A 106237-nucleotide genomic window follows, 5' to 3' on the forward strand; every position below is an offset into this window, starting at 1 on the left:
TCGAATGGAAAAATTTCGGTAAGGTGATTTATCTAATGAATTTTAAAGACATGTTATTCATTTTTATATTGATTTGAAAATAGATGTATTTATTAATAGAAGTTATGTATGACAGGAAATTGTCAGTGAATGACAGGGGATTGACATGAATGATTTTATTTATTTGACTTGTTATAGTAGGTTCAGTAAGATTTTTGTTTAAACCGTCGAACTTACTAAGCTTCATTAAGCTTATTTGTATTGTTTCATGTTTTTGTAGATTTTCAGAAAGTTGGATGATCGGATCAGCACTCAAGTCATACTATCCAGCTTATCTCGGTAGTTTTTTAAAACATTAAATACGGTTTATATGGCATGTATAGGCTTTTATTTTATTTTGATCAAAATTTAGCTTATATAAATATTATGAATAATATTTTGTTTAGATAACCAACATACATATTGATATGAAATTAAGGTATGAGTGTGATGCTAGTATAAGTGATATATATATGTATATAATTGAGCTAAAGTGAACTTTGATAACTTGATTAGATAGGTTAATTAGGTAAGTTTGGATACTTGATTGACATGTTTTAAGTTGTCATATAAGGTGCCTAAGGGCATTTTGGTTGTAGCTGGTGATAATACATGTTTAAGACATAATTTTAACTTGTGTTGAAGGCATTGTTATGGCTTGTTGATGTGCAATTTGTTGAGGCTAGGTTGGTGTCAATTTGGGTGAGATATGTAGCTTAGAAAATGTGTAACAGCCTGATTTTCACAAGTGTCGGAAACAGTGGTTCGAGACCACCAAATCTGACAAGTAAGCTCGTAAAGTTTATTATTTAGTATTTACGAGTTCAATGTGGTTTTAGAAATATTTTTGAATTGGCAATTTAAGTTTACAATGAATTATTAGGCTCGAGTAACAAAATCTTAGGTCAATTGGTTTTAGAAAATAAGGTATCGATACCTTGTTTCTATAAATCGAGTCGTAAATATTTTTATAAATATTTTCGGAGTGTCATTAAGGTAGTAGTAAAGTTTCGCTAGAAAATTTTAACGTTTTGATAGTTAATTAACTAAAAAGGACTAAATTGAAAAAGATACAAAACTTATTAATTAAGAGAAATAGTGATTAAATGGCTTAAATGGTAAATGATGGAGGACTTAAAGGACAAATATACACACATGGAATGGCTGTGGCGGCAGAAGTTTGAAAATAATAATAAAATAATGTGAATTAATGGTAAAATGGTAATTTTGTGAAATTAAACTTACAAATTGAAATTTTATGAGTTTCTAGACATTTTCTTCTCTAATTATCAGCCAAAAACACCATAGGAGAACCCTTGAGCTGGTTTTTCATATTTTTACTTCAAGTGAGTCAAATTCTTGCCCTTTTCTTGAAATTTTTATGTTTTTTTGAGACTTTTACAATTAGGTCCAACTAACTATTTCATTAGTTTTTGATTTTATTAGAAAATTTGAAAGTTACCATTGATGAATGCTGAATATTTTTGATGAAATAAAATGGATTTAGAGCTTTAATTTTGTTGTATGATGATTTTACATAGTAATTTTGTAAGATATTGATTTTAGGACCATATTGTGAAAATGTTAAATATTAGGGTTTGGTATTAGTTTTTTGTTTATTAAGGGCTGTATGATAGCCTAGAATATTTAGATAAATTATCAATTGAGAAAAATTAGTTCATTTGATAGACTAACTAATTAAGGGACTAAATTTTAAAAGTTGTAAATGTTAGGGTAATTGTGTAAATTTGAAAAATTGAGGGGTATTAATGTTGAAGTGAATTTGGACTGAAATATATGCTAGTGAATGAGTAATTTTATATTTTAGATCAAGAGCCCGTAGATACTGGTGAAAAAGGAAAATTAGTAGAATAGTCCCTGAATTTCTTCAAATATTACAATTCAATCCAGGTAAGTTTGTACGGTTAAAATTAAATATTTATATTGATTTGATGAATGGTATTATGTGTTTATTATATTGTTGAAAACAAAATATTGTTAAACTTATAAATTTGAATTGAATATTCGAATTGAATGGAACATAAGATTTGAGTATATTCGGCATTCGGAAAATTGACGACATTAGGGGAAAATGACAGAAAACTACCCAAGTAAATCGAGGTTCAACATTTGTTGCGAACTTTCGTGTTTACTTTCCGTTTAGCTTTCACAAACTTCTATTTAACTCATATGAGTTTCCATTCAGCTCATTGAGCTTCTGTTTAACCCTTCTTGGTTTTTGTTCAGCTCTTACAAGCTTTCGTTCAACCCTTATGGGTTTCTGTTTAGCTCTCATGAGCTTTTGTTCAGCCTTCGGGTTTCTGAAAATGATGTACTCTTATTCGTAAGCCGTTTTTCGATTTGGGAAGATTCGATAAGTGATTATGTAATTGAAATTTGAAAGACATATTGTTTGTTATTGATATTGATCTGAAATAAGTGTATTCATCGATTGAAATTGTGATTGCCAGGAAGTTTATATTGAATGAATTTATTTAATTAATGTGTTATAGTAGGTTCGCTAAGATTTATGTTTAACCCATCGAACTTACTAAGCTTCATTTGTAACACCCCTTACCCGAGACCGTTTCCGGAGTCGAGCACGAGGCATTACTTAGCTTATCTTACCAATTCGGAGCATAAAAACTAGGTTTGAAAATTTATTTCATTATTCGCAGCAAATCTGTCCAATCGCGCAGCAGTTACTAAATTAATTATAACTTGAGCTACAGAACTCGAAATTTAATTCCGTAAATTTTACCTGAAAATAGACTCATATATCTACTCACCATAAAATTTTTAGAATTTTTGGTTCAGCAAATTAGTACATTTTATTAGTTAAATTCTCCCCTGTTTCACCACCTGACTGCCCTGACCTCTAGTCACTAAAAATAAGTTTTCTCACTGTAGGATTTTCATATGAAGTTCTTACTTGTTTCTACAGAAAATAGATTCATTAAGAAATCTAAGCATGTAAATTTCAACTCATAACCATTTTTGTACAATTTGTAATTACTTTCTAAACTCAGAACAGGGGACTCCAAAAACAGTTCTGACCCTATCTTACTAAAATTCACATATCTTAAAATATAAATTTCCTTTTTCTACACCGTTATTTTTCCATGAAAATAGACTCAACAAGATTTAATTCCATATATCATTCACCCTATAATTAATTTTATACTATCTTGGGTGATTTTTCAAATTCACGTCACTGTGCTGCCTGAATTCTGTTTCTTTGCAAAATTTTATCCTTTCATGATTTCCATGCATAATTTATCACCTAATCTTTCATAACAACAAACACCTTCATCCTTAATCATTTTAATAACCATACATCATCAAATACTTACACATCACTCATTAGCAAAATCATCATTACAAACATACAAAATAACTAAATCCCTATATATGCCATAACTCAAACGTGTTTCGATATAAAATACCGAGCAGTTGTAGTTGATAGTGTGGACGATCTCCGACTTCTTTAGGATCCTTGAAGTAGCTTTGCAATACTATAAGAGAAAGAGAAATAAAAGAAGTAAGCATAAAGCTTAGTAAGTTTACTAGCAAATAAATAACAATATTTAACTTAAATAATTAAACTCAATGTCTATATCTCTAGTTTACTCTTTAGTTAATCTCATACTAGTTCTCTTACTTGTTTACTTAGAATACTTGTGTGCATAACTTACTCAATCCTTGCTGCATCGTTGAACATCAATTGATAGTATAATAAGTTCTTAAGTCTTACAACTTACCTGAGCTTGCCATTTATGCTTTAAACTGAACTTTCATGAACATGATTCGTTTACAAGCCCATTGAGCTACATTGGAATAATAAGGATACTCGGGTCTCTTCTGATAATAACATGCCAAAGCCATGTCCCAGACATGGTCTTACATGGGATGTTCTTGTGATGGTGCCCATGCCATGTCCCAGACATGGTCTTATAGGGACCTCTCATCTCGGTGCCAACGCCATGTCCCAGACATGGTCTTACATGGGACCTCTCGTCTCGGTGCCCATGCCATGTCCCAGACATGGTCTTACAGGGGACCTCTCATGATCTTAAGGATGCCAATGCCATGTCCCAGACATGGTCTTACATGGGATCTCTTTACCCAAATGTCATGACATTCGTATCCAGTACCATCCTTATGTATCAACGGGACTTTTAAATTTTAATTCTCTATCATTTCATGCTTGGATCATCATCAAATAAATTCATAAAATAAATTCATAATTGCTGTAAATTAACAGCATTAATAATAAATATTGAAATATTGCATTTATTTACCGTAAACTTACCTCGGTACCAATTATAGCCAAATTCACCAACTTAGTCTTCAACTTTATTCTTCCCTTTGTCTAACCTCGAGTTTCGTACTTCTTGATCTAAAATAGTAAATTTAACTTATTTAATAATCACATTCATCAAAACAGCCCTCGACTCTAACTTTTTCAAAATTACAATTTTGCCCCTAAACTTTTACATAATTACATTTTGCCCCAAGGCTCGGAAATTAAACTTCATCTCTTATTCTTATGTTTTATAACATTATGAACATTTTTCCCTTCTATGGCAACATCAAATTCCCACTCTAACATGTACTTATGAACATTAGGTATTTTTACCGATTATGTCGTTTTACTCGTTTTCACTTAAAATCGCTTAGCAAAAGTTGTTTAACATAATTTCTAGCTTCAAATTCTATCATAAAACATCAAAATAAACACTTTTCACCTATGGGTATTTTTCCAAATATAAACCCTAGGTTAAATTATTGCTAGAATAAGCTAAATTAAGCTACCGGGATCTCAAAAACGTAAAGAACATTAAAAACGGGGCTTGGGATCACTTACTATGGAGCTTGGAAGCTTGAAAACCCTAACTATGGCTTCCCCCCTTGCTGATTTCGTTCATATGAAGAAGATGATGATTTTTGCCATCTTTTTCCCTTTTAATTCATTTTAATTACTAGATTACCAAATTGCCCCTAACTTAAAAATTTTCTATTTCACTTATCTCATGTCCATTTTTGTCTACCAAGTTACCAATGGTATAATTACCATATAAGGACCTCCAATTTAAAGTTTCATAACAATTGGACACCTCTAACATGTAGAACTCAACTTTTGCACTTTCTACAATTTAGTCCTTTTGACTAAATTGAGTGCCCAAACGTCGAAATTTTCGAACGAAATTTTCAAAAAATCATTTTGTGAAATTCTAGACCATAAAAATATAAGAAAAATAAAATTTTTCTCATCGGATTTGTGGTTCCGAAACCACTGTTCCGATAACCTCAAATTTGGGCCATTACAACTCTCCCCCCTTTTTAGGATTTTCGTCCTCGAAAATCTTACCAGTAAAGAGATTCGGGTATTGTTTCCTCATTGTCTCTTCCGGTTCCCATGTTGCTTCCTCAATCCCATGCTTTTGCCATAGCACTTTCACCAGATTTACCTTTTTGTTTCTAAGCTCCTTTGTTTCTCGTGCTAATACTTTAACCGGTTCTTCATTATAAGTCATATCCGGCTGAATTTCTACTTCTGTTGGAGTAATAACATGTGAAGGATCTGATCGATACCGTCGTAGCATAGATACATGAAATACATTATGAATTTTGTCGAGTTCCGGTGGTAAAGCCAATCGGTAAGCAACTGGTCCAATTCTTTCTATAATCTCATATGGTCCGATAAATCTTGGACTCAATTTACCCTTTCGACCGAACCGGAGAACTTTCTTCCAAGGAGACACTTTTAAGAATACTTTATCACCCACCTGAAATTCAATCTCCCTTCGTTTAAGATCGGCGTATGACTTTTGACGATCGGAAGCTGCTTTTAAACTATCCCGAATCAGTCTTACTTTTTCTTCTGTTTCCCGAATCAAATCAACCCCGTGTATCTTCTTTTCACTGAGCTCTGTCCAATATAATGGTGTTCTACATTTTCTACCATACAAAGCTTCATACGGAGCCATTTTAATACTGGACTGATAACTGTTATTATAAGCAAATTCAATCAAAGGTAGATACCTTTCCCAATTACCTTGAAACTCTAATGCACAACATCGGAGCATATCTTCCAATACCTGAATTACACGCTCAGATTGGCCATCTGTCTGAGGATGAAATGCAATACTGAAATACAACTGAGTACCCAAAGCTTCTTGCAATTTGTTCCAGAAACGAGACGTAAATCGGGGATCTCTGTCTGATATAATGGAGACAGGCCCTCCATGTAGTCTAACAATCTCAGATATATACAATCCAGCCAATTTATCTAAAGAATAATCCATACATACTGGGATAAAGTGCGCGGACTTTGTCAATCGATCGACAATTACCCAAATGGCATCTTTCTTCCTCGGAGATAACGGTAACCCAGATACAAAATCCATAGTGATTCTTTCCCATTTCCATTCCAGTATAGTGATTGGCTGAAGCAATCCCGAAGGTACCTGATGTTCAGCCTTAACCTGCTGACATACTAAACATCTTGATACAAACTCAGAGATATCACGTTTCATACTCGGCCACCAATACATCTTTTTCAAGTCATTATACATTTTATTACCTCCCGGATGTACGGACATAATACCACTGTGTGCTTCGTGTAAAATCTTCTGTACAAGTTCTGAATTCTTCGGTACACATACGCTGCCTCTGAATAATAAACAACCATCAGTTCCAATCTGAAATTCTGAATCATTACCTGACTCACAATGCACCCGTTTAGCCTGTAATTTCTCATCATTCCTCTGAGCTTCACATATTTGTTGACGAAATGTCGATTTAGCTCTCAATTCAGCTATGATTGAACCATCATTAGACAGTGACAACCGGGTATTCATAGCTCGTAAAGCAAATAGAGATTTTCGGTTCAAAGCATCAGCTACCACGTTAGCCTTACCCGGATGGTAATCAATAACCAAATCATAATCCTTTATCAATTCAAGCCACCTGCGTTGTCTCAAATTCAAATCTTTCTGTGTCATCAAATATTTCAAGCTTTTGTGATCAGTATAAATATGACACTTTTCACCATACAAATAATGCCGCCATATTTTCAATGCAAATACAATAGCAGCTAGCTCGAGATCATGTACCGGGTAGTTTCTTTCATGTGGCTTAAGTTGTCTTGAAGCATAGGCTATTACTTTATCTTCTTGCATCAAGACACAACCCAAACCATTTAATGATGCATCACTATAAATAATAAATTCCTTACCCGATTCAGGCTGTACCAACACAGGTGCTTTCGTTAACAACTCCTTCAATCGGTCGAAACTTTGCTGGCATTTTTCTGTCCATTCAAATTTAACATCTTTCTGTAATAAACGGGTCATTGGAGAAGCTATCATAGAAAACCCTTGTCAAATCTCCGATAATAACCAGCTAAACCCAAGAAACTTCTAACTTCAGATACATTCTTCGGTGGACTCCAATTGACAATAGCTGAAATTTTACTCGGATCTACCCTGATGCCTTCTGCGGATACAATATGTCCGAGAAAACCTACCTCTCGAAGCCAAAATTCACATTTACTGAATTTAGCATAAAGTTTCTTTTCACGCAGAATTTGCAACACTATTTTCAAATGTTCTGCATGCTCAGTTTCATCCTGAGAATAAACTAAAATGTCATCAATAAAAACTACTACAAACCTATCTAGATACGGTCTGAATATCCGGTTCAACAAATCCATGAATACTGCAGGTGCATTAGTCAACCCAAACGGCATAACCAGAAACTCATAATGCCCATACCTGGTTCTGAAAGCTGTCTTTGGCACATCTGGCTCTTTTACCCGTAACTGATAATAACCCGATCGGAGATCAATCTTTGAAAATACTGTGGCACCTTTCAGTTGATCAAATAAGTCATCAATTCGAGGCAATGGGTACTTATTCTTTATAGTTACCTTATTAAGCTGCCGATAGTCAATACACAATCTCAAAGACCCGTCTTTCTTTTTCACAAATAGAACTGGAGCACCCCAAGGTGAATGACTCGGACGAACAAAACCTCTGTCAACAAGTTCCTGTAACTGTGCCTTTAACTCTTTTAATTCTGTAGGAGCCATACGATACGGAGCTATGGAAATTGGGGCAGTTCCCGGAATCAGATCTATAGAAAATTCCACTTCTCTTTCTGGTGGCAACCCTGGTAACTCCTCTGGAAATACATCAGAAAATTCACATACAACTGGCACTGCCTGTATCTTTGACTCAGATACCTTAGTGTCCAACACATACGCCAAATAAACATCATACCCTTTTCTAACACACCTCTGAGCTGTCATAACTGAAATCATATCGGATAATCCCTTTGTCTGATTAGATTTAACCCAAAGTAATTCTCCATTCTGGCATTTCAACACAACATATTTTTGTCTACAGTTTACTACTGCATCATGCTGAGTTAACCAATCCATGCCCAATATCACATCAAACTCATCAAAAGGCAATAACATCAAGTCAACCGGGAAACAAATACCTTTTACCATTAGTGGACAATTTTTACAAACTTTATCCACTATCACAAACTGGCCCAGGGGGTTCGAGACTTTAACCATAAATTCAGTAGGTTCAACAGACAAATTTTTAACAAATGCTAATTTTGTGCATATATATGAATGTGTAGAGCCAGGATCAATTAATGCAATAACAGTAGTATCATAGAGAGAAAATGTACCCGCAATTACATCAGGAGAGGACGCCTCTTCACGAGCTCAAATAGCATATGATCTTGCAGGTGCTCTAACATCTGATCTAACCGCTGAATCTTTGAATGCACCCCTATTACTTGCCCCCACTCCTGGGTTTCTCTGCGGTCTACCTCTGGTAGGAGCATTACCTGATCTCGCACTCGTTATTTCTTCTCTTTTAGTTGTTTCAGGACAATCCCGAATAAAGTGATCGGATGCTCCACATCTAAAACAAACATTTTCACCTGCTCTACACTCTCCGGGGTGGCGTCTCCCACATTGAGGACATTCCGGTCTAGGAGGTCGAGTACTGCCAGTACTTGCAACTGTAGTGGTTTGAGCTCTAAAACCCTCGAATCTTCTACTTCTGCTTCGGCCAGAATATATATGTGGAAAATGTGATCCGCTAGAGAGCTCCCTAGGCCTCTTAGATGTAGACTGAAATGATTTACTCATTTGCCTCTTCTTTGTATCCTGCGCTCCAGCTTCAGCTTTGCTCTTCTCTTTTTCTTTTAACAAGTCTTCTACTTTACAAGCTCTTTCTACCAGAACAACAAACTCTCTGATTTCCAATACACCCACTGATAGTCGGATGTCATCATTAAGCCCATCTTCAAATCTCTTGCACATGTTGGCTTCGGTGGATACAAATTCCCGAGCATACTTACTAAGTCTGACAAATTCGCGTTCATATTCAGTCACGGACATCTTACCTTGTTTTAGCTCAAGAAACTCCTTCTTTTTCTGCTCTGTAAATCTCTGGCTGATGTACTTCTTTCGAAACTCCTCCTGAAAGAAATCCCAAGTAACCCTCTCACTCGGTACGATAGACACGAGAGTCTTCCACCAATGATAAGCGGAATCTCTGAGAAGTGAGACCACACACTTCATACATTCTTCCGGTGTACAAGATAATTCTTCAAAAACCCTGATGGTATTCTCAAGCCAGAATTCTGCTTTTTCTGCATCGTCATCTTTGGTAGCCCGAAATTCTTCAGCCCCTTGCTTCCTAATCTTATCAACAGGTGGTCTCTCCCTGATAAATATACCTGCAGCTAAGGAAGCTACATGGGGAACCTGTGAATCTTGAGGGGGTGGAGGTCTTACAGCCGGATTCGTACGAACGAACTCGGCAAACCAATCAGTCATGGCTTGGAAGAAGGCTTCTCTAGCTCCTCCTCCCTGTCTATCTGATGCAGGTCTTTCACTAACATTAACATCTGATGGCACCATCCCTTCTGCAGGAATAGGCGCATTACTCTCTACTTCATCTGTACTAGCTCGTTCAGGATCCATAACTATAAAAGAAAACATTTTAAAATCGTCAGGAGTCGTCACACTATCAAAATATATAAGTATGGCATGTATAGGTAGACTCTTATTCTTACTGAGTATTTCCGAGAACCGACTAAACCTGGCTTTGATACCAATAAAATGTAACACCCCTTACCCGAGACCGTTTTCGGAGTCGAGCACGAGGCATTACTTAGCTTATCTTACCAATTCGGAGCATAAAAACTAGGTTTGAAAATTTATTTCATTATTCGCAGCAAATCTGTCCAATCGCGCAGCAGTTACTAAATTAATTATAAATTGAGCTACAGAACTCGAAATTTAATTCCGTAAATTTTACCTGAAACTAGACTCATATATCTACTCACCATAAAATTTTTAGAATTTTTGGTTCAGAAAATTAGTACATTTTATTAGTTAAATTCTCCCCTGTTTCACCACCTGACTGCCCTGACCTCTAGTCACTAAAAATAAGTTTTCTCACTGTAGGATTTTCATATGAAGTTCTTACTTGTTTCTACAGAAAATAGACTCATTAAGAAATCTAAGCATGTAAATTTCAACTCATAACCATTTTTGTACAATTTGTAATTATTTTCTAAACTCAGAACAGGGGACTCCAAAAACAGTTCTGACCCTATCTTACTAAAATTCACATATCTTAAAATATAAATTTCCTTTTTCTACACCATTATTTTTCCATGAAAATAGACTCAACAAGCTTTAATTCCATATATCATTCACCCTCTAATTCATTTTATACTATCTTGGGTGATTTTTCAAATTCACATTACTGTGCTGCCTGAATTCTGTTTCTTTGCAAAATTTTATCCTTTCATGATTTCCATGCATAATTTATCACCTAATCTTTCATAACAACAAACACCTTCATCCTTAATCATTTTAATAACCATACATCATCAAATACTTACACATCACTCATTAGCAAAATCATCATTACAAACATACAAAATAACTAAATCCCTATACATGCCATAACTCAAACGTGTTTCGATATAAAATACCGAGCAGTTGTAGTTGATAGTGTGGACGATCTCCGACTTCTTTAGGATCCTTGAAGTAGCTTTGCAATACTATAAGAGAAAGAGAAATAAAAGAAGTAAGCATAAAGCTTAGTAAGTTTACTAGCAAATAAATAACAATATTTAACTTAAATAATTAAACTCAATGTCTATATCTCTAGTTTACTCTTTAGTTAATCTCATACTAGTTCTCTTACTTGTTTACTTAGAATACTTGTGTGCATAACTTACTCAATCCTTGCTGCATCGTTGAACATCAATTGATAGTATAATAAGTTCTTAAGTCTTACAACTTACCTGAGCTTGCCATTTATGCTTTAAACTGAACTTTCATGAACATGATTCGTTTACAAGCCCGTTGAGCTACATTGGAATAATAAGGATACTCGGGTCTCTTCTGATAATAACATGCCAAAGCCATGTCCCAGACATGGTCTTACATGGGATGTTCTCGTGATGGTGCCCATGCCATGTCCCAGACATGGTCTTATAGGGGACCTCTCATCTCGGTGCCAACGCCATGTCCCAAACATGGTCTTACATGGGACCTCTCGTCTCGGTGCCCATGCCATGTCCCAGACATGGTCTTACAGGGGACCTCTCATGATCTTAAGGATGCCAATGCCATGTCCCAGACATGGTCTTACATGGGATCTCTTTACCCAAATGTCATGACATTCGTATCCAGTACCATTCTTATGTATCAACGGGACTTTTAAATTTTAATTCTCTATCATTTCATGCTTGGATCATCATAAAATAAATTCATAAAATAAATTCATAATTGCTGGAAATTAATAGCATTAATAATAAATATTGAAATATTGCATTTATTTACCGTAAACTTACCTCGGTACCAATTATAGCCAAATTCACCAACTTAGTCTTCAACTTTATTCTTCCCTTTGTCTAACCTCGAGTTTCGTACTTCTTGATCTAAAATAGTAAATTTAACTTATTTAATAATCACATTCATCAAAACAGCCCTCGACTCTAACTTTTTCAAAATTACAATTTTGCCCCTAAACTTTTACATAATTACATTTTTGCCCCAAGGCTCGGAAATTAAACTTCATCTCTTATTCTTATGTTTTATAACATTCTGAACATTTTTCCCTTCTATGGCAACATCAAATTCCCACTCTAACATGTACTTATGAACATTAGGTATTTTTACCGATTATGTCGTTTTACTCGTTTTCACTTAAAATCGCTTAGCAAAAGTTGTTTAACATAATTTCTAGCTTCATATTCTATCATAAAACATCAAAATAAACACTTTTCACCTATGGGTATTTTTCCAAATATAAACCCTAGGTTAAATTATTGCTAGAATAAGCTAAATTAAGCTACCGGGATCTCAAAAACGTAAAGAACATTAAAAACGGGGCTTGGGATCACTTACTATGGAGCTTGGAAGCTTGAAAACCCTAACTATGGCTTCCCCCCTTGCTGATTTCGTTCATATGAAGAAGATGATGATTTTTGCCATCTTTTTCCCTTTTAATTCATTTTAATTACTAGATTACCAAATTGCCTCTAACTTAAAAATTTTCTATTTCACTTATCTCATGTCCATTTTTGTCTACCAAGTTACCAATGGTATAATTACCATATAAGGACCTCCAATTTAAAGTTTCATAACAATTGGACACCTCTAACATGTAGAACTCAACTTTTGCACTTTTTACAATTTAGTCCTTTTGACTAAATTGAGTGCCCAAACGTCGAAATTTTCGAACGAAATTTTCAAAAAATCATTTTGTGAAATTGTAGACCATAAAAATATAAGAAAAATAAAATTTTTCTCATCGGATTTGTGGTTCCAAAACCACTGTTCCGATAACCTCAAATTTGGGCCATTACATCATTAAACTTACTTGTGTTGTTTAATGTCCTTGTAGACTTTCGTGAGGTCGAAAGATTGAATCAGCACATCAAGTCACACTATCCATCTTATTCTGGTAGGTTTTATATGTTTAATACGGTTTATATGTGATGTATATGGATGATATGGTTTTGACCAAAGTTTGGCTTGTGTAAATGTTAGGGATGATGTTCTGTTTATATAATCATCTTAAATATATACATATATATTATTTTGGATATGAAGTAAAATTGTGATGTTCGTCTAAATAATGTATGTTTTTACGTATTTAATTGGTAGGGAACTTTAGTAGTCTAGTTAGATGGACTAAATAGGTATTTGAGTATATGTGATGATATGTTTTGTTGAAAACATGGTTTTTCCTTGTTTTGAATGCTTGGTTGGAGGTTAATTTATGTGTGAAAATGTTGTGTTTAGAGTGCTACTTAAAAGGGTGAGAAAAAAGGCTTTGAAATGACCTATTTTTTCCACACGGGCGTGTGTTCCCTGCACCTAAGAAAATTTTTGAAGTTTTGCGGAAAATTCTCTGAGTTTCTAGTTTAGTCCCGATGTGTTTCTAATGTGTATTTTGGGCCTCGAGGGCTCATACAAGGGACTATATGAATGATTTATGATTAGTTTCAGATATGTAGGTTAAATGATATGAAATGTTAGTATTTTATCTGAGAAGTCCGGTAATACTCTGTAACACCCCTAACCCGTATCTATTGCCAGAATAGGATTATAGAGCATTACTGGAGTCTATGCCTACATGGCCTGAGACACGAGCGTGCCTCTTGACCGTATGAGCTTTGTAGTGTTGAAATTTTTGAATAATTTTGAAAAATTCTCTTAGTTTCCGATATAGTCCTGAATTATTTCTAATATGTATTTTGGGTCCCGAGGGCTTATATAAGGGACAATATGTTTAATTTCAATTGGTTTTGGACATGAATGTTATATTATATGAAATATTTGTTTATTGATTTATAAACTCCGGTAATGATCTGTAACCATGTTCTGGCGACAGATACGGGTTAGGGGTGTTACATACTCACACATTCAACACTGATTTATTTCACACGCGTCCAGACACAACACATCGACTCATTTGCAGTAGAGACAACTTACCGTACATAAACCACATATCATGGAAGTGTCATAACTCAAAGGAAGCAAAAAGGAGCTCACTAGTAAGCTTCAGAATAAAATTTACTTTACTGGTCCTTTTCCTCGATTGATTAGACATTCACTAGCTTCTTAACCAATAAGCTAGTACTTAACAAGGGCGTTTTGACTAACTACTAGAACCTCATTCATCTTCTCTAATGAAGACAGCTTAAAAATTTCCAGAGACTAAAAAAAGACGCAAAAAAAAAACAAATGTGAAACATGCCAGCTATTGGCATCCTTATATAACACAGACAGCGAAGACAAAGCTTAAAGGAAGGGTCAAAAAATCCCACTATAGCCCTTGAAACTCGGTAATAGACTTGCCTAAAATTTTGAAACCTTATTATCTACCAAACATAACTACTACCACTAATCAACTTAGTGAGTAATGAAATATTGCTTGCACACTAAAACAAGTCAACTAAACAAATCATTCAGTTACTTAAACACATCAAGCTGTCATCTACAGTACTCTAGTTCAATTCTAACTAGGCCTCTGCTAAACTCTAGCAATACTCACTAAGCCGTCATTTTCATGAAAAACAAATCTATTTATTTATGAACTAACAAGTTTGCCCAAAGTATCTGGGGTTGACGAATTGTCTCACAAAAGAGTCTGTCAACCCAAGAATTCGTCAAGTGACATATTCTAACGAGGCATTTTGCAAATGGGCGTACTATCGAATCTACGCAATACACCATTTAGACACTTAACGGATAATTCACCAATCTCATCATTTGAACAAAGAACTTGATTCTCCAACATAACAAAAAAAAATGTAAAACCAAGAATCATAAATCAAATTCAAAGCATGTCATAACCATTAACGTGAGCGTTGAAACCATATAATTTGAATGCATCCACAAGTCCATGTTGCTTGTGCTTGATAATTTCAACTCAAGAAGTTTTCAAACTAAACTACCCTACCAAAGTTATAGATTGTTGTTATTCAACTGTCTCTTGATCACATCAAATCCTTGTAATCCCAAAATACCAATATAAGCATCTACACAAACAAGAGGCAACAAATTTTGTTTGTGAGGGAAAACCTTCGGTCATCTCTGCCCTGTCATTATTCAGTGTAATAATAACTAGGGTAAACTATTAAGATGGTTATTCAATTTAAAAAATAACAAGGGTAAATGAATTGTGTACCAAACCAAGTGAATCCAATATCCTAGCCACCTTTTTTGCGTTACCGAGCAAACTCATCTAATTACTTGTATAATAGATTATACAATAGTTAATATATATCAAGATACTTCAACTTTTTACTTTTTGCCACATGTCAAAATATAAGGTTATCACATGTCATTATGTTATTGGTTGTCAGAAACACTTCAACATATTTGAATGGTATTAGTTAATTACCTAAAGAAAAAAACTAAATTTACATATAATTTTTAAGTCCAGGTAATAAGTGTAAAATACTAAGTATAATATGCCAAGTTCACGGAGATATATATGTACATTAAGCCATTACATGATAGACGATACTGAGGTGTTGGGGTTGGGGCCTCGACAGTTCCTTGAAATGATGATGTGAGGAGACAACGTTGCCCAAATGGATGGGTCACGTGTAACTCGACTAAGGCCCCATTCAAGATGGGCCCAAACGGAGGTGCACACATCTTAGGCCCAGTCGGACTAAGTAGTCAACCGAATAAACGATGTGGAAACGACATGAGGAAACTATCGGCTGCAGTGGATCATGATGAGATCAATATTCACAAAAATCGCACTGGAAGGTGCAGGGTAAGGACGGTGCGCCCTCTTTGTCCCCGACCCGAAGAGTATTCCTCCCCCTTACCCTCTCCGTTCCTTTCTCTCTCTAAAAACAGAGCTCAAAAGCAAAAAAAGGAACATAATTTTTTTTTTGTTATTAAAACCAGCCTTCGCGAGGGAGATAGAAAACCCAAAACAAAAATATAAAGAAAAAAGGAGAGCGGGGACAATGAAGCAGAGCTCATCTGAAGCAGTCTCCTCATCGTCTTCTTCCTCTACGCCCAGCGGACCTGACCAATCACAGCCCGCTACCTCAGCATCAGTACCTGAAAACCACCACAACCACAGCAATAGCAAACCCTTGGCATCGATAACGGCGGCGGATGACTTAGCTGGTGCGGTGTCGAGAGACGGCAGCGGCGGGGCCCAGGAAATGGTGACCGTCGATCGACGAGGAGAATACTCGGCGGTCTGCAGATGGACGATTAATAATTTCTCGAGAATCAAAGCTAGGGCACTATGGAGCAAGTACTTCGAGGTAGGCGGTTACGATTGCCGTTTATTGGTGTATCCAAAAGGGGACTCCCAGGCTTTGCCGGGTTACATATCCATTTATCTCCAAATCATGGACCCGCGGGGTACATCATCGTCTAAATGGGACTGCTTCGCCAGCTACCGCTTAACCATCGTCAATCTAATCGACGATTCCAAAAGCATTCACCGTGATTCATGGCATCGTTTCTCAAGCAAGAAGAAATCTCACGGTTGGTGTGATTTCACGCCTTCTTCTACTGTTTTCGATCCCAAGTCAGGTTATCTCTTCAATAACGACGCCGTTTTGATTACCGCCGATATCTTAATCTTGAATGAATCCGTTAATTTCACACGTGATAATAATGATGTTCAATCCTCATTGTCTTCTATGATTTCGTCTTCTGTCGTTGCCATTCCCGTTTCTGATGTTTTGAGTGGCAAATTCACTTGGAAAGTGCATAATTTTAGTTTGTTTAAGGAGATGATTAAGACACAGAAGATAATGAGCCCGGTTTTCCCAGCCGGGGAGTGTAACTTGAGGATTAGTGTGTATCAAAGCTCGGTTAACGGGCAAGAGTACTTGTCTATGTGTTTGGAGAGTAAGGATACGGATAAAATGGCTGCTTCCGATAGGAGTTGTTGGTGTTTATTTAGAATGTCAGTGCTGAATCAGAAGCCAGGGTCGAATCATATGCACAGAGACTCGTATGGGAGGTTTGCTGCGGATAATAAGAGTGGGGATAATACCAGTTTGGGATGGAATGACTACGTGAAGATGTCGGATTTTGTTGGGCAGGAGTTGGGGTTTTTGGTGGATGATACTGCTGTATTTAGTACTTCATTTCATGTGATCAAGGAGTTTAGTAGTTTCTCCAAAAATGTAGGGTTGATAGCAGGGAGGACAGGGAGTGGAGCAAGGAAGTCTGACACGTATATGGGGAAATTTACTTGGAAGATTGAGAATTTTACAAGGTTGAAGGATCTATTAAAGAAGAGGAAGATTACAGGTCTTTGCATCAAGAGCAGGAGATTTCAGATTGGAAATCGAGATTGTCGTCTGATTGTTTATCCTCGAGGTAATGCGAGAATCATTTTAAATTCTTTAGTAGTGAATTGGATTTTGTGCTCATTTTTCTACAGACAAATGGAGTCTGCTATTTTAAGTTTAAGGAAGTGATTAGTCTTGCAATTTGCATTTTTTAAAATTATTATTGGATTGAACTACGAGATGGTTGCATGCTTATGGTAATTGTCCACCACCAAGATTTTCATTTTAAGTCCAATTAGTAATTTGTTAGCTTAAGGCTCCATGATAATTTCATATTTAACTTGTTTGAAAACGTGTTGGCTTTATTTGCACCTTGCTTAGGTTTCCCTTAGGGTAGGGTGACAGATTTTCTAGCTGTCATTTGCTTCTTTTGTTTTGCCTCCAGAAACAGGTATATTCAACCCTTGTAATCTATTTTGTCGTCAGTCCTATTATCTTTTCATGTAAAACAAGGTGGCTTCTGTCGGAAAGTGAACTGATTGAATTTTCTATGGGCTCGATGGTATCAGGGCAGTCTCAGCCACCGTGCCACCTGTCTGTGTTTCTTGAGGTTACTGATTCACGAAATACTTCCAGTGACTGGAGCTGTTTTGTAAGTCATCGGCTGTCAGTTGTGAACCAAAAGCTGGAGGAGAAGTCAGTTACCAAAGAATCTCAGAATCGCTACTCTAAAGCTGCGAAAGACTGGGGTTGGCGTGAATTTGTGACGCTCACCAGCCTCTTTGATCAGGATTCTGGTTTCCTTGTTCAGGATACTGTTGTATTCTCTGCAGAGGTTCTTATTTTGAAAGAGACATCGATAATGCAAGATTTTAGTGATCAGGATTCTGAGTTAGTAAATGCTGTTCCTCAGATAGAAAGGGTTGGAAAGAGAAGTGCATTCACATGGAAGGTGGAGAATTTCTTATCTTTCAAGGAAATCATGGAAACCCGCAAGATTTTTAGCAAATTTTTTCAAGCTGGTGGATGTGAGCTTCGAATTGGTGGGTAATTGTCTCCTGTTAACTCTCCATTTAGAATGCCCTTGTAGTTGGCTCTCTTGATTAATTGGTTGTTTCTAATGATGCAGGTGTGTATGAGTCCTTTGATACCATTTGTATATACTTGGAGAGCGACCATTCAGTTGGTAATGACCTGGACAAAAATTTCTGGGTTAAATACAGAATGGCTGTAGTGAATCAAAAGAACCCAGCCAAGACCGTCTGGAAGGAATCTTCGATTTGTACAAAGACATGGAATAATTCTGTTTTGCAATTCATGAAGGTATCAGATATGTTAGAAGCAGATGCAGGGTATCTTGTGCGAGACACTGTTGTTTTTGTTTGTGAAATACTGGATTGCTGCCCTTGGTTTGAGTTTTCGGACCTTGAGGTTAGTCCTTTTTCGATCTCTTCCTTTCATGTGTTGTTTGAAATTCGCGAAGATGAATTTTCTCTATATTATATTTTCCAATTCAGAGTCAATCCTTCTGGGCTTTCCATTTATATGAAACTTGCTTTCTATTACAAAGGAGTTTTGGTACAGGAAAGGGCATTTCTGCTGCCTGCCCTATTAAAGTTTTTATCAGTTTGCCCTCAATTTTGTGTACCCAATTTTGACCAGATTCCTTTAAATCACTCTTTCATGCGATGTTCATTACGTTCCCAAACTGACTACTTTGACAATAGGGATGGGGCTAGTAAAAGCCAATATATGTGTACGCATAATATCTTTGTATTTCCTGGATGGAATGGCATTATTTTCTTAATACGTTTCTAGTTAACTAATATCATCATTTTGATGTTTTGTTTTCTCTACTTTTGCCAGGTTTTGGCTTCTGAAGATGACCAGGATGCTCTAACAACTGATCCTGATGAACTCATTGATTCTGAAGACAGTGAAGGAATAAGTGGGGACGAAGAAGATATCTTTAGAAACCTTCTTTCCCAAGCTGGATTTCACCTTACCTATGGAGATAATCCATCGCAGCCACAGGTCACTTTGCGGGAGAAGCTTCTCATGGATGCTGGGGCAATTGCTGGTTTTCTGACTGGACTTCGTGTTTACCTGGATGACCCAGCCAAAGTGAAACGTTTGTTGCTTCCAACTAAGCTCTCTGGTAGTGGTAATGGAAAGAAGGTTTCGAAGACTGACGAATCTTCACCGAGTTTGATGAATTTGCTAATGGGGGTCAAAGTTTTGCAGCAGGCAATTGTTGATCTACTCTTGGATATTATGGTGGAATGTTGCCAACCCTCAGGAGTAGCACATGGTGATTGTTCAGATGCAAACTCTAAACCTTCTTCCGATGGTGGGGAAGCTGCTAGCCCACTGGACTGTGATCAGGAAAACGGCACTGTGGCATCTGCTCAATTTCCTACGAACGAAAGGTTGGATTCTTGTGTGGATGATGGTAGCACTGCCTTTGCCGTGCAAAGCTCTGACATGAATGGGATTGATATCTCTGGAAAAGCTATCCCTGGACTGCCTATTTCTCCACCAGAGACTTCTGCTGGGGGTTCTTTGGAGAATTCCTCACTTTGCTCAAAGGTATAATAATTCATAAATATAGTTGAACTGACTTGATTACTAATCATGCATTAACTTCTTGAACTAATCAAATTTCCAGACCAAGTGGCCTGAGCAGTCTGAGGAGCTTTTAGGGTTGATTATCAACTCATTGAGAGCCCTAGATGGAGCTGTTCCACACGGATGTCCGGAGCCAAGGAGGAGGCCCCAGTCTGCACAAAAGATTACTCTCGTATTGGACAAAGCTCCTAAGCATCTACAACCTGATCTAGTTGCATTGGTGCCTAAATTGGTAGAGCATTCAGAGCATCCACTGGCTGCTTATGCACTACTGGAACGACTTCAAAAGCCAGATGCAGAGCCTGCATTTCGAATACCTGTAAGATAGTCTTTGTTCGGGACTTGGATTTCTTTTACTTATATGGTATATTTGGGATGTCAATAGGTTGTGCTTTTGTAGAATTGAGGAGTTTCTGAACATTGGCTCAAACTTGAATGCAACTCCTTTCTTTCCCAAATTTGTTGTTTTTTTGGTTTAAAATTCAGTACCTAATCATCAGTTTGTAAATTAATGATTCTTCTATTTCAGGTATTTGGAGCTCTCAGTCAACTAGAATGTGGCAGTGAAGTGTGGGAACGTGTCTTATTTCAATGTTTTGAGCTTCTGACAGATTCAAATGATGAACCTCTGGTTGCGACAATAGATTTCATCTTTAAAGCTGCATTCCAATGCCAACATCTTCCAGAAGCAGTATGATATACTTTCTCGTATCGATGTTGTATTCTGCATATTAGCATTATTCCATGAAGCATATATAATTCCTTTTTTTTCTCTTATGTAGGTTAGATCTGTTCGTGTTAGGCTAAAACGTTTGGGCACTGAGGTGTCACCTTGTGTTCTTGATTTTTTATGTAAACTTGTAAATAGTTGGGGAGATGTTGCCGAGGCCATACTAAGAGATATTAATTGTGATGGTGATTTAGTTGAAAATGTCTCGGGTGTGGCTTCTGCCCTCTTCTTGTTTGGTGAAAATGGAGCCACTTCTGAAAGACCGCATGCAGTGGATGAGCAGGCTTTTTGTGCTACTCATCATTTTTCTGACATTTATATCCTGATTGAGATGCTATCTATACCTTGCCTAGCTGTTGAAGCTTCTCAGACGTTTGAGAGAGCTGTGGCTGGAGGAGCCATTGTAGCTCAGTCTGTAGCCTCGGTCTTGAAAAGGCGTCTAGCTCAGAGGTTGAGTCTTAATTCCAAATATGCTGCTGAAAGCTTTCAGGTTGCTGATGCTGTAATAGAGGGAGAAGCCAGTGAGCAGCTTAGAGCTCAACGGGATGATTTCACTTCTGTTCTGAGTCTTGCCGAGACCTTGGCACTTTCTAGAGATCTTCGTGTCAGGGACTTTGTGAAAATGCTTTATACAATATTATTTAAGTGGTATGTAGATGAGTCCTACCGAATGAGGATGCTAAAAAGACTTGTTGATCATGCAACCAGTACTACTGAAAGTAGTAGCGAAGTAGACTTAGATTTGGATATTCTTGTTATTTTGGTTTCTGAGGTGCAAGAATTTGTCAGACCTGTCCTAAGCATGATGCGGGAAGTTGCTGAGCTTGCAAATGTTGATCGGGCAGCTCTTTGGCACCAGTTATGTGCTAGTGAAGATGCAATTATCTGCACACGTGAAGAGAGAAAGGTCGAAATGTCAAATATGGTCAAGGAAAAAGCTGCTTTATCCCAGAAATTAAGTGAATCTGAGGCTGCAAATCATCGGCTAAAGGTGAGTTTCTTAAACTAATGATAATGTTCAGTTCAGGGACTCCTCTCGCATATAAAATCTTTTCTGGAAATTTTTAGAATTAACACATTTTAAAATTTGACAGTCTGAAATGAGGGCTGAGATGGATCGCTTTGCTCGGGAAAAGAAGGAACTTTCTGAACAAATACAGGAGGTTGAGAGTCAACTTGAGTGGCTTCGTTTAGAGAGAGATGATGAAATTGCAAAATTAACTAATGAGAAAAAAGCACTTCAGGATCGTCTTCATGATGCAGAAGCTCAGCTCTCTCAGTTAAAGTCTCGGAAACGAGATGAGTTGAAGGTACTTTTGATGGCTAATGTGTTGCCTCTTTGTACTTCTCCTCTTGTTCTGCCTTGCGTTGATGGAAATCTTAGTGCTTTATCTGACAACTGTTATGTATCTAACAGAGAGTAGTAAAGGAGAAGAATGCTCTTGCTGAAAGATTGAAGAGTGCTGATGCTGAACGGAAAAGATTTGATGAAGAATTGAAACGGTATGCCACAGAAAATGTGACTCGCGAAGAAATTCGTCAGTCACTTGAGGATAAAGTTCGTAGATTGACCCAAACAGTGGGGCAAACTGAAGGTGAAAAGCGGGAAAAAGAAGAGCAGGTAGCTAGGTGCGAAGCATATATTGATCGCATGGAATCAAAGTTGCAGGCCTGCCAGGTTTTTGTTTCATCATAGTTCCTCTACTTTCTATTTAGTTATATTTTAATTTGAATTTCTAGGAGGTTTGTAACTATTTAGTGGCAAGAGCTGGATGGGGTTTAATATCGGACTTGCCATTATCTATCTTTTGGTTTGTGATGCCTAGTTTGCAAATGAATCATCATTTTTCTGTGCTGTCACGGAAAGTTGTGAGCTTAGAAAGTCTAATCGAATATATATTTGTTGTGTTTGCAGCAATATATTCACACCCTGGAAGCCTCACTTCAAGAAGAAATGTCCCGACATGCCCCTCTCTATGGTGCTGGTCTGGAAGCTCTATCCATGAAAGAGTTGGAAACATTGTCTAGGATTCACGAGGAAGGGCTGAGGCAAATCCATGCCCTCCAGCAGCGTAAAGGCAGTCCTGCTGGTAGTCCACTTGTGAGTCCACATGCTATCCCACATAATCACGGGTTGTACCCTACAACACAACCACCGCCGATGGCTGTTGGAATGCCACCGTCCTTCATCCCTAACGGTGTAGGTATCCACGGTAATGGGCACGTCAATGGAGCTGTTGGGCCTTGGTTCAACCATGCTTGATTTCTAGGGCTATATGTTCTTGCCCCATAGAGTTGGTTAACATCTCTCATTTCTCCATTTGACGAGATGTCCTATTTTTGAATTCTTTTTATTTTCTTTTTTTGGCATTTTTGCTGCTAGAACTTTTGGAAGCATATCACTGAGAAAGAAATAATAAGTTTGGGGGGGGGGGAGCGAGGCATCCAATTCCCCGGTAAAGGAAAGCGTTGTGGGTAGCATTCTGCTGATTGAATGACTGCATTTCAAATAGAACTAACAGTTGGAAAATGCCATTTTACGTCAATGCTTCTTCTTCTGATTTTTTTTATAGAAGTTAATCATAGGCTTAAGAGAAGTTTTGATGATGACTTTTTTATTCATTGTTTCTTTATCCTGGCGTTTTATTAATTTGATTCCTATCAATTTTAGTTAGTGTTGGAGGAATGACGTGACTGGTGACATGACATTTTTTGGGTTGGTTTTGCATGGAAACGTGACATTTTGGATCCAAATTTATAACCTTCTGAAGTTCGGATCTTTTATTCCTGAACATTTAAATGTTTATTCTATATCTCAACCCAATTTCTATGAAAATCCCTTTTCTTATAACTGAAAAAGAGAATTCATAAATCCAATATTTATTAACTTACAACTGATTATATTATGAAAAGCGGTTTATGATTTTTTCGATTCGAATTCAACTTTAATCACCTTTAAGTTCTAAAGTTCTTTTGTCGAGAAAAGAGAATAAAAAAAAGGTTCTTTTTAATGACACAATCTTATATGAAGTGCAACATAAACCCTTCTGTATTTTATACTTATTTAAAAAAGTCCTGTCTACTTAAATAGTCGAATCGGTCCTCAACAATCAACATGTAAATCTTATCATATACAAGCATATATCAGAATTTGCAAAATACAATTTTTTTAATAATTTTTGTTTTTTGAAAGAGATTTTTTCAAACTACAATTTAATTTAATTTGAAATCCAAAATATTAACTTAATCTATTTCTTTAATAATTCATAATAAAATATTATCTATATGTTCACTTCATTAATATCGGTTTGTATCAAAATGTTTAATTAATTTGGGTTATGAAATTGTTGTCTAAAAATACATTTTATTAATATTTTTAATTATTTCTTTTATAAACTTGTTAAATGTTTTTATTTTAATTAGGAATTGCTTACTAGAAAAAGGTAAAATATTATTTTCAAATTTTAAAAATATATTAAAAATTGTTTTAAAATTCAATTTATGGAAAAAACATTTTAAAAAATTATATTTAAAACAATTTTATTTAGAAATCTAAATATAAGTTGAGGTAAACTACACTAGTAGTGACTCAATTATTGGTAATCTTTTTAGACTAACTAATGTTATTGTAAAAGTAGATAATTAAATTATGTCAAATTAAAATGTAAAGACTAAATATGAAATGTGAGCATGATAGAGGATCAAAACTTAAATTTTACGGTTATAATTATAATGAAAAAAAGGTAAAAATAAAGAATTGAATCATATCAAATTAAAATGTAAAGATTAAATCTCAAATATAAGTATAAAAAAAATATCAAACTGAAAATTTATCATTATAATTATAAATTTAAAAAAAACTAGTGGACACCGGCATAAGTCCCTTAGAGCTTTCCTTTGATATAAAGTCGTATAAATAATTATAATTACAAAGAAGAAGAAGAAGAAGTTAATGAAGGCCTTTAAAGCTTTCATTTGATATGGAGTTGTATAAATATACGTCGGAAATATAAATCCGTGTTTAATGACCTAATATTAATTATACCATGAAACATACAATGTCGTAAATAGCAACTTAACTAAACTTAAAATGATGGCTTCTATTTTAATTTGAGTGGGAATGTATGTGCATTAAGTACAGGTTTCAAACACAATGAGGTTACAAATTTCCAATCACGATGTTCGCAATTGCCATGTTAAGCAGATTCATCAATTATTCCGGTAAATTATTGAACCTAATACCACCCTAACGATAGAGAAATAAAAATAAAAAATCAACTTGAGGCATGGTGCTTTCTCGAATGATGATTTTACATAAAAACAAATTCCAATGAGATGTAGATTTATATATGAAAAAGAAAAATTAATCCATCATGTTATTGGTTTAGTAGTTAATTTGTTAGGGTTTAAGTTAATTGACATAAAAACATTTTGGTTTTCATCAAAGCTCTAGTTTTTATTCTAATTTTCTTAAAAACATGAAAATTCCTTTCGCTCAAATAATTGTTTTAGAGTTATTTAGTGCCATTGTTTCACTTATAATCTTAAACCAGAAATTAGAATATTCATTCATAACGAATACCAACATCAATGCCGTTGCAAACCACTTTCTTTTTCCCGTGTAGAAATTAAACAACCGAGAGTCGTTCAAATGGACGGGTCACGTGCATCTGGACTAAGGCCCCATACTTGACGGGCCCAAAAGTAGGTGCACACATCCATAGCCCAGTCAACCGAACGGACGGCAGTGGATCTTGATGAGATCAATATTCACAGAAATCGCACTGGAAGGTGCAGGGTAAGGACGGTGCGCCCTCTTTGTACCTGACCCGAAGCGTATTCCTCCCCCTTACCCTCTCTGTTCATTTCTCTCTCTAAAAAACAGAGCTCAAAAGCAAAAAAAAGGAACATAAATTTTTTGGTTATTAAAACCAGCGTTCGAGAGGGAGACAGAATACCCAAAATAAAAATATAAAGAAAAAGGAGACAGGGACAATGAAGCAGAGCTCATCTGAAGCAGTCTCCTCATCGTCTTCTTCCTCTACGCCCAGTGGACCTGACCAATCACAGCCCGCCACCTCAGCATCAGTACCTGAAAACCACCACAACCACAGCAATAGTAAACCCTTGGCATCGATATCGGCGGCGGATGACTTAGCTGGTGCGGGGTCGAGAGACGGCAGCGGCGGGGCCCAGGAAACGGTGACCTTCGATCGACGAGGAGAATACTCGGCGGTCTGCAGATGGACGATTAATAATTTCTCGAGAATCAAAGCTAGGGCACTATGGAGCAAGTACTTCGAGGTAGGCGGTTACGATTGCCGTTTATTGGTGTATCCAAAAGGGGACTCCCAGGCTTTGCCGGGTTACATATCCATTTATCTCCAAATCATGGACCCGCGGGGTACATCATCGTCTAAATGGGACTGCTTCGCCAGCTACCGCTTAACCATCGTCAATCTAATCGACGATTCCAAAAGCATTCACCGTGATTCATGGCATCGTTTCTCAAGCAAGAAGAAATCTCACGGTTGGTGTGATTTCACGCCTTCTTCTACTGTTTTCGATCTCAAGTCAGGTTATCTCTTCAATAACGACGCCGTTTTGATTACCGCCGATATCTTAATCTTGAATGAATCCGTTAATTTCACACGTGATAATAATGATGTTCAATCCTCATTGTCTTCCTCATTGTCTTCCATGATTTCGTCTTCTGTTGTTGCCATTCCCGTTTCTGATGTTTTGAGTGGCAAATTCACTTGGAAAGTGCATAATTTTAGTTTGTTTAAGGAGATGATTAAGACACAGAAGATAATGAGCCCGGTTTTCCCAGCCGGGGAGTGTAACTTGAGGATTAGTGTGTATCAAAGCTCGGTTAACGGGCAAGAGTATTTGTCTATGTGTTTGGAGAGTAAGGATACTGATAAAACGGTTGCTTCTGATAGGAGTTGTTGGTGTTTATTTAGAATGTCGACGCTGAATCAGAAGCCAGGGTCGAATCATATGCACAGAGACTCGTATGGGAGGTTTGCTGCAGATAATAAGAGTGGGGATAATACCAGTTTGGGATGGAATGACTACATGAAGATGTCGGATTTTGTTGGGCAGGAGGCGGGGTTTTTGGTGGATGATACTGCTGTATTTAGTACTTCATTTCATGTGATCAAGGAGTTTAGTAGTTTTTCCAAGAATGCAGGGTTGATAGCAGGTAGGACAGGGAGTGGAGCAAGGAAGTCTGACACGTATATGGGAAAATTCACTTGGAAGATTGAGAATTTTACAAGGTTGAAGGATCTGTTGAAGAAGAGGAAGATAACAGGTCTTTGCATCAAGAGCAGGAGATTTCAGATTGGAAATCGAGATTGTCGCCTGATTGTTTACCCTCGAGGTAATGTAAGAAACATTGTAAATTCTTTTGCAATGAATTAGATTTTGTGCTCATTTTTTTACAGGCAAATGGAATCTGGTATTTTAAGTTTAAGGAAGTGACTAGTCGTGCATTTTGCTTTTTTTATTTTATTGGATTGAACTACGAGATGGTTGCATGCTTATGGTAATTGTCCACCACTAAGATTTTCATTTTAAGTCCAATTAGTAATTTGTTAGCTTAAGGCTCCATGATAATTTCATATTTAACTTGTTTGAAAACGTTTTGGCTTTATTTGCACCTTGCTTAGGTTTCCCTTAGGGTAGGGTGACAGATTTTCTAGCTGTCAATTGCTTCTTTTGTTTTGCCTCTAGAAACAGGGGTATATTTAACCCTTGTAATCTACTTTGCTGTCAGTCCTATTATCTTTTCATATAGGACAAGGTGGCCTCCGTTTAGAAAGTGAACTGATTGAATTTTATATGGGCTTGATGGTATCAGGGCAGTCTCAGCCACCGTGCCACCTTTCTGTGTTTCTTGAGGTTACTGATTCACGAAATACTTCCAGTGACTGGAGCTGTTTTGTAAGTCATCGGCTGTCAGTTGTGAACCAAAAGGTGGAAGAGAAGTCAGTTACCAAAGAATCTCAGAATCGCTATTCTAAAGCTGCGAAAGACTGGGGTTGGCGTGAGTTTGTGACTCTCACCAGCCTATTTGATCAGGATTCTGGTTTCCTTGTTCAGGATACTGTTGTATTCTCTGCAGAGGTTCTTATTCTGAAAGAGACATCGATAATGCAAGATTTTAGTGATCAGGATTCTGAGTTAGCAAATGCTGTTACTCAGATAGAAAGGGTTGGAAAGAGAAGTGCATTCACATGGAAGGTGGAGAATTTCTTATCTTTCAAGGAAATCATGGAAACCCGCAAGATTTTTAGCAAATTTTTTCAAGCTGGTGGATGTGAGCTTCGAATTGGTGGGTAATTGTCTCCTGTTAACTCTCCATTTAGAATGCCCTTGTAGTTGGCTCTCTTGATTAATTGGTTGTTTCTAATGATGCAGGTGTGTATGAGTCCTTTGATACCATTTGTATATACTTGGAGAGCGACCAGTCAGTTGGTAGTGACCTTGACAAAAACTTCTGGGTTAAATACAGAATGGCTGTGGTGAATCAAAAGAATCCAGCCAAAACTGTCTGGAAGGAATCTTCTATTTGTACAAAGACATGGAATAATTCTGTTTTGCAATTCATGAAGGTATCAGATATGCTAGAAGCAGATGCAGGGTATCTTGTGCGAGACACTGTTGTTTTTGTTTGTGAAATACTGGATTGCTGCCCTTGGTTTGAGTTTTCAGACCTTGAGGTTAGTCTTTTTTGGACCTCTTCCTTTCATGTGTTGTTTGAAATTCGCGAAGATGAGTTTTCTCTATATTGAATTTTCCGATTCAGAGTTAATCCTTCTGGGCTTTCCATTTATATGAAACTTGCTTTCTATTACAAAGGAGTTTTGGCACAAAAAAAGGGCTTTTCTGCTGGATGCCTTATTAGAGTTTTTATCAGTTTGGCCTGAATTTTTTGTTAACTTGATCCTTACCCAATGATACATGCTCGGATGGGTGAAATTTATTAAATTTCATTCACCGAAGCTGCCAATTTCACCATGGGCCTGAAATTGGGCCTTGAGACTTGCATCACCCAATTTTGGCCAGCTTCTTTTAAGTCGCCTTTAATGCAAAGTTCATTACGTTCCCAAACTGACTACTTTGACAAAAGGGGTGATACTAGTTAAAGCTAATATATGTTTAGCCATAATATCTTTTTATTTCCTTGAAAGAATGGCATTTTTTTCTTAATATATGTCTAGTGAACTAATATCAGAATTTTAATGTTTTGTTTTCTCTAAATTTGCCAGGTTTTGGCTTCTGAAGATGATCAGGATGCTCTAACAACTGATCCTGATGAACTCATTGATTCTGAAGACAGTGAAGGAATAAGTGGGGACGAAGAAGATATCTTTAGAAACCTTCTTTCCCAAGCTGGATTTCACCTTACCTATGGAGATAATCCATCGCAGCCACAGGTCACTTTACGGGAGAAGCTTCTCATGGATGCTGGGGCAATTGCTGGTTTTCTGACTGGACTTCGTGTTTACCTGGATGACCCAGCCAAAGTGAAACGTTTGTTGCTTCCAACTAAGCTCTCTGGTAGTGGTAATGGAAAGAAGGTTTCGAAGACTGACGAATCTTCACCGAGTTTGATGAATTTGCTAATGGGGGTCAAAGTTTTGCAGCAGGCAATTATTGATCTACTCTTGGATATAATGGTGGAATGTTGTCAACCCTCAGGAGTAGCACACGGTGATTCTTCAGATGCAAACTCTAAACCTTCTTCCGATGGCGGGGAAGCTACTAGCCCACTGGGCTGTGATCAGGAAAATGGTGCTGTGGGATCTGCTCAATTTCCTACGAACGAAAGGTTGGATTCTTGCGTGGATGATGGTAGCACTGCCTCTGCCGTGCAAAGCTCTGACATGAATGGGATTGATATCTCTGGAAAAGCTATCCATGGACTGCCTATTTCTCCACCAGAGACATCTGCTGGGGGTTCTTTGGAGAATTCCTCACTTTGCACAAAGGTATAATTCATAAACATAGTTGAACTGACTTGATTACCAATCATGTATTAACTGCTTGAACTAATCAAATTTCCAGACCAAGTGGCCTGAGCAGTCTGAGGAGCTTTTAGGGTTGATTATCAACTCATTGAGAGCCCTAGATGGAGCTGTTCCACAAGGATGTCCGGAGCCAAGGAGGAGGCCCCAGTCTGCACAAAAGATTACTCTCGTATTGGATAAAGCCCCTAAGCATCTGCAACCTGATCTAGTTGCATTGGTGCCTAAATTGGTAGAGCATCCAGAGCATCCACTGGCTGCTTATGCACTACTGGAACGACTTCAAAAGACAGAGGCAGAGCCTGCATTACGGATACCCGTAAGATAGTCTTTGTTCAGGACTTAGTTTTCTTTTACTTGTAGTATATGTCAGCTGTCATTAGGACATGCTTTTGTAGAATGGGGGAGTTTCTGACATTACTACAAATTTTGAATGCATCTTTTTTTTTCCCAAATATTTTTTTTTTGGTTATAAATTCATTATCTAATCATCAATTTGTAAATTAATGGTTCTTCTATTTCAGGTATTTGGAGCTCTCAGTCAACTAGAATGCGACGGTGAAGTGTGGGAATGTGTCTTATTTCAATCGTTTGAGCTTTTGGCAGATTCAAATGATGAACCTCTGGTTGCAACAATAGATTTCATCTTTAAAGCTGCATTCCAATGTCAACACCTTCCAGAAGCTGTATGATATACTTTCTCGGATCGTTTTTTTATTCTGCTTATTAACATTTTTCTATGAAGCATAACTCTTTTTGTTCTCTTCTGTAGGTTAGATCTGTTCGTGTTAGGCTAAAAAGTTTAGGCGCTGAGGTGTCTCCTTGTGTTTTTGATTTTTTAAGTAAACTTGTAAATAGTTGGGGAGATCTTGCTGAGGCCATACTAAGAGATATTAATTGTGATGGTGATTTAGTTGAAAATTGCTCGGCTGTGGCTTCTGGGCTCTTCTTGTGTGGTGAAAATGGATCCACTTCTGAAAGACCGCATGCGGTGGATGAGCAGGCTTTTTGTGCTACTCATCATTTTTCTGACATTTATATCCTGATTGAGATGCTATCTATACCTTGCCTAGCTGTTGAAGCTTCTCAGACGTTTGAGAGAGCTGTGAGCGCTGGAGCCATTGTAGCTCAGTCTGTAGCCTTGGTCTTGAAAATGCGTCTTGCTCAGAGGTTGAGTCTTAATTCCAGATATGTTGCTGAAAGCTTTCAGCATGCTGATGCTGTAATTGAAGGAGAAGCCAGTGAGCGGCTTAGAGCTCAACGGGATGATTTCACTTCTGTTTTGAGTCTTGCCGAGACCTTGGCACTTTCTAGAGATCTTCATGTCAGGGGCTTTGTGAAAATGCTTTATACAATATTATTTAAGTGGTATGTAGATGAGTCCTACAGAATGAGAATGCTAAAAAGACTTGTTGATCGTGCAACCAGTACTACCGAAAGTAGTAATGAAGTAGACTTAGATTTGGATATTCTGGTCAGTTTGGTTTCTGAGGAGCAAGAATTTGTCAGACCTGTCCTAAGCATGATGTGGGAAGTTGCTGAGCTTGCAAATGTTGATCGGGCAGCTCTTTGGCACCAGTTATGTGCTAGTGAAGATGCAATTATCTGCATACGTGAAGAGAGAAAGGTCGAGATGTCAAATATGGTCAAGGAAAAAGCTGCTTTATCCCAGAAATTAAGTGAATCTGAGGCTGCAAATCATCGGCTAAAGGTGTGTGTCTTAAACTAATGATAATGTTCAGTTCTGGGACTCCTGTTGCATATAATCTTTTCAGGAAATTCTTAAAATTAACACATTTTAAAATTGACAGTCTGAAATGAGGGCTGAGATGGATCGCTTTGCTCGGGAAAAGAAGGAACTTTCTGAACAAATACAGGAGGTTGAGAGTCAACTTGAGTGGCTTCGTTTAGAGAGAGATGATGAAATTGCAAAACTAGCTAATGAGAAAAAAGCACTTCAGGATCGTCTTCATGATGCAGAAGCTCAGCTCTCTCAGTTAAAGTCTCGGAAACGAGATGAGTTGAAGGTACTTTTGATGGTTAATATGTTGCCTCTTTGCACTTCTCCTCTTGTTCTGCCTTGGGTTGATGGATATCTTATTGCTTTATCTGACAACTGCTATGTATCTAACAGAGGGTAGTAAAGGAGAAGAATGCTCTTGCTGAAAGATTGGAGAGTGCTGAAGCTGAGCGGAAAAGATTTGATGAAGAACTGAAACGGTATGCCACAGAAAATGTGACTCGAGAAGAAATTCGTCAGTCACTTGAGGACAAAGTTCGTAGATTGACCCAAACAGTGGGGCAAACTGAAGGTGAAAAGCGGGAAAAAGAAGAGCAGGTATCTAGGTGCGAAGCATATATTGATGGCATGGAATCAAAGTTGCAGGCCTGCCAGGTTTTTCTCTCATCAAAGTTTCTCTACTTTTTGTTTGGTCGTCATCTTTTAATTTGAATTTCTAGGAGGTTTGTAACTATTTAGTGGCAAGAGCTGGATGGGGTATAATATTGGATTTGCCATTATCTATCTTTTGGTTTGAGATGGCTAGTTTGCATATGAATCATCATTTTTCTAGGCTGTCATGGATAGTTGTGAGCTTAGGAAGTCTTATTGAATATATATTTGTCGTTGTGTTTGCAGCAATATATTCACACCTTGGAGGCCTCACTTCAAGAAGAAATGTCCCGACATGCCCCTCTCTATGGTGCTGGTCTGGAAGCTCTATCCATGAAAGAGTTGGAAACATTGTCTAGGATTCACGAGGAAGGGCTGAGGCAAATCCATGCCCTCCAACAGCGTAAAGGCAGTCCTGCTGGTGGTCCACTTGCTATCCCACATAATCATGGGTTATACCCTACAACACAACCACCGCCAATGGCTGTTGGCCTGCCACCGTCCTTCATCCCTAACGGTGTAGGGATCCACGGCAATGGGCATGTCAATGGAGCTGTCGGGCCTTGGTTCAACCATGCTTGATTTCTAGGGCTACATGATGTTTTTCTGCCCCATAGAGCTGGTTAACATCTCTCATTTCTCCATTTGACGAGATATCCTATTTTTTATTTTATTTTTCTTTTTTTGGCATTTTTGCTGCTAGAACTTTTGGAAGCACATCTCTGGGAAAGAAACAATAAAAGAGGGGGGGGGCAAGGCATCCCATTCCCCGTTGAAGGAAAGGGTTGTGGGTAAGCATTCTGCTGATTGAATGTCTTCATTTCAAATAGAACTAACAGTTGAAAAATGCCATTTTGCCCTCTATGCTCCTTTTTATTTTTTATATTTATAGAAGTTAATCAGAGGCTTAAGAGAAGGTTTTTTTTTAATTACCATTCTGGAGACTTTTTTATTCACTGTTTCTCTTATTCTTGCGTTTTATTAATTTGATTCGATCAATTTTAGTTGCTGTTGGAGGAATGGCGTGACTGTTGACATGATTAATACTCGACTGGGTTGACGATGACATGTTTAGGGTTTGTTTTACATTGAAACCAGACATTTTGGATCTAAATGCCCCCATTTTAACATTCTGAAGGATCCTTTACTGAACTATTCACTTTTTTTGTATTTTATAAATGTTTATTCTATATTTGAACGCCCAAAATAGCTCTGTGACCGACCCAGTTTCCATCTAAAGCCCTTCTCTTATAATTGAAAAATAAAATACGTAAATCCATTGTTCGGCCACTTATAATATAATATAATATAATATTGTATATACTTGCTTCGGGTTCAATCCTTGGACTTTTACTTCTCTCAACGTGGCCATATAATTATTAATAATTTCAAGGATACTTTTATGATTGAAAATACTGAAAGTGAAATTGTCCATGGTTTACGAGTGAGATAATTGATGTTAAAAAGTAGCATTACTTTCGCACTACCCAAAATCATTTACATCGTTAATTAACTAACCGTAAGTACGGATTCTGATTCAAAGATATTTGACCATTGAGTAGTTTGTGATTCGATACTCAAATGTTGTTTTATGTTTGTTTAATACAATAATGCACATAAGATTTTAAGAACAAATTGAGTACAAACAAAGTTTCTTTTGTTTATTTATATTATGTTTAGTAAATTGTTTAAGGTTCATTTATTTTTTATTGTTATATAATTATTTTAATAACTTTTTATGTGCTTATTTTATTTATAATATAAAATTTAATATTTATACTTGATTATTTTATATTTAAAGAATAAAATATATTTTTATTTATTGTTTATTTGTTTAATATTCATGAGTTCAATTATATATTTATGAACATGTGTTCATTTAATTTAAAACTAACATTAACATATATAATTTCAAAATTCTAAACCAACACGAATTTAACAATAACCACTTAAAAATAGATAAATATGATTTTTTTTTCATTAATTCAAGCTCCTTCATTTATAATCCTAATATTGTGAAGTAAATAAAAAAAAATTGTCGCGTTTCTTCTTATCAATTTAATAATAATAAACTTGTATATAATTTATATATTAAAAATGCATAAATACAACTTAACCTCCTTTGCGTATGACATACACATATATAAAATATAAATATATTAACTTTTAAAAAAAAGTAAGTTGGAAGAAAACTAAAACATGTGGATAATCTACGACTAGTACTACGTAATGTGAAATGAATTAAGATCTATTACTATTGGGTCTTGCATTAATTCTCCTAACCCATATTGAGTGTAATATCATGTGGAACACATCAAATCTCTTAGGAGGTTGGTTTAACATAAAATGTCTGCGCACAACTATCACACCCTCTTGAAGTTTCCGACATTTTTCTTCTGGAATTGCTGATAAAATTTCTTTCAATCTAGGAATCTTCGTTGTTTCCACCTGTACTGAGAAAGCCTCCCACCGCAATACATCACTGAAAGGTAAAACATAGTTATCTGACAAAATAACCGGCACGCATCCAGAGTATATGGCCTCGACAATCCTTGGACTGGCAACTTCATACCCACTTGGGCATAGACAAAATTTTGATTCGAGCATGTAAGAGTAATAGTCTTTGTTTTTTGGGAGGTATTCATAGACCTGCATGTCATTGTCTCGGCCTTTCCAGTGTTGGAGGAGATATGGGCGGATTGGGCCGTGAAGTCCGCCGGCGAAGAAAGCAAAATACGGTCGAGAAGCATTGGGCGGAGGTGGGTGGATGAGTTTGTGGGATAAGTAGCCACCGATGAGGCTGATTTCGGGAAGGCTTACATCTTTTTGTGGATTGAAGCCTTCGGAGATGTTGGCATTGCACAACACGCGAATTGAATTGTTGTAGAGGAGTGAGTTGCCTTGTGATGCATGGGGCCCCTGCAAAAAGGAGCATGAAATGAGAGTTTTTTTAATTATGGCGTATTTCCTGATATTACAGATGTTTGGCCAGTTATATAAATGCTTCTAATTTAATTTCCCGAATTTAAAAAAAAAAAAGAGAAAAACGGGGAAAGAGAAATTCACCCAATCATGACAAGCAAGCATGAAGTGATCAGCGCCATGAGTTCGATTCCAAAATGGATACTTGGTGGATATCACTTTCACATAATCAGAAACAAAGTGCTTAAGAGGAGTAATGTCGAAACTCAGTGGCGTATAAATGTACTTGACCATCCAGGCGACGCTGAAGGGCATGAAGTAAACGTGAGCGCGTTGAGGATCATTTGTCCTAAACCTCTTAGCTCCATGCTCCATCTCGTGTATGAATCTACCTTCTATCGTGTATATATTTTTGCATGGTCCGTCGTGGACTATTGGCAGCTCTCCCTCAGTGTACACGTAGACTTTGAATCTCCTCTCCATCTCTACGTAACTCCTGTGTGAATTATTTGAAATAATAAATTGGTATCATCTAAAATTTATTACTGTCATGATTTGGACACTCAGTCCATGATTTATTAGAAATAGTATATGAATACAAGCAAATTCATCATTAGAGATGTTGCATAATGACATAGGACATACATGATGAAATGTCAAAAAATTGAGATCTTGATCTTTATGAGTATATATACTCGAAAATGCGTGAAAGACTTTTTTTTTTTTTTCTGTTAAAACTCAAATTCCTCGACCTTAAATTTATGTTTAAGATTGATTAAAGAGACTTTGAGGCCTCTTCTCTTGTCATATTCGCACCAACTTTACTATAAATAACGACAGCACAGGTCTTTACTACTGCCGTATATATTATATTCTCACATGTGGAGTAATAATTTATCAAGCAAATTGAAATTTTTGTTTCTTGGACAACTGTCTGAAGCACACTATATCTCTAACCAGCTCCAAAGCCATTGATCATTATTATCTTGCATATCACATAACCCGCCAACACACACATGCATATAGTTATACAATATGTAGATATAAAATATAGAAATAGATTACATTAATATATATAAATAGATAGATTGAATAAAAGAAAAAAAATCAATTTATGTTTTTAATATTTTTAAAATATATGATATAATATAAATTTTTTATGTATTTTCAAATTGAGGACAGCAATTACTTTCCATATGTGTAAAAGCAATAGCGCCGCTTTTTCAGTAGCTAGCTATGATAATACGGTATAGAGTGTGGTGGAAAAGAGACATGAGTGCGGTGGCGAGTGCGCAAGTCTTCATTTCATTTTAATTTCCCCGCCTTGGCTTCAGTCAGAAGAAAACAAGTTCTCAATTCTTCAAGTCTCTTTCCATTATACAAAATATAAAGGTAGCCAAATATATCTATAATTAATTTACTATATCTTGGAAGCAAAGAAGTTTCGAAACCTCTTTTTAGTAACCATATTAACTAAGAAGCATGGCGTAGGTTAATTAATTCCTCCATTTTTTATTTTTCTTAAAAGAAAAGAAGAAATTAATCAATTCTTACTGATAAAATGTGCTTGGATTACGATAGACATCTCCTACGGGAACGTCATTGTCGTTCATGAAAAAAGCCGTCCTGACGATCCGAGCTATTGCTGCCGAGCGAATTGAAGCTCGAGCTCTAGCTAGTCCTTGTTCTAACATTTGTTCTTTGCTTAGTTTCTTCGTTTCTCTCTGTAATAAAACGATTAACATATAATTAATAATATTTCATTAACAATTTATGATAAAAAAAGAAAATCGGAACAAAATTGAAGTGAAAGATGGAAGCAAATATTAAGATCTCGCTTTAAGATCTTAATTTCCAACATTTATCATCAAGATTCAAAGTTATAAATAACGGCTTTATTTCTCGATCTGTTAGAGAGAGAGAGAGAGAGAGAGAGAGAGAGAGAGAGAGAGACTATAAGAGTGGTGTTTCGGTTGAGGTGCTGATGATCATCAGTTGATCCGCTGGTACTAACGGCTCTGATTTGATCAGAAGTAGAAACGATCAGTCTCTGCAACTCAAATTTTGGTCCAGGTGATTCAAGAGTTGGATTAGATAAATTCATGAAGGGATTGAGTGATCATAGTTAAGGAAAACCACAGGGATCGTGAAAACACATAAGCATAGCAAAATGAAAGCGGACACTGAATATCTATAGTAACTCTCCATGTTGGGAAAGCTCTTTTAATTTTCAATTAGAAACCATGTGTTTGGATAGTGCGATTCCTTTTTCTTGAGAAAATTATGAAGGAGAAAGCGAGGGAAAACGGCAATTTCTGCAAAAATAAAATTAAAAGAGGTGTGGCGGTTGGAGAAAGAATTAGACTGAAGTAGTGCAAATGTTTTAGTTTAGCTCTCCTTGTATGGCCCTTTTAAATACCCGTTTGAGGGAGTGGTCAGGTTACTTACCATGAAAAGTTGGATTAAACATCACGCTAATCAAGCATAGATAGTATTTTGTTTTAAATATATATAAATGTGGGGTATACTCATATTTCAATAATTTGGGAGATAATTTTTTAGTTAAATTTTATTTATTTATTTCAGTCGAATTCTGATTAATATAGATTTTTGTATTATTATTTAACCTATGAAATTAGCCCGAGTTTACATTTTGAGGGTTTTTTATTTATTTCAGTCGAATTCTATTAATATAGATTTTTGTATTATTATTTAACCTATAAATTAACCGGTTTACTTTTGAGGTTTATTTATTTCAGGTTCAGTTTTTATTTATGTATTCTTGTTTGTTTAGTAAATTATTTTTCCAATTTCTCTTTAAATTTTAGTTATTTGTGTTATTTTCATTTATTTCGTATTTTTATTGTTCGTCTACAACAAATAACAATATCATAATCATGTCGATTGATTCTGTATAAGCATTGTTGCCAATGAAAGAGGACATGGGTTTGATTGCGTTGAAGTGCATTGTCCTTTTATTTATGTGTTGGAAAGGGGTTATTGATAGTTCTAGGCATTGTGTCAAAAAAAGTGAATATGATCAAGATTTCTAATAAGATTATTAAAAAAATCATAAATTCATTATTTTTAAAAATAATTTTTAAATAATTTTATAAATCAAATTAATGTTATGTCAATTTAATTAATCAAATTATATATAAAATATAAATATATAGATAGAATCAATCGATGATCAAAATTATTGTCAACGAAACACTTTAATTCAAGTTTTTGTTCTTTTATCATTTTATCTATAATTCAATAAACTAATTAATATACTTTCATTAATTTTTAAAAAGAAATACAAATAATAAGTTGTAATAAATATCTTATTAGAAATGGGATGTTAAAAATTAAATTTGTATGAACCTGAGTAAAAATACCTACTAATTACTAATATTACATTTTTAGTGATTACATAAGCGCATAGCTGAATTATGGCTATTGGATCGATCAAACGTAGCAGTGCTAGACAGTGAGCATTTGTTCGAGTTCGAGTCGCAATAGTCACATTAATTGTTCGAACTCGAACTCTTGCTCACTGTTACGTTCACTTCTAGTGGTTGATTCAGTCGCAATATATTAATTGTTAGTTTGCCTGTATGTAATTATAAAAATGTATTTAGTAAATTAGTAAGGTTTTATTTTTTTACTCTATAAGTTTAAATTAGAAAAAATTGTCGTCTCATTATATATATACATCTTTTAATTTTCTTACTACGTTTTTTCTCTTTTAAAAAATAAAATACAAAATTTCAATTATTATAAAATAGTACATATATATATCATAATTGCCATTTAAATAAAGCAGATTAATCTGATAATCTTCGGTTAAGCCTCCTAAGCCATACTGAATGCATCACCATATGCATTATATCATATGGTTTGGCTGGTCGATTAAGCACAAAATGTCTTTGCACCTTGAGGACCTTCCTTTGTTTTTCCAAATATTCTTCCTGAGAAATCCCTTGCAGTATTGTTTTGATTTCCGGTATCTTTGCGATGGGAACATAAACGGAAAATTTACTCCAGTCAAGGACATCGCTGAACGGAAGCACGTAGTGGTCGGAAACAATCACCGGAACACAACCGGAAAGTATCGATTCTACGACTCTTGGGCTTGCCACTTCGTACCCACTAGGGCAAAGGCAAAACTTACTTCGGCTTATTAGCTCAGTGTAGTTTAGGGTTTTGGGGAGATATCGGAAAACTCGAATATCATTGTCTTTTTTCTCCCAGTATTTGAATAGTATTTTTCTCACGTCCCCGTGTTCGCCGCCTGCGAAGAAGGCTAGGATTGAACGGTTGTTTGGGGGTCGGTTCTTTTGGGATTGTGCAAGAGCCCCAAAACGAATGTACACTTCTGGCATTGAAACATCTCTTTCAGGTTTAAATCCTTCAGAGGAGTTGGCATTGCAAAGAACTCTAATGAAATTCTTGAAAAGCTTCGGGTCCTTAGCTGAAACATCCGGTGCCTGAAACAACCAATTCTCTACTTTCATGATTTCGACATAAAGAAACAACCAATTCTCTACTTTCATGATTTCGACATAAAGATGAACAAAACCGACAACATATATTATGTACAGTAAAATATGTACCCAATCATGACAAGAGATCATAAAATGATCGGCTCCATTGCTTCTGTTCCAGTAGGGATATCTGGTTGATACTATGCCAATGTAGTCCTTCACTATGTGCTGAAGGCGCTCACGAGAATAATTCGTATAAGGCCTGTAAACATACTTTATAATATTCACGACGCTAACAGGGAGGAAAAATGCAAGGGCTTCATCGGGGCTTCGAGCTAAAAATGGTGAAATATCGCTCTCAAGCTCATCAATGAATTGCCCCTCAATTGAGTATATATCATTTACTGGACCATTATGAAATAGCGGTGAATCTCCTTCCTTGTATGTCCACACTCTGAATCGCTTCTGCATTTCAATGTGGCTCCTGAATATGCATCGAAAAGATTTACATCGATTCATTATTAACTTTTAGTAATAAAAAAAAAAAAGGAAACATGGATAGTAAAGTTTGGGATTTCGTGTCCTTGGCATGTTTGACAAATGAAGGAATATATCATGTGACCAATGAATTGAAAATGGAACTGGTAGTTTTCAATTCGTTGTATGCAAAGCATCCTTAAATTTATAAACTTGGGACCATCTAGAAATCGATAGTGTTTGGAGTGTAAAAGAATATAGAGACTTCAAAACATTGACAACGAAGAGATAACCGACTTATTGATTGAGGGAAGCAGAAAGTTATGAACCCTATCTTCTTTCTATTATACTATCGAGGCTATACAGTCTTCAATGCAAGTTTTTCTGTGTGCAAATCACAAAAGGGAAAAATTCATTGGAAAGGTTCTATTTTCAGTGTTTTATTCACCATACCCTACCATTTATAGGCTTTAAATCAATGGCAACCTTAGCCGTTCTTTTTTGACTTTCTACTCTTCCAATTGATGGTCTCATACTTATAGAGTAATATCAATTAGATGAAATATAACCTTGATTCAACCTTTGAGGATCCTGCCCGATTTATGGCCCAATGCAACTACATGCAGAAAATTAAACTGAACTTGCATTAATAAGCAGTAAAGTATTGCAAGTCACTTTCCTACTGATTCTTCTTCATATGATTCAAAAACTAATGTATTAAAAGCCAGGCTAAGGTAAAGAAGAAATGAGTAGGATGTTTCTTAACTGATGAAACGCGAAAGGGTTTCTATAAACTGATCCCTTGGGAACGTAACTCTCCGGCCTGTTGGAAGTATAACTCCGAGACCGAAATGCCGCTCGTATGGCCTCTCTTGCCATCGCCAACTCTTCTTCCAAAACCTCAATCTGGATCTTCTTTTGCGCCTGTTAACACAAAATAAACGACACAAAACTTCAAAAAAATAAAATAAAAAACTAAAACCCACCATTATGCTTTCGTTATATTAGCTTACATCATTATGAAAATCAGGAGCAGAACTAATTGGAGTATGAGAGTTTGAAATGTCAGAATAATTTTCTCGGGAAACCTTAGTGTGATTGGATATAACAGAATAAAAGGAGAAGAGACGGTAGTGGTGATTGATGGAAGTGAAGAAGAGAATAAGGAAGATAGAAGGGTATACGAAGAAAGGGATGGTGCAACTCGGATCAGCCATAGAAATGAACAACTGACTGCAGTATTGGTCTCTGTGGCCTGTGATGTAAAGTCAAGTTTTTATTTATATGAAGAAGCAGAGGTTTAGTGAAACACTAACGCTCCTTTTTCAACAAACATCAAATCTCTCTGATCTTAATTAGTTATGTCTGCCTTCTAATCCTTAAATTTTCAAATCTCAAACCGTCACACCTTTTAGTTATTTGGCAAGTCACCTTATCCCATGGGCTTTTGGGATTTAGAAATTTTCGTCCATGTTAATAACTAGATTTAGCAACATATATTGCATGTGGGTGATAAAAATATATAATTATTTAAAAAACTGAGTTAATAATATAAAATTAATGTTAATAACATGAATTTAATTGAAATACTTGGTGTTGATGACCATATGATCAATATATAGTTAATGATGAATTTTTATAGATAGCCTATACTCTTAGGTGGCAGTTAGGGTGTTCAAATGGTCGGTTCGTTTAATACCCGAATTGAATTACTATTAATCGAAATACTCAAAATGTAAAAATCTTTTACCTGTTAGCTGATTTTTTTTAAAAAATTTATTAACCGAATAGAAATATTTTAATTAATTCGATCGATTAACCGAAATTTATATGTTTTTGTCTTTTGATTAAAATAATATAAAACATATAAAAATACATTGCTAATGTTCATTTTCTTTTATTTAATAGTTCAAAAAACTTTAAATGGAAGTGAAAATAATAAATAAGACATTAGAAACACTAACTCGTGAAAGTTAACAACCAAACGTTACATAAGTCTTGAAAACAACAAATATTTCAGTTAATTGGTTAATTCAGTTAATTATCCGATTTTGAACCGAATTAACCGATAACAGAAATTCAAAAAAATTATTAACTGGCTTTTGACTGAACTAAATTTGACCATCGACCGATTAGCCGAACTAGATCATGTCAGTCGATTAATTCGATTTTAACTAAACTGTGAACACATGTGACGTTATTTTTATAAATAAAAAAGTGATTTGAACGTATATAGTATTTATAAAAACGAGCTTATCAAATTTTTAGCAGGTGCGATTTCTTAATAGACAATGGATAATGCAATAATTATGTTTTTATTTTTTCTCCGCTCCAATCAACGGATAATTATGATTAAATTCAAAAGTATCAATCGAAATAATTATACTAAACTTAAACCTTTAAATTTGAATAAATAATAATAAATAATCAGTTAGACGTGCATGAAACGGGAAACAGACATTGATGATTTGAGGGGAACAACTTACAAGTGGCAAATGAAAGAGAAATTGTTGGGCCACTTCCACTGTTTAGGTCCTATAAGAGCCCAAGAATCAGATCCCAAGGTCCAAGTTCCACTGTTTAAGCCTGTCTTAAGCAGTAAAACCTTTTTTTAAAATTTATAATTACAATTACAACCATGATAAATATTAGAATAAGTATTATTAAAATCAATTATCATAATACATTCAAACTTAAATTAACTCTCTCAAAAATTCCAACAAAATCAACTTCTCATTATGTCATATCAAATGCAGAATAAATAACAACACCCGGATGCAAAATTTTCGTTTAGCTTCTTCCCTAAATGATAAAATATATTTTCACCTAGATTCATTACCTGGGGTTGTAACAAAACTAAACAAAATTATGGCTTTCTTTTTCGGTGTGTTCCTTGGAGTTTCCATTGGCATCGGGTTGATCATTGCTTTTGCTCGATATGGGAAAATTCGATCCACTCGTCGTACTGATCTGGTATTTCCATTTCATAGAAATCAAAATCCAGCTTTTTACGATTTCCTTCTTTCATTTCCTGACGTACATTTCATTTCTCTTGCTTTCATGCACGTCAAATTTTCCCCTTAAGTATTGGGGTATGAAGCAAATAAATGTGTTTTTCTGATGGTTAACAAACTACTGGGTTTTGGTGACACATTATGTTAGGCAAGGACGATCGCTGCATTTGCAAGGTTGACAGTGCAAGATTCAAGAAAAATCTTACCACGTCAGTTTTATCCACCTTGGGTTGTCTTTTCTCAGCGCCAGAAGTTGAGTTAGATCCATCATTATCAGATTATATATCTATCTCATGTTGTTACCATCGAGTCGCTACTAATATTAGTTTCTTCACAAATACAGTTAGGTTGGCTTAACGTCCAACTTGAAAAGATTTGGCCATCGGTTGACGAGGTAATTGTTTATTTTTTAACTACTAATGTTAGTTAGGCTTCAGAATATATATATATATCAAAGGAGAAGCATTTTTATACCTTTTGCCTATGATGGTATAGGCAGCATCAGAGTTAATAAGAGCGAGTGTTGAGCCAATTCTTGAACAATATACACCGGCTATCTTATCATCTATGAAGTTTGACAAGTTGACTCTTGGTACGGTTGCACCACAATTTACAGGTACATTTTTGTTCTTTACAACTTTGTCTTCTGTTAATATTGAGAATATCTTATATAATAATAGTGTATCAGTGAATCGAATGACAATTTGCCAATATTCTTAGGTATTTCCATCGTTGAGAGCGAAAGTGGTGCTGATGGAATCACAATGGAGATGGATATGCAGTGGGATGGTAACCCCAACATTGTGCTTAATATTAACACCAAACTCGGTGTTAGCCTGCCGGTGCAGGTAACCTTTACTTATTGTTCATGCTTAAAACTTCCTTTCTTGATTGTAATGTTAAATGTATTTGATAGAAACCTCTTCTTCTTGGTAAAAAATTAGCACATTTGCTTTATATGTGTATATTTGTAAGTGCTATTTGTATTAAAGCGGAGGGAATCTGTTTAATGATATTCATCCACCTTGCTAAAGTCCATCTGTTTTCGTGTTTAAAATTTGCTGGTAGCAATACATGGGCGTGCTTTCATTATCAGATATGTCTAGCTTACTGTATCCATAGCTTTCATGTTTATGTATTTTCCTTGACACCTCTTGGTTTATACTTGTTCATTTAGGTAAAAGATATTGGGTTCACTGGGGTTTTCAGGTTAATCTTCAAACCACTTGTTGCTCAGTTTCCTTGTTTTGGAGCTGTTGCCTATTCCTTGAGAGAGAAGGTAAATAGCAATAATCTTGTTAACATTACACTACATTACCAACTTGATTGACCATATATTTGTGCTCCTTCACAGCTTATGCAAAAATACAAGCTGAAAATATTATTTGATGTAAAGAAATAACTCATCAATGCTAGAAATATGTATATTGATATCGTGAGTTCTTTATATGCTTCTTCCTACAGAGATATCTTGACTTTACACTAAAAGTTATTGGAGGTGATCTATCATCAATACCCGGGGTTTCTGATGCCATTGAGGTGTGGAGAAACCTTTTTCCCCATATTTTCTTGTTATTTCCCTATTATTTGTATATTGTGTTGATTAAGGCCTTCGAAATATATATTGACTTGGAAAAAGATGGAGGCAAATTAAACGAGTGCAAAGTTAGCAGTAGATTTTCCAAGATGGAAGTGAACAACCCTGTTTGTTATCAATCATTTGTGAGCCAGAATTTCATGATAGTTTATATAGAGAAGTATTAATTGCAATGAATTTTTCATGAGTTCTTGAACCACTGAGAGTATAAATTATGATAAAATGTGGTTCTGATGAACTGATTTTACAGTTCTGCACTGACAGGAAACAATCAGGAATGCTGTTGAAGATTCTATAACATGGCCTGTCAGGAATATTGTACCCATATTACCTGGGGATTACAGGTATGCTAAGCTGGTCAAGTTTCTTTCTACAATGAATATTATTCAAGAGTTTAAGCACCTATAATCAATAATGTTCTTTGATTGTCCTAGTGTAATGTTGTGACATGACAAAGCTGGAATCTGAGTTCCCAAAGAATACCCTATTTATGTTTACAGGAAAACTAAAATCTCAGCGCTTATTTTCTTTTTGATTTTCCTAGTGATTAGCTCTTGTTTTTCTGTGATTATACTCTTAAGTCTTAACCCTTTACCAGTGGTCTGGAGCTGAAACCAGTTGGAACATTAGATGTGAAGCTTGTGCAAGCCAAGGAACTAACAAATAAGGACATCATTGGGAAATCTGATCCTTTTGCTGTCTTATTTATACGTCCACTTCCAGATAAAACGAAAAGGAGTAAAACCATTGTACAATACTTACCATCTGCAAATGATGTTTTAACTCTATAGTTATTCAGGATTGATGTTTTAACTCTATAGTTATTCAGGATAACCAATTGAATCCAATTTGGAATGAGAACTTTGAGTTCATTGTAGAGGATGTGTCCACTCAACACTTGACCATAAAAGTCTTTGATGATGAAGGGGTTCAAGGTGCTGAACTCATAGGCTGTGCTCAATTAGCATTAAAGGAGCTTGAGCCCGGTAAAGTGAAGGATGTATGGCTGAAACTGGTCAAGGATTTACTAGTCCAGAGAGATAATAAATACAGGGGTCAGGTGGGGATCCCTTTTCCTTCTATTTACTTTTTTATGCTTGCATGAACAAGATGAGCTCATTTTTCACAGTCAAAGAGACGAAACCATAGATGATATGTTAATCCAAAACGTGATCACACATTTCTAATCTAGAGACAATGCTTTTAAAGTTTGCCTTTTATCAATAGTAACTGGTATGAGTCTACAGATTTGAGGAAGTTAAAGGCAATTTTCATCCACAGGGACACTGCCACCATGAATTGGAAGAATGATAGCTGTAGAATTTCCAGTTTTCTTGAAAGAAAACCATACATGCCACTGAAAAAACAAATTAATGTCATTAAGAAGAGAAAATGTGGTTTCAGTGTTTAATCCTTTAAATTAATTCTCGCTCATAACATTTCTCTCCTGCATCGGTTATGAAGTTTATCTTTTACAAAATCTTAAACAACTTGGATGTTGCAGTTCCTGATAAATTTCATGATTTCTTTCCAATAGGTGCAGCTTGAGCTCCTTTACAACCCTTATGGCACAGATAGCACCTTTAAGAATCCATTTGACGCTAATTTCTCATTGACATCATTGGAGAAGGCCCTTAAATCTCCAAATAGTGAAACGGAAGCTCTTGCTCCTGAAAAAGCGGGTCAAAAGAAAAGAGAGGTCATTGTTAGAGGAGTACTGTCAGTGTTAGTTATATCAGGTGAAAACTTGCCACCAGTTGATTTTAATGGAAAGGCAGACCCTTTTGTGGTCCTCACAATGAAGAAATCCGAGACAAAATCCAAGACAAGGGTGAGCTGCTTTTACGTTTTCTTTTGTTTTTGGTCGGTGCCTTTTTGGCTTTCACATTCAAACATTTCCCTTTTCTCAGGTTGCTAATGAGACCTTGAACCCAGTTTGGAACCAAACCTTCGACTTTGTAGTGGAAGATGCATTACATGAAATGTTAATCATTGAAGTTTGGGACCACGACACTTTTAGGAAGGTAAATTCTCACTGTAGTTTCAGTTGCAATTTTTTCTCTTTTTTGTTCCCTTCTGGCTGGTAATTCCCCATCAATTTATGGCATCCTTGCTGAAATAGAATTCCACTAAATGCTCAAAAAACCAATACATCACCCAAAAAAAAAATGTTTGACATGGTGTTGCTTCCCACATAAATAAAAAAGACTGTTCATCACCATTTGCAGAGGTGACAAAGTAGAGATCTGGATAGTTGCTGGAATTTAAGTTTCGTTGCTTTAATCAGGGTGTTTAAGCATTGCAAAAACAATGTTTCAGGAAAAAATTGGAAGAATCGTCATGACACTCACTAGGGTATTATTAGAAGGGGAATTTCAAGACAATTTCACAATAGATGGTGCTAAATCAGGAAATCTTCATCTCCATTTAAAATGGAGCCCTCAGTTAGTATTCCGTGACCGTGATACTCAATGAAACATAAAATTCTTCAGACCAACATCCTTGGCATCTCCTCCCTGGCACTGATGAAGAGATAAATAAAATGCTTGCTAATTTTCAAGCTATGTAAACTAACATCGAGGAAATGGATATATGGATGTCAGCCTGTTGTTTTCTTCAGTGTAGATCGTCATGAATTTTCTTTTCTATTTAAGCTGCTAGAAATTTTGCTTAAAAACCAATCCGGTTATATTCGGGTCGATTTCTCTGTCATGTTACTTGGTAGCAACGACATCATGACAATTGCACTGTTACCCATTGATGGCCCATTTCGAGGGTTTCGGCCCTTTTTTTTGCTTGAACACTTTAAACCTTCTTATTCACAATAAATTAGGACTTGTTTGTATAAAGAAAATAATTTCAATTGATAAATTGAATAAACCATCTATTTTTAGTGTGTCAAGTAAATGAGTAAGCTCATGTATTGTATCTGTTTTTGTATTATTGTGTTTAGGGTTGGTCCACTACCATCGGCGAAACCAGTAAATCACAAACAACAATTTGGATTGAAAGGACAGTCGTTTGTTGATAGCTAAGATATTGAATTGAAACTGGAATGCGTGTAGAAACAGTAGAAGGTTCTCGCATATGTTAATAGTGATTAGGATTTTGTGATAATTATGAGGTTTTTGCCCTTGATGAAACTAATTGAAGGTTTGGTCATATAATTATATGTATGGACTGGTAGTTGAGAGGCACTCTCAGGTTCTTTCTCCCTTCACGCCACATGCAGTAAGCTTCGAATCTGAGCAGTATCCCTGAAAAATGGATCATACATCAAACCAAGACAATCAACAGTTATTTTCACTGCTAACGTCCCTTCAAAAAGCTTCTAAAGATCTGCAGAAAACCCCCATTTTTTCAACACATGAACCCCAATCCACTCTTGAACCTTTCTTACACCTTGAAAAGGATGCGAACCCCATACTTAGCAACGACCCTCATCTCTCCAAGCTCTCTCAGCTACTTTGCAACCTCAAAGCCCTGCTTGAAAAGCTCCAAAAATATCAGGGCTATACCCTGCCTTCCATCCTCAGACGCCAAATCATCAACTACAAGATTTACCAAGTTGCTTATTCAATCGATACTGAAATCCAAGCCTATTTGGACCGACAAAGCGTTCAAAACCTTGTGGAAACACTTGAAGGTTCGGATGACGAGGATGAGAAAGTGAAGGTTTTGGCCGAGTTTGAGAAGCGTTTATCGCAAGGTTTTGATAGTTATTTTCAAGATTTAATTTTGAAAGCCAAAGTGTTCTCAATCCTTGAACTTTTACTTTGTGATTCATCATGCTCTATAAGAATTCAGGACCAGGTAGCACTAGTAATAGCTTCATTGATTAGATTCAATAAAGATGTTTTTGTGGGACTGGTGCTAATGGGTCCAACTGTTCGAGCTTTAATATCAATGCCATCTTGTTGTTCGATTCGAGTTCTTTCTTTGCTAATCAAGTTCATTAGAATCCCTTTGGTTGATGAATTAGAAGCACACAAAGAAATCCCTAGAATTATAAGCCTTTTAAGCTCGGAAAATGTGTCGATTCAAGTTGGAGCCTTAGATTGCATACTTGGAATCGCGTATTATGGGAGAAGAGAAGCCATTGAAGCAATGCTCGAAGCAGGGTTGGTTGAGAAGCTGGTGAAGTTGCAGAGATTAGAAAAGCAATCGAATGATGATGAAAATGGAACCAACAATGGAGGTGGTTCAAAATCAGACCCAAAAATGGAATGCGATGAAGAGGGTTATGTTGGTAACTGCCCATTTGAAGGTTGTGTTGCAAGGTTTGCTGTGCAATTAGAAGCAGGAGAAATGTTAAGTAAAAAGGAGAAGATAGAATTCAAGCTAGAAATTTTGAGGAGGGTCAGAGAAGCCTCTATTTCTGAGGCAGAGACTGCTACCATTGTTGCAGAGGTACTATGGGGTTCCTCCCCTTGAAATTAGATTTGAGGCGTAGGTTTTTTTTGTTTAGTTCAACAGATCTGAGGCTTAGTTAGAGCTCCTGCTTAGTGATTTGTATTCATGTATTTTAGTTGCAATGATCGTTTCAGGATATATGAAACATTGGCAAAATAGTTTTCGCCAGGAAAGTCAAGCATGGAATACTTCCACATTGTAAAGATAAAAGGAATCTCATCTTACAATTGATTCTTTTGTTGGAAACCAGTCATTCCGAATTATATGGTTAAGTGTTACAGATTCAGCTCGACGTCTTAAAAGGCAGATAACTTTCGCTTGCCTTTAACGTATTTTAAGCAACAACAATATTCTTGCCAACAACTTATACCAAATCGAGAAAGATTCTGCCAACTAATATATTCGAAGAGGCATTGCCAAAATTACCAAAGAATCAAAACTATAAAGGCTTTTTTTCTTTTCTCTTTTTGTTCTTTATTTCAAGTTTTGCAGAATTCTCCTGAGAATCATAAGAAGTTATTCATAAACCGAAGGTGAAACTGATTTCAACTAAAAACTTAAAACATAAATATTTTGCCACTTCTCTTGTAGTTCAGTTGAGTAAAAAAAGGAGGATTGTAACTTCGAATGCGTAAGCAACTTCACTAAAAACCGAAGGCTAGAAGAGGCAAGGAGAATAAAAAAAAGAGAAATGACAAAAATATTTCTAACATCAACAGTCAATAACCGGTAGGAATTTCCTCCCTGAATGAATTTAGTCGGTCAAAGATCAGGCAGTGCCTTCCTTTCATCTCTCCACCTTACTTCTCACCCATCCCATTTTTACTGAAAAAACATTAGACATTCATCAGAAATTACCAAGCGTCCTGTTGGAATCAACAAAAAGCCGTAAGCTGGAGCATGGTTGGAAGCAACCACATGCGCAGTACCATATTAGTGGTGATGCATAGATGAAATCCTGAAGGAGCAAAGTCATACAGAAGAGATTAGGAGAAAAGAATTGAAGCAAAGATTATAATACAATGGTGCTAGAACCGTATATTAGGAAAATATCAAACAAGTCTGATTTCCAGAAATTTCACAATGTTCTCTACCCTAATTTAGACAGACACCCTTAGTCCGTAACTTGAATCGGCTCATTCTAACTTCCAACTACACCATACCCCTAACCTCAACAAGATAATAAAAAACAACAAGAGATTCAAGCTCATTTTCGCTTTTTAGCCGGTGGCTGAAGCTCTTCCTCTTCATCCTCGTCTTCCTCTTCTTCTTCTTCCTCCTCTTCCTCACCATCATCGTCGTCATCGTCGTCATCATCCTCGTCATCATCATCCTCGTCTCCACTGGCACCATCCCCATTGGCCTCGGGTTCATCTTCTGGATCTCCTTCATCTTCACCAGATGCATCCTCCTCATCTGCATCTTCATCTTGATCATCTCCTGCTTCATCTTCTCATCCTCATCCTCATCATCCTCAGTGTCACAGGCATCCTTGTTCTCAGGACTAGGTTTTCTCACTGCATGAAGCTGAGCAAGCGGAAACCTGAAAAAGCAAATAGACCAATTTTCCCAATCCACGTATAAAAGAACAAGTTAAGAAAGATGAAAAAGACTGCAACTAACCCTGTATATGCTTCAGGCTCTTTGATATGGCTATCAATTCCATCAGGCAGACTTCCCATCTGGGAAAACAACAAACACTTGCTGAGAAGAAAAACAGAGTTCTTCCAAGTGCAGTTCGTGAGTATAGTGTAACAGGCAAGCAGATTGTCACATCAAAGGACACCACTTCAGGAACAGGAAAATGAAATTTCCCATTGCCATACGAATCACAAATAATATACTTCTAAACCAAATGACAAACAGACAAGCATTCTTGCACCAAAACACATAAAAAATAAAAAACAACAGGACAAACAACACAACGAAATTGTTCTTAATCTTAAAAGGTAATCGCTTGCTCTTGATGTCATTATCACTCCATATCAAAAGAACCAATGCTTTCAAAGTCACAGTGTCTTCTATAATCTTTTCCTCAACAAAATCCTAACCAAATTCTTCCTTAACATCCTACAATATTACATGAGAATTAAACCTATTAGGCAAATGAACAAAATCCCCAGTCTCAAACAAGATTCCAAACAAAAGCAGCATTGAAGCTGAAAATTGCAAATTTCTAGATTCTAGAACAATGAAATCAAATTATCATAGAAAATTTGTCAATTTCGTAATAAATTCAAGGGGGGGGGGGAACCCTTATAAAGCATTAAAGCAACCACCACTCAAAACTACTGACCCAGAAAATTAAATTGCAACTTAAAAACTGAAGGTAAATAGAATAGCAAAAACAAAAGAAAAAATTATACCATCATGAGTAACCAAGCGACAGACTTTGTAGCAATAATGGCGGACTCCACAACCATAGCTTGCAGTGCAAAGCCCAATAAACTGTCCGAGAAGTAGAACCCATCGTTTCGGGTCAGACTTTCCATTTGCGTGACCTTTGACATGTCGTAGACTGAGAGAAGTTTAAACTACAAAAAAAGCAACCCCAATTGAAGAGAGAAAGTTAAGAGATTGAATTATGCTTTTCGAATTTGGGGGGTTTATGTTAGGGTTTTGGAGATATTATTATCCACATGGTTCTAGAAAGAGTGCTTCTGTCAAAGATAAAGAGACCGTGGGTCTCGAAGTTATGCATAACAGCTAAAACTGAGACCGTCCGATTTCTTGGATTTGTCTTTATCCATGGACACAATCATAATAATATGTGATTTGGATCAAGCGTGATTGCCGTTGACTTAGTGGGCATTTATTACATTTTCTTCCCTAATTTTTTTCGTCTGTCGGTTAAACTTTGGGTAACCCAACAAATGAGCTTGTTAAATTAATTTTCACATATATCAACAAACGACCAATGTGTATGATGAATTGTAACAAAAGAAAATACCATTTTAGAATGAGAAAAACAATTTCATATAAGAACTATAGCTGTCTATCAGGTTTTAGTTACAGCACTAAATAACCTAAGTATACATTGGTTTGAAATATTAGCCCTGGGGTTGGGGTTTGGTTTGATCCAAGGCTGCAACTTGAGTAGAAATGGTACTTGTGGATCCATTCTCAATGCGTTGAGGTTGGGGCACAACATCCCATTCACCTTCAGACTCAAGTGGTTCAAACACGTAGACGCTGCCATCAGTTAGGCCTATGGCAAACTGGTTGGGTTCTTGGGGATGTGCAGCAACCACAAGCGGATAAACAGTTGAGCTGCAATGGATGAACAGAACACATTTGTTAACATGGAAGCATGTTTTTATGGTTGAAGATCTCACGAAAGACATGATTTTAGGACATCATTTGAAAACTTGTTAACTTGCTTATCATTGCCATGGGAACAATAATATGTAATAATATTAATTGACAAAACCAGTCATTGTTAAGTACCTGGCATTGGATGGGAGATAAGCGGCGGGATTTATCTGGCGTTGTAATTGAAGATTTGAGGCACCAAATATGCGCACTGTTCCATCCACGAAACCGGTGTACACTAACAGGCTATCACATGAAAATGTTGCATGGGAGATTGATGCTGAAGCTTCTCCTATAGCCAACTAAAAAGACACATGGCATTCGGTTTTACTGCAATTTCTTTATTTATTTATTTTTAGCTAACAAACTACTCCATTTGCATATATAGACATACCTGCTTTATACACTCCATTTTCCTCATGTCATATATGGCAATTTGAGTTTCGTTTACAGCGAGCAACTGTGTCTGATCCTGGTGAAACTGTATCTGGGTGTCTGACCTTGCTGTAGGTGTCCTTCCTGCTGGAGATTGCAAATAGCATCCATTCTTACTTTCCCAATTATTCAAGTCCCATACAATGATCTGTGTAAATAATTGCATATCTTATATCAAGCTATAGAAAAACCTAGTAAGGCATCTAGCTAGAAGTTTCTGTATATATGCATTTTAAGGGGAAAAAACTCTACCTGGGCATCAGCTCCAGAAGAAACTAGTATATTCAACAGAGGGGAAAAGGCAAGACCAGTAATTCTCTTAGAGTGACCCCTAAGCTTGCTCTTGACCTCATCTAGACGAACATTGTAGATGTAAACTGTGGAATCCTCCATGCCAATAGCGATTATATTGTTATCTTGAGGATGAAAAGCAAGATTTGTAGCCACAGGGGGTGGAGAAATGAAAGTTACCATTTTCTGTAGTTATCCAACAAAAATATAAAGCGGTTAACAGAAACACAATACTTTGGGATAACGCTTTTTGTGTTGTATTACAATTTTTTATGCTTCAAACTATACAGTTCTTTAAAACCATAGAAGATTATCATCTTTCCTGAAACAATACCTTCAAAAACTTCGAACAAACTTAAGCTCTCCTTAACCCAAAATTTTACCTAAACCATTGTAGGTAATTGGTACCAGGATTCGAAAAATTACCTTAAATGTCATCATGTTGAACAATGTAATTTTTCCTCCTGATGCAGACATGACATAGGAGTCGTTCTTGGACAATGCAAAACATGGCACAGTTTCAACAGGGTTACCCTCGATCAGATGATTGGTCATTAATATGCCTGATGCTGGTTGCATTAGTTGAGGGGCAGCCTTTGTTGTGGCCTAGACCACAAAAAGTTCAATAGAATATAACCAATTCATATGTTAGCACTTTCCTGTTAATTAGGCTCTTCAGTTTAGCAGATTCGTATGATAGAGAGGAGATTGCTTTACCTTCCCACTCAAATTGAGGTCATTTTGCGGCCACTTCCACAGTAAATGAATAGCATTAAATGCTAATGCCAAAATGGCATTACCTGTATAAGTATAAACCAACCTTCCAATCTGAAGCAATTAACAAAAAGAAGCTTATGAGAAAATTATGGCTACTACAAGGAAACAAACAATTCATTAATTTCTGAGGAAAATAACAAGGCATTAATTCTGATGGTTGACTCCACCAGTGATTCAGGTATTACATCCAATACTTTCAAATATTGTCCCAAGAAATATCAATAAAATCAGTAAAAGTGAAAAGAAAAAGAACTGAATTAATAGTCGATCAGTATAAACTAAATCATACCTTATCTGCTTCGAAATGAGCTGAGAGTTTGAGTGAACGAAATTGAGCAGATGTGCTAATCTCAGTCACCTTGCCTGCTTTTACTGGGTTTACTTCTTCAGTTGATTTTGCTTTTGTATCCTCGGGCTTTCTTGAGTCACCATTCTAGCAAATGCACCAATAATATTAGTTTTAAAATTATATTGAATATACTTGAATGGACCTAGATTCATTCATGTGAAAGTTGAGATGAGATAAGGAAAGAAGAAAGAGAAACAATACCAAAAGAAAGAGTCAAGAAGAGGATTTAAAGGCTGAAGTTCATATGCTAGCAAAATTTCGTAAGGTTGAGAAGGAAATGAACCTCAGGTTAATCCTTTTGGTAAAACATTTTCCATGGACTAAAATACACACTAAGGAAAGAATTTGAGAATCAGTTAATTACCTTAACTGGAGCATTAGATGGAGCTGGTCTTGGAGCAATATGGGAATGAGTTTCATATGTACGCATTAATCGAAGACCATCAACTGTTGCCAAAATCTTTATTTTATTATCATTTGCAGAAACAGCCAACAAGGAGCCCTCCTTGTTGAAGCGGATACGAGGACTTGCCTTAAAATCAGAAAAAGTAAATCAGAAAACTGAACGATGAATCATATGGTGCAATATATATATTCTTTTCATTCAAGCATTTATACACTACCTACATAAAAGAAAAATAAAAATGAACTAACCGGTAATCCTCCCTCGGCATCAACAGTCATTAAAAGAATGCAATTTTCCATGTCCCAGAATTTAATTGAATAATCATCACCAACTGCCAAGAAACGATTCTTGGCAGTATCAAACTGAACAATTCCCAAAGAACGTTTGTGAAATCCTTGGTAGGTTCTCTTAACAGTACCTTCATTTTCATTCCATTCGACCATGTGTGACTCCCCTTCTTTCGTGGTTCCACATGAGAATAACCTACAGAGAGTTCAAAGGGGAACCCAAGTTTTCTTTTTGCTCATAAGACAGAAAATGATGAAAAAGCCATTTGTGAAAATATATGAGTTCCTATAGATATACCTTTTTCCATCAGCACTATAGGCCATTGCAGCACAGGAGCAACCAGGAGCATAATAATTGACCCTGGATCCCATCGTGTCATATAACCATGCCTTTATTTTGCCATCCACTGATGTTGAAAAGAAAAACTGAAGAACAAAATCATAAGCCACACCATTCAAATTAAGGAAAAATGAATCAGCAAAATCTGCGTATCAAGCAGAGTCCTTACATGGACATTTTCTTTGTTATGAGGACAGACAGAATGTACAGAAGCCTCATGACCTTCAAATGTGTACATATTAGCGCCAGTAGCTACGTCCCACACCTAAACTCAAGAAATCAGTGTAGAAGATCTATTTTTCTTCATATCAATGACGAAATAACTACTCAATAAAGAAATCAGTGTAGAAGATCTATTTTTCTTCATATCAATAAAGAAATAACTATTCAATCATAACTAACCTTGATGGTCTTGTCATCACCACAAGTAATAACCGCAAGTTGCTTATAGGGGTTACAGAATGCTAGATCATTTACAGCACCAATATGCGAGTCAATCTAGAAATTTAAAGTAATATTTATTAGGAAAAAAATACTGATAAACTTCAACAAATTATAGGAAAAAGATACAAGAACACACCTCCAAATGTTGTCGAATATCATTCCCTCCAAAATAAGTGTACAGCTGCAGCATATGTTTAGAATATGCAACTCCTGCTTGGAAAGAAAGCAACGTACAGATTATGAAAAAAGTAATTGGTAGGAAAGATGGATAGCATAATTTTTCTTTCCATAGGCGTGCTTGGTAGGAAAGATGGAAAAATGGAAAAAAAAAAAAAAAGAAAAAGAAGTATTTTTCTTTCCCTCCATTGCTTGGTAGAGTTGAAAAATGAAAAGAAAGAAAATTAACCATTTGAAAAATGCATAATTTTGAACCAACATAAACATCTTTCTCATTTTCTCTCCTCTCATCTTTCCAATTTGGAAGGATTGATATTTATTCATTAGGATGGAAAATATTCATCTCTCCTATTTTCTTTCCTCTCACTCCTCTTTCCAACCAAGTACACTCAAAATTTATTTTCTTTCCACTTTTCCACTCCCCCCTCCCATCCCTCCACTTTTTCACCCAACCAAGCACACCCTAAGGTAATGTCATATGTTCAATCTCACCAAACAAAGAACCATCAGGGCTCCATACTATACGCCTTACAGAGACAAGTGGATCTTTGATCAAAGCTGCCTGCATGGCAAAAATCATTTTTGAATTGAGTTCATCTTGGAAAAAAAAAAAGAAGGAAAAAGCTATAATCTTGTTAGATTCTTTTACTAATTTTCAAATGAAACATACATACCTTTAATGTCATAGAACTTGCTCCAATATCCCACACCTGAAAGTTTCTCAAAACCAACTTCTCTCTAGAACTAACTTCCCACAAACTTATCTCCCCAATGTTTGTTCCAGCTGATATAACATCATATAAGGAAACACTAATCACAATGAAGCCAACCAAGCAAAAGAATTATCTGAAATAGTGATCATCAAAGTAAAACTAACCCAGAAGGAGAGTTTGTTGAATAGGATGGAAGTCCATGCTTGTGGTAAGTGATCCTTGGTTCAACGTGCGTGCAACAGTCCTTGGCAATTCTTCAGTCATGTTAAATTGCAAACCATTCTGAGAGGAATTAATACCTGGTGGCATTATCTGGCGAACATGAACAAAAGTTTGAATATAAGTAGGTTATATCTGAACAAAGTGTAATAATGCACTTAGAGCTTAATTCACTCACCCTGTGAGGAACTGCACTAACCCTTGGCCTTGACATATCAGAATCGACAAGACCATTTGACACTGCAGCTAGACCGCCCCAATAGAACAGTTGTGGAAATCAAAAATCAACCGTACAGCCTTTAGCTTGAAAATATTTCTGAATCCTTACCAGGATTTGATGGGCCACCTAGGCTACCTCCTCCAGAAACTACTGGGTGATTCATGCTTAAAGGAGTTGTTAGCCATGCACTTAAAGGAGCTTGAACTGATGTTGATGCAGGTTGGAACGGCTAACAGAGGACAAAGAGTAGGAAAATCTTCAAATATTTTGTGAAAATCAGCAAAAGATGCACAGAAAGCCAAGTCAAGCCGGTTGCTTATGCTTACCCCATTTGCACACATTGGAATGAAGCCTTCTGTTCTTTGTGCAGAAACCATAAGCTGATTGCTTGTGGCTAGTTGTGTGTATGGATCAGTAGAATTTCTACAATTGTGATCCACCATAAGAGTTCTTATATCAGGGTTTTGCCTAGGATTTGCACAAAGGGAATGTTGCCAATTTAAGCTGTCAGATGACAATCAAAATTAGTTCACCTTTAATTAATGAACAACATTTTTAGAAATCCAAAAAAAAAAAATCAATATCTGGATACCAAGTGCTACTGTCTGAATCCTCACTCAGCTCAACAGTAATTATGATTCCATCAAAAAGAGAACAGTCTTTCATTTTGATCTTCAAAGAGAAATTTACCTTTGATTAATGAGCATCCGTAACCTTGAAGTTTTAATGCTAGGGAACTGCAACTTGTCACAAAAAAAAGGATTTGCCTCAATCAGCTTCTTGAGCTCGCCCAACATAATTGTTCTTGCTGTCTTTGCATCTCTATAAGTTGATAATTGCTCATTCTCCCTGCAGAAACTAAGAAATTTGTTAAAGTCCGCCTAATGGCAATATTCTTTGTGTTTTAACCAACAAGAAACATCGAAACTTGAAAAACTTCAACAGATCATATACCTAAAATTATCTAATGTTAGGAGCTGAGTGATTTCCCTGAACAAGTCCTCGTTAAAAGAGGAGAAAACTTTAAGATCCTTGGCAAGAATTTCAACAGCCATGGCCCTATCATGCCTGATCAATGTAAATATCATTAAAGCGTAGAAATGATAATTCAATGAAACTGGCAGCACAGAAGATAATCAAACTGTAAAATTTATTAAAAAAATCAAGAAGACTATTAATTTTACTTGTCTAAGGCCTCAAGGTATTTTTGCTTGCGGATTTCGAAAAATATCTTCATGGAATAACGATTATCGTCGACTCTAGTGAACCCAGAAAGGTACCGCTCAACCTCCTCCCATTTTCCGTCGAGGATCAGGTCCTCAAAGTACTTCATGCTGAAAAATAGACCTGATTCCTTCTGGAGGCTGTTCAAAACATTGAACAAAGGCATATTAAAGCAAACTAAACAAGTCCTAAAGTCAAATGGAATGTGAAAAAAAGTAAATATTTATAGTAATGCATTGGGTGTTTGGGTTGAAATTTTACATGTGAACAGTTTCCTTGAACTTTTCTTCATCGAGAAACTGCAGGATCAGGAAGATTAGGTCTCTGCTAAGCGAAGTCGTCATTGGAACTAAACCTTCTTTTATCTCTACGACGTCCAACCCAACCTCAGTTAATTAAAATTAAAAAGAAGATGAGAGATTCTCACATAGGACAACTTTTTTAAAAAAAAGAGACAAACCGACAACAGTACCGCTTCTTTTCCGTTTTATTTATTTATTGTTTTACAAGATATTATCTGTCATGAATCATGAAGCAAGGAATTCAAAGTTTGAATTTTTACTCTCAAATTCTGGGTTAAAAACTTGATAGAGACTAAGAAACAAACACCAAACGGTGATGGCGCTTTCAGATGAAACCAAAACATCAAAACTCATTTGCAAAACACAACCAAGAATTCGAGAACCAAAGGTAGTAGATTCAAACTTATGAGGAAATCTCAGAGGACAAAAAAAAACAATAATTTTTTTTTAATTTGAAAATATTACAAACCCAAATTCGAAAAAAAAATTATGGGTTTTTCGTCACCATTCTAAAACAGTAAAGTAACTTTAGTGTGTTGAAATTCAAGATGCTATAAAGTAGAATATATAGAAAAGAGTATGTGAACACAACTTCATGAGGAGAAAAAACAACTAAAGTTGGAAAAAAAATGATGAACACAGAGCTTACTCGCATCAGCAGAGAGAAACTGAAAATAACAGAGCAAAATCAGAAAAACGAAGAACTGGAGCTTTCTCTCCTTGATCTTCTCTTTTTTCAAGGGATGCCGCTTCTTGGGTTTCTTTTCTAAAAGGACTAAGGCATAAGGGGATTATATAGGGGGCAGCACTTCCGAGGATAAGTTCTTGGACTTATCATGATAAGCGCATTTCCCGTGATAAGTACATTTTGTTCACAGGTGCTGAAATGTGGGTCCCTTTGACAAAAGCTAAGCCAACAGCTGTCTTAACTTTGTTAAAAGATGACAACAAGCAGTTGAGTTGTAATTTCCATCTCATTTCTGAGTAAGTGAACTGTACTCGCCAACAACAAGCAGTTGAGTTGTAATTTCCATTTCCACCTCATTTTCTTACTTCTTAGTGAAGGAATAAAAGGTTTACGTCAATTTAAACAAAGTATTTACTAATTAAAGCTAAGTCACATTAAATTATTTGATTAAAGGGAGATTAGGTATGATCACTGTAAGTCTCTTAATAATTTTTTCTTGTGAAATGAAAATAAAAATTAAAAGATTTTTTATAATCACGTATGTCTTCGGATCAATGATAAATTCAAGTAAATTCTCCTTGAAGAACAATAATTTTATATTTTTTATATAAAATACATAAAAAATGTTAATGATAATTATATAAAGGACATTTAACCTGTTATTTATTTTAAATATTTAATATAAATGATATATTAAATGATCTTTAAAATAATAATTAATTATTTTTTATTGGTGTATATAAACGCCTAATACTCTCCAGTGTGTAAGTTCAGTGGCTGAGAAAGCGAGTGAGAACGACTGAGTCCACTTTGGTCAGTGCAATACATGACTCTGACGTGCGGGCAAAATTAAAAGTATCTTCTTTTTCTGTGGTCCAATGCGGAAAATAACGCATTAGTTCTAAAGTCACGGACAGTGGCACAAAACTTTCCTCCCTCTACCTTGTTAGAACTTGGAAAGATGCACTCTAAATAGGAGCAATTGCTCAAGTTTTTTTTTTTCAATCGTGATTTAAATTGATTCTTTTATATTAATTTTTTTTTGAGTTTTTAAATTTATTATTGATAAAATAAATTTTACTGGACAAAATTTCAGAAAAAGTTCATAAATATTTTTAAAAATTAATAATTTTTTAAAAATTTTAAATTATTTTACCATTTTAAATATAAATATTTATCTTTATGTAATAAATAATTTAATTTAATTATAAATTAAATAAAAAAATTCATAAATATTTTTAAAAATTAATAATTTTTTAAAAATTTTAAATTATTTTACTATTTTAAATATAAATATTTGTCTTTATATAATACATAATTAAATTTAATTATAAATTAAATAAGAATAAAATTTAATTCGGTTTTAATTAATTTAATTATAAATTAAATAAAAAAATTAATTCGGTTTAATTATCAATTTTAATTTGCATTTCATAAACTATCCAAATACCTCTTTTTGGATCAATTCATTTTTTAATTTTTCTTCTTATCCCTATTTTAAATTAAAAAAATTATTTGATATCAACGTAAAAATTAAATTTCATAATTTCATAGAATTTATAAAAGAAATCGAAATTTCATCAATCACATTTCTAAATAAATTAAAAAGTAACACTTCATAAGATACATTTATATATTTAATTTAAGGATTAGTATTTGATGTTTTATTAAGTAGATTTTATATTTTTAATAATTTTAATTTCATAAGTAAAATATATATTATTACATGCTTTTTAATAATTAATTTTAAATTTGTATACTCCAAAAAATATACGTTGAATAGTTTTTCATACAATAATTGCTTCTATCATAAACTCTTAAATTGTTTTATGCTAACATTAAAGATCATGATTCAGGTTTTGATTTTTTTTCAAAATTTTAATGATAAAAAATATTTTATTTGTGCATAAGAGAAATAAGAAAAGAGATTGAAATTAAAGAACATTGAATCACTTTTTTCTTCTAGGGCTCTTTTGAATGCCCAATAAGTTGATTAGAGTGTTTAATTAAAGAAAATTAAAGAAAGTTCAATACTTCTAACTGGTTTGATAGAGTGTTTGGGTAACAAAACCCAACTTAGAATTTTGTATGGTGTGTTGCAACTTGCACCCTTTATTTTCCACTAACAAAACTATATTTTATTTTATGTTTTATAAATAAATATTAAATATATATAAATTTATTTTTATAGGATAAACTAACAAAACCATATTTTATTATATAATTAATATAAGCTTATTAGATTAAATAACTATGTAAAAATAAAGAAAAATAGTATTTGAAACAATCATGTCAATTTTAATAAATAAATATTAAAATGTATATATATAGGATAAACTAACAAAACTGTATTTTATTACATAATTAATATAAGCTTATTAGAGTAAATAAGTACGTAAAAATAAAGAAAAATAGTATTTGAAACAATCATGTCAATTTTAATAAATATTTATATAGAAATTTTGATAATTTATAATTATTAACCTTACAAATGTTAAATAATTTCATCTTTTTATTATTTACAAATTGTAATATAACTTAATTTTTTTTCGCATACTTCATCTTATTTCCATAATTAGAATCGAATCCAAACAAATATCTCAATCACTAATTTTAATTTTATTCTTGTAATATCAAATCTTATAATTGTGATAATTAAATCGTTTATACAATCAACTATTTCTATAACAATTACATTTTATAACAACATTTCATTATAACAGCCAAATTTGTTGTAGAACTATTTATTATGTTTTATTTTTATCCTCTATAACAATTGTTCATCTATATAAAATATGAAGTATACTCTCTATTAAATTAATTCTCTGTAATAGCCTATTGTCTCAAATTTTAGGAAAAATAAATTTATTCATAAGTGAAATAAAAATAAAATATTTAGTTAAGATGTTATTTGAATAAAATATTTAAATTGTATATAAAAAATGTTAACTATATTTTATTAAATGAAAATACATTTATAAACTTTATTAGAGTGAGTATTTAAATCTTACTAATTAATAATGTTATTATTATTATTTTTAATTTGAAGATTTTAAAAATTAAAATATAATTTAAACCTTAAATATTGTTATAATTGTAATAGCCCGATTTTAGGCTTAGTCGGAACAGTGGTTTCGGGACCACAAATCCGACGAAAAAAAAAATGTAATGGCTTGAATTTTCAGAGGTGTCGGAACGGTGATTCGAGATCACTAAATTCGACAAATGGGTAGAAAATATTATTAATTTAGTAAGTATAAGTTAAATATGAAGTTAGGAAAATTTTTGAAATAGTGAATAGTGCACTAGAAATAAATATTAAAATAATTAGAATCGAAATGAGGTATCAAGACCTCGGGGATTTTAAACTGAGCCATAAATATTTTTATAAATATTCATGGAGTGTTAAAAAGTTAGTATTAAAGTTTCGTTAAGAAATTTTAAAGTTCCGATAATTAATTGAACAAAAAGGACTAAATTGTAACAAATGCAAAATTTTGGAAAATGATTAAATAGCTTAAATGATAAAAGGAAGAGGGCTTTAAAGGCGAATAGACCCAAGGTCTATTTGGGCTGGACGGCAGAGGCATGAAATCAGCAAGAAAGTAAGGAGAATTAAGGGCAAAATTGGAAAATTGCAAAATTTGCTTAATAAAGTTAGGACCCAAGTGGAATTATCCAGATTTCTCTTCATTTTTCTGAATTCTCATCAGCTAAAACACCATGGAAGGGCTTCTTCAAGCTGGTTCTTCATATTTTTATTACAAGTAAGTTCAATTCTTGACTATTTCTTGAAATTTTTGTATTTTTATGACTTTTACAACTAGGCCCACTTGTTAAATCCATTAGTTTTTGATTTTATGAAAGAAGTTGAAAGTTGATATGAATATGTGCTGGAAGTATATGATGATTTAGCATGAAATTAGAGCTTTAAATTGTTCATATGCTGATTTTATTGAAAGAATTGAATAGAAAGTGAATGTTTGGGACCTAATAGTAAAAGAGTTTGAAGATAGAGTTATATGTGGAAAATTCTGAATTTCAATAGTTGTGTAACAACTTATAATGTCTAGTAAAGTACTAATTGAGAAAATTAGATTAATTGAGGGGTTAATTGAGAAAGGACCGAATTGTATAAACTGTGAAATTTGGGGCAAAATGGAAATCAACATTTTGCACTAAAGCAGTTTTGGACAGCAGCAGTAGTGTAACTTTGAAAAATCACCAAAAATTGTAGAGATTGAATTAGAGGATGAATAAAATATGAAACTAAAGCTTATTGAGTCTAGTTTCTTATAAAAGAAATGATGTGAGCAATGGAATTGAAAATCATGAGATATAATAGATTTTGTGAGACAAGGTCAGAATGAATTCGGGTTCCCCTGTTCTGACTTTGGAAAATCATTAAAAATTGTACAAAAATGATTATGAGTTATAGTTTATATGGTTAGAATCCTTAATGAGTCTATTTTTAGAAGAAACAAGCTAAAACATCATCCGAATTCTGTACAATGAGATAATTAATTTTTAGTGAAGAGTGGTCGGAACTGTCAGACAGCGAAACAGGGGAAACTTTAAAGAATAAACTGTATTATTTGGCTGAACCAAAAATTATGAAAATTTTATGGTATGAAGATATGTGAGTCTAGTTTCAGGGAAAATTAACGGATCTTAATTTGGAGCTCTGTAGCTCCGGATAAAAATAATTTAGTGACTCTGACTCGGATAAACTGCTTTGAATATACATGTTAGTGAATATTGAAATTATGGTTAATGTTGTTTAAGTGTGTTATACACATTAAGGATGTGGAATGGAGAGGAGGAGGAGGAAAATTGGGAAATATATGAATGATTCGTGTATAAATGGTCATATGTTTGATTATAACTCATAAACGATGAAATATGAATGATGCTTATTTTTGTGCATTATTGGTCATGGTTTAAGCTCATGTGTGAAAATAAAGTTTCATAGTATGTGTGTATGGTATATTCAGTATATGATTTGGCATGAAATAATACCATGAATGGTTTATGAATTAACACATGTTGGTAAGCCTGATATATGAATAAATGATCAAATTGAGCGGAACGCCGGATTTGAGTACTTCTGATCAAGTGACAAAGTGATAAGTGGTAGCTTTAGCTACACTTATCTGATCAAGTGACAAGTGGAAAGTGATAAGTAATAGCTTCGGCTATACTTATCTGATCAAGTGACAAAGTGATAAGTGGTAGCTTTAGCTACACTTATCTGATCAAGTGACAAGTGGAAAGTGATAAGTAATAGCTTCGGCTATACTTATCTGATCAAGTGACAAAGTGATAAGTGGTAGCTTTAGCTACACTTATCTGATCAAGTGACAAGTGAAAAGTGATAAGTGATAGCTTTAGCTACACTTATCTGATCAAGAAACAAAGTGATAAGTGGCTACACTTATCTGATCAAGAAACAAAGTGATAGGTGGCTACACTTATCTGATCAAGAAACAAAGTGATAAGTGGCTACACTTATCTGATCAAGAAACAAAGTGATAGGTGGCTACACTTATCTGATCAGGGACAAGTGATAAGTGATCATACGTAAGACCATGGTTATACTATGGCAAAGTGAAAGTGAAGTACTCAATTTTCCGTGACCGTTCCCTAATTTGATTAAGGATGGTAAGTGACAAATGGGCCCAAAAGAATTAAAGTAAATGGATAAGTGGTAGTGTATTTATATCAGGACGATGTTGTTATTCAAACTAAAGTGATATTTTCATTGCTAAATTGAGAATTTCATAAATGTGTTATTGAATGGTATAATCAATAAACATTGAGTTAAATGGTAAATACGTATTAGTTTTGAATTTGATGTCATTGAATTGCACGTGAATTAAATGGAAATTGCTAGTGATATGATTTAAATTATGAGCATGAGAAATTGCGAATTGAATGAAATGGAAATGAAGCATTAAATTGCATGAGTATGTATCGGGTCTCGCGGGCCCTAATTATTATGATTATAATATTTTGAGGATATATTGGGAAAAGTTATAGAAACATGTTAATTATTTTGAAAGTTTTAATTTTGATGAAATTTTATAACTCGGTTAAATACGTTTACAAGTGTATGTGTTTTGGTAATGCCTCGTACCCTATTCCGGTGTTGGATACGGGTAAGGGGTGTTACATTTAGTGGTATCAGAGCTACGGTTTAGTCGGTTCTCGGACTAAACATAGCATATGGGAGCCTAGCTATACATGCCACGTTATTACTCTTGATGATGTGATATCTCTGGGCTCTAACGAAATTGCTTTGTTAAGACAGAGATGATTTTCAATCGAGCTATTTTCGATAATGCTAAAAATGATATTGAGATAAATGAAATATGCTCACGTTATGTTGGAATTTGGAAAGGTAAGTATAAAAATTTGTGATATGGATGTGTTCATGTATGAAAAGAGATGACTATAAGTTAAAAAAAAAGGTTTATGTTGTGACAAGCTCATCCAAGTATGTTGGTGATTATATAATGCTATGTGCTCAACATATTTGATTAAGTGAATATGATAAGCAAATTTACTTAAATAGATGGAACGTGTGTATGTACATCTGCTTGAATAAGTGAAATTAGTATGTTCATATGTTAGAATCTTATGTTTAATTGTTAAATTAAAGATAATAAGATATTTTGTTTTATGTCTAAACCATGAATATTATAATAGTATGAAAAATTGAATTGGAAGTCAAATTGAGTAGAACGCAGGAATGAGTACTTTCGTTCAGTGATATGTGATGAATTGACGGAAAAGACCATGGTTTGACCATGGCAACATGTGAACATGTGATTATGTGATTCCGTGTAAGACCATAGCTGGGCTATGGCATCGGTAAGTGATATGTGTGATATGTGATTCCGTGTAAGACCATAGCTGGGCTATGGCATCGGTAAGTGATATGTGATTTCGTGTAAGACCATAGTTGGGCTATGGCATCGGTATGTGATTTGTGATTACGTGTAAGACCATAGTTGGACTATGGCATTGAGAAAACGAAGTACTCAATTCCGTAAGACGTTCTCTAATTTGGCAAATGTCGGTAAGTAAAATAGAAGCCAAGTATTGGAATTTAATTAGATATTAACGTTGAGCTTGAGTAAGTAAATTCGTTGTGTGAAATTGTGAGTGACAGAAAACATTTGTAATAAATAGATGTGTTAATTTGCTTGGAATGAATTACGTGGTTATGATGGTATTACATTGATGATGAATACAAAATCATATATATATATGTATCTATGAGAGCAAGTTGAAAGATTTATGACTTCACCATCACCCCCTTATCAGTATTGTTCTATGACGAAAATTATCTTGATGAGACAGATATGTTTTTCAACTGAGTTAATTCTAATAGTATAGAAATAAATACTAAAATGTTTGAGTGAAAATGTATTGATTATGAGTTGAAACTCATAAAGGTATGGATCAAAGAATAAAACATTTTTTTTATTGATGAATGTTATAATTATACAAGCATATGAGTTATGATATTTGGATTATGATGCTATATAGAAATTTTGATTGTGAATTAGTGATTTGAGTTAGAATTTTGTGTTGAGAACAAAAGTGATTAAAAGCAAATGTTTATTAAATGCTTTGAGAATGTGAACTTAGTAATGAATTGGCTATTTGTGATGGTATGTGTTATGCGCATTTATGTGTAAGATAAATTTGAGGCTTTACTACACTCACCCCCATATTAGTAAAATGTTACAATGAAATTTGTGAGATTTTGGTTGAATAAGCTTACGAGTGTAGTGTTACAGAAGTTCGTGTACGGGAGAATAATAATGTGGTCGGAAAAGTGAATGAATTAGAAAATGAGGACAATATAAAAAGAGAGAAATATTTGATAGTTCTGAAAACTACTCAGGTTATCAAAATGGATATCATTCTATATGGATTGTAATTTTTCGATACTTTGTGTAGCTTCAGATGCTGAAATATCGCTATCCTGATTTTCTTATGAATCTATGTGATTATCTGTAAAAGATATGAAAATCCAAAATCATGTGTGAATTTGAAATATACTGTGGAAGTAAATCATTAACCTACCATCTGGTAAGATTTTCGGGGACGAAAATCCCTAAAGGGGGGGAGAGTTGTAATAGCCCGATTTTAGGCTTAGTCGGAACAGTGGTTTCGGGACCACAAATCCGACGAAAAAAAAAATGTAATGGCTTGAATTTTCAGAGGTGTCGGAACGGTGATTCGAGATCACTAAATTCGACAAATGGGTAGAAAATATTATTAATTTAGTAAGTATAAGTTAAATATGAAGTTAGGAAAATTTTTGAAATAGTGAATAGTGCACTAGAAATAAATATTAAAATAATTAGAATCGAAATGAGGTATCAAGACCTCGGGGATTTTAAACTGAGCCATAAATATTTTTATAAATATTCATGGAGTGTTAAAAAGTTAGTATTAAAGTTTCGTTAAGAAATTTTAAAGTTCCGATAATTAATTGAACAAAAAGGACTAAATTGTAACAAATGCAAAATTTTGGGAAATGATTAAATAGCTTAAATGATAAAAGGAAGAGGGCTTTAAAGGCAAATAGACCCAAGGTCTATTTGGGCTGGACGGCAGAGGCATGAAATCAGCAAGAAAGTAAGGAGAATTAAGGGCAAAATTGGAAAATTGCAAAATTTGCTTAATAAAGTTAGGACCCAAGTGGAATTATCCAGATTTCTCTTCATTTTTCTGAATTCTCATCAGCTAAAACACCATGGAAGGGCTTCTTCAAGCTGGTTCTTCATATTTTTATTACAAGTAAGTTCAATTCTTGACTATTTCTTGAAATTTTTGTATTTTTATGACTTTTACAACTAGGCCCACTTGTTAAATCCATTAGTTTTTGATTTTATGAAAGAAGTTGAAAGTTGATATGAATATGTGCTGGAAGTATATGATGATTTAGCATGAAATTAGAGCTTTAAATTGTTCATATGCTGATTTTATTGAAAGAATTGAATAGAAAGTGAATGTTTGGGACCTAATAGTAAAAGAGTTTGAAGATAGAGTTATATGTGGAAAATTCTGAATTTCAATAGTTGTGTAACAACTTATAATGTCTAGTAAAGTACTAATTGAGAAAATTAGATTAATTGAGGGGTTAATTGAGAAAGGACCGAATTGTATAAACTGTGAAATTTGGGGCAAAATGGAAATCAACATTTTGCACTAAAGCAGTTTTGGACAGCAGCAGTAGTGTAACTTTGAAAAATCACCAAAAATTGTAGAGATTGAATTAGAGGATGAATAAAATATGAAACTAAAGCTTATTGAGTCTAGTTTCTTATAAAAGAAATGATGTGAGCAATGGAATTGAAAATCATGAGATATAATAGATTTTGTGAGACAAGGTCAGAATGAATTCGGGTTCCTCTGTTCTGACTTTGGAAAATCATTAAAAATTGTACAAAAATGATTATGAGTTATAGTTTATATGGTTAGAATCCTTAATGAGTCTATTTTTAGAAGAAACAAGCTAAAACATCATCCGAATTCTGTACAATGAGATAATTAATTTTTAGTGAAGAGTGGTCGGAACTGTCAGACAGCAAAACAGGGGAAACTTTAAAGAATAAACTGTATTATTTGGCTGAACCAAAAATTATGAAAATTTTATGGTATGAAGATATGTGAGTCTAGTTTCAGGGAAAATTAACGGATCTTAATTTGGAGCTCTGTAGCTCCGGATAAAAATAATTTAGTGACTCTGACTCGGATAAACTGCTTTGAATATACATGTTAGTGAATATTGAAATTATGGTTAATGTTGTTTAAGTGTGTTATACACATTAAGGATGTGGAATGGAGAGGAGGAGGAGGAAAATTGGGAAATATATGAATGATTCGTGTATAAATGGTCATATGTTTGATTATAACTCATAAACGATGAAATATGAATGATGCTTATTTTTGTGCATTATTGGTCATGGTTTAAGCTCATGTGTGAAAATAAAGTTTCATAGTATGTGTGTATGGTATATTCAGTATATGATTTGACATGAAATAATACCATGAATGGTTTATGAATTAACACATGTTGGTAAGCCTGATATATGAATAAATGATCAAATTGAGCGGAACGCCGGATTTGAGTACTTCTGATCAAGTGACAAAGTGATAAGTGGTAGCTTTAGCTACACTTATCTGATCAAGTGACAAGTGGAAAGTGATAAGTAATAGCTTCGGCTATACTTATCTGATCAAGTGACAAAGTGATAAGTGGTAGCTTTAGCTACACTTATCTGATCAAGTGACAAGTGGAAAGTGATAAGTAATAGCTTCGGCTATACTTATCTGATCAAGTGACAAAGTGATAAGTGGTAGCTTTAGCTACACTTATCTGATCAAGTGACAAGTGAAAAGTGATAAGTGATAGCTTTAGCTACACTTATCTGATCAAGAAACAAAGTGATAAGTGGCTACACTTATCTGATCAAGAAACAAAGTGATAGGTGGCTACACTTATCTGATCAAGAAACAAAGTGATAAGTGGCTACACTTATCTGATCAAGAAACAAAGTGATAGGTGGCTACACTTATCTGATCAGGGACAAGTGATAAGTGATCATACGTAAGACCATGGTTATACTATGGCAAAGTGAAAGTGAAGTACTCAATTTTCCGTGACCGTTCCCTAATTTGATTAAGGATGGTAAGTGACAAATGGGCCCAAAAGAATTAAAGTAAATGGATAAGTGGTAGTGTATTTATATCAGGACGATGTTGTTATTCAAACTAAAGTGATATTTTCATTGCTAAATTGAGAATTTCATAAATGTGTTATTGAATGGTATAATCAATAAACATTGAGTTAAATGGTAAATACGTATTAGTTTTGAATTTGATGTCATTGAATTGCACGTGAATTAAATGGAAATTGCTAGTGATATGATTTAAATTATGAGCATGAGAAATTGCGAATTGAATGAAATGGAAATGAAGCATTAAATTGCATGAGTATGTATCGGGTCTCGCGGGCCCTAATTATTATGATTATAATATTTTGAGGATATATTGGGAAAAGTTATAGAAACATGTTAATTATTTTGAAAGTTTTAATTTTGATGAAATTTTATAACTCGGTTAAATACGTTTACAAGTGTATGTGTTTTGGTAATGCCTCGTACCCTATTCCGGTGTTGGATACGGGTAAGGAGTGTTACAATAATTATCTCAAATGTTATTTTATAGGGTATAACACTTGCCTTTTTATAAAATCTAAAATTTTGAAAAATAAAAAGAGAATATTATAGAAATGATTTACTCTAGTAAGTCAATCTCTTAGAAAAATGTATTTACAATAATTCCAACAACAAATCAGACTAAAATTTATCAATTAAAACTCATAGGATTAGAAGTTTGAGAGAGGAGGAAAATGGCTGCTGAGAAGAGGTCTTTTCTTAATCTTCCAGTTCTGCAATGATGAAAAGGTAAGTGGCTGTTAGTATTTTGCATGTGCTTAAACACAGTGGCATATTCTCTCAAAATTTTTTTGGGTCGGAATTAAATTGTATTTTTACAGTAAAAATACACTTTCATCATTTTAATAGTTTATATTTTTATAACTTTTAAAATGCTAAATCAAATTTTTATAATTTTGAGGGAGTCAAAAGTATAATTTTATCATTAGTAATTTAAAATTTTATAAATTATAAAATATCTAAATTAAAATTTTACCATTTTAGGAGAATCATGGCTCCCTAGTCTCCACTACACTCCACTACTGTTCAAATACATATGCAAGTCCATGTGTTGAAATTCAGATATCTTCATCTATATCTTCCACTTTTAAGTTTTAGCTGATTTGATTAAATAGGTTTGAGAGTGAAACTGGATGGAGTATTTTGAAGATATGGTATTGAATGCAAAGTTGGAGGAGGCTGGGACATATCTTTCTGGTTTCACAACTGTAGATGACAGTCGGTACTCAACCAAGATTTATTTTGAAATCAGAAAGCTGAAGTTCCTTGAGACGTTGGACAAGTAAGCTATTCAGTTTAAGAATCCAATGGTTGTGCCAAGGCTTTGCATGTCCTGATGAAGGACAAATTTGCAATGATGACCAATGACCTCGCAGTCAGAAAGCTTGGCTCTGTCAAAGAATGATTCATATCCATTATCACCACCAGGAGGGATAGTTTCCCTATTCAATATGTTTGACATTTTAAGGCTACCTGAAAATTTTAGTGCATTATGTAGATCCACTTCTATTTTTTTGGTTGACCTTAAAGCACAAATAGTAGTTTATTAACCTAATTTGCAATTTTCCCTTTAGTACAAACTAATCGATTGAGTAAATCAGAGTCTCCTAACTTTCTGGTTTCCACAATTTATGGTATTATATTGTCCAAGGCCCCTAACACAGGCCATCTTCAAGACCACGTCACGACGCCAAACCTTCTAAATAACTTCATAAATAGAGAAAGAATCAAGACACCTTCTAAGACGAATAACAAGTACCAAATTTAACACCGAAACAAACTGAAGCAAATCAGCAATTTGCAGAAACAAATACCATTATTAAGTCTCAATCTATGAACAAGTCACCCACCAATTAATGGGTCTTGCAAAATGCATGTAATTACGTTTTATATTACATATTAAATCAAATGAGTTTGAATTGCCATTTCTCACACCAGAGAGAATAAATATTTATTTATTTATCTATTTCACATCTTCAAGCATCCACCTTTGCTGCTGCAGATGCATAACTTACACTACTATCTCTCGTAGTTTTGCACTGACTTGATTGCTCGTAACGGAGGAACTTGATCTTTATTCTTGTTGAACTGTTCCTTAGCATCTGAAATAGCCCAAGATAAGCATGATCATAAAAACAAGTTTCAGGGAGTAACGGAACTCAAATAACCATTCTGCAAATAGGCTTAATGGATAGTGTTTAAAGGAATGATTTATGAATGTTTCTTTTATCAAAACCCTTTGGATAACTCTGAAGAAAGCTTTTTGAGGCACTTACATGAAGGAAAACACTGATTGGATGGCGTCCACAGATAGTGTTGTCATACTCTGACAGATATTCCTTGAAGGCGTCTGCATCTCCTGTTTCTATTATATCCATGCCCATCTTGTCTAAGGCTTCTATCGATTTATGTATGGCCCCATACTTCTTGTCATAGTGTATGTAGTTGAACCTGACACCCAAAGCAGAAGGTAAATATTTCTGAGCCCCAAAAGAAAAGCTTTTCCAGGGCATATCATATAAAAGAACCAGGGTAAAACCATTGAACAAAAAAAGTTCTTTAAAAGAAATAATGCATTCATACTTTTCACAGGTATGGACTATGGAGTGAATAAAAAAACCATCTATGAACCAGCCGAATAAGTGGTGTTTGAAAGTAAAAGTAACATTTCATATAACCAGAAGAGTATAAACAGTCTACATCACACAGCTTCCTTTTTAGGGGGTTAAGGAGTGGGATAATTTGCCGGTATGCTAAAAGATGTAGCTAATATACATGCAAAGACATCTTGTGCATTCGCCACAAAGATGAGATTTATACTAAATAAAAGGATGATATTTATGAAGACAGAAAGACTAAACCCAACATACCGAGAACCCCAGTGACAAAAATCTGATGATACTGAGAAGAAATTTTGAGGATCATCTATATATTTGGCCAACAACTTTCCATACATTGCTTCATTTTCCGCACCAAGAGCACCAACCAAAATTGGTACAACTTTCACTGGATGCCTATATCACCATCACCCAAAATCAGCTTAAACTAGAACGAAGTGTAGAACACTACTTGATAATCAATATATGTTTAAAAATTACCCCTCAAATACTTTTACAAGATAAGGCAAGTGCATTTCCATGCTATGCTCAGCTTCATCAACACGAAGATTCATCAGTTCAAATTTTCCTGTAGCTTTCAGCTCTTCGATGACTGAAAGATGAAACATATATGAATCAAGTTTTGCATGGAGGATAAAGAGGCTCAGGGATTTGAATATAGTAAGCACCACAATTAAAATTTAAAAAAAGAAAAAAAGAAAGAATAGCAAGCCATTCATCGAGGGAAAAGAAAAACCAAACCAAAAGCCCCAGTCAATCGGCTCAATAAAATATAGAACACATTTTATTGGACTTGTCAACAAAGCTAATCTGGCATGATAAGTTAAGAAGAAAGATGATATTTAGCTTAATGCAAACAGACATCACAGTTCACCTTCCAAATCAATAGGTAGGTCCCCTATTGGTGTCTTGTATACTGTAGCAGTTGACAGAGCACATTTTGGAGTGTAATAATGGTGAGATGGACCAAGAAGGAATACCCGAGAACTGCGCTTGTAAATTTTCTCACACATCAGTCAGTTTTAGCAAAAAAGGAAGCAGATAAAGCAATTAGTTTTGGTTCAAATTGTTTATATGTTCAGAACATAACATATGAACAAAATTTGGCTCAAGATATGATTAATGATTCAAAATCAATAAGCACATTTCCTGAGAATTGAGATACATTATGTGATATAATTATAACTATAGTAAATCAAAGAGGAGAAATATAACAAAAAGGCGCACATGTTTGTTGGGTCTATATTTCCGAAAGCATAGGCCGCAGCACGACCTGAATATGAATAACCTGCATGCCTGAGTTTCAGAAGCCACCGTCAAACCATAGACAAGAGAATACATTCAAATTTTAGTTAATGTTATGAAAGAAACAAACAACGAGGTGACAGAAAACTTACGGAGCAATTACACCTCTTACATCAGAGGATTTAGGCAAGCCAGCCGCCGTGATCCATCCATCAAGCTCTTCCGCCAGTTTTTTTGCTGAGAGAAATAGCACACGTTTATAAAGTCAACTGTTTAGCATTTAAAAACAAAGCAATATTTGCATAGCCAAGAAAAACAGTATGATACTACCTAAGTACTTTTATCGATTACATTCTCAAACATTAAAAAAAACACTTAGTTCTTAGAATTTTGAATTACACCTAAAGCCTACTAATACAAGTTGAAACTATCAATGTTTTCAGCTTCGGAAGAGCAGTTCATTGAGTGATATTGTAATTCAACACTTACATTATATAAATAATAATAATTTTCAGACTTTCCTAAGAGATGACTGATTCATTGCAGAAATGACACGACTTAAATTGACTCTTTCAAATTACTTAGCTTAGCTCTGCAATCCACATTGTTTTATTATTTTATTTTCTCGAATTAAGCGACAATTTTAGTTTCGACTTGATCATTCGTAAAAGGGTAAGCAAAAAACATGAGTCGGAATTAGATAATGAAAATCGTTAGGGGTTTGGAGGGAACAAAAGAGCGTTAAAGGACTTACGGTTATCAGTGTACCAAGATCCTGCATGCGAAGCTCTTCTGATTCTTTCCATTGAAAATCGACTGAAAGCCCTAACTTGATCTTCCGATCGGAATTTGGATTAAGACCAGGAAACGTTTTAGCGGTCGCCAAAGGAGGAGAGAAAGGAAAAAAAGGTTTTTTTTTTTAAATAATAATTTCAAAAAGCGCTCTCTCTAGCCTCTAACTCTACTAATTCTGGGAATTTATGCAAAGCGTAAAGAGAGAAGAATTCTTTCTAACACGTTAACTTCATAACTTAAGCCGCTTCCGGAATTGTTAGGCTATGTTTCAGCTCCGTTGCTCCTCATGGTCCTCTTGTATCTGGGCAAGTTGGTAATTGAATATTTTATGAAATTAGTTTATGGACCAAAAATAATAATTATATTAATGCACTAACGCCTCGCTAGTTAGAAGTATTACAGTTTTAATATATCTCTTAATACATTATAATTTTTCTGTCTTTTATAAAATAATTAAATTAGATTAAATTTCACTCTCATAAGGTTTATTTAAAAAAAAAATTCTATTTTGCGGATAAAATCATCATGGTATTTTAAAAAATTGTAGATAAAATCATTTTAATTTCTTGAATAATTATATCTTGAAAGGTCAACGCTCTCATCTATCATTTTGGGTTCTTTCTCTTTCTCTTGTTATTCATCAATTTTTTTTCTAATAAATAATTATTAAATTCAAATATTAGTTAATTTATATTTTGAAAATCATTGAGCATTGATTTTGAAAAAAAGAGTCGTAGTGAATTTAAATATTAATTGACTGAAAATTATGTTTGATGTAAGCAATTTAGAGCATTTGAGAGTCAAACTGAAAATAAATAAACAAAGAACCAAATTTATAGTGTACCCATTCATTTTAATATTTTGCAATTGAATTCCTCAATTAAGATTTATGGTATACCGAACCTAATTCTTTAAACATGATGGGTTAATGGACAAAATTAATAATTTATAAAATAATTCTTATATTTTAACCAAATAAAATATTTACAATCTATCTACGGTTACACGAATAGCTAGAGCAATTACCAAATCAAACATTCATAACAAGTAACGGTAATTGCGACAAGTTCATTTTCGAAAATAGAATGTTGGTATTATCATTTATTTCATTTTAAAATGAATCACCAAGCAAATTTATATTTCATTAAAAATAAATAAATTACATTATTTTATTTCAGCTCGTGTAGTTAAATTTATAGCTCCACTTTTTTCACCAATCAAGTTTTTTTTTTGATTTGTTCAATTTAAATTTAAAAAGGAAAAGGAAAAAGAACCACAACATTGATAAAGTGATTTACACAAATCAAATCCCAAATTTCCATGAATTGGGTTCTGAAATATAACATACATAAAACAAAACAAGTATAAGATTGACATTATAATTTGAATATCGGAAGGTTACAAGCTACAAACATGTAGAAATTTGGTATAAATGATGATCTATAATCCTATATGAATAACAAAAACAAACAAGATGATCTTACAAGTTACAACCAACAATTATTTATATGATCATTGATGAACCAATCAAATCATATACCACTTTGCAAATTACCATGTGAAAGAAAAATAAATTCCCCAAAAATTGACAAAATGAATGAATGAACTAGGCTTCATGCCCAATCACAAATTGCACCTTCCAACATCAAACTCACAGTTCACAAGCTTTTGTTCTTTGCTGCCATAGCAAACAACCAGCCACACACACAAAAAAAGTCCATGGACAAAAATATAAGACCTGCAATAACACAAAAGATCAAACACCATGGTCATCTTCAGTCCGATCAGCGATTGAAAGAAATCATATATCAAACAAGATAAATAGCCACATGACCCAAGGGGGAAAAATAGGCTGAATGATCGGCTAATATAGAACCAAAACATAATTTCAGTTTGTGTCTGATGAAAACTATTTTTCATACTGTGATTTTAAAACAGGGTTCGTATTTTATAGATAAGTATATCACATCAAAGAATATTAACAGTTATAAGGTAAATGGTCATCATGTAAATTGTTGATAAAAGAAGTCGAAGAGTAATAAGCTGCACCTATCTTAGTAGCACAAAAACACTGATCTTGGAAAATGAATTAAATAGAACCGAAGCACTTGTCTAGTGCCCTGAAAGAATACCGATTCAACAGAAAACTTAAAAATTCTCCAAGATAGAAAGAAGCTTTGGAGCCTGGCGACGGAACAATGGTTCTAGCCGGAATGATGGAACACCAGTCTGCCACCTTTTTACATCATACATTTCATTCCATGCCTGTACAATCTCATCAATTTTGAAACCTAAGCCTGCAATAAAATGGGGAATTCCTCTTAAGCAAATTTTCCTAAGAACAAAACAAGTGAAGTAAGAGAAGTTTACAGATGATTCTTTGTAGATACCTTCTGATGCAGTCTGGTTCGAACAGTGATTCTTAATCATAACGGCTAAATCTATTGGAGAAGCTCCAGCAAGTTCAAATTTCTCAACTGCAACCTCCAAACATTCCTCCCAAGTTGGCAACCCAATCTTGTATTCCACAACAGAACGCTCATAAAGTAAGGTGCCCCATAACAGGTATATCTGTGAACTCATGTTTGCAGCCTTCTCAGCAGCTTCCTCAGCAGAGACATCTTTAAACAGCCCATCTAACCCCATTTTCTGCAACTGAGTGTTATACTTATCAATTTTGGAGAGTCCATTTAGCCGTTGCTCCTCCATTTCCTCCCAAATCTGCATGCCCTTCTCCATGCTGTCCTCTGCCTTGTTATAAAGCTTCAAGACCTCCTCGGAAGGTCCACTTTCTAAATTAATCTTGCTAGCAACTGCATGGTACCAGTGGAGTTTTGCTTGCTCAAACTGCTGTTGCCCCAATGCAAGAAGACCTTCATGAAAATCTGGTTTAATTTTCAATGCTTCCTCGTACCTCTTTGCCGCCAGTACATATTCTTTCTGTGCCCACTCATACACAATCTTAACCTGGGCTAGCATAGATTCCCTTGAACCGTCATCTGTTAAGATGACATGTTTCCTTGCCCTGGACATGTGAACATTTCCCCAATTGAACAATGCCAGAGCTGCCATCTCTTGGAACTTATCTGCAGCGATTTCAAAAAGCTCCTGCGCATCTTCACTTGTCACAGTATCAGCCATTGCTTCCGAGTATAATCTCATCCCAAGTTCATGAAGATCCAAGTACGAATCAGAATCAAACCCGACATGGTTCTTGAAAAGTAGTGCAAACTGGACAATCCAATCCTCCATAGATTTTCCTTTTATAGCTTCACCATTCTCAACAACATCACTCAATTTCTCTTCACCCTTCACCATGTCCTCTTTACATACTCCTTCATAAGCTGGTTCCTGGTCTGGACTAACTTCAACAATAAAGAACCTTAGTGATCCTCCTGATAGACCACCGACTGATTCAGCTAACCTAAGATCATCTGTTGAAGTCATCGTAACCAAATCACCCTCTGGATCCATGTATTTCACAAGAATACCCTGCAGGCCAGGAAACCTATCTCGAATAATATCCCTCACCAAATTAACAGTACAATTCACAGGTAATTGAGCCCACCTAATATCATCCCCGAACACCAACTTCACCGTCTTTGTAATCGCTTTTTCTTCCTCAACAGTCTTCACAACAATCTCTTTGTCCTTGACCTCCTTGACAACACTAACCTTATCCTCCGCCTTCTTCTCTTCTGTAACGTTATCATCAGTCTTTTCATCTTTCTCAACAAACTTTCCTTTGTTTTTCTTCTTCTTCAACTTCTCTTGCACCACTTTTCGCAACCGTGAAGCCCCGGAGGGATCATTATCAAAGAAACCAGGTTCATTTTCATTAACAGTAACACCCTTCCAATCCATAGCCTTTTTCACGCTGTCTAAAACCTCCAAAGCAGACGAATTATTGGGTTCAATGGTTAAAACATTATAAACGTCCCTATAAGCTAAATCCAATCTATTCAAAGCTTCATAACACCTAGCTCTTCTCAACAAAGCTTTGGTGTATTTAGGAGAAACCTCTAAAGCCAAATTACATTCATTAATAGCGCGAGGGTACTCGCCGAGACCCAATTGCATATAACAAGCAGCCATGTTGCTGCGCAAATGAGCGACATCGATATGGGCTTTAGGGAGGAGGTTAAGGGCTTTTTCGTACTTTAACATCGCGCCTTCATGGTCGCGTTTCTGAAAGAGTCGGTTACCTTCTTCTTTAAGCTCCTGGGACATGTTGATGAAGATTGCCGTGTCCTCATCGAAAGCTTTGGACGTCCGATCAGCGGCGGCGCCTTTGTTCTGCTTGTTGGCTTCCATGACTTTCTTGCCTGTTTCTTGAAACTTCTTCTTCCCGGTTGGCTTCCCCATTTTCTTGGATTGAGGGAAATCCCAAAACAAGAAGAATAACAAAGAAAAACAATCTGATAATAATAATAATTTTTAGGAACTTGTAATATAAAGGAGGAATATTCTTTCTTATAATATGCCGATCATGGGTGTTTTATTAACGGCAGCAGAAATGAAATTTGAAAGGAAAGAAATTTGTTATTAATGTTCATTTTAATCTTTGTCTGATTAGGGTTAGGCTGTCAGGACGAAAGGTCAACGTGTTTTTGCCAGGCCAAGATAAGCTCCTATAGTCAACCAACTTTGAATATTTTATTTTTTGTTCGAACAAACTTCTTGTATACAGGCTTTACTTTTATGATATGAAGCCCGATTTTCTTAATAAATCCAAGCCCATATTATTATTAATCAATGTGAAACCAAACATCATGGGCTCATGGCAAAGCAAATTCCCCTCCAAAACAATTTCTTGTATCTCATTATGCAAGTCTTCTAACATTACAACATACGATACAAATCCCACACATTAAATCTAACTGCCATTGCCAGGCTCATTTACTGTACCAGTAATACAAGGCCACTAGTAGCCGCAATAACTTGAATGAATACCACTTTTGAACCTGGATTCTTTGATGAATGGCGAGGATTGGTTACAACATAGAGCCAATACAGCATTCCCGTCCCAGCAAAGTGAAGAAAAAAACTTCCATCAACACTCAAGAGTCTTTGTCTGTTTCAGCACCCTCATTTATCTGCTTTGTGTAAAGGCGATGGCGTCTCTCTCGCCCATATATTACCCAGAAGATTAAAGAAAGCATAACTGATGTTGATACCATTACCAGCCCTATATACACCCATCTACTATATCGCCGTAATCCAGGGCAGTGTTCTACATAAACGCCTGTAAAAGTTTCCCTCACGAATGTGCAGTCTTGTAGCTGAACGAGGAAAGGAGCATAATTGTACAAAGCAGAGCCCACATTCACTGCTGCTGTCATCTGGTCATACAATGCCGGCGTTATTCGTCCGGTTGTAGTGCATATTCCAGTTGGAGAAACCTGGCAGACGTAGTTCCTCCATACCTGTAGTAAATGATAACGTCTTTAAAATAAATCAATGTTTTTCTTTAAAAGTAAAAGATAACATCCAAGACTGTTTGCATGTTAATAAAGCATTGATGTTGCAGGGTCTAATGAATTTACCTCAGTTGCATTATCTGCATTTAATTCACCAGCAGTGCAAGTTCGCTCAGTAAGGTCAGCAGAAAATGGATTGCAGAGTACCGGCACCAATGGACCAGATTGATTGAAGTACATGGTTGGAAAGTTTGGTGAAAAATTAATATTCGAAACATTGGTTATGACCGTGTTAATCACTTCGACCAGCTGAGAAGTAACTTCCCTGCTTTTCAACAATGTTTCTTGGGTTGTAGCATTGTCAACGCAAGGCAGTATATCGTCTAAAGCTGTATGAGCAGTGGGGTTTTGCATCCAATCGTGCATTGCAACACAAGTATCTGCTGCCACACTAGCACCTCAAACAAAATATCAGTCAAGTTTTAAAATCCTAAGCAGTAAGTCGTAGAAATATAGGTTGAGCCATGTAAGAACTTACTTATGGAGGACAAGGAATGTACCACAAAGAATGAAAGTTCCAGTGACAAGCAACCAGCCTAATATCACCAGGCTGAAACAGATAAAAGTTTAAAACCCTTTTGTTAAGAAACATCCACGTTTGAATCCAAATAGCTGCGGAGAACCAAATATCATTTCCCACACCATTAACTTACATGTAAACAAGAAGCTGCATCCCGAAAATTGAAAATACTGAAACAAAAAGTAGAGTTGCATAAATAAATCGACTAACAAACCGTAAACTTTGGAAAAAAGAAGAAAAAATTCCAAACCATTGGGACTTACACAATCCAAGAAATGTCAATACAAGCATGATAGCAGCTATTACAATAAGAGCCACTCTCCTATAAGAACATTGAAATGCAGCTTTAATGAACAAAGTTTTACTTGGCGTACACTAATATATATATAGGTGAATATCAGAATCTCACTTACACAGAATCTAGGAGGTCTCGAATATCATCCGAATTATCCACTGTCTTGTCAGCTAGAGTGCTTGCAGAAGAATTAATTTTCGTTCCTATCTCATCGATATCAGTTTGGACATTAGAAGGTAGAAAAACTTTATCGACTCCGACCTGTTTAGCTGTCGCTAGAGAGTCAGACACATCCTTTAGTTTCCTGACGGTCATATCTGCTTGATTTACGACATATTGTAATGTTTTTGTAGTGCTACTATGAAACCTATCCTGACCAACATATAGGACAATGCAGCCAAGTCTGAAACAAAAAACAAACATTAGCACGTAGAACAAGCATGACTTTAATATTCAACATGAAAACGACAAGAGAGAAGAAGATGCATTTACATTGCAGCAATTGTGAACAACGCGAGGAATACGAGAGAGGTAGCATAAGCAATTTGGTAATATCCATACGGCTGCCTTTTACAGCAGAAATAAAAGATACAAACAAGCAATAAGCAAAGCCCAAAGCCAACAAACCAGATAGCAGCAATTGCAAATAGGGGAACTGCTGTATAAGCCACAGACTGCACTTGCACAATAATGGAAATGATTAGTCAGGAATGAGGTCATAAATCTTAAACTAATAGGTAGTCGAATACTGCCATGCTTTATTTTAGAATAGAAGGAAATGGTTAGTTCCGATTCATGTTATCTAAAGATTCGTTGAAAGAAACTTGTCCTTTCTTCCCCTAGTTACATTAGAAAGCAAATATTTGTCACGTATCTAAATAACTGAAACTAATAAATACGTCAGATGCACCAGATATCTGTCTATCTTAGGAAGGTTTTACGTTAAAGAATTTATTAGTTGAAAATGTTTGGTAGCATTAATTACTGGTCTAAATCTTGGGTTTGGATAAACTTACAGCCCAGTAATGTCGCTCCCTAATATCCCATCCTCCTGTGTATCTCTTGAACCCATTAAGAGGATCTTTTCTGTAAGTCTTTTCAGCAGCCAAAGCAAGGGATGAAGTAGTGACCTCCAATGGCGGCAGAGGTTGACCGATCGGCACCTCTACCACAGACCTCCTTGTGATCCCCCATGAAAGTTCCACCCCACTCTTTGCCTCACTTCCATTTACTTTCCCTGAAAATGAATGTTAAAATAAGTAATAAAATTACAGTCACAGTCATTTTTTTTTTTCAGCCCCATTGCTTAAAAGCGTTATGCGTTTACTGTTTCTGGTAAACTTTTCTTGTAGTATTTTCTTTTCGAAACCAGAAAAGAATGAACGAGAAAAAGACGGGGTAGCTGACAGAGAACTGAACAAGTGAAGTACCTGAAGTGAGCTGTTGTGCGAGGGGTGTGGGAGAGAGAGAAACAGAAACTCCATGGGAGAATGTTAAGAAGGTTGAGAGGAAGAGGAATGTGATCATCACAGGAGTAAATGATAGTAAACTCCAAGATAAATTCATCACCATTGTTGCTTGGGGGAAAAAAAAGAGAAATTAACAGCAGAAAGAGACAGAAAAATGACAGAAAATTAAAGAGAGGGAAGGATTAAGGAGTGTACAGTAGTACTAGTAGTAGTAGTAAATAGTTAAGCTTTGTTGGGGAAGAGCAAGGAAAGATAAAATGCATTGGATACTTCACAAATGACAATGGCAGACATTTTTACAGATTAAACACTTTGTACTGTCATCCTTCATTGTATTTGAAAAAGGCAATTGAGACAGAAATACCCTTGCGGGTTCGTAAATCCTAATGTAGATTTAGTTTTGTTTTTCAGGTATTACATTTAGTACTGCTTATTAACCTTACATACAGAACTATTCGTTTAATAACTTGTTTTTATAGTTAAAGAGAATTTAGATTTTAGAAATGATATTTAAGAAATTAAAAATAATACCAAAAAAATTAAGAAATTAAGGCTCCTATATTTAGATCAGAAATAATATTTAAGTAACTTAATAATGATAACTCCAAAGTATAGTGTTCTCAATCAAACATAAGGGGGATTGATTGCTTTGCAATGAATGTGAAAAACTGGTAAAAAAGTGGGCAAAAAGTCAAGGAAAGAAGAAAATGGAATGGACCCAATAAACGCGTAATAAGAGAGCTCGCTGCCCAAGGAAAAGGGATTAGCCTTTGAGTTTGTCCGTGGCGAGTGGCCACCCTAATAAGCATATCATATTTTAATTTTTATGGAGTCCAACTATTGGAAGGACACCACAATTTCCGCTTACTTCCTCTTTTTATGCTTGTTCGTGTTCCCCCCTCTCTTTTTTTTGTAACCTAATCTTTAAAATTAAATTTACGAAATGTCATGTCAATTAGTAATGGTTGTAATTAAATTTGACGAATTGCCTGTCTAATTGCTGATTAGAATATAAATCAGATATCCCCCAACAAAGAGGGAAAAAAAACAGTTTGTTTCAGGGAGTGTATTGTGTTGGGCTGTATAAGGCCCAAACATGTAACTGCAGTTCCGCTTATGCGGGCTTCATATAGCTGTTTAGATTGTTGGGCCCATTCTTTTACAGTAAGTACCTAACCACTGACGGATTGAAGGCAACACGGTAGTGACACCAAAATACCAAAAGGCCAAATCCATTCGCCTTTCACTTTAATCAGATCGCGGATGGGTCCATGCATTGCAGCCTTAACTCAACCCACGGATTGGCCACGTTAATATCTTCACTCCATTGACAAAGCCATTTCTCCTACACTCTATTTCTAGTTTCTACACTTGTCTCCGCCTACTTAAGCAGCAATACGGAGTCGACGCTTGATAAGGACAATCCAAGGCAAATATTTAATGCACATATGACTTCCTAAAGTTGACCAATTAAAAGTGTATCATCATGAATTCATGTCAGACACATTGGAGTTGGTAATGGGATACTTTGTAAGAAGCTGAGTCTACTTTAAAGTTTAATGTTGTAAACCATCTCAAAACATGTAGATTGTGGACTATTATTGAGCAAAACCTAATCGCTTCTTGCAAATTTCAGTTATAGTTTCAGCAAATTGTCAAGCTTCATTGTTAAATAAAACTATAGAATAAATTTCTAATTAAAGTGGTGTAAAAAATTTAATCAATATTAATTTAATTAAAAAATTATTAAAAATTAATTTTTATAAAATCTATAGAAATTCATACATAATAAAATTTAAATTCAGAATACTCTACCAAAGCAATTCATTTTGTTCTTAAATTAACTTTTAATAAATATACTATTTACATATATTTTTTTATCCACATTATGAGTGTACTATAGCATAACAATGTATATATGTCATAGGCCATGGATCTAAGCCCATTACGATTGTGTACTGAACTTCCATAGGAGTCAATTGATTAAATGAGACTCATTTGATTCACTTAAAGTTACGATTTATTAGATTAAAATTTTAGCCACGTGAGAAGCACTTAAAAATAATTTACTTATCTTAATTACTTAATCAACCCTGAAACTCTCACACGATTGTTGGTTTTAATTAACACAAAAGCAATAAGGCCACGCACATCCCACGGTTTTTTCGTCACTCACCAGCCAACTAAAGTCGAGTCCTTATCCCCTCCTACATATACCCCTAACTCTCCATCTATTTCAGTATCCTAAAAACCAAATTATCAAAAAAAAAAAAAGAACTTTGTTTTCCTCGATCGAAAACCAGAATTTACAACGATAGCTACAAATTTTCCTTTTCATTGCCAAGAAAGAGGATTAAGGAGAAGATGAAATCCTCGATCTCCTGCTTTGGTTGGACGCCATACATTGAAATCTCTGTCGCCATGGGCCAAATAGAGGAGGAGGTGAAGAAGTCAAGGACGCCGAGAACGCCTCACTTGAAGGAAAAGTGCAAAAGCTTCATCTCTAGGATTGGGAAAGGAGGGCGTAAGCAATACAACTCCTCGGATTTCAGTTACGACCCCCTGAGCTACGCGCTGAATTTCGAGGATGAGACACACCTAGCCGACGAGCTTCAGAATAACATTATCAACTTTACGTCCCGGCTTCCTCCCACACCTGATAGAGCTCCAGTCATTAAGCCCTTCCAACCGAAGCCGGTATCCATAAGGAGAGAACTCTTTGCGCACTGTTGATCAGGAAAAAAACGGATGTAACGTCGAGTTATAGTAACCACCCAATCGATAATGCACATAAATATAAAATTAAAATTGTGAAGGTATCTAAGGATTGTCAAATCATGCAATGCACATTTTCTCCCGTGGTTTTGTATTAAAAAATGTATATTTCAATTTAGACGTTTACTTTTTATTTAATATATAAAAAGTTGTGGGAAATTCACATAGCTTTTATAGATTATGTGAATTTCACCAAGGAAAAAATTATATAAAGTCAACACAGATGATGGTTCAACTTGCATCCACATAATCTTAAATCTCTCAATTTATTTATCCACCCATTTTTATTTTCTATAAAGTAGTTTAATTATTTAATAAAAAATAAAACTATTAAAAGATATAAATACATTTGTAATATATAATTTGTTGTTTTTAAAATTTCTGATTTTTAAGTTATTTTTTAATGAAGTTGATGTCCGATTGACTCATGATATCAATTTAAACTTAAATATAATATAGATTAAAAAGTATAGAATTATTGAAAGACATGAACATCCATATAATATTTTTTTTATTTTTAGAATGTTATTTTTTATTAATTTAATGTTGACTTATAACATCAACTTAAGAAATAACTTAAATATGATATAGATACAGTTAAGTTTAAATTTTGGTATTTTCGTTTTGCATTAAATAATTAAAAAAAATATTGTAATCGTTACTCGAATAAACCAAAAATCAATCAAGATAAACTAAATCGTTGAATTGAAACAATTTAGGGAGAATTAGTTTGCATGACCTTGGGTTCTCTTGACTTCAATGTTCGCCGACCTCCACTCGATGGAGATGGTTTTCCTTTGTTGTTTGGTGTGCTCTCCCCTCTCCTCTCTCAATCTGGGTGGCAGCTAAGGTGTTTGAGGGTCTCTTTAGACCGACGGTGAGATTAAAAATAGCAGTTACATTGAGATAACTTATTGTAGTAGTGAAATTAAACACAATAACGGTGAGATCACGAACATTTGTGAAATATATGTTTGGATTCAATTACGAGAATGAGAGTAAAATGAAAGTAAAAAATAATCATAAAGGACATTAAATTGAGTATATAAATATCATAAAAGTAAAAAAAAATATTAAAACCATATCCATATCAAATAATTAAATATAAAATAAAATAATTTTAAAATTTAAAGAATAGTTAAAATACTAAAATTATATACTAATGTTAGAAAATTTTTAAATTTCTATATTAAAGTAATATTTTTTTCATATATATTATAGTTTTTTTAAATAGACTTATTATAGGTTTTGATCATATTTATTCTTTTTCACACGATGCCTAAAAATATTCATAGCTTTTAAAACCATAAATAAAAAGATAAAACACTTTAGCACACTTGAATCGGTATAGCAATACCAGTTGAGCTAAAACATAGTTATATTAATGTTTACTTAAAAGAGAATTACATATACCTTTTCAAATAATTAATAAAATATAGAATTAAAAAGTAGAATGATGTTGGGAAAAAAAAGAGATAAAAAGAAGTAAATTAGGCTGAAAATAAGCTCAAAGATCTAGTAAAAAGAACTCTAGCAAACTATGAACCATAATTGCGTTTGTATCCCTTGAGTGACGAGTTCCTTCAAGGATCGGGTTAGGGTCCATTAAGACCCATTGCATTTCCAAATATATAAACTTGTTAGTTGTTCCTTGTATATGCGTTGTGACAGTTTCTTTAAAGTGAAAATTTCGGAGGAAATTCAATTAAATTAAAATTAAGTTTGTATTCTTAATATGAACATTTGTAGGAAATGAAAAATTACGAAATGAGAACAGTTAAAAGTCTGGTCCTGCTATGTATCTATTATAGATAAGACTAGGTAGCTTTTGCGTTATCACCACTGATTCTACTTTTGTGAAGTTTGTCTAATATATGTTGTTGCTCTTGTGGACTTGGAAAAGGAATAGGGAGCAGGAGGCAGTCAGTCATTTTCTTGGAAAATTATAGGACCAAATGCCCATGTGATGGGACCGACCGTACTGCAACCATTTAATTGAAGGACTTTTGAATTGTATGTAACAAATATTTACCACAAAAATGCCCTTGCCTCAAAAACAAAACCATAATATACATATATTGCTTCAATTCGTATTGTTGCCAAGACATCTCTAAATGGCAGTACTTAACGAAGGTCACATTTCATTATGGCTCATAAATAGATAAAAGTACGAAGGAGAAGAAGGGATTTAGGCAAATATTATTTGCAAATTTTACTATGTATTAGAAGCCTAAAAAGCTAAAATGATCATAATATGACCGTGAGTTTATTACACAGTAGACTGGCAATATCTTACCATCCTTATTCACAGATATGAAGAGACAAAATAATAATAATAATAATAATAATAATAATGTACCAATCTGAAAATGGAATTAATCCTATAAAAAAGTAACGGTAACTTAGTTTCTAAACTTTCTAACAGTGTAGCAAGGCCTGCATATATCACCAAACTGGCGTGCCTCGAACTACGCCATACCTTCAAGATGGCACGATTAAATTACAATCTCGTACTCTGTGTTGCCCTTTTTCTCATATTGAAGCCAAAAATCTGTTCCACTTTAAAGCCTATATGGTTGCAAATTCAACGATGTTGTGGTTTAACCATTTACATAAACCTCTGCTGCATTACTTATTTGCAAGGACGACAAGGCATGCGTTATTTACCTTTACTTCTTCCGTTTGTTCTTCAAGACAGTTGAAGTTGATGGACTGCTATGCCAGTTCCTCTTCCTCTGATTTATGAACCAATTGTTTATTTGTTTTAATTGTAAACCTGTTTCCTGTACCAACTTTGCCTTATCTTCCTCCTGAAAATTTGTTACGTAGATATTTAGTAGTTGGAACAGAAATCAAAGCTTTGATACTATTTTGTGCTTTGGAGGTCGGGAGTTGCATATGCTGAGATTCAAATCTCAGACCACTCGCTGCCACCTCTCGGGTTCGGAGTGATACTTACAGTGGGGTATGGCCACTTGGAATGTGACTGCCACCAAGCTTTTAAAACCGAAGTTGTGTCACCAGGAAGTTTTCCTGCCCTTCTCTTGCGCAAAATTTCCTCCCTTATGTCAACAATCTTCTCCTTGTAACCCTGTTAAAGATTCCACAAGTTTGTAAGTAACCTTTAAATCTCAATACGGAAATCTCTACAATTGAGTACCTGTTTGAGTTCATGTTTGAGTTCTTGCCTCACACGCTCCATCAAAGACCTTTCACTCTCTGTTGGAACCAGAGGCCCAAATCCCAATGAATCTGGACCCTCCATACTTCCATCAAACAAATTGGCATCACTGTCTATTTGCTCTTCATCATCATCCGACATTGTTGCACCTGTTCCTTCCCCTAGAGAAACTCCTGTTCATACGTCCAAACAGGATATCAAAAATCTTTTCCAAGTCTAAGCCAAATTAATGTACAGCGTAATGCAAATTAATATAGACAACTACCTGTTAAGCTCTGTAAAGATTGCTCAATTTCCCAGCAAGCCATAACCGCTTCCATTGCATGGACCCGAACATGTTGTTGCAGTTGCTCTTTAAATGAACATAGCAACAGAACATAATGTGTCTACATAATCCAGGGGAAAAAAGGGTCACTTCTTTTTTAGCTAGTTGCTTAAGTTATTTGTAATTTCATGTGTGCTATGGCAAAATTCCATAATTTGCAAAACATGTGAGAATGATATAGCAAGATTCAAGATAATTAAGCCTAGAAATATATTTCTTCGAAAAGGGTTTAGAAAGGTCGCAATTCATTATCCATTTATAACTACAAAATAATGAAGACAAAGAAAGATGCGTGGAGAAATAGCACAAGTTTTTCACATTCCTGAGAATGGGGGTTGGGACTTCCCATTCTTGGTTTTGGAAATGTCCCATCCCATTCATCAAATCAAAAAGAAATAAACGACCTATTCATTTATATCATCCTCATATTTTCTCGATTTAAGTCTCATGGCAGCCAACTATTTGTAATCAAAGCTGTCCCACTCAGTTTCTTGATCACAAGTTATTTCGTAACAACCACGATTTTATTTTCCTTTGAAACACGAACAAATTTCCTCTCTAGCTTCCAAAAAGAAACCCCTAATCTATATATGCCTGCAATTGAATTGCAAACTTCGTATTCCAACTTTTTGAATGCACTTGTTAATCAACTTATCTTTATTAAACCAAAATAAGAATAAGAGGTGATAAAAAGTTGTGGAAATGCACTTGTTAATCAGATATTATCATGCTAAAACTGTGATTTTCTAGCTAAGAACCACCGTTGTTATGTCAAAATTTTCTTTTCACAAAGGAGAAAAAATGGACAGTATATATATATCTTTATTCAATCTGAATAATGGTTGCATGAACATGGTCATGGCAAAAGGAAGGTTTCTGAAAGATTTGGTTCGGAAAATTCAGACAGCCTTAAATAGCAACGATTGTGGAGATGTCAGAGAAGCAGTTAATCTTCTAATTTCTCCACCCAAGTGCCAAGGATAATTTTAGGGGGGGGGGGGGATATCAAAACTGGCAGTGGAAACAATAACAGTATAACAGTTCAAATTTTAAAGAAAAAGTAGGAAAAGTAGTATAATAATTTGCAGGTACGAGTAATAGTAGAGGAGCATACCATGAACTGATCGAGCTCTTTGTCATCACCAACCAAGCCTTGGGCCCCACCACCCAGAGCCGAGTACTTAGCCTCCACATGCAGTGACTGAGCCAGCTGAGCGTCGATCCGCGGTAGCTGATCCACAGGCGTGGCGATCCTCAGGCACGCCACGTGTGCAGACAATAGTTGCTCGTATAACGGGTGGGCTAGTACCTCCGCCTTGTACCTTGCATTCTGCCAATTCACAGCCCCATCACCTCCTCCTCCGCTTTCCACTGCTACACCTTCGCTCTTGTTGTTGTTATTCATTGACTCGCTGTTGCTGCTCTTCAATTCTCCCGATTCCACGGCGACCATGGTTTCCCTACCAACTCCTCCTCCTGCTGCTGCCACCGCTGCCACGTCGTCGACGACGCCACTGTGATTACGTTGAAGAAGCGAAGAGGATGAAGGGGAGAGCCATTGGTTGGGAGCTTGGGAAGCCGAGGTTGACTCGGAAGCGGTTGTAGCAGTATGGAGGTTAAGGAAGTTAGGGTCTGAGAAGTGAGCATGGGGTTGCGTTGGTTGAGACTCCTGCTGGGAACGGAGGAGAGCTGTGTTTAACCAATTGGGAGCTGTGGTTCCCGGTAGTTGGTTCGTTTGTTGTTGTTGGACGGTGAAGTGATGAAGAGGAAGGTCTTGAGAAAGATGGTTGGGGTGAAACGCCATGTAGCCCTCTTTACCTTCTTTCTTTTTTCTTTCTATAAAACGTATTCGAAAGAGAGATACGATGAAGAAGCTGATGAAGACGACGATGATTATGAACTCATGGCCTGATTAATTGAAAGAAAGAGAAAGAAAGGGTGGAAAATAATAGTCTCTTTTAAGAGTCTCGAGTTGTGGAGTTCAAGAAATATTTTTGGCATTCCTACTTCCTAGAGTGGGTGTTGGAGAGCAAAGAAAGGTGATGGATTTAAGGATATATATTATAAAGGCTTAAGAGATATGAGGGAGTTTATAAGTGTTAGTTGCTATAAGAAACGTGGTAAAGATCATAAGACTTCACATAAAGCGATAGAGAGAGAAACTCATAGAAGAGGAGACAGAAAGCTGTTTCTGAAAGAAGTGGTTTTCAGGTGAAGCTATTGGCTTTTTTTTTATGAAAATGGTGGAGGAGGTTTATTATGAGAGCGAGGGAGCCGGTAGGGGAGGGGACCATTTTCATTTTCAGTTTATTTATTTTGTTCGAATAAACCATTTCATTGTAATAAAAAAACTACAGCGAAATAACACAGGTGTCCCATACAAAAATCACTAATCCAACCACACCAAGGTGAGAAAACCAGTTGAGGACTTCAGTCCCATACAGGACAAAGATCTGAAGGGTTAACCCTATCACTTCATGATGCAAAATATAGATATCTATTGCTTGAATCATGTCTCCCCATCGACAAGAGCAAAGAGAAATCTCAGTATGATACATCGGCGGTTACCATCAACGTGAACAGAATCTTGATGCGGCATGTCTCTTTCCAAATCTTTGGCTTTGTAGCCGTAGAAACATCTTTGAACGTACAGCAACAAATGCATTAGACATCTAAAAAATTTGAATCCCTACGAACTCAATTAACAAAATCACAAGTAAACACGAATCGTCAAGGACTAGGAAGGCCAAAAGCCACCACCATGTGGGGCCTGGTTAAGGCCAAACCCATGGCCGAAACTTCACTCCAAAAGATCGTGCCCCTTCATGCTGGAAAATGACCGATGACGGATAACATGGTAAAGTGCAAAATCAACTGTAGAGATGACGACCGATTGCGTAACGGCCAAAATATACAAATATCTATAAATATTATTATTTCTGAGTTGTTGAATTAGAAATATTATTATTTTAATGCTCCATTCTTTTTGATTTAATTACATTTTATTATTGCTAACAATCTCAATTTTTTACATCTGTTTTTTTTATTAGATGCTACTTGATTGAATGTACCTAATTACTTATGTTATTTTTAAACTAAAGTTAAATTTTATATGGTATCTAACTCCAATACTAATTAGGTGATAATTAATATGTTTCGAGTTCTATTCAATTTAAATTTATTTTATATGAATAAAATTAGTACAAAATTAAAAGGTAAAAAAAATTATAATAATGCCAAAATTAAGGTATCTTTGTTTTTAAGGTATCTTTGTTTTTAACTAATAATTGTAAAATAAATTATAACTATAATTATCACAACTTTTTCTTATATGTTATGCTTAGAGTTTTATTCTAGGAATAATTCTATTTCAAAATTAGTAAAACTTTTTTAAATAATTACTGTAAATTAAATTATAATTATTTTAAATCTGTAATTATCACAATTTTTATTTTACATCAATTTTTTAATTAATAATTTTAAAATAAATATTATAATTATTTTAAATGTCAATTTAATAATATGATGGAAAATAAAGGATATTTTAATCGGTTTAAAAGTTTTTACAAACTCTTGTTTATATAAATTATAAATAGATTATTACACTTGTTTTTTTTTTAATTACTTTTTAATGTGATTTTATTGTAGGACAAACTTTTTTGGAAATGTATATGTTAATAATTCTTTTAGTTTTAGAATAATGTTAGCTTGTTAGAAAAACAAAAGAATATTGTTCTTTTTTCTTTCCAAGCTTTGAAAATATCACTCCTCTTATTCCAAATGTAAAATATTATTTATGAGTTTTAAGTTTTGTGAAATTATTTATATTAAATGTTGATTTGATTTAAATTTCACAAATTATTAATATATTTATTGAATATAAAAATATAAGAATGTATTTATTTCATTAAATACACATACTTGAATCAAAATCAAAGTGTCATATATACATTTGAGCCATAATCAAAGTTCTACGCGCATAATTGCACCAAACCAAAGTTGATGTACCAAATTGTAAATTTGATCGAAGTCGTATTCCAAATCATAATTATTTGACTTTTTGTTAGTAGAATATGTGTGCTTTCATGAAAACCATTCCGAGTGAGATATGCTAATCATTTTCTAATTATTATTGATGAATTTAGAAAACATTAACTAATGTCTAGTGATATTAACAATATAAACATGTCATTAATCCACCTCCTTTTTATTGAAAAAATATATTAAACTTTCTTAAATTAAAATTTGAATAACTTTAGCCAGTGTTTACAGATACAAATTAAATGATTTTTTATTAATATTTTTATAAAAGAAATTTAAAATGGGTATGAATTACAAATACTAAATGTTCAAACTTAAAACTAGTAATTAATAATTTATTTAAGCAATTGCATTAAAAAATAGAGGCAAATTTCAATGAAAAATAATTCCACCGTTATTTGTAAAAAAAGTAATTTTTTTAAGTATTTCTTTCATTAAATAAAAATTCTATGTTGATTTACAATTTTTAATATTTAATTTTTTCTTATAAAAATATATTTTGAAATCATCAAAGTGGTAAATTGTAATTAAAAATCAACAAATGTGTGAGGTAAATTTAATTCCAACAGAGTAGGGGAACAAAACTACAAAAGTACCAAAAAGTCTATGAAAACATTGCGTGGACCATCCTAGGTCGTTTGTTGATGGAAAGGTGTTGATTGATTTTTGATCTGACGGTGGAAACTTTTTTTGCAAATGCGAGTTGGATTCATACCGAATGTCCGAAACTATACTTAAAATAATGTACATAAAACGTTGATTTTACTTAACTTAATAGCGATATTAGTATGATAATCAAAACAACATGACACGCTTAAAAGGTATTTTTCTTTTGATTTATGGTTGGATTAATATGTCTTTTTTTTAATATTTATTTATTTTAATATTATATTATACTCCTATGAAATATTTGTCAATCACCTTCCTTGTAGAATCTCCACTGGTGATGTATCAAATATTATTCCTATAAATATATAATTTATTTTTTGTCTCTATTTTACCAAAATTGATTAACGGTGATCGTGAAAATATTTAAAGACTAATCTGATCTAATTCCTACAGTAAAAGGATTTTAGCAAGTGCATTTACTGATTTTCAACCAAATAAACAAAATTAAATCAACAATATGTATTTGTTTTGAGTTTTTTTTTTCTTTTCAATTCAAGATTTGTGCTTGCTCTTTAATATTCGAATTTATATTCTATTCTTTTGGTGTGTAACGTGCTTTACCATTTATTTCGTGATTTAAAATATAATTAATATATATTTTAGAACTTAATAATGTATTGAATAAAGAAAACTATGGCATTTAAAATTTAATTAATGTAATATAATTTAGATATACAACAACAAAAAAAAAAAGAGGCAATTGAAGGCAAAAAAGTTGAAATGAATTCGCATGGATTTAATGGATCGATAACGAAGCCAAAACAGTAACAGTTTTTAGTAGGGCTTGAAATTATTGAAATAGCGTTCCCATAGGGTTTGAAATCAACAGTAACCGCTAATCAATTCTGGCTGTAGTTATCAAAACTATGATATCAGTAATTAGGGATAAAGCCATATTGAAGTGTATTTTTAGAGTATCAAAATGTAATTTTATTATTATAGTAACTTATAATTTTATAATTTGTAGAGGATGAAATTAATATTTTACCATTTTGGTGAGGTGAGAATTAAATTACAAGTTTTTTGAAGAGGGCAAAATGCAATTACACAATTATATTAACCTACAACATTATAAATTTGAAGGGACTAAACAAATATTTCACCAATATTTGGGTGATCCCTGCCGTCTCTGCTAGTAATAAATAGTGAAAAAGTGAACTCAACCAAACGTGAAGACTAGGCAAAATTCTTAAAAGATGTGATAAGGAAATTACGGGGAAAAAGTCTGAAAGAAACATTTGATTGAAAAGCATTGTTGTTGGTTAGCTATAGGAATTCTTATTTGATTTTTTCTTTTTTCGTTTTGCGTACGAAAAATGAACAACTCAAGACGCGTAATGCCTAGCGTACGATGCTCGTAAAAGTGCTTACAAACAACAAAGTACATCATCGTATCTAGAAAAACACATTTGTTTTAGTTATTGTGTAGGAAGCATTTGTGTGTTCAAACTGTAAGCGTGCTTTCCATGTCACTCGGTGTTGGCGCGACAAAAGTAAGAAGCTGCCAGAATAGGAAACAACCTGCAGTCAAGGAAGACGATTTGATGTCTTGTATCGGAAATTACAGAATTGATTCGGTTTATCAATGGGAGTGTTACCGGTGATAGGCGGTGAGTGAAGCAAGCCTCCTGTGGATAAACAGAATTGGGAGGTAGCGGGGAGTGGGACCATAAATTACGCCACTAGCGGGACGGTCGTCGAGAGAAGGCGTTTTAATTGGACCACAAGTGGTCCCCAGGTTGAAGCATGCGCCAAGGTTAAAGCGTATCAGGCAGGCTCGTTATTTTTTAGGGGAAGAAGAAAGGAGTTGGGACCACCGGGAATTTTCTCATCCCAGGCAGCCGCCGGCTTAATCAATGCAACCCGTATATAGCTGATAGTCCAAAACTTTTTTCTTGAAAAAAAATAGTCGTGGGGCCGTAAAATAAAATAAAAAAACTGTTCGGTGTTTTATGGAAACTATCCTACAAGGAGATGAGCTCGATTTTTTTAAAAAAAAATTCAAGTTATTTGATTTTTCGATTAATTAAATTTATAATTTAAATAATTCGATTAATTTAAATAATAAATTAATGTAAATATGAATTAATTTTTCTCAATAAAAATAATATAAAATTTTAAAGTATTTATAAAAATTTCAAATTGTCATAATATTTTAAAAATTAAAAAATTAAAAAAATATGTATAAAAATGTAAAAAAACTAAAATAATAATTTTAAGGATTATAATTTAAATTTATCTATATTATTTTTCTCTTACTTTGCTTTAAAAGAATTTATCATATAAAGAATTTACTCGATTCGATAACGTTAAACTAGATTAATGGCACTAAAGGGTATTATTTATAATAAATATTTAACGTATTTTTTCACGAATCATAATTTACAAACTCTTAAAATTAATTGGCTGGTCTACGCGTGGAAACGTCACTTTCTTTTTTGTGTATCTTTTTTTTCTGAAAGCTTTTGTTTATCTTTTTTAATTGAAAGTCTACAATCAGTCTAAATATATTGATTGATTTTTTGTGTAGACAAAAAGAAAAGGAGTACCATTTTTTTAGTAGTTGGGATTGGTTGACAATTCATCTTACTTTCCTTGTTATACTTTTTTTTTTGTGTGTGTGTGTATGCTGCTACTGCATGATAATGATATTTTTGTTCATATTATGGAATGAGTATTTATTAGTTAGTGTTAAAAATAACGTACAACTAACCTTAAATATCTTCGGTGTTAAATTGTAAATGATTTTTCTTTAAATAGAATATAGTGATAATCACTCAATTATAAAAAAAATTATATTTTAAATATTTAAAATAAAAAAATTACAATTTAAGCACACATGCTATATATGTATATAGTTTAATCATTTTGATCACTCTAATTAAAATTATAAACGGTAAATTTGACATGACAATTAAAAAATTAATTTAATAACAAAATTAACCCTCAAAATTTACAAATAATTTTAATTTTATTCCAATTCTAAAAAATTTAAAGAAGTATATAAATATATTAAAAATATAATAATAAATTTAGATTTTATATTAATATTAATATTAAATGAAATAAAAATCCTTCCACCTCCGTCACTCTCCCTCTCCGTCTCCCCCTCCTCCACCGAACCTCCCCCGTCCCCCCTCCCTCCCTGCTGCTGCAAATTACAATATTGACTCCAAAATATTTTGGCAGCATTTGTTGTCATGTTGAAAACATGGTCTCTTCGCCAAAAAGGACTGGCCATGTTGAATGATTAATAATCCAAAATGGAGTTGGTCAGTTTTCGAATACTTTAGTATTTCAGTTGACGTAAATTTAAGCCGGCACCCAAAATGATGTGGTGAAAAATTCGACCTAGAGGTTATATTATCATAGGTGGGTTTGAATGGGTGATTGAGTACGGTGTGGTGCATTTAGTTTACTTTTTGTCTCACGGTACAGTATTATTACAATGTCTAATTTCACCTCCACCGTTATTTTTACACTAACCGCAAGTAAATGTACCGCTCATCCAAACTCATCCTTAGAATAAATTTCTAGTTCCAGCTGCTATTATTGGAGGGATGGATTCAATGTAATTTGCTGCAGCAGCAGAGAGGGATAGGGATGGTGAGAGGGTGAGGGACGGGGTGGAGATTTTAATTTTATTTAATACTAATATAATTATATTTATTTAATATTAATATTAATATAAAATTTAAATTTATTATTATATTTTTTGAAAATATTTATGTATTTTATATATTTATTTAAATTTTTAGAATTAATATCAAATTATTTATAAATTTTAAGTATTAATTTCTTACTAAAATTAAATTGATTATGAAAATATCCCACTTAATTTAATAAATTAAAATGAAGTATGGCACGTGGAGCCGTGAAAATTGGAAGTAGATAAATATTTTGTGGTTGAGGAGAGTGTATTCCACGCGATTGAAAGAGGAGATTGGAGGCCTTAACTCCATCAAAAACTAAGCAAACAGTTAAAAGTGAATGGTTTATTTAACGAATACGTGTCAAACTCCAAACGCACAGAAACTGGACAAATCCTGTGAGGCGCGGCCTATGTTTCGTCCAGCATCCCATACAATACAGTTAAATTGACTTGCACGTTTTAGACACGACTGCCATCTGCGAAAATTTGTCTCAGAAATAATTACTTTGTTCAGTGGATAATTATTTTGTTCGTGGAACAAAAGAAATTATAATTAAATTCGGGATGTCGTTAAATATTTTTCATTTTATTTCTTAATATAGTATAACAACACTAAACATATTGGAGATTCTTCTTTCATTTCACTATGGATTTACCAAATAATCATTTATAGTTTTTTTGTTTGTGTCCGAATTAAATTGCATATTTTTGTGATAGTAAAAATATAATTTTATCATTTTAGTAGTTTATATTTTTATAATTTTTAAATGATTCAATTAAATTTTTATTATTTTTGGGAGGTTAAAGTACAAGTTTACTATTACTAATTTAAAAGTTGATAAATTATAAATGACCTAAATGGAAAATTTTCCATTTTAGGGGGGCTAGGGCCCCTGCTAGCTCCCCTTGGCTCCGCCACTGTCTATAACCAATATAAAGTTATTAAATTGTAGAGAAATTTGGAATTATTTTTTTAGAAAAATAATCTTATTATAGGTTCTGATCATATCTGTTCTTTTTGACATAATATCTGGAACTATCCATAGCCCCTGTCGAACTCATATATAGGAGGATAATACACTTCAACGCGCTTGAACGCACGTCCTTCTACATTGGTAACAATGCTCATGTCAATCAAATTAAGACTCAATCAATGGAATTATATTTTTAAATAATAAAAAATAATGTTATTTAATCCGTTCAATTTCACTTTTATCTCTTTTAAACTTGGCTTTACTTGATAGAGTGAAATAAAATTAAAAAAATGAAAGGTTAGAAAAATAGAAAAATGAAAAAAAAATTATTCCATCTATTATTTGATAGAGTTGAAAAATGAAAGAAAATAAAATAAAAAATTTGAAATGCATACTTTTGAACTAATATACAAATATCTTTCATTCTCTCTTTTAATCATTTCAATTCAGAAAGATTTATTCTTATACATTAAGAGAAAAAATATCCTCCTTACTTTTTTTTCCCTCAATTTTCTTCCTAAAAAATACATTCAAAATTTATTTTCTTTTCATTTTTCCATTCAACCAAGTACATATATATATATGTATAATGTTTACTTATATTCACAATTCCTCTCCATGACTTGGAAGAAAAGTACTCTTAAGTGCGCTTGAACCCATATTTCGAGTTGATGTAATAGTAAAAATGTCAATTGATTTAATGTTTAATTAAGTTTGATTTTATTTTAAACTTCACAATTAAGAGGTTTTTAAATATAAAAAATTATTTTAACAAAATATTAGTAATAGAAGATAAAAAAAATTTAAACCAAGTATAATTTAGAAATAGTAATTAATATAAGTTGCATTTTGGAAAAGGGAGTGGAACAAAATGTATTCTTTATAATAATAATAAAACTGAAAAAAGGTATGAGATTGATGATAGGAATATCTGTGAGATTCCAATTTTATGAGAGAAATTGAGTACATTTTGGATGTGTTTTGACCGGTCTCGTGAAAACGAAACGAAACTACTTGAATGCTGCTGGAATCTGGATATCACAAACCCATTCAATTTCAATTCCAATTTCATTTATTGATCCTTTTTTTGGCCATGCATTATGTTTATCAACACTAATTAAACAAATATTTTTTATTGAAGGAGAGACTTTTTTATCATTTAAATTTTGGGAAAGAGATGATTAACGTACAACAAGTAATTATTTTATTACTTTAATTATGACGCCGTCAACTTAAATAATAAATAAAAATGGCTTAGTCCAAGCCAACTTGGGGGGGGGTCTAATAGCATTTAGTGAAGTGGAATACAATTTATGAAAGATGCAAAGCAATATAGTTGATATTTGGAATATGAACCTAACATGTTAATTGACAGGTATAGCTGAATTTTGGTTTAACTTCAAGCTTGACTAAGAAACCTCATTTTCAAGTAAAATGGGGCCCAATAGAAGCGAGCAATGGTTGGCTTTTTCTTAACTTTACACAAGGTGTGGTGAAAGAATCAATGAATAGACAAACTTCAAATCATCAACCTTCGCTATGCAAGAAGAAAAGTTACTAACATTAAAATTATTTTTAAAAAAAACTTTTTGTCATTTCCCCCTTTTAATGGATCAAGATTCAATGAAAGGAAGACATGGAAGGAACTGTCAAATTTTCGTTACGCGTGACAAAGGGTTATTGTCTTTGCCCCCACCAAACCGATGTGATTCGCCTTATCCATAATCATGAGATGGTTATGTTTGGTGCTGAAGATTTATTAGCTTTGCACTTATTGATGTACTCTTTCCAAGGTGCACTTGTCATTCAAACAATCGACCAATGTTAGAAAGAAAATTGGGTAGCTAATTTGGGAGTCGGGACAATTGTAGAGTGGAATTTGGGCTAAAAAAGAAAAGGTGGTTGGTTCTTCCAAGAAAATATGCTTAATGTTTAATCATTTGGGGTATGTAGCTGTGTTTGATTGAATAAGATGCTCTATTTTTCTTTCTTATTTTCATGGCTTTCCCATCATCAATTGGCAAGATCTTACCCTAAGTTTTATCGTGTCGAATTTTTAATTTTTGGTTTGGCATTATATTTGTCCAATTTTTGGAAGGTTTTGATAGTGATGATGATGTGCCTGGACTTGGATGAGTTTGTGGCAAGGTGGCTTTCATCGCTTTCTCACATATTGTTCGCTTAGCCAACTGTCCCCCCCCCCCTCTCCCTCAAAATTAGGCTCTGTTTCTTCTTCATGGCCATGGACCACAACAAAGCAATCCTAAGCCACTCTTCATGGTCCACTTGCAACTCCACTCTTCATCTCTATAATTTACTCTATGATGTTTTCGTTTTGTTGTGTATAATCTTACTGGCTCTGAATCATCAATGTAAAAGGTACAAATTTTTCATTTTTTTTCTTGATTTTTACCAAGCAACATACATTCATTATCCTTTTATTATTATTATTATTATTATTATTCGTCGTTGTTCTGGCTTCAAATTATAACCTTCTTTTTTAACTTGAAATGTACTATTACTTTTATACACCTTTGTTGAAATAGTGAAGTAATTTGTTTGGTGTCACACCATTTTGTAGCATGAGGAATTTCAGAGTTTTCGTGGTCGACAATTATTGTTGATGAAAGCTGATTTTCGCTATTCATTGATGTTGATGTAACCACGCAAACTCTCACCCACATGGAAAAGCCATGGAAAGAGATGGAATAACAGTAATGTATCTGTTTCAATCTAATTATTAAATTTTTAGAATGTGTAAAGGTAGAAAATATAAATGCTATTTATCATATTTGTGAACAAACTCATAGATTATCACCAAACTTTTCTAGCAAAGGTTTCTTCAACAGTGTTTTACGATAGGAAGACAATAAGAATAACTGGAATTAATGGCAAAGAGAAGAGCATAGCGTTGGCTTAGGCTTTGGTATCGGTATCTGAAGTTGAGATGTAAAGGTTTGGCAGTGAAGGAAAGGTTCGAAACATTCACATGCTTGACAGAAACTATCGGGATAACAAAAATTAGATAAGTTTAACAACAATTAATGAATGATATCGGTGGTGAACTGACACAAGAAGAATCAAACACTATCAAAATCAATATATATAAAAACAATTAAAAACACGTGGTAACTAGAAATGTCGATGTCAGGTTAGTAGGGGTAGAGGAGTACCCATCACTGAAAGGTTAAACATGTTGGGTAACAATCATAGTTATTTGCCATTTATATCAATCCAAACATGTGAGGTTCAGTGACCCAAATATTTGCATCCGTTAATAATCCTGTATGTATATATAATTAATGTAAATCCCTCTCAAAATTATAATTCTTAAGTTTTTTTTTCTATAATTTCGCTTTCTGTATGTTCCCAAGGTCTTTGCATCATCTTCATACACGATTTTCATCATGTTGTTTTTTTTTTGGGGGGGGGGGGTGGTCAGTTGTGAACTGGAGGTTCATTGTTAAGCAGAGTGATGTTTCCTTGACCCCCAGATGGCATCTGAATAACCACCAAGAGCCCAGGTTTCCACCATTTAGCAAAAAAACTTAAAAACTTGAAAGGGAGACTAAACAAATAACCAGCTAACGTTCTCAATATCTGACATCGAAAACAGTGTAAAGGTGGTAGCAGGAAAGAACTCAGGAATTCATGTAGGAAAGTTTTTTGTTGAGAGGGAAGAAAAAAGACAAAAGGAAGCTATAGGTAGCAGGAAAACCAAAAATGGTTTGTTCAAACAATCAGCATAATGTTATTCTCGTTTATAAATTCCTAGGACCGGTAACATCCTATTCGAAAACAACAGGTTCACGGTATCACGCGGCATGCTCATTTTGCAGGCATCATAGATTTAAATTGTCAATAGGAAGTGATGGAATACCATCCACTGATCCTGACAATTATTAGATGATGATGTAAGAACAATATTTGTATTATACAATTTACAATCTTCTTCTACGAAATATATTACTAGTAAACAAGATTAATTAAAGATTTCTAATGGATCTTGAAAGCCAAAAGGAAAACTCTTCTAAAACAACCCTACATTCGTTGTAGCTGTTGGTGCAGTCGGTCTTTTGTTTCTTTTCTTTTTTGTACTTTTCCTTTTGTTTTTCTTCACTTCCGACACGATAAAGTTCCGACCTTGCCTTCTCTTTTTCCGGGTTTTCTTCGACCGTCTTGTGCAAGCTTCCCCCTCTTTTGCCCACGGCATCAGGCTTGGTTTTTCGGCTTCTCACCGGCAACCTATATCCTTTGTATGGCTGGCCTTGCTGCCCCTATGGTTGGAGCTTGAGGAGCTTAGGATTTGCCGCAGTAGCTTGTTTACGAACAAAAAGATTCGGGCTCCAAAAATGTGCTTTACCAAATAATATTAAATTCATTTAAAATATAAGCTTGACTCTTGTTCGAATATTCAAAAACCAAGTTCGATTTATTTGATTTTTTAAATTTATAATAAATAAAAATAAAAATTATATTAATATATAATAGTATAAGATAGACATTAAAAAATGTTAAGGTGTATATATATAATTTTATTTAATGGAATATATATAATTATTAAATTAAAAATAATTTAATATTTTAAAAAATAGATAAATATAAAATGAATTTGGTCCGACGAATTTAGATAAAATTGTTATGGGTTTTTTAAAAATATATTTATCATGCATAAATTTAACCCATGAAAACCTCTGCTCTTAACTAGCTTCTCAATGGTCGAGGATGCATCTTTTTGTGGGTTAGTCGAATCATGGTCTGGCTTCTCTAGCACTCTTTGGGACTCTCCCTCTCTCCTTTCCTAGCATTGGCGATGGTGGTGGGGCTAGGGTTTTGTGATTTATTGCGGTTGAGCTTCTCACTCATTTTAAGCATGTGATTCTCTTGTTGTATGTATTTGAGCTTTTTTTGTGAACCAATTTATACTAATCTCTTTCGTAATGAAAGCTAGATGTTTGTCAAAATAAAATTTATACATTCCTCACATTTTTGTAAGTTAATTCGATCACTTATTTAATTAATTACCTCTGAGTATTTGCGGCTAAAATTATCTATAAATAAGAAGAAAAAAATAGCCTTACTGTAAAAATAGAACATTAGTAATGACAATATATCGCAAAGAAAAGAGAAATAAAGAACATACAAATTTTTACGTGGAAACCCTTTCGAGAAAAAAACCACAGGCAGAGGAGAAGAAAATTCATTATGTCAAATTCAAATGATCACAAGAGAATTTTCGATTACATCTATTTATAGGTTGAAAAAACCTAATTCTAATCAAAGTCAAATATATTATGCTAATAAATGCTAAATATATTATACTCATAAATACTAAATCTTCTAGAAAAAGATATATTTTGTTTAACTTGACTTGCAAGCAATTTCTTAGAATTTGGGTCACACAACTCTAATAATCTCCACCTTGACACGAATTCTTAACGAACAAATTTTTCACCTCTTCCAAAAAACCTCTTAAGGGTTTAACTTCAACAATGAACACCAACCAAGTCTAAGTAATGTTCAAACTTGGTTATAGGAAGTGACTTAGTCATCATATCTGCCAGATTTTTATGAGTACTAATTTTGCTCACAACAATATCACCACGAGCAATTATATCACGAACAAAATGATACCAAACATCAATGTGTTTTATTCTCTCATGAAACATTTGATCTTTTGTAAAGAAGATGACACTCTGACTATCACAAAATACTACACTGATTTGAAGGTCTTCATTGAGTTCACTAAAAAGTCTCTTCAACCAAATAGCTTATTTACAAGCCTCAGTAATCGTAATGCACTCAACTTCAGTGGTAGACAAAGCAACTGTAGTTTGCAAAGTGGCTTTCCAACTGATTGCACAACCTCCGATTGTAAGACATAACCTGTGAGAGATATTCTTCTATCAAGGCCTCCAGCAAAATCAGCATCAACATACCCAATGACTTCATCTCTAATTATTCCAAACTGTAACCACACATCAGTAGTACCTCGTAAGTATCTTAAAATCCACTAAACTACTTTCCAATGTTCTTTACCGGGATTCGCCATGTATATGCTAATTGCACTGACTGCATATTATAAATCTGGACGTGAACAAACTATAGCATACATGAGAGATCTCACTGCACTAAAGTATGAAACATGTGACATGTACTCAATCTTATCATTTGATAGTGGAGACAAAGCCGATGAAAGTCTGAAATGGGATGCTAAAAGAGTACTAACAAGCTTAGCACTTTGCATATTGAATCTGCTAAGAATTTTCTCAATGTAACCCTTGTGACTTAGATACAATTTACTTGCTTTTCCATTTCTAAGAATCTACATACCAAGTATCTTCTTTGTTGGTCCCAAATCTTTCTTATCTCAAATTCTTCACTTAGTTGGGTTTTGACCTTTCTTATATCTCCTTTATCTTTTGCTGCTATCAACATGTCATCAACATAAAGGAGTAGGTACACAAAAGAACCATCATTATTTTTCTTAAAGTAAACACAACTATCAAAACTACTTATTTTGAAATCATGAGAAGTCATAAATGAATCAAAACTATTGTACCACTGTCTTGGTGATTGTTTCAAACCGTAAATGGACTTTTTCAGCAAGCAAACATAGTCCTCTTTTTCTGAGACTGTAAAACCCTCTGGTTGTTACATGTAAATATCCTCCTCAAGTTCTCCATGCAAAAATGCAGTTTTTACATCTAACTGCTCAAACTTTAAATCATGTATGGCCGCAATACCAAGCAAAGCTCGAATCGAACTATGCTTCACAACCAGGGAGAACATATCTGTGAAGTCTACTCATGGAATTTAACTGTAACCCTTTACAACAATCCTTACTTTATATCTGGGTTCTTCAACTCCTGGACTCATTTCTTTCTTTCTAAACACTCATTTACAATGAACCATCTTTTTACCTTAAGGAAGTTTCACAAGATCTCATGTTCTAATTTTATGGAGTGATTCCATCTCCTCTTGCATAGCAAACATCCACTTTTCTGACTCTTCATAGGTAACCGCCTCAGAATAATTAGATGACTCTTGGTTTGCATCTATAGCTTCAGCCACATTTAAAGCATAAGCAACTAGATCAGCCTCGATATACTTCTTTGGAGGTTTAATTTCTCTTCTAGTTTTGTTTTTGGCGATAGAGTATTGTGGTAAAGAAGCAACTATATTCTAAATTTTTGTACTGGCTTGAGAAGTTGACTCTGTTATAGATTCTGGTTTAATCTGATGCTCCACCTGCTTTTAATTTTCTTTATTGGAAGAGTCTTTAAGAGATAAGTTAGGTAGCATAGCAGTTTCATCAAATACAACATCTCTGCTAATCATAATTTTTCTATTTTCAAGACACTATAACTTATACCCTTTTACACCAGCTTTATAACCAAGAAAAACGCATTTAATAGATCTCGGTTTCAATTTTCCATTATCAGTATGAGCATACGCAGGACACCTAAAGATCTTTAAATCAAAATAGTCAACAGGATTACCAGACCATACCTCTTATGGAGTCTTTTTCTCAAAGGCAACGGATGAAGATCGGTTGATCAAAAAATATGCAGTAAAGGCTACTTCGGCCCAAAACGACTTTGGTAAGTTGGCATTTGACAACATACATTTAACCTTTTCCATGATCATTCTGTTCATTCGTTTTGCAACGTCATTTTGCTGTGGAGTATGACGAACTGTCAAGTGTCTCACGATCCCTTCTGACTTACATAATTTATTAAACTCATCAGAACAAAACTCTAAGCCATTGCTTGTGCGGAGGTATTTTATTTATCTTTCCGTCTATTTTTCAATCATAGTTTTACAAGACTTAAATACGGAAAACACATCGCTTTTCTACTTCAGGAAGAACGCCCAAACTTTTCTGGAAAAATCATCAATAAAAGTTAGCATATAATTAGCTCCACCTCTCGAAGGCACTCTGGATGGCTCCCACAGATCAGAATTAATATACTCCGACATTCCCTTCATGTTATGGATTCCTCTAATGAATCAAACTCTCTTTTACTTCCCAAAAACGCAGTGCTCATAAAACTTTAGTTTGCAAATTCCTTGCCCATCAAGAAGTCCTCTTTTGCTCAATTCTGCCATGTCATTCTCACTCATATGCCCTAGGCGCATATGCCAAAGTTTAGTAATATCCTCATCTAACAAGGAAGAGGAAGCGACAGCTGCATCACCAGTGACAG

The 106237-nt window shown here is 34.5% G+C and overlaps 12 protein-coding genes across 22 annotated transcripts; 4 read left to right on the plus strand and 8 right to left on the minus strand.

Annotated features, from left to right (window-relative positions):
- The first annotated feature begins 15802 nt into the window (after positions 1 to 15802).
- On the plus strand, positions 15803 to 23326 carry LOC107958913 (uncharacterized). Its single transcript, XM_016894823.2, has 10 exons — positions 15803 to 17449; positions 17931 to 18404; positions 18491 to 18792; positions 19228 to 19950; positions 20030 to 20308; positions 20519 to 20680; positions 20772 to 21710; positions 21814 to 22029; positions 22137 to 22397; positions 22635 to 23326. Exons 1-10 carry the CDS (start codon positions 16069 to 16071, stop codon positions 22980 to 22982), a joined length of 5085 nt encoding a protein of 1694 aa, XP_016750312.2. The 5' UTR covers positions 15803 to 16068; the 3' UTR covers positions 22983 to 23326.
- A 2188-nt stretch (positions 23327 to 25514) lies between these two features.
- LOC107906867 (uncharacterized) lies at positions 25515 to 33341 on the plus strand. 2 transcript variants are annotated; one of them, XR_005913685.1, is made up of 11 exons: positions 25520 to 27107; positions 27588 to 28061; positions 28148 to 28449; positions 28999 to 29721; positions 29798 to 30076; positions 30282 to 30443; positions 30530 to 31468; positions 31569 to 31784; positions 31892 to 32152; positions 32396 to 32940; positions 33155 to 33341. XR_005913685.1 is itself a non-coding variant. In XM_016833997.2 (10 exons), the coding sequence occupies exons 1-10, from the start codon at positions 25715 to 25717 to the stop codon at positions 32729 to 32731; spliced, it is 5085 nt and encodes a 1694-aa protein (XP_016689486.2). In that variant the 5' UTR covers positions 25515 to 25714; the 3' UTR covers positions 32732 to 33065. The 2 variants fall into 2 exon arrangements, 1 of the variants encoding a protein (XP_016689486.2); XM_016833997.2 differs by lacking the exon at positions 33155 to 33341 and having other exon boundaries at positions 25515 to 27107; positions 32396 to 33065.
- A 916-nt stretch (positions 33342 to 34257) lies between these two features.
- Positions 34258 to 37462, minus strand: LOC107958911 (probable glycosyltransferase At5g25310). Its single transcript, XM_016894822.2, has 4 exons — positions 37026 to 37462; positions 36626 to 36795; positions 35216 to 35567; positions 34258 to 35068 (listed from the first exon to the last, which is right to left on the minus strand). The coding sequence occupies exons 1-4, from the start codon at positions 37173 to 37175 to the stop codon at positions 34391 to 34393; spliced, it is 1350 nt and encodes a 449-aa protein (XP_016750311.2). The 5' UTR covers positions 37176 to 37462; the 3' UTR covers positions 34258 to 34390.
- A 1344-nt stretch (positions 37463 to 38806) lies between these two features.
- Positions 38807 to 41325, minus strand: LOC107902809 (probable glycosyltransferase At5g11130). Its single transcript, XM_016828926.2, has 4 exons — positions 41034 to 41325; positions 40787 to 40944; positions 39673 to 40027; positions 38807 to 39546 (listed from the first exon to the last, which is right to left on the minus strand). The coding sequence occupies exons 1-4, from the start codon at positions 41235 to 41237 to the stop codon at positions 38884 to 38886; spliced, it is 1380 nt and encodes a 459-aa protein (XP_016684415.2). The 5' UTR covers positions 41238 to 41325; the 3' UTR covers positions 38807 to 38883.
- A 1410-nt stretch (positions 41326 to 42735) lies between these two features.
- On the plus strand, positions 42736 to 47250 carry LOC107961367 (synaptotagmin-4). Its single transcript, XM_041093229.1, has 13 exons — positions 42736 to 42993; positions 43183 to 43287; positions 43378 to 43428; positions 43530 to 43650; positions 43755 to 43882; positions 44212 to 44313; positions 44499 to 44573; positions 44896 to 44975; positions 45230 to 45380; positions 45461 to 45691; positions 46169 to 46462; positions 46542 to 46655; positions 46951 to 47250. Exons 1-13 carry the CDS (start codon positions 42796 to 42798, stop codon positions 47104 to 47106), a joined length of 1806 nt encoding a protein of 601 aa, XP_040949163.1. The 5' UTR covers positions 42736 to 42795; the 3' UTR covers positions 47107 to 47250.
- Positions 47251 to 47399: 149 nt separating this feature from the next.
- Positions 47400 to 49290, plus strand: LOC107958909 (uncharacterized). The gene has a single exon (XM_016894820.2). It carries the CDS (start codon positions 47896 to 47898, stop codon positions 49063 to 49065), a length of 1170 nt encoding a protein of 389 aa, XP_016750309.2. The 5' UTR covers positions 47400 to 47895; the 3' UTR covers positions 49066 to 49290.
- Positions 49291 to 50056: 766 nt separating this feature from the next.
- LOC107958910 (glutamic acid-rich protein) lies at positions 50057 to 51753 on the minus strand. Its single transcript, XM_016894821.2, is given in 4 exon segments — positions 50057 to 50494; positions 50497 to 50587; positions 50668 to 50726; positions 51411 to 51753. Coding segments are annotated over 4 exon segments (537 nt in total). The 5' UTR covers positions 51555 to 51753; the 3' UTR covers positions 50057 to 50251.
- A 251-nt stretch (positions 51754 to 52004) lies between these two features.
- Positions 52005 to 59337, minus strand: LOC107958908 (topless-related protein 1). 7 transcript variants are annotated; one of them, XM_041093228.1, is made up of 24 exons: positions 59190 to 59337; positions 58500 to 58605; positions 58199 to 58378; positions 57969 to 58082; positions 57705 to 57863; positions 57341 to 57518; positions 57123 to 57243; positions 56973 to 57034; positions 56740 to 56887; positions 56537 to 56646; positions 56355 to 56424; positions 55822 to 55895; positions 55644 to 55739; positions 55411 to 55506; positions 55200 to 55327; positions 54863 to 55097; positions 54573 to 54740; positions 54149 to 54292; positions 53800 to 53910; positions 53509 to 53688; positions 53044 to 53268; positions 52751 to 52939; positions 52492 to 52658; positions 52005 to 52314 (listed from the first exon to the last, which is right to left on the minus strand). In XM_041093228.1, the coding sequence occupies exons 2-24, from the start codon at positions 58580 to 58582 to the stop codon at positions 52095 to 52097; spliced, it is 3258 nt and encodes a 1085-aa protein (XP_040949162.1). In that variant the 5' UTR covers positions 58583 to 58605; positions 59190 to 59337; the 3' UTR covers positions 52005 to 52094. The 7 variants fall into 7 exon arrangements, with proteins under 7 accessions (XP_040949162.1, XP_040949161.1, XP_040949160.1 ...); XM_041093227.1 differs by having other exon boundaries at positions 56973 to 57040; XM_041093226.1 differs by having other exon boundaries at positions 56973 to 57040; positions 57705 to 57872.
- Positions 59338 to 71769: 12432 nt separating this feature from the next.
- LOC107906860 (protein MEMO1) lies at positions 71770 to 74982 on the minus strand. The gene is made up of 8 exons (XM_016833989.2): positions 74606 to 74982; positions 74004 to 74088; positions 73834 to 73902; positions 73481 to 73593; positions 73087 to 73198; positions 72859 to 73002; positions 72265 to 72439; positions 71770 to 72090 (listed from the first exon to the last, which is right to left on the minus strand). Exons 1-8 carry the CDS (start codon positions 74655 to 74657, stop codon positions 71965 to 71967), a joined length of 876 nt encoding a protein of 291 aa, XP_016689478.1. The 5' UTR covers positions 74658 to 74982; the 3' UTR covers positions 71770 to 71964.
- A 1013-nt stretch (positions 74983 to 75995) lies between these two features.
- On the minus strand, positions 75996 to 79310 carry LOC107906857 (protein PHOX1). 3 transcript variants are annotated; one of them, XR_005913688.1, is made up of 3 exons: positions 77037 to 79310; positions 76696 to 76943; positions 75996 to 76384 (listed from the first exon to the last, which is right to left on the minus strand). XR_005913688.1 is itself a non-coding variant. In XM_041093231.1 (3 exons), the coding sequence occupies exons 1-2, from the start codon at positions 79009 to 79011 to the stop codon at positions 76795 to 76797; spliced, it is 2124 nt and encodes a 707-aa protein (XP_040949165.1). In that variant the 5' UTR covers positions 79012 to 79310; the 3' UTR covers positions 75996 to 76384; positions 76779 to 76794. The 3 variants fall into 3 exon arrangements, 2 of the variants coding, with proteins under 2 accessions (XP_040949165.1, XP_040949164.1); XM_041093231.1 differs by having other exon boundaries at positions 76779 to 76943; XM_041093230.1 differs by having other exon boundaries at positions 75996 to 76943.
- Positions 79311 to 79439: 129 nt separating this feature from the next.
- LOC107906858 (uncharacterized) lies at positions 79440 to 82737 on the minus strand. Of its 2 annotated transcripts, XM_016833986.2 has the most exons (10): positions 82606 to 82737; positions 82372 to 82518; positions 81958 to 82178; positions 81434 to 81615; positions 81060 to 81344; positions 80910 to 80968; positions 80780 to 80816; positions 80605 to 80676; positions 80193 to 80517; positions 79440 to 80072 (listed from the first exon to the last, which is right to left on the minus strand). In XM_016833986.2, the coding sequence occupies exons 2-10, from the start codon at positions 82511 to 82513 to the stop codon at positions 79707 to 79709; spliced, it is 1689 nt and encodes a 562-aa protein (XP_016689475.2). In that variant the 5' UTR covers positions 82514 to 82518; positions 82606 to 82737; the 3' UTR covers positions 79440 to 79706. The 2 variants fall into 2 exon arrangements, with proteins under 2 accessions (XP_016689475.2, XP_016689474.2); XM_016833985.2 differs by having other exon boundaries at positions 82372 to 82734.
- Positions 82738 to 87384: 4647 nt separating this feature from the next.
- Positions 87385 to 90999, minus strand: LOC107906859 (homeobox protein knotted-1-like 3). The gene is made up of 6 exons (XM_016833988.2): positions 89806 to 90999; positions 88632 to 88752; positions 88346 to 88539; positions 88145 to 88276; positions 87853 to 87995; positions 87385 to 87753 (listed from the first exon to the last, which is right to left on the minus strand). Exons 1-5 carry the CDS (start codon positions 90493 to 90495, stop codon positions 87855 to 87857), a joined length of 1278 nt encoding a protein of 425 aa, XP_016689477.1. The 5' UTR covers positions 90496 to 90999; the 3' UTR covers positions 87385 to 87753; positions 87853 to 87854.
- Between the last annotated feature and the right edge of the window lie 15238 nt (positions 91000 to 106237).

The sequence above is a fragment of the Gossypium hirsutum genome, chromosome D05 (genome assembly GCF_007990345.1).
Source record: "Gossypium hirsutum isolate 1008001.06 chromosome D05, Gossypium_hirsutum_v2.1, whole genome shotgun sequence".
Lineage (NCBI taxonomy): Eukaryota > Viridiplantae > Streptophyta > Magnoliopsida > Malvales > Malvaceae > Gossypium > Gossypium hirsutum.

What these genes read in the sequence shown, in the direction of transcription:
- LOC107958913 (XM_016894823.2), top strand. Translation starts at nt 16,069, where the DNA reads ATGAAGCAGAGCTCATCTGAAGCAGTCTCCTCATCGTCTTCTTCCTCT. An exon ending in TCTGATTGTTTATCCTCGAG is followed by an intron (nt 17,450 to 17,930) that starts GTAATGCGAGAA and finishes CGATGGTATCAG; the next exon opens with GGCAGTCTCAGCCACCGTGC. An exon ending in GCCAACATCTTCCAGAAGCA is followed by an intron (nt 20,681 to 20,771) that starts GTATGATATACT and finishes TCTCTTATGTAG; the next exon opens with GTTAGATCTGTTCGTGTTAG.
- LOC107906867 (XM_016833997.2), top strand. Translation starts at nt 25,715, where the DNA reads ATGAAGCAGAGCTCATCTGAAGCAGTCTCCTCATCGTCTTCTTCCTCT. An exon ending in CCTGATTGTTTACCCTCGAG is followed by an intron (nt 27,108 to 27,587) that starts GTAATGTAAGAA and finishes TGATGGTATCAG; the next exon opens with GGCAGTCTCAGCCACCGTGC. An exon ending in CAAAGTTGCAGGCCTGCCAG is followed by an intron (nt 32,153 to 32,395) that starts GTTTTTCTCTCA and finishes TTGTGTTTGCAG; the next exon opens with CAATATATTCACACCTTGGA.
- LOC107958911 (XM_016894822.2), bottom strand. Translation starts at nt 37,175, where the DNA reads ATGAATTTATCTAATCCAACTCTTGAATCACCTGGACCAAAATTTGAG. An exon ending in ACCGAAACACCACTCTTATA is followed by an intron (nt 36,796 to 37,025) that starts GTCTCTCTCTCT and finishes GTTTTATTACAG; the next exon opens with AGAGAAACGAAGAAACTAAG. An exon ending in AATCCAAGCACATTTTATCA is followed by an intron (nt 35,568 to 36,625) that starts GTAAGAATTGAT and finishes TAATTCACACAG; the next exon opens with GAGTTACGTAGAGATGGAGA.
- LOC107902809 (XM_016828926.2), bottom strand. Translation starts at nt 41,237, where the DNA reads ATGGCTGATCCGAGTTGCACCATCCCTTTCTTCGTATACCCTTCTATC. An exon ending in AACCCTTTCGCGTTTCATCA is followed by an intron (nt 40,028 to 40,786) that starts GTTAAGAAACAT and finishes ATGCATATTCAG; the next exon opens with GAGCCACATTGAAATGCAGA. An exon ending in TGATCTCTTGTCATGATTGG is followed by an intron (nt 39,547 to 39,672) that starts GTACATATTTTA and finishes TGGTTGTTTCAG; the next exon opens with GCACCGGATGTTTCAGCTAA.
- LOC107961367 (XM_041093229.1), top strand. Translation starts at nt 42,796, where the DNA reads ATGCAAAATTTTCGTTTAGCTTCTTCCCTAAATGATAAAATATATTTT. An exon ending in TCTTTTCTCAGCGCCAGAAG is followed by an intron (nt 43,288 to 43,377) that starts TTGAGTTAGATC and finishes TCACAAATACAG; the next exon opens with TTAGGTTGGCTTAACGTCCA. An exon ending in AGACAAAATCCAAGACAAGG is followed by an intron (nt 46,463 to 46,541) that starts GTGAGCTGCTTT and finishes CCCTTTTCTCAG; the next exon opens with GTTGCTAATGAGACCTTGAA.
- LOC107958909 (XM_016894820.2), top strand. Translation starts at nt 47,896, where the DNA reads ATGGATCATACATCAAACCAAGACAATCAACAGTTATTTTCACTGCTA.
- LOC107958908 (XM_016894817.2), bottom strand. An exon ending in CCCTGATGGTTCTTTGTTTG is followed by an intron (nt 55,896 to 56,354) that starts GTGAGATTGAAC and finishes CTTTCCAAGCAG; the next exon opens with GAGTTGCATATTCTAAACAT. An exon ending in CTTCTGGAGCTGATGCCCAG is followed by an intron (nt 52,940 to 53,043) that starts GTAGAGTTTTTT and finishes TTATTTACACAG; the next exon opens with ATCATTGTATGGGACTTGAA.
- LOC107906860 (XM_016833989.2), bottom strand. Translation starts at nt 74,657, where the DNA reads ATGGAAAGAATCAGAAGAGCTTCGCATGCAGGATCTTGGTACACTGAT. An exon ending in ATCTTGGTACACTGATAACC is followed by an intron (nt 74,089 to 74,605) that starts GTAAGTCCTTTA and finishes TATTTCTCTCAG; the next exon opens with CAAAAAAACTGGCGGAAGAG. An exon ending in CCTACCTATTGATTTGGAAG is followed by an intron (nt 73,199 to 73,480) that starts GTGAACTGTGAT and finishes TTCATCTTTCAG; the next exon opens with TCATCGAAGAGCTGAAAGCT.
- LOC107906857 (XM_041093231.1), bottom strand. Translation starts at nt 79,011, where the DNA reads ATGGGGAAGCCAACCGGGAAGAAGAAGTTTCAAGAAACAGGCAAGAAA. An exon ending in GAACCAGACTGCATCAGAAG is followed by an intron (nt 76,944 to 77,036) that starts GTATCTACAAAG and finishes ATTTTATTGCAG; the next exon opens with GCTTAGGTTTCAAAATTGAT.
- LOC107906858 (XM_016833986.2), bottom strand. Translation starts at nt 82,513, where the DNA reads ATGGTGATGAATTTATCTTGGAGTTTACTATCATTTACTCCTGTGATG. An exon ending in CGCACAACAGCTCACTTCAG is followed by an intron (nt 82,179 to 82,371) that starts GTACTTCACTTG and finishes ATTCATTTTCAG; the next exon opens with GGAAAGTAAATGGAAGTGAG. An exon ending in TTGTTCACAATTGCTGCAAT is followed by an intron (nt 81,345 to 81,433) that starts GTAAATGCATCT and finishes TTTTTGTTTCAG; the next exon opens with ACTTGGCTGCATTGTCCTAT.
- LOC107906859 (XM_016833988.2), bottom strand. Translation starts at nt 90,495, where the DNA reads ATGGCGTTTCACCCCAACCATCTTTCTCAAGACCTTCCTCTTCATCAC. An exon ending in AAGAGCTCGATCAGTTCATG is followed by an intron (nt 88,753 to 89,805) that starts GTATGCTCCTCT and finishes TGGATTATGTAG; the next exon opens with ACACATTATGTTCTGTTGCT. An exon ending in ATCTTTACAGAGCTTAACAG is followed by an intron (nt 88,540 to 88,631) that starts GTAGTTGTCTAT and finishes ACGTATGAACAG; the next exon opens with GAGTTTCTCTAGGGGAAGGA.